The sequence below is a fragment of the Somniosus microcephalus genome, chromosome 6, assembly GCF_052327205.1.
Source record: "Somniosus microcephalus isolate GS21.2 chromosome 6, FLI_Smic_1.0, whole genome shotgun sequence".
Taxonomy (NCBI): domain Eukaryota; kingdom Metazoa; phylum Chordata; class Chondrichthyes; order Squaliformes; family Somniosidae; genus Somniosus; species Somniosus microcephalus.
This window is the reverse complement of record NC_140992.1, coordinates 9111832-9256010: the sequence shown is the minus strand read 5'-3', so window position 1 is coordinate 9256010 and position 144179 is coordinate 9111832. Positions and strand designations below refer to the sequence as shown.

General features: G+C 48.8%; 1 protein-coding gene across 1 annotated transcript; it reads left to right on the top strand.

Moving 5' to 3' along the window:
• The first annotated feature begins 30334 nt into the window (after positions 1–30334).
• Positions 30335–131823, top strand: il1rap (interleukin 1 receptor accessory protein). The gene is made up of 13 exons (XM_085989692.1): positions 30335–31374; positions 40720–40871; positions 50488–50676; positions 52583–52665; positions 91046–91331; positions 93009–93213; positions 96233–96404; positions 96515–96586; positions 97128–97254; positions 101547–101695; positions 113715–113858; positions 116550–116693; positions 130188–131823. The coding sequence occupies exons 3-13, from the start codon at positions 50627–50629 to the stop codon at positions 130868–130870; spliced, it is 2115 nt and encodes a 704-aa protein (XP_085845818.1). The 5' UTR covers positions 30335–31374; positions 40720–40871; positions 50488–50626; the 3' UTR covers positions 130871–131823.
• The last annotated feature ends 12356 nt before the right edge of the window (positions 131824–144179 follow it).

The following is a 144179-nucleotide window of genomic DNA, read 5'->3' as shown; positions in this document are numbered from 1 at the left end:
GAGGTGGACTTGACCCATGAGAGGGAAGTTGGTGGCAGACCACAAGGAAGTGGGGGCTCCTCTCCAAGCGCTCACACTTCCATGCCACTGCTAACCCTCTGTCAGAGCCCCACCAGAGTCTGCACACAACTAAGATGGGCATCTCGGCCCCTGCACTGCCGCAGGAGGAGCAGATGTTTGGCGAGCCCTCACAGGCTCGTAAACCCAGAGGACGCCCGCCACAATGGCTGGACCTTGGTGAGAGCAGCAAAGAGTGCAGCGGCTGTTAAAACCAGCGGCAGCGAACGAGGCATACCAATTCAGCAGCGGGGGAGAGAGGTAAAAAGTAATCAGTGTGACGTCACCAGGAAGCAGGTAAGTGATTGGTTGGTGAGTATTTCTCTCTTTTTAAACTGTAACTCTGTGGTTTATAGTTTCTAAAGTCTCTGTGGTGTAGCGGGGACTGTTTATAAACCAGGGCCCTTAAATATATCATTTAGCTGTAAGGTAACTTCAATTCTGCAGTTTATATTTTCTAGGGTCTCTGTGGTGTAGTGGGGACTTCTGCCATACAAGCGCCCTAGAGTATATCTTTAATTGGTGGTATTGAATTAATTAAAATTAATTAAAGGGTAAGTCATGTCAGGACAGCCCAGCCCTGTGTTATGCTCCACCTGCGCTATGTGGGAATTCAGGGACACTGCCGGTGTCCCTGACGACCATGTGTGCCGGAAATGTATCCAGCTGCAGCTTCTAGCAGACCGCATTGAGGCGCGGGAGCTGCGGATGGATGAGTTTTGGAGCATTCGCGATGCTGAGAGGGTCGTGGATAACACGTTTAGTGAGTTGGTCACACTGCAGGTAAGGGCTGCACAGGCAGAAGGGAAATGGGTGACCATCAGGCGGAGCAGTAGAAGCAGGCAGGTAGTGCAGGGGACCCCTGTGGCTATCCCCCTCTCAAACAGGTATACCGATTTGGATACTGTTGAGGAGGATGGTTTGTTGCCTCCCTGGTGCCAGGGTCAAGGATGTCACTGAACGGCTGCAGGGCATTCTGAAGGGGGAGGGTGAACAGTCAGAAGTCGTGGTTCACATTGGGACCAACGACATGGGTAGGAAGAGGGATGAGGTCCTGCAGCAAGAATTTAGGGAGCTAGGTAGCAGATTAAAGAGCAGGACCTCAAAGGTTGTAATCTCTGGATTATTCCTGGTGCCACATGCTAGTGAGTATAGGAATAGGAGGATAGAGCAGATGAATGCGTGGCTAATGAGTTGGTGCAGGAGGGAGGGCATTAGTTTCCTGGATCACTGGGTCTACTTCTGGGGAAGGTGGGACTTGTACAAGTCGGACGGGTTGCACCTGAACCAGAACGGGACAAATATCCTTGCGGGGAGGTTTGCTAGCACTGTTGGGGGGGGTTTAAACTAACTTGGCAGGGGGATGGGATAAAGAGTGGAGCTATAATAGGGGGTGATGTACAGCCAAATATAGAGGAAAAAACAAGTCAGCTTGGAAGGCAGAGCAAATATGTAATGGCACAAGGGAGTAGGGCAAGGCTGGATGGCATTTATTTTAATGCAAGGAGTCTTGCGAATAAGGTGGATGAACTGAAGGTGTTGATGAACACATGGGAGTATGATATTGTTGCTATCACAGAGACATGGTTGAGGGAGGGGCAAGACTGGCAGCTCAATATTCCGGGGTATAGAATCTTCAGGCGAGACAGGGGAGGGGATGTAAAAGAGGAGGGGGTGTCGCAATATTAATTAAGGAGTCAATTACTGCTGTAAGGAGGGATGATATATTAACAGGTTCCTCTAATGAGGCCATATGGGTAGAACTTAAAAACAAAAAGGGGGCAAGCACTTTGCTGGGAGTGTACTATAGGCCCCCAAACAGTCAGGGGGAGATAGAGGAACAGATATGTAGGCAAATCTCAGAGAAATGTGCAAATAATAGGGTAATAATAGCGGGGGATTTCAACTTCCCCAATATTAACTGGGATAGTCAGAGTGTGAAAGGCTTAGAGGGTGCAGAATTCTTAAAGTGCATCCAGGAGAGCTTTTTGAGCCAGCATGTAGAAAGTCCTACAAGAGAGGGGGCGGTACTGGACATAATTCTAGGGAATGTGGCCGGGCAAGTGGTAGAAGTGTTAATAGGTGAGCACTTTGGTGACAGTGACCATAATTCGGTGAGATTTAAGGTAGTCATGGAAAAGGACAGAGATGGACCGGAAATAAAGCTTCTAAATTGGGGGAAGGCCGATTTTAATATGATAAGGCAGGATCTGGCCAAAGTGGACTGGGATCAGCTACTTGTAGGAAAATCCACAACGGAGCAATGGGAGTCTTTCAGAAAGGAAATTGAGAGAGTACAATGGCAACATGTTCCCATAAAGGTCAAGGGTGGGACCAACAAGCCCAGAGAACCTTGGATGTCAAGGGATATACGAGAATGGATTAGGGAAAAAAGGAGGGCTGTTGGCAGATACAAAGGACTAAAGACAGAGGAAGCCCTAGAGGAGTATAAAAAGTGCAGGGGGATACTTAAAAAAGAAATTAGGAGAGCGAGGAGGGGCCATGAAATAACACTGGCGAGCAAAATAAAGGAAAATCCTAAGGTGTTTTATTATAAGTATATTAAGGGCAAGAGGATAACTAGGGAAAGAGTAGGGCCCATTAGGGACCAAAGTGGCAATCTGTGTGTGGAGCCAGAAGATGTAGGTGGGGTTTTAAATGAATTTTTTGCATCTGTGTTCACTATGGAGAAGGACGATGTAGACATAGAAATCGGGCAGGGGGACTGTGATATACTTGAACATATTAGCATCGAGAGGGAGGAGGTACTAGCGGTTTTAGCAGGCTTAAAAGTGGATAAATCCCCAGGCCCGGACGAGATGTATCCCAGGCTGCTGTGTGAGGCAAAGGAAGAGATTACAGGGGCTCTGACACAAATTTTCAGAACCTCTCTGGCCACAGGGGATGTGCCAGAGGACTGGAGAACAGCTAACGTAGTACCATTATTCAAGAAGGGTAGTAGGGATAAACCAGGGAATTACAGGCCAGTGAGCCTAACATCAGTGGTAGGGAAATTATTGGAAAACATTCTGAGGGACCGAATTAGTCTCCACTTGGAGAGGCAAGGATTAATCAGGGATAGTCAGCATGGCTTTGTCAAGGGAAGATCATGTCTGACCAATTTGATTGAATTTTTCGAGGGGGTGACTAGGTGTGTGGATGAGGGTAGTGCAGTGGATGTGGTATACATGGATTTCAGTAAGGCTTTCGATAAAGTCCCGCATAGGAGATTGGTCAAGAAGGTAAGAGCCCATGGGATCCAGGGTGCCTTGGCACATTGGATCCAAAACTGGCTTCGTGGCAGAAGGCAGAGGGTGATGGTTGAAGGTTGTTTTTGTGACTGGAAGCCTGTGTCCAGTGGGGTACCGCAGGGATCGGTGCTGGGTCCCTTGCTGTTTGTGGTCTACATTAATGATTTGGATGTGAATGTAAAAGGTATGATCAGTAAGTTCGCAGATGACACGAAAATTGGTGGGGTGGTAAATAGCGAGGAGGGTAGCCTCAGTCTGCAAGACGATATAGATGGGTTGGTCAGATGGGCGGAACAGTGGCAAATGGAATTTAACCCTGAAAAGTGTGAGGTGATGCATTTTGGAGGGACTAACAAGGCAAGGGAATACACAATGAATGGTAAGACCCTAGGAAAGACAGAGGATCAGAGGGACCTTGGTGTGCATGTACATAGATCCCTGAAGGCAGCAGAACAGGTGGATAAGGTGGTTAAAAAGGCATATGGGATACTTGCCTTCATTAGCCGAGGCATAGAATATAAGAGCAGGGAGGTTATGATGGAGCTGTACAAAACGCTGGTTAGGCCACAGCTGGAATACTGTGTGCAGTTCTGGTCGCCACACTATAGGAAGGATGTGATTGCTTTGGAGAGGGTGCAGAGGAGATTCACCAGGATGTTACCTGGGCTGGAGCACTTCAGCTATGAAGAGAGACTGGACAGGCTGGGGTTGTTTTCCTTGGAGCAGAGAAGGCTGAGGGGGGACCTGATTGAGGTGTACAAAATTATGAGGGGCATAGATAGGGTAGATAGAAAGGAACTTTTCCCCTTAGTAGAGGGGTCAATAACAAGGGGGCATAGATTCAAGGTAAGGGGCAGGAGGTTTAGAGGGGATTTGAGGAAGAACTTTTTCACCCAGAGGGTGGTTGGGATCTGGAACTCACTGCCTGAAAGGGTGGTAGAGGCAGGAACCCTCACAACATTCAAGAAGCATTTAGATGAGCACTTGAAATGCCATAGCATACAAGGCTACGGACCAAGTGCTGGAAAATGGGATTAGATTAGACAGGGCTTGATGGCCGGCGCAGACGCGATGGGCCGAAGGGCCTCTTTCTGTGCTGTATAACTCTATGACTCTATGACAAAGGTGTCGAAGCAGGAGCAGCATGAAAGTGAGCAAAGGGCCTCCACTTCTGCTGAAGCCACAGGGGGAACACCACATAGGAGCACACGTAAGAGAAAAATAAAGCGCCACTTGGGTGATTGTTTATGTTTATTGATGAAATGCCATCCCTGTTTGAAAGTATAAAAATGATTTGATGGTAAACTATTGGCGTGATAGCATCTGTTATTTTGCCTTAGGGAGCTCCACATTGCGGGCTCCACGACACTAGTGTGGTCAGGTTGGTGGGCAGAGTGAAAGGAGGCCAGAGAGTCATGTCCATTGTCTATCATGTGTTAAGATGGTGCCAAGGACATGTGCCAAAATGGGCAACCTATGCAAATCTGGCCAGGATGAGTGCATCCCTCGCATCACGGGCAGCCATGTGCTCACATGCTGCCGCTGCTGCTGGTCAATAGGCCGGTGCTCGGTCTTCCTTCTGCTCCTCCTCCTCATCCTCATCTGAGGTGGCTATGAACTGAGCCATTTGCTCATCAGGAAGCTGCAAGCCACAACGCTGTGCCATGTTGTGCAGTGCACATTCTGGAGACCCTGGCTGCTGAGTACTGCAGGGCTCCACTTGATCTGTCAAGGCATCGGAATCGCATCTTCAACAAGCCAATGGTTTGCTCGATGATGGGCCTGGTCGAAATGTGACTGGTGTTGTAGCGCTCTTCAGCCTCGTTAGCTGGCCTCCTGATCGGTGTCGTTAGCCACTTCTTCAGGGGGTAGCCCTTGTTGAAGGGATAATTACTAGTCCTAGCCCCTTTAGGGCTACCCCGGATCAGGTGTCTTTCTCAAGACGTTCACTTTCAACTAAAGTTTGAGGTAGCCGAATCCTAAAGATGCTTAATTGGGTCTAAAGGTCCGGACTATCTCTCCCTAAAGGAAAGGAACAACCCAAGAAAGTTACTGTCCTCCAGATAGCACTTTTAATAAGTTTAGCTAGACTGTAACGTTATGGATATTATGAGGGTCTGGAAAACTCCCTCAGAATTCTACAACTCCTCACCAAAGAGTGTACAGAGATTGAGTTTGCGAGTTTTTGATACAGAAGTCTTATGTGAGATAATTCTAAAAATATATAGATTTATTAAAGAACCGACATTTAATTTACAGTTGGTGAGTCAATCGCAACATTAACAGTTCCAAAAAGAGAAAACTTACAATCTTATTATCAGAGAATCTTACTTTTAAATCTTAACTTCACTACAGTATTACAGTTCTTCGTGTTCTACAGGATATCCACCAAAATCAAATACCTTTGATCCCCGAGGTACAAAGAGTTGGAGACTTACAGAGCCGCCACTGAAGCCGAGAATCGCTTTGCCCGATTAAAGCGAGTCTGTTATCTCATTTGAGAGTTCAATATTTATACCCTTTTCCAGTGGTATTTCCTTTAAGGTTTTCTGCTGATGCAAGTTAATTATCTCTAGTCATTTTTCTGCCAACCTCTGCAACTCTTACTGCTACCTCAGCCAGACTCAAGTCTCATCTCTAGATGTTCTAAGTTTACCATATAAAAAACAGTGTGACGGCAGGTGTTCCTTACTTTATGTCATCTTTACGAGGGCAGATGTTCCATACTTTATGTGCTTCTTTATGAAGTGTAAATTAGAACACCTTATCCAGGGTGAACCATTGTTTTTGTTCCCAAAGGTCAGGCTGTCGGAGTCCTTCACCTTCTGTTTCAATAAGGTTATTTATTCAGGGTCAACAACTGTCTTATCTCAATAGCCAGAATGCTTTCACAGCTATTTCATAGTTCGGTTTCTGAATTTCCAAACCCAGTTTGTCATGTTTTAATAAGCCCAGAATACTTTCATAAGATGGTGTCTTTTTCTGAATAGGTTATAGGGCTTATTCCTTCACATTGTCACCAAGGAGCCATCTGTTAAGTTGGTTTGGCGGATTGACGAGCGGAGGAACACTAGAGTTCTGCAGGATGAAAGAGTCATGGCAACTACCACAGAACTTGGTGCAAACATGCAAAATCGCTTTCTTGTGGTTACACACCAGCAGTACATTGAGGGAGTGAGAGCTCTTTCGGCTGACAAAGATAGCTGGGTTGTGATGGGGTGCCCTAAGGGCCACATGTATGTAGTCTATGACGCCCTGCACCACTGGCAAGCCTGCCATATTTGGGAAGCCAACTGAACGCGTGGTGACACTCGCTTGATCCCTTGAGAACTGGATGTAATTGTGGGCCTTTGCAAAAAGGGCATCGGTAACCTGCGCGATGCAACTGTGGGCGGCCGACTGGGAGATGCCGCTGATGTCTGCTGATGATCCCTGGAAGGAACTTGAGGCAAAGAAGTTGAGTGCAGTGGTGACTTTGACAGCAACTGGTAAGGGGTGTCCACCGGCTCCTCTGGGCTCCCGGTGTTGGTGCAGCAATGCGCAGATGTCTCCGACAACCTCTCGTGAAAGTCTCAGCCTCCTTTGGCACTGCTGCTCACTCATGTTGAGGTAGCTCATCCTCTGTAAACCCTGTTTTGGGGGTATTTCCTGCGGCAATGTCCTTCCATGCACTGGCGCCTTCTGCCCTGTGCAGCATCAGGTGGGTGAGCAGGAGGTTGGGGCTCCTGCTGCTGTTGCTGCTGAGCTGCCTGGTTCTGCTGCTGCCGTGGCTGCTCCTCATCCGAATCTGAGGTCCATGGTGAAAGGAAATAAATGGTTCCCATGCTGCTGGCAGATACCTCCGTTGGGGAAGCGCTCAGCCCAAGCGGGGAGAGGGTCTTCCAAGGAGCTCTCACAATTGACAGATAGGGTTCAATTTTGTCAGGCCCGAGGAGGCAGAATTGGAGGCGTGTGGGGTGTTAAAATTGCAAAAATTGGCGGGTGGGTCTGATCCCGCCTCCATCCCGCCTCCGAGCAATTTTCCCAGAATCGGGGTTTCAGAACCTGTTTCCATCCCGCCTCCAAGAAGCGGGATAGGCCCTTAAGACCCTTAACAACCAGATAATTGCCTCTATAATCCCATTTTGAGAGGCCTTTCTAATTTTAACACTTTTCCCCTGTGCTGCACGTCTCCTCTGGAACACACCAGTGAATCCTGGTGGCCTCACAAGTGGACTGCTTACTAACAGTTGCAGCTCCACCAGTAAAAAGGAGTTTTCACCAATGATCACTTGCAGGTGGCAGAACTTTGTTGCCTCAGGTCTGGGGGAGCTTTTAGCAAGCATACCCATTGTTGTGGAAGTTTGGAGCCTGACACCCATCTCCAGTGTGACCTCCCGGGAAACCCCTCTCCCCACCTTGGCCGAGCGCTTCCCCAACTGAGGCATATACCAGAAGCATGGGAAGCATTTATTTCCTTTCCTCCTGGACATCAGATTCAGATGAAAACTAGCCGTGGCAGCAGCAGAACCCTGAACAACAGCAGCACCAACAGCAGCAGCAACAACAGGAGCGCCAAGCTGCTGCTCACCCACCTGAAGCTGCACAGGCCAGAAGGCGCCAGCGCGTGACCACACTGCTGCCCGGGATGCAAGGGATGCACTCATGTTGGCCAGATTTGCTTAGCCTGCAGAATCAAACACTTTTGCCTCGCACCTTCTTATCAAAGCATCGACAATGGACAAGAACCTGTGGATTCCTATCACTCTGACCACCATACTGACAATTGCAAGTCGCCCTAAGCCCTCAATGTGGAAGTCCCATTTGCAAAATGACACATGCCACAATTTCAACAGTTTGCCATCAGAATTTTTTATCACAGCAAGCAACTGATGGCATTTTAAAAATAAACACAACATTACACCCAAGTGACTACCCTTGTGACTGCTTGTGCATTACCTTCCTCTTACGCATGCTCCTACGTGGTGCTTCCCCTGTGCCTTCAGCAGATATAGAGGCCCCTTGCTCACTTTCTTGCTGCTCCTGTCTCGACACCTTTGGCGGGTGTCCTCTGGGGTTGCGAACCTGTGAGGGCTCGGCAACAGTCTGCTGCTCCTGCGGCTGTGCAGGGGATGAGACACCCATCTCAGTTGGGTGAGGCCTCTGTTGGGGCTCTGACCGAGGGCTTTGCAGTGGCATGGTTGTGTGAGCGCTTGAAGAGGAGCCCCCACTTCCTTGTTGTCTGCCACCAACATCCCTCTCATGGGTCAGCCCCATTTCAGAGCTAGCAAGTGGCTTGACAGCACCTTGCTGCACTTCAGGGGGGCCATGAGGACCTGTTTCTGCACTGGAAGTTCTACTCCAGAGGACTTCCATGAAGGTCTGGTTTCTATGCTCAATAGCTGACCATCGCTCCTCAAGAGATGCCAGTCTATTCTGAACAATTACCATGTTTTCAACACTCTGCTGACTTAGCTCCTCCATGGCCATAGCCATCCTCTCCTCTACCGTAACCATCCTTTCCATGGAGGTTGCCATTCTTTCCATGGTGATGCGTTCATGCGCCAATGCCTCCACAAAGGCTCTGCTCATGTTCGCGATGGAGACAAAACCTGCCAGAGACTCCTGCACCTGTTCCTGGAGTTCCAGCACCGCTCTCCTTCTGGATGGACCCAGAGGCACAGGGTCCACATGCAGCTGAGCCGAGCTGGCAGAGTCCTGCGCCCTCCGACGAGGACGCTCCACTGCTGTCCCTGTCTCCACCATCTGCTGATGCTCACTTGTGAGCTGTGATACACCAGGTGTCAACACTACTCTATCTCGCGAAGGTCCCACCGAGGTGTGAGTGTCTGCACTGGTGCTAGGTGCGCTTAATTCTGCTGACGCTGTGCCCTCAGAGGTTGCAGCTTCCTCTGAGGAGTCTTGAAGCTCAGGCTGTTCCTCCTGGACAGTGGGGACGGGGCTGTCGATGGTCTTGTGGGGGTGTAAAGGAAAGAGTTAGAGGTGTGAGGTAAAGGTTGCATGCACATTGAATATTGCAGATGATCATAAGTCAATCTGTTAGAGCATCAGAATCATTGTCAGTCACTCATGCAATGTCAATGAGAGAGATGCCAAACTATTCTGTCACCAGCTTGCTGTGATGCGCCCGTCTCTCCGTCCCCCGCTTACAAATCTTCCTCGACACCGGCGATTTCCAGGGCCGCCTCCTCCCAGGTGGTGAGGTGATCTACTGAGGGTGGCCCTCCTCCTGTCCTCGCTCTTTCCCTCTTATTGTGAGCTCTCTTTTCCTGCAATGAGGGAGACAAGTGGGGTTTGAGTGAGAATGAAGGAGTGAGTGTAGAGAATCCATAGCATAGATGCTTAGAAGGAGACAAAGGGTGTTGTAAGTTGTTGTCATTGCATCACAGTGATAGAGAGTGTGAGGGCTACATGGTCGAATAGTTAAGTGAATGTGACCATAGAGAGAGAGAGGGAATGGGTAAGGGTGCAGGGATGTCAGTGTCAAGTGGGATGTGGAGGAAGAGGTTGGCAAAGCAGAGTGCTGGTGAGGAGAGGCGATGGGGATCAGATTGAGGGTGATGGGAAAGATATACTCACTTTTCCTGTGCGGAGAAGGTCATGAAACCTCTTCCTGCACTGCAGCCAGGTTCTGCGGCTCATAGAGATTGAGTTGACCTCCTGGGACACTTGGATCCACACAGTTTTAGTCTGCTGGGGAGGCTTTTTCCTCCCTGAGGAAGGGAAGAGCACCTCCTTATTTGATCTTGCTCCCTCCACCAGAGCTTGGAGGGAGGCCTCATCGAACCTTGGAGCACACTTTGGCCTACTGCTGGACATAGTTGCTGAATGAAGCGATCACAACAATGGGCATAAAGTTTAAAGTCTCCAGAAGAAGCAAGGCTGCTTGCAGGCCTTAAATCCAGCAGCATTGATGACATCATCGGAGGCGACTTTCTGTATGAAAAGACTCATTGGGCCAGGGGTTCCCACACGCTGGAAATCAATTACCCAATTAGGGCAAAATTACACTTTATCCCCAATTCACATCGGAGTCGGGGTCCTGACACGAAAACCACCTGACACGCCCCAGCCCGCACCCCCAATGGCATAATCAAGCCCATAGAAGCTGCAGCACCTCCGACTTTGGTAGGCCTGCTAAAAGTGCTGAAAGACCTTTGGGACAAAAGTTCTGCCACCTGCAACTGCTCGCTGATGGAAGCTCCGTTTCAATGGTGGAGCTGCAGCTGTGAGGAGGCCACCCGCTCGTCAACCCGCCAGGACTAGCTGGCGTGGTTTAGGAGGGTCGTGCAACATGCTGAAAATGTGGTAAAATAACGAGGGTCTGTTAAAATAGGATTATAGAGGCCCTCAACTATTATTTAAAGGTCTTAACTACCTCTCTCGACTGATGGAGGTGGGACCGAATCGCACCCATGAAACCCGCCTCCGGCAAAATTGCACGGAGGCGGGTTCTAAACCCGCCCTCAGGTTTTGCCATTTTGCCAATTGACCCGCCTCCTCGGGGCTGGGAAAATCGCCCCCTTGGTCAAAGAGGTGGGTTCTGAGAGATTCCTGCCGTAGATCTTTATGGGGTGAAGGTAGAGCATGTGAACACAAGAGGGAGCCGTGCTTTCAGTGATTGGGTGGGCTGTGTGAGTTGAGTCAAACAGCGGAAAGGTAACCAGCGCACCGGCTAACTAACAGTACCCTCTTGCCAACCTGTGTCTCGACTCCCTGGACTTTGGTAAGTGGGATGTGGACCGATGGGGAGAGATTATACTCTCCTTATCCGGCAAATGGGAATTCCACCAAGGAGATTTTCCCAGCAGCTTGGTACAGAAGCACAGAGATGGGGAACCATGTGTGCCAGACCACAGGGGGACACTAGATCAGCACATGAGGGAGAAAGGAATGGAAGAATATGCTGATCGTGTGAGATGAGCAGGGAGGTTATGCTCGAACTGTATGAATCTCTAGTTAGGCCTCAGCTAGAATACTGGTTCTGGTCACCACATTACAGGAAAGATGTGATTGCACTAGAGAGGGTACAGAGGAGATTTACGAGGCTGTTGCCAGGACTGGAGGGTTTTAGCTGAGGAAAGATTGGATAGGCTGAGGTTTTCTTTGGAACAGAGGAGGCTGAGGGGAGATTTAATTGAGGTGTATAAAATTATGAGGGGCCGGGATAGAGTGGATAGGAAGGACCTATTTCCCTGAGCAGAGAGGTCAATAACCAGGGGCATAGATTTAAAGTAATTGGTAGAAGGATTAGAGGGGAGTTGAGAGCTTTTTTCACCCAGAGGGTGGTGAGGGTCTGGAACTCACTGCCTGAAAGGGTGGTAGAGGCAGAGACCCTCATCACATTTAAAAAGTACTTGGATATGCACTTGAAGTGCCGTAGCCTACAGGGCTACGGACCAAGAGCTGGAAAGTGGGATTGGGCTGGAGAGCTCGTTGTCGGCCGGCACAGACACGATGGGCCGAATGGCCTCCTTCTGTGCTGTAAATTTCTACGATTCTATGAAGTAAGTGGGAGGAGGCTCGTGTGGAGCATAAACACCGGCATGGACCAGTTGGGCCAAATGGCCTGGTTCTGTGCTGTAAAATTGTGTGTAAATCTATTTCCAGTTTAAAGGCAATTTTCCTGGTGCCTTGCACTTCTCAGTGGAGCCACCAGATGGAACAAGCGAGTCCCATGTGGAGAATTGCGTTAAGCCTGAGGTCAGCAATGGTGCGGATTCGCTTTTGCAGGCTCGATTCTAACCCTGTCTGCCCGGCGGAAAGCAGGCGGGCGGGGAGGGGGGGGGGTTAAAATGGCAGCTGCGCGCTGTCCTCTCCGTTCCCGCCGGACGGCAATTTAACTGCCAGGTATTGCGGTTGCCTCGGGCAGACTGGGGGAGTTCGGGGGTGATGGGGGGGGGGCGGGGGGGAGCGGAGGGGCTACATCAGTATTTGAATGTCGGGGGGGGGGGTTGCCGGGGATCCTATGGTGCAGGAGCCGAAGCGATTTTTACTTCGCACCATGCAAGCAGCGCGCAGTACCGGCCCCGCCAGGGAAAACCAGGCGGCAAACCGGAGCTTGACCGGGAGCGCCGGTATTTAACCGATTTCCACGAGGGGCTGGGGAGGTCCTGTCGTCAGGGACCACAACACACACCCACACCCACACACACACCCTCTCACACGCTCTCACACACACTCACTCCAACACACACACACACACTCACTCACACACACTCACCCCAACTCACACTCACCCCACACACACACACACACTCACCCCAACACCCACATACACTCACACTCACACTCACACACACAACCACACTCACACTGTAACCTCGGGCCACCCCTGCCTGGCGCCGACCTCCTGCCGCCCCCTATCCCACTCCCCCAGCCCCAGTCCGTGGGCGGGTAGCCATTCCCTGCCGTGTTTGGGCAGGGAGTCCGACTCTCCCGCTGTAGAAGCAAGGAAACGGGAGTGGAAATCTCGGCCTGCCGCTCTTGCTGACATCGCGCCCCACTCGCGCACCCTGATGTCAAATCGAGCATCAGGTTTCCTTTAAGTAACTCCGTGGCTGCCCCTCTCTGTGGGTGAGCCTAGACTGTGAGTGTCCGAGGACTATTTGACCTGCAGGGGCATCACAACCAAGCCCAACCCTGTCCTCACCAGACTTCTGCACATCAAGAGCAGACAGTCAGGTGCAGGAACCCTGGCTGGTTTTGTCTCCTCCTAGGACCAGCCGTGGCTCTCGCCTCAGAAGGTTGTGGGCTCAAGTCCCGCTCCAGAGACTTGAGCACAAAAATCCAGGCTGACTCTCCCATGCAGTGCTGAGGGAGTGCTGCACTGTGGGAGGGGCCGTCTTTCGGATGAGATGTTAAACCGAGGCCCCGTCTGCCCTCTTGGGTGGACGTAAAAGATCGCATGGTGCTATTCTGAAGAAGAGTGGGGGCGTTCTCCCCGGTGTCCTGGGGCCAATATTTATCCCTCAACCAACATCACCAAAAAACTGATTATCTGCTCATTATCGCATTGCTGTTTGTGGGAGCTTGCTGTGTGCAAATTGGCTGCCGCGTTTCCTGCATTACAACAGTAACTACACCTTAAAAGTGTGTAAATTAAACAATGGGAAGACTGATGCGATTGTCTTCGGTCCCCGTCACAAACTCTGCCCCAGCCACCGTCTCCATCCCTCTCCCTGGCCACCGACTCCATCCCTCTCCCTGGCCACCGACTCCATCCCTCTCCCTGGCCACCGTCTCCATCCCTCTCCCTGGCCACTGTCTCCATCCCTCTCCCTGGCCACCGTCTCCATCCCTCTCCCTGGCCACCGTCTCCATCCCTCTCCCTGGCCACCGTCTCCATCCCTCTCCCTGGCCACTGTCTCCATCCCTCTCCCTGGCCACCGTCTCCATCCCTCTCCCTGGCCACTGTCTCCATCCCTCTCCCTGGCCACTGTCTCCATCCCTCTCCCTGGCCACCGTCTCCATCCCTCTCCCTGGCCGCTGTCTCCATCCCTCTCCCTGGCCACCGTCTCCATCCCTCTCCCCGGCCACCGACTCCATCCCTCTCCCTGGCCACCGTCTCCATCCCTCTCCCTGGCCACTGTCTGAAGCTCAACCAGACTGTTTGACCCTGAGATGCGTTTCCCACCACATATCCGCTCCCATCACCAAGACCGCCTACTCCCACCTCCGTAACATCGCCCGTCTCCGCCCTTGCCTCAGCTCATCCGCTGCTGAAACCCTCATCCATGCCTTTGTTGCCTCGAGGCGTGACTATTCCAACGCACTCCTGGCTGGCCTCCCACATTCTACCCTACGTAAACTTCAGGTCATCCAAAACTCGGCTGCCCGTGTCCTAACTCGCACCAAGTCCCGTTCACCCATCACCCCCTGTGCTCGCTGACCTACATTGAATCCCGGTTAAGCAGCGCTTCGATTTCAAAATTCTCATCCTTGTTTTCAAATCTCTCCATGGCCTCGCCGCCCCCCCCCTATCTCTGTAATCTCCTCCAGCCCCTCCAAGATCTCTGCGCTCCTCCAATTCTGGCCTCTTGTTCATCCCCGATTTTAATCGCTCCACCATTGGCGGCCGTGCCTTCAGCTGCCTGGGCCCCAAGCTCTGGAATTCCCTCCCGAAACCTCTCCACCTCTCTCTCCTCCTTTAAGATGCTCCTTAAAACCTACCTTGTCACCTGTCCTAATAGCTCCTTATGTGGGTCAGGGTAAAATTTTGTTTGATGATCACTCCTGTGACGCGCCTTGGGATGTTTTACTACATTAAAGGTGGTGGATAAACGCAAGTGGTTGTTGTAATTCATTGACTAAGGGAGCTTTGGTCGTTCTGAGGGTGTGAAAGGTGCTGTATATATAATCAAGCTCCTTCTTAGTTTCTAATCCACAGTCCTATTGTGATGTCTAGTATGCTGTCCTGCTTCATTAATAACGAACTCAGCACTAACTGGGAGGTAAAGGTGAGTCGCTATTGGGAAGTGTGACACACTGGGGCAGCGCTATCGACTTCTTCTCAATGGTGCAGCGACGTGCAGTCTTTGTGTCAATGCAATGGGGGTCGCCGCATCGAACCCCATGTGCCACACTGAGCGCATGCACCCGTGACACCACCTAAAGGGGCGTAGGACCACCTGGATCATCATCTGACTCCATCCACCCATCTCGTGACCCCACCCATTCTCTGACCCCAGCTCTACCAAGGTTAGATATACAAAGCGTAGCTCCTTCTACACTGTCCCATCACACACTCCCAGGGCAGCCACAACACGGGTTAGATACAGAGTAAATCTCCCTCTACACTGTCCCATCAAACACTCCCAGGGCAGGTACAGCACGGGTTAGATACAGAGTAAAGCTCCCTCTACACTGTCCCATCAAACACTCCCAGGGCAGGTACAGCACGGGGTAGATACAGAGTAAAGCACCCTCTGCACTGCCCCATCAAACACTCCCAGGGCAGGTACAGCATGGGTTAGATACAGAGTAAAGCTCCCTCTACACTGTCCCATCACACACTCCCAGGTCAGGTACAGCACAGGTTAGATACAGAGTAAAGCTCCCTCCACACTGCCCCATCAAACACTCCCGGGGCAGGTACAGCACGGTTTAGATACAGAGTAAAGCTCCGTCTACACTGCCGCATCAAACACTCCCAGGGCAGGTTCAGCATGGGTTAGATAGAGTAAAGCTCCCTCTACACTGTCCCCATCAAACACTCCCAGGGCAGGTACAGCACGGGTTAGATACAGAGTAAAGCTCCCTCTACACTGTCCCATCAAACACTCCCAGGGCAGGTACAGCACGGGTTAGATACAGTGTAAAGCTCCTTCTACGCTGTCCCTTCAAACACTCGCAGAACAGGTACAGCACGGGGTTAGATACAGAGTAAAGCTCCCTCTACACTGTCCCATCAAACACTCCCAGGGCAGGGACAGCACGAGTTAGTTAAAGTAAAGCTCCCTCTACATTGTCCCATCAAACACTCCCAGGGCAGGTACAGCATGGGTTAGATACAAAGTAAAATGCTCTCTACACTGTCCCATCAAACTCTCGCAGGTAGGTACAGCACGGGTTAGATAAAGAGTAAATCTCCCTCTACACTTATTATGTCCGTGTATAATTGAGACACGGACTGCAGGAGTTGATTATAACAAGTCTTTACTGAATGGAGACAACCTGGAAACTGAAACTACAGAAGCCTGCTAGGGCCTTTTATACAGGGGTGGTCACTGCCGGTACTGCAGTCTGAGACCAGTTATTCCCTTAAAGGTACATACACAACAATTCCTCCCCTTTTAGATAAACAGTACATAACATTCATTTAACAACTAAATAATAACTAATTACAATTACAATTACGGTTGCTAGATACATTGGTTGAAGTTAAGCAATTATAAGTTCAGTCTTTGAGGAGGCTTCCTGATTCTGTCTGGATAATGCCTCTTTGGGATATCAGGTTCTTCTGGCAAGGTTGAGTCGGGATCAATGTCGTTGTTTGGTTCGTCTGCTTCCAATATCACCGATTCTGCGGTAGATGCAATTGGTACTTCGGTTTCATCGCCAGGTGTATCAGATCGTGGTGTGGAGTTGACGTTTTCCAGTGACTCTAGAATCTGGTCAGCATGGCGTCTTACAATGCTCTCTCCAACGTCCACGATATACATTAGAGGTCCTTGCCGTGTACAGATCGTTCCTGGCTGCCATTTCTCTGTGCGGTAGTCCCGGGCCAAAACTGGTTGACCTATCTTAAAACTCCTGGTCGGCTTTTCATTCATATTCTGAAACTGCCTGTTCTCCACATCTCTTCGGACGTTTGGCTTAACCAAATCCAAGCGGCATCATAGTCTTCGATTGAAGAACATCATGGCTGGAGTTTGGTTGATAACCGCATGTGTCGCATTCCAGTAGGCAAACAAGAAGTTATCCACCTTGTGTTGTAGGGGTATATCTTCATTACACATTGCCTTGATAGCCTTCTTGAATGTTTGAACAAACCTCTCGGCCAATCCATTAGTGGCTGGATGATATGGGGCGGATGTGTAATGCTTAACACCATTGTTCTTTAAGAACCTCCGGAACTCTTCAGACACAAACTGTGGTCCATTGTCAGAGCAAATCTGTTCAGGCAGCCCATTCCTGGCGAATATGGTTCGTAAGACTGTGATAGTTTTTTCTGTGGTGGTTGAGGACATTTTTATTACCTCTGGCCACTTTGAATGTGCATCCACCGCAATTAAAAACATCGAGTCCATAAAGGGACCAGCAAAATCAATGTGCACCCTTTGCCATGGAGATGAGGGCCACTCCCATGATGTAGAGGGGCTTGTGGTGGGGCGTTTTGGACCTTCTGGCATCCTGTACAGCTCTTGGTCATCTCTTCGATTTCTCTATCGATTCCCGGCCACCAAACAAACGCTCTGGCTAAGTTCTTCATTTTTACCCCTCCCAGATGACCCTCATGAAGCTCATTGAGCAATCTATCCTTCAATTTGGGTGGAATTACTACTCTGGATCCACACATCAAGGTTCCTCTGCACACTGACAGCTGTTCTCTTCTCGGCGAGAATGCTGGCAGCAGTGGTTCGCCACGTGCTGGCCATCCCTTTACCGTTAAATCATAGACCCAGGAGAGTGTCGGGTCATTTCGTGTTTCCTTTTCTATGTTTGCATTCGTCACAGGGAGACATTCGACTATAGTCGAGTGGAATAACTCCACTGGATCCACTGCCAGTTTTTCTTCCACCGTCGGCAACGGTAGGCGCAACAATCCATCAGCATTCCCATGCTGTTTAGTTCCTTTGTACTCGATGTCATATTGGTGTGCCCCTAGGAAAAGGGACCACCTCTGTAGCCGTTGTGCCGTCATTATCGGTACGCCCTTCTGAGGGTTGAAATTGGAGACGAGAAGTCGATGATCAGTTAGTAGAGTAAATTTCTGACCGTGCAGGTAGTGATTGAACTTCTTCACCCCGCACACCAGGCTGAGGGCCTCTCTGTCAATCTGGGAGTAGTTACGCTCGGCTGAAGTTAACGAGCGTGACGCAAAAGCTATCAGCCTCTCTGAACCATCAAGGAATTTATGTGACAGTACCGCCCCAAAGCCGTAGGGAGACGCATCACACGCCAGTCTTATCGGTAGTGATGGGTTGTAGTGAGCCAATACTTCTCTTGAAGTGATTAGGTCATTACTCTTCTGAAAGGCCCGCTTACATTCATCGCTCCATTTCCATGCTACTCCCGTTCGTAGTAGGGCATTCAGTGGATGCAGAATTGTGGACAAATTCGGCAAAAACTTATGGTAGTAATTCACCAATCCGAGGAATGACCTCAGTTGCGACACATTTTCAGGCGCTGGAGCCTTAACTACCGCTTCAATTTTGTCAGGGGACTTATGCAACCCCTCTTCATCAATCACGTGGCCACAATACGATATCTGTTTCTTAAAAAACTCGCACTTGGGGCGATTGGCTCGTAGCCCATGTTCACGTAGTCTAGTGAGCACCTGCTCTAGGTTGGCAAGGTGTTCACTGTCATCTTCACCTGTCACTAGGATGTCGTCCAAGTAACACTGAGTCCCCGGAGTCCCTTGCAGGACTTGTTTCATTGCTCTTTGCTATATCGCCGGAGCTGATGCTACTCCGAATACCAGTCGATTATACTGGTAAAGACCTTTGTGAGTGTTTATCGTGAGATACTTCCTAGAGGATTCTTCAACCTCCATCTGCAAATATGCTTGTGCTAGGTCAATTTTTGTAAAATGCTTCCCTCCAGATAGTGAGGCGAAGATATCTTCTATCCTTGGAAGAGGATATTGTACTGTGTGAAGGACTGGGTTCACCATCACCTTGAAGTCCCCACAGATGCGAACCTTCCTTGGCTCCTCAGACTTATTGTTTAACGTTTTCTTCATGGCAGGAATGATGGGTGTCGCCCACTCGCTCCAGTCTACCTTAGATAACACGCCTGTATTCTCCAGATTCTCCAGCTCTGCCTCGACGGCTGGGCGAATTGCATATGGTACCGGTCTTGCTTTGAAAAACTTGGGAATTGCATTCTCCTCTATTTTTATCGAGGCGGTTACGCCTTTAAGAGTGCCCAGTTCTTGTTGAAATACCTCTTTGGCGTCAGCTAAGATTGTTGACAATCATCCAGGAGTGACGTCGTCATCCTTTTTACCAGCCACCGTCAGTGCCTGAATGGAGTGCCAGTCTAAACTTATCTTTCTGATCCATTCACGTCCCAATAACAGTGGTCCACCATCTTGCAGAATGTAGCGATACAATTTCCGTATTTTCTTGCCGTTGTATTCGACAGGCACCCTTATTTTTCCGCTGGGGTATACTTTTTGCCCCGTATACGTCCTCAAGACAATGGATGTCTCTCTCAAGGGTATGTGTGAGAATAGCCGCTCGTAGTCTCGTCGATTCATGACGGTTAGAGCTGATCCTGTATCCAATTCCATTTTGACTTGGGACCCTGCTATCGTGAGGGTGACCCAAATGGTTCGGTGATCCTCTTTTGCGATTACGTTGTGAAGTTTGAGACAGCTTAGTCTCTTTTTCCCGGATTCACTATCGCTCATCTGGTCTTTGGAACTACTGTCCGTCATCTTTTGTACTTTCCTGTACGGTTCCTTAGTAGCCTTTTTGTTGTCGTTGGTCTTCTTCCCAGACCTGCAAACTCATGCAATGTGTCCCATCTTTCCGCATTGCCTGCATATTTTGTCCTTGGACCAGCAGTCCTTCTGGTCATGGTTTGTTCTGCCGCAGCGATAACATTTTGCAAATCCCCATGTCATTTCGTGGGTGCCGTATTCCTGTGGCTTTTGTTGTATTTCCGCAGCTCCCCTTGCTGCTGCTTCGTACGATACTGCCACGCTGAAAGCCTTATCTAGCGTCAGCTCTTTCTCTGAGAGTAACCTCTTCTGGGTTCCTTCACTCAGGAGTCCACAGACAAATTTGTCCTGCTCCGAACTGGCAGTGCTTTGATAGCTTGCGTAGTTCCGTAAGGTAATCAGCATTGCTCTCATTTTTATGCTGATTTCTCCTGTGGAATTTAAATCTTTCTGCTATCAGCAGCGGTGTAGGATTTAGGTGTTCCTGTAGGATAGCAACAATTTCGTTAAAACTCTTCGCCTTCGGTTTGGCTGGAGTAATCAGGTCCCGCAATAGGCCGTACGTTCTTGCGCCCATTAAGTTTAGCAATACCGATGCCTTTTTCTCATCGGCTATTTCGTTTGCCTCGCAATATACCTCGACTCTTTCCACATACGTGGTCCAGTCTTCTATTGCATTATCGAAGGCAGTGATATCGCCAGTCTTTGGCATCTTGAAAACCTAAGATGGCGCCTCCCGCGCTTTTCCTTCGTCCCCGCCGAGTTAAGATGGCACCTCCCGCGCTTTCCCGCCGCTGCTGTCAACGCTGTTGCTGGCGATTATATTTATTTTACTATCTTGTAATGGCGACGCCCTATGGTCTTCGCGCCTCCCCGATCGCTGCTGCCAACGCCGCTCTCCGCGGTATTTTAATTTTTCTATCGCGCTTCAATATTTGCTCCGTTAATTGAAGAACCGTTCCCGTCGTGGAGCGGACCCTCTGGGACACTTCCCTCCCTCTTATTATGTTCGAACGCTGCCCGGCTTCGAAGCACCGGCCACGCCCTGTGTGCTCCACCCTCTCTCTCTCTCTTTGCTTCCCGACTCGCTGCCCGGCCCCATTACAGAGCCACCCGATCGAGCTCTAGCCCGCCGCAGCCCAGGAAGGATCAGTGCACTACCTGCCACCAGCCCGATTAGCTGGGAAACCACAGACTGGAGGACCAAGCCTGGCTCTCGACAGTCTCTCCTGCACTTTTCAATTCGATGATTTGGAGGGCGGTTGCCCACGGTCGACGCCCGTTTCTCGAGTTTCAATAACGTCGTCTGAGGTGCTGCCGAGTTGCAGGTAAGTTTGTTTCTTACTCATCGCCAGTATTATGTCCGTGTATAATTGAGACACGGACTGCAGGAGTTGATTATAACAAGTCTTTACTGAATGGAGACAACCTGGAAACTGAAACTACAGAAGCCTGCTAGGGCCTTTTATACAGGGGTGGTCACTGCCGGTACTGCTGTCTGAGACCAGTTATTCCCTTAAAGGTACATACACAACAACACTGTCCCATCAAACACTCCCAGGGCAGGTACAGCATGGGTTAGATACAGAATAAAATGCTCTCTACACTGTCCCATCAAATTCTCACAGGTAGGTACAGCACGGGTTAGATACAGAGTAAATCTCCCCCTGCACTGTCCCATCAAACACTCCCAGGGCATGTACAGCACGGGGTTAGATACACAGTAAAGCTCCCTCTACACTGTCCCATCAAACACTCCCAGGGCAGGTGCAGCACGGGTTAGATACAGAGTAAAGCTTCCTCTACACTGTCCCATCAAACACTCCCAGGGCAGGTACAGCATGGGTTAGGTACAGAGTAAAGCTCCCTCTACACTGTCCCATCAAACACTCCCAGGGCAGGTACAGCATGGGTTAGATACGGAGTAAAGCTCCCTCTACACTGTCCCATCAAACACTCCCAGGGCAGGTACAGCACGGGTTAGATACAGAGTAAAGCTCCCTCTACACTGTCCCATCAAACACTCCCAGGGCAGGTACAGCATGGGCTAGGTACAGAGTAAAGCTCCCTCTACACTGTCCCATCAAACACTCCCAGGGCAGGTACAGCACGGGTTAGATACAGAGTAAAGCTCACACCCAATTTCCACACACACGCGCATTTTCCAGTAGCGACCACTGAATAGTTATCCGGAGTAGGAACCCTGCCAGATTATCCTGGCCTGTGGGCAGATTCTCGCACCATCCCTGCCCTCACTGAGATAAGCTAACCCAACACAAACCGGGGAACAAACGCCACATTTATATAGCGCCTTTCATGATCTCAGGACGTTCCAAAGTGCTTTACAGCCAATGAAGTGAAGTGCAGTCACTGATTTAATGTAGGAGACGCAGCAGCCAATTTGCACACAGCAAGCTCCCACAAAAGCAATGAGGTAAATGACCAGATAACTTATTTTAGTAATGTTGGTCGAGGGATTAAAGATTGGCCCAGGACACCGAGGAGAACTCCCCCTGCTCTTCTTTGAAATAGTGCCATGGGATCTTTTATGTCCACCTGAGAGGATGGACAGGTTAATGACTCATTTGAAAGATGGTACCTCCGACAGTGTAACAATGCAGCTCTCCCTCAGTACTGACCCTCCGACAGTGCAGCTCTCCCTCAGTACTGCCCCTCCGACAGTGCAGCTCTCCCTCAGTACTGACCCTCCACAGTGCAACGCTGCCTCAGTACTGCCCCTCTGACAGTGCAGCGCTCCCTCAGTACTGCCCCTCCGACAGTGCGGCGCTCCCTCAGTACTGCTCCCCCACAATGCAGCTCTCCCTCAGTACCACCTCTCCGACAGTGCAGCTCTCCCTCAGTACTGACCCTCCACAGTGCAACGCTGCCTCAGTACTGCCCCTCTGACAGTGCAGCGCTCCCTCAGTACTGCCCCTCGGACAGTGCGGCGCTCCCTCAGTACTGCTCCCCCACAGTGCAGCTCTCCCTCAGTACTGCCCCTCCGACAGTGCAGCGCTCCCTCTGTACTGCCCCTCCGACAGTGCGGCGCTCCCTCAGTACTGCTCCCCCACAATGCAGCTCTCCCTCAGTACCACCTCTCCGACAGTGCAGCTCCCCCTCAGTATTGCCCCTCCGACAGTGCGGCGCTCCCTCAGTACCACTTCTCCGACAGTGCAGCGCTCCCTCAGTACAGGCCCTCCGACAGTGCAGCGCTCCCTCAGTACAGCCCCTCCGACAGTGCAGCGCTCCCTCAGTACCACCTCTCCGACAGTGCAGCGCTCCCTCAGTACTGACCCTCCGACAGTGCAGCGCTCCCTCAGTACTGCCCCTCTGACAGTGCGCCGCTCCCTCAGTACTGACCCTCCGACAGTGCAGCTCTCCCTCAGTACTGCCCCTCCGACAGTGCAGCTCTCCCTCAGTACTGCCCCTCCAACAGTGCAGTGCTCCCTCAGTACTGCCCCTCCGACAGTGCAGCTCTCCCTCAGTACTGCCCCTCCAACAGTGCAGTGCTCCCTCAGTACTGCCCCTCCAACAGTGCAGTGCTCCCTCAGTACTGCCCCTCCGACAGTGCGGCGCTCCCTCAGTACCACTTCTCCAACAGTGCAGCGCTCCCTCAGTACAGCCCCTCCGACAGTGCAGCGCTCCCTCAGTACAGCCCCTCCGACAGTGCAGCGCTCCCTCAGTACCACCTCTCCGACAGTGCAGCGCTCCCTCAGTACTGACCCTCCGACAGTGCAGCGCTCCCTCAGTACTGCCCCTCCGACAGTGCAGCTCTCCCTCAGTACTGCCCCTCCAACAGTGCAGCGCTCCCTCAGTACTGCCCCTCCGACAGTGCTGCTCTCCCTCAGTACTGCCCCTCCGACAGTGCAGCGCTCCCTCAGTACTGCCCCTCCGACAGTGCGGCACTCCCTCAGTACTGCCCCTCCGACAGTGCAGCGCTCCTTCAGTACTGCCTCTCCGACAGTGCAGCGCTCCCTCAGTACTGCCCCTCCGACAGTGCAGCGCTCCCTCAGTACTGCTCCCCCACAGTGCAGCTCTCCCTCAGTACTGCCTCTCCGACAGTGCAGCTCTCCCTCAGTACTGCCCCTCCGACAGTGCGCTGCTCCCTCAGTACTGACCCTCCGACAGTGTAACAATGCAGCTCTCCCTCAGTACTGCCTCTCCGACAGTGCAGCTCTCCCTCAGTACTGCCCCTCCGACAGTGCAGCTCTCCCTCAGTACTGACCCTCCGACAGTGCAGCTCTCCCTCAGTACTGACCCTCCGACAGTGCAGCTCTCCCTCAGTACTGCCCCTCCGACAATGCAGCACTCCCTCAGTACTGCCCCTCCGACAGTGCAGCTCTCCCTCAGTACTGCCCCTCCGACAGTGCAGCGCTCCCTCAGTACTGACCCTCCGACAGTGCAGCGCTCCCTCAGTACTGCCCCTCCGACAGTGCAGCTCTCCCTCAGTACTGACCCTCTGACAGTGCAGCTCTCCCTCAGTACCACCTCTCCGACAGTGCAGCGCTCCCTCAGTACTGTTCCTCCCACAATGCAGCTCTCCCTCAGTACTGCCCCTCCGACAGTGCAGCGCTCCCTCAATACTGCCCCTCCGACAGTGCAGCTCTCCCTCATTACTGCCCCTCCGACAGTGCGGCGCTCCCTCAGTACTGCCCCTCCGACAGTGCAGCTCTCCCTCAGTACTGACCCTCCGACAGTGCAGCTCTCCCTCAGTACTGACCCTCCGACAGTGCCGCGCTCCCTCAGTATTGTCCCTCCGACAGTGCAGCGCTCCCTCATTACTGCCCGTCCGACAGTGCAGCTCTCCCTCAGTACTGCCCCTCCGACAGTGCGGCGCTCCCTCAGTACTGCCCCTCTGACAGTGCGGCGCTCCCTCAATACCGCCCCTCCGACAGTGCAGGGCTCCCTCATTACTGCCCCTCCGACAGTGCAGCTCTCCTTCAGTACTGCCCCTCCGACAGTGCAGGGCTCCCTCAGTACTGCCCCTCCGACAGTGCGGCGCTCCCTCAATACGGCCCCTCCGACAGTGCAGCGCTCCCTCAGTACTGCCCCTCCGACAGTGCAGGGCTCCCTCAGTACTGCCCCTCCGACAGTGCGGCGCTCCCTCGGTACTGCCCCTACGACAGTGCAGCACTCCCTCATTACTGCCCCTCCGACAGTGCGGCGCTCCCTCAATACTGCCCCTCCGACAGTGCGGCGCTCCCTCAGTACTGCCCCTCCGACAGTGCAGCGCTCCCTCAGTACTGCCCCTCCGACAGTGCAGCGCTCCCTCAGTACTGCCCCTCCGACAGTGCAGCGCTCCCTCAGTACTGCCCCTCCGACAGTGCAGCACTCCCTCAGTACTGCCCCTCCGACAGTGCGGTGCTCCCTCAGTACTGCCCCTCCGACAGTGCGGCGCTCCCTCAGTACTGCCCCTCCGACAGTACGGCGCTCCCTCAGTACTGCCCCTCCGACAGTACGGCGCTCCCTCAGTACTGCCCCTCCAACAGTACGGCGCCCCCTCAGTACTGCCCCTCCGACAGTGCAGCTCTCCTTCAGTACTGCCCCTCCGACAGTGCAGGGCTCCCTCAGTACTGCCCCTCCGACAGTGCGGCGCTCCCTCAATACCGCCCCTCCGACAGTGCGGCGCTCCCTCAGTACTGCCCCTCCGACAGTGCGGCGCTCCCTCAGTACTGCCCCTCCGACAGTGCAGCACTCCCTCATTACTGCCCCTCCGACAGTGCGGCGCTCCCTCAATACCGCCCCTCCGACAGTGCAGCGCTCCCTCAGTACTGCCCCTCCGACAGTGCAGGGCTCCCTCAGTACTGCCCCTCCGACAGTGCAGCGCTCCCTCAGTACTGCCCCTCCGACAGTGCAGCTCTCCCTCAGTACTGCCCCTCCGACAGTACGCGCTCCCTCAGTACTGCCCCTCCGACAGTGCGGCATTCCTCAGTACTGCCCCTCCGACAGTGCGGCGCTCCCTCAGTACTGCCCCTCCGACAGTACGCGCTCCCTCAGTACTCCACTGGGAGTGTCAGCCTTGGTTTTGTGCTCAAGTTATGGAGTGAACCTTGAACCCACGATCTTCTGACTCACAGGCGAGAGTGCTACCCATGGAGCCATGGCTGATACTCCAACATTGCTTTTACCCACAAAGACAGAGGGAGGGGAGCTGGGGTGAAAGAGACCGCTCGTTACCTCCAGGGTTAATGGGGGCTGTCGGACAGCCTTGCCGATCTCTACTGCACGAAGGGAACAGAAAGGCTGTTAGTGCTGCAGCTCTGAGGAATTACCTTCTCCCCGAGCCTTTAATTGTTATTTTGCTTACAGTGCAGGACCCTTCGGAACCCACACTAGAAAAAAAAATTCCATTGATCCATTTCGTGGTTGTATTCAACCGTGTCCAAATCCCGTGGTCTATTTCTGTGTAAAGGGATCAATTAATTGTGAAGTGTGTTTTGACACTTCAGATCACACAGCAGATTACATGAGGACGTGTTTAGCTTAGGAGAACGCAAAGGCGCAGCAGTATTTACGACTAGCCCGTGATGAGTGAGTCATGTAAAGTCTGTGGGTTGTGCAGTTAATTACGACACAGACTTCAGGAGTAACATACAACAGGACTTTACTATTCGAAGGTCAGGGCGAATCTGCCCTATAAATCATGCCACAGCACTTATATACCGGTGTGGTCACCGTCGGTATTACCGTATACAGAAGCCAAACAAGTAGTGCCACACCTAAAATAGTTCTCTTAAAGGTGAATGGTTACATACAATAGTCTCTTAAAGGTAGACGGTTACATACACTACAAGTCAGCCTTCCTATTGACAGAGCCACAGATTCTGCAGAAAGAGGCCTATATTTTGTTCGGAAAGAAACCATTAATACTCTTCCCATGAGGTTTCCCGAGGGGCAGTCGATTCAGGATCATAAGACCATGCGGAATACAGCAATGCCAACCAACGTTCCCTTTAAGCTGCGCAGCCTCGCAGCGCTCTGCAGCTCCCGCGCAGCCAGCTCACCGGCTTTAAAATAGGCAAAACCGCGCATGCGCTGTATTTTGAAGGGTCCGTGCACCCAAAAAAAAATGAAAGGGAGCATTGATGCCAGCCCCACCATCTCATGAATCGCGAGACAAACTCGTAAAAATCATAAGATTTGCTAAGAAATCATGAGTTGGTATTTTTTGGTTTATTAACCTCATTAGTGGCTTTATTTAATCTCTAACAGGTCGCAGCTCTTTACAAAAACTATATTGTTGTACCTGGCATATGAAAATACTTTACAAAAAACTTTTTAAAAATCCTACCCGTTATCACCACCCTTCATGTGTTGGGGTAAATTTTCATTAAAAATCGCGTGTCTCGCGATGAATCCGCAAGAGTGGTCATTACCGATGAAGAGTGGGGAGCGGCACCATGTCCAGGGTGCACTGGGGTACTGCCGTGTCACTGAATTGTTTTAGCACAAGTCCATGGCCAATGAACCCCAGGCAACGGGTTTCCAATCTCACCCATAGGGCAAGTACTGGACGGAGAGAGGGAAAGACAGGGGAAGAGACAGATAGAGAGAGAGAGATAGACAGAGAGAGATAGACAGAGAATGACTTAGAGAGAGACAGAGACAGTTTTGGTCGCCTTATCTGAGGAAGGATGTTCTTGCCATGGAGGGAGTGCAGCGAAGATTCACCAGACTGATACCTGGGATGGCAGGAATTACGTATGAGGAGAGATTGGGTCGATTGGGCTTATACTCGCTGGAGTTTAGAAGAATGAGAGGGGATCTCATTGAAACTTATAAAATTCTAACAGGACTAGACAGACTAGATGCAGGAAGGATGTTCCCGCTGGCGGGGGAGTCCAGAACCAGGGGACACAGTCTAAGGATAAGGGGTAAGCCGTTTAGGACTGAGATGAGGAGGAATTTCTTCACCCAGAGAGTGGTGAACCTCTGGAATTCTCTACCACAGAAGGCAGTGGAGGCTAATTCATTAAATATATTCAAGAAGGAGTTAGATATATTTCTTAAGGCTAAAGGGATCAAGGGATATCGGGAGAAAGCAGGGACAGGGCACTGAATTTGGATGATCTGCCATGATCTCATTAAATGGCGGAACTAGCTCGAGGGGCCGAATGGCCTACTCCTGCTCCTATCTTCTATGTTTTGACTTCGCTTAAAGAGAGCGGTCACCGCTCTTTCGCCAGCTGGTGGCATGTCCCACGGCATCCTCCATTTTCCGAGACCTGGCAGCGCGGCCGGTAAGATCCAGCGCCCTGAAAATTAAAAATGAGGGAGAGGTGACGTCAGTTGGACTGCCACGCCGCCTTAACATCACCACGGCTAACTTTGCCCTTCGTGCTGAGTTCAGTAAGTCAGTGCTGGGCTACTAACCCTCAGCCCCCAGCACCAGTTTTTCTCATGCGGCACTTCGCCCACTTTCGGCGGCGTTAACCCGGGGCTGCGGTGACACCGGCAACTCTTGGGGCGGCCACGAGCTTTCAGCCCGCTGGGATGTTTTCACCTGATGAAGTCACATGTAAATGCAAGGGTAACTTGCAAGGTCTACAACAACAACAACACCTTGCATTTATATAGCACCTTTGGCTCGAAAAAACATCCCAAAGCGCTTGGACACCGAGTCAACAAAGGGGTATATCAGGGCAGGTGGCCAAAAGCTTGGTCGAAGAGGTAGGTTCGAAGGAGCGTCTCAAAGGAGGAGAGGAAGATGAAGAAGTGTAGGGATTTAGGGAGAGAATTTCGGGGTCCGGGCAGCTGAAGGCACGGCCGCCAATGGTGGGGCGAAGGACGGGGAGAAGGCACGAGGCCAGAGTTGGAGGAATGGAAGGCTCCTGGCGAGGGAAGGGGGCTCGAGGGTTGTCGGGGTGGAGCAGGCTACAGAGATGGGAAGGGATTTAAACAGCAGGATGGGAATTTACATTTGAGGCTATTGGGGAACCGGGAGCCAATGTAGGTCAACAAGGAGAGGGGGTGAGTGGGACTTGGTGCAGAAGAGGATGCAGGCAGTAGAGTTTTGGAGGAGCTGATGTTTGTGTAGAGCGGAGATCGGGAAGCTGGCCAGGAGAAACATTGGAACAGTCGGGTCTTGTGGGTGACAGAGGCACAGATGGAGGAACGGCATTTTTATACACCAGGCCAGCAGGGGAGCTCCAGGGCTTTCAAATAAAACACAAGGCCTTGAAAAAGAAATGCACCTGGCAGCAAGTAATCTAGTGGGAAGATTCAGTGACTAACAGAATACAGACCTGATCTCTGGAGATATACTAAGATGAATCGACAGCCATAGTGCTACTGGTTACTATCTTTCAGATGAGACATTAAACCGAGGCCCCGTCTAGCGAATACAAGCACAATTGACCCAATCTCTCCTCATACGTCATCCCTGCCATCCCAGGTATCAGTCTGGTGAATCTTCGCTGAACTCCTTCCATGGCAAGAACATCCTTCCTCAGATAAGGCGACCAAAACTGCACACAATACTCAAGGTGTGGTCTCACCAAGGCCCTGTACAACTGCAGCAAGACATCCTTGCTCCTGTACTCGAATCCTCTCGCTATGAAGGCCAACATACCATTTGCCGTCTTAACCGCTTGCTGCACCTGCATGCTTACCTTCAGCGACTGGTGCACAAGGACACCCAGGTCGTTGCACTTCCCCTTCTCCCAATCTATTGCCATTCAGATAATAATCTGCCTTCCTGTTTTTGCCACCAAAGTGGATAACCTCGCATTTATCCACATTATACTGCATCTGCCATGTTTCTGCCCAATCACCCAACCTGTCCAAATCATCCTGGAGTTTCTCTGCATCCTCCTCACAGCACACACGCCCACCCAGCTTTGTGTCGTCTGCAAACTTGGAGATATTACATCTAGTTCCCTTGTCTAGATCATTAATATATATTGTGAATAACTGGGGTCCAAGGACCGATCCCTGCGGTACCCCACTAGTCACTGCCTGCCACTCAGAAAAAGAGCCATTTATTCCAACTCTTTGCTTTCTATCTGCCAACCAGTTCTCTATCCAAGTCAGTACCTTACCCCCAATCTCATGTGCTTTAACTTTGCATGCTAATCTCTTATGCGGGACCTTATCAAAAGCCTTCTGAAAGGCCAAATACACACATCCACTGGTTCTCCCTTATCTATTCTACCAGTTACATCCTCAAAAAATTCCAGTAGATTAGTCAAGCATGATTTACCTTTTGTAAATCCATGTTGACTTTGTCCGATCCTGTCACTGTTTTCCAAGTGCTCTGCTATTACATCTTTTATAATGGACTCTAGCATTTTCCCCACTACCGATGTCAGGCTTACCGGTCTATAATTCCCCGTTTTTTCTCTACCACCTTTTTTAAATAGTGGGGTTACATTAGCTACCCTCCAATCCATGGGAACTGTTCCAGAGTCTATAGTCTATAGAGACTGAGGGAGACAGACACTGAGAGACTGAGGGAGAGGCAGACAGACACTGAGACTGAGGTAGACAGACACAGACAGAGAGAGACAGACAGACACTGAGACTGAGGCAGAGAGACAGAGACTGAGAGAGAGAGAGAGAGAGGCAGATAGAGAGGGGGAGACAGGGACCGACAGAGACTGAGGGAGAGAGAGGCAGACAGGGACCGACAGAGACTGAGGGAGAGGGAGAGGGAGACAGACAGACACAGAGACTGAGTGAGGGAGAGAGAGAGGCAGACAGGGACCGACAGACACTGAGGGAGAGAGCATGCTGTGTGACTATAATTTTTTTGTCTGCTTTTAGCAACCAGACAAAAAATAATGGTCCCACTATTCCTCCCCGGAATGGCCCTTTAACGAGGCGAGAGCGGCAGCAAATCGCTCCCCCAGGCTCCGCCTGCAGGGTTTGTAGACCCGGGGCTGCTGCAAACTGTGGGCGGTATGAGCACATCCGCCCGCGGGGCTCGGGCTGTGTGTTGACAGAGGAACAGAATGACGCCACTCTGCTGGTTCCGGCCCCGGGCATCCCTCCAATTACTGCAAAGTTTGTCAATTTCCACACTCCGGGTTAGTTACAGCAAAGTGGGAGAGAAGCTGGTCAGTTTCCGCTCGGGGCAGCCTGGAGCGTGGGACTGAGAGACAGACAGAGAGCAACTGAGGGGAGGAGAGAGAGAGAGAGACACAGAGGGGAAGAGAGAGAGACTGAGGGAGACAGACACACTGAGGGAGAGAGAGAGACAGACACACTGAGGGAGGGAGAGAGAGACAGACAGACACACTGAGGGAGACAGACACACTGAGGGAGAGAGGGAGACAGACACACTGAGGGAGAGAGAGACAGAGACAGAAAGACACAGAGACAGACACTGAGGGAGAGAGAGAGAGAGACTGAGGGACAGAGAGAGAGAGAGACTGAGGGACAGAGAGAGAGAGAGAGACAGACACTGAGGGAGAGAGAGAGAGACAGACAGACACACTGAGGGAGAGAGAGACAGACAGACAGACACACTGAGGGAGAGAGAGACAGAGACAGAAAGACACTGAGGGACAGAGACAGACAGACACACTGAGAGACAGACACTGAGGGAGAGAGAGAGAGAGACTGAGGGACAGCGAGAGAGAGAGAGACAGACACTGAGGGAGAGAGAGAGAGAGAGACAGACACTGAGGGAGAGAGAGACAGACAGACACACTGAGGGAGAGAGAGAGAGAGACAGACAGACACACTGAGGGAGAGAGAACGAAATAAGAGACAGACCCAACGAGACAGGCAGCAGGAGCTGACCGAGGGAGGGGAGAGGGACACAGACTGTGGGCTATAGAGACAGGCTGAGCGACGGGAGAGAGAGAGGAGGAGGAATGCGGTGAGAGACCGGGACCGGGGCTGTGGGAGAGTGCAGCCCGAGCGGGGGAAAGCCATGGACTGAGCGAGGATCGGGAGACTCGGTGTAACCAGCCCAGCAACAGACATCCAGCTTGTTACCGAGACCAGGTAGGTCCCGAACAGTAACACGGCCCGCTACTGTCACCAGGAGGGAGGGAGGGGGGTCGGTAGGCTGTCTGTCTGTGTGTGTATATAAACAGTTCTTGCCATGTCTTTCCAGTGCTCCGGCTCTTGCCTGTGTGTGGTGGGGGTGGGGGTGCGTGCATGATGTGCTGCCTAGGGTTTGGAATATGTCCCATCCGTCCAGCTTCATGTGAAGAGAACTCGAATTACAAGCTGCTGCCCGTGTCCTAACTCACACCAAGTCCCGTTCACCCATCACCCCTGTGCTCTGACCTACACTGGCTCCCGGTTAAGGATTTAAAAATTCTCATCCTGGTTTTCAGATCCCTCCATGGCCTCATCCCCTCCCTATCTCTGTGACCTCCTCCAGCCCTACAACCCTCAGATCTCTGCGCTCCTCCAATTCTGGCCTCTTGAACATCCCCGATTTCAATCGCTCCACTAGTGATGCCCATGTCTTCAACTGCCTGGACCCTGAGCTCTGGAATACTCTCCCTAAACCTCTCCGCCTCGCTACCTTTCTCTTTTCTCCTTTAAGATGCTCCTTAAAACCGACCTCTTTGACCAAGCTTTTGGTCGCCTGTCCTATTATCTCCTTATGTGGCTCGGTGTCAAATGTTGCCTGATAATCGCTCCTGTGCAGCGCCTTGGGATGTTTTACTATGTTAAAGGCGCTATATAAATACAAGTTGTTGTTTCAAAATGGTCCACACTAAGTTTTCAAATGATCCAGTCTGATCTCGAGTCGCCAACCCTCCGGGATTGCCCTGGAGTCTCTAGGAATGAAAGACTAATCTCCGGGACACTGTGGCCAACAATACCCGGGAGAATAATCATTGGGGCTTTACAATAAATTGTGTTTCTCTTCAAATTTTCTTTGAACATTTTTTGTTTATTAGTTATAAAAATATCTGCGATTGGGGGGGGGAAAGGAGGCTGTTCGATTGACTGCCGAAAAGGTGATTGGCAGAAGAACCAAAGGCGACGTGAGGGAAAACTCTTTTACGCAATGAGTGGTTAGGATTTGGACTGCGCTGCCTGATAGGGTGGTGGAGGCAGACTCAATCGTGGCTTTCAAAGGGAATTGGATAAATACTTGAAGGAAAAAAATTTACAGGGCCAAGTGGAAAGGGTGGGGGAGTGGGATGATTTTTAAAATTCTCATCCTCATGTTCACATTCCTCCATGGCCTCGCCCCCCCCCCCCCCCTCCTCCCTGTCTCTGGAACTTCCTCCAGCCCTGCAACCCTCCGAGATCTCTGCGCTCCTCCAATTCTGGCCTCTTGCGCATCACTGATTTTCATCGCTCCGCCATTGGCGGCCGTGCCTTCGGCTGCCTGGGCCCCGAGCTCTGGAATTCTCTCCCTCGCTCTCTTCCTTTAAGACGCTCTTGCAAACCTACCTCTTTGACCAAGCTTTTAGTCGCCTGTCCTGATATCTCCTTATGTGGCTCGGTGTCAAATTTTGTCTGATAATCGCTTCCGTGAAGCGCCTTGGGACGTTTTGCTATGTTAAAGGTGCTATATAAATGCAAGTTGTTGTTGTTGGAGTATCCCAGCACTGCCAACTCCCGGTGGAGCGTCCAATCTGTCTTGGACCGAGTGAGCAGCGGAGAGAAGCCACAAAACCTGGTGATATATTGTTATTGTGCTGTTGGAGGTGAACACAGATCAGTTTTATGTGATCCCATATTGCTGTTGCACAAACATAGCAATCATCTTTATTACATTTGACTCACTTCCAATCTCTTCCACTCTGCTCTGGAAACCAGCTGAATCATGAGAAAGTATGCAGAGTTCCTTGGCGGGTAGACTTTACAAGGCCGGTGAGTCAGGGGAGTGTAATTCAATCATCTTGTTCCTCTGTTCATAAAATGTTTGGTCTCCTTTCTCATAGTTTACGATGTCCACCCGAACCATTCAGTTGGATTAATATCGTGTAACTCTCTCTGCTGAAGGTCTGCAAATTGTAAATTACTTTTATTTCTGTCTTTTTTTTCAATTTTCTTCTCCCGTCCTGAAGGCGTTACGTGTTGCCGGCCGTGCCCTAACTCGCACCAAGTCCCGTTCACCCATCACCCCCTGTGCTCGCTGACCCGTGCCCTAACTCGCACCAACTCCCGTTCACCCATCACCCCCTGTGCTCACTGCCCCGTGCCCTAACTCGCACCGAGTCCCGTTCACCCCTCACCCCCTGTGCTCACTGCCCCGTGTCCTAACTCACACCAAGTCCCGTTCACCCATCACCCCCTGTGCTCACTGCCCCGTGCCCTAACTCGCACCAAGTCCCGTTCACCCATCACCCCCTGTACTCGCTGACCTGTGCCCTAACTCGCACCAACTCCCGTTCACCCATCACCCCCTGTGCTCACTGCCCCGTGCCCTAACTCGCACCGAGTCCCGTTCACCCCTCACCCCCTGTGCTCACTGCCCCGTGTCCTAACTCGCACCCAGTCCCGTTCACCCATCACCCCCTGTGCTCACTGCCCCGTGTCCTAACTCACACCAAGTCCCGTTCACCCATCACCCCCTGTGCTCACTGCCCCGTGTCCTAACTCGCACCAAGTCCCGTTCACCCATCACCCCCTGTGCTCGCTGACATACATTGGCTCCCGGTCCGGCAACGCCTCGATTTTAAAATTCTCATCTTTGTTTTCAAATCCCTCCGTGGCCTCGCCTCTCCCTATCTCTGAAATCTCTAACAGCCATTTCACCCCCCGGACTTTCGCACTCCGCCTATTCTGGCCTTTTGAACATCCCCGATTTTAATCACTCCACCATTGGTGGCCGTGCCTTCAGCTGCCTGGACCCTAAGCTCTGGAATTCCCTCCCTAAACCTCTCTGCCCCTCTACCTTTCCTCCTTTAAGATGCTCCTTAAAACCTACCTCTTTGACCAAGCTTTTGTTCATCTGCCCTAATATCTCCTTATATGGCTCAGTGTCATTTTCTTTTGATAACATTCCTGTGAACTGCCTTGGGATGTTTTATTACATTGTTAAATATTTGTTGCTGCTGCTTGGAGGCTGGGGGTGGGAGTGCTTGCCCAGTTGGGGGCGGTGGTGGGGAGGGGGGGTGCAGAGGGCTGGAACTGGAGGGAGAGCTCACTGGGGGCGGGGAGAGTTTGATGGGTGGGGTGGAATTGGGGGCAGGGCTAGGCCTGGGGGCGGGGGGTGGAAGCGATTGCCGGTGGGGGCGGTGGTCTGTGACTGGGAGGGAGGGCTCGCCAGGGGGTGCTGGGACCGGGGGGGGTGGGGTGGAGAGAGGGGGTGCTGGGATCGGGGGGGGGGGTGGAGAAGGGGGGCTGGGACTGGGTGGAAGGGCTCGCCAGGGGGTGCTGGGACCGGGGGGGGGGGGGGGGTGGAGAGAGGGGGTGCTGGGATCGGGGGGGGGGGTGGTGGAGAGAGGGGGTGCTGGGATCGGGGGGGGTGGAGAAGGGGGGCTGGGACTGGGTGGAAGGGCTCGCCAGGGGGTGCTGGAACCGGGGGTGGGGGGAGGGGAGAGGGGCGGGGGGGGGTGCTGGGATCATGAATCTGTGTCCTCTGGTTACTGACCCTCCTGCCAGTGGAAACCATTTCTCCTGATTTACTCTAGGTAAACCCCTCATGATTTTGAACACCTCTATTCAATCTTTCCCTTGACCTTCTCTGCTCTAAGGAAAAAAGAAAGACTTGCATTTCTATAGCGCCTTTCATGACCTCAGAACATCCTAAAGTGCTTTACAGCCAATGAAGTACTTTTTGAAGTGTAGTCACTGTTGTAATGTAGGAAACGTGGCAGCCAATTTGTGCACAGCAAGCTCCCACAAACAGCAATGTGATAATGACCAGATAATCTGTTTTTAGTGATGTTGATTGAGGGATAAATATTGGCCCCAGGACACCGGGGAGAACTCCCCCTGCTCTTCTTCGGAATAGTGTCATGGGATCTTTTACATCCACCCAAGAAGCAGCCGGGGCCTCAGCAATGCTCCCTTTAATGGGCTGCGTGGCCCATTCAAAATTTCACACACGGTTTTTCAATTTAAAAGCCAGCTCACCGGCTGTGCGGGACTCCTAGAGCGCTGCGCGGCCACGCAGCATAAAGTGAACATTGGGCCTCGGTTTAACATCTCATCTGAATGACAGCTCCTCCGACAGTGCAGCCCTCCCTCAGCACTGCACTGGGAGTGTCAGCCCAGGTTTTTGTGTTCAAGTCTCTGGAGTGGGGCTTCAACCCACAACCTCCTGGTTCAGAGGAGAGAGAGAGTGCTACCCACTGAGCCAGGGCTGACACAGGAGAACAACCCCGGCTTCTCTCGTCCCTCGAGGTCGCTGATAATTTTGTTTTGTTTCAACTCCAGTCTGTCTTGAGTAAAATATCAAAGTATTGAATTAACAGCAAGGTTTCCTTGCAGTAACTGTCTGGAAGAAGCTGATGCACTATTGGAGTGATTGAGGACTTGTCACAGGTTCTGATGGATAAGCTGCCTCGTGTCGGGAGTTCTGGGGTAATTCATTACCTGGACAACTAAGTGCTAATTGAAGATTTTATGGGACCCTCTGACATCTCATCAGTCAATAATCCTGTTGTGGAAATAAGATTGATTTTTCTTTTGAAACGGAGATGAAAATGTCCATATTGTTGCCTGGGACAGGTCCAGACCAGTCTGATTGATATCTGACCCAAGTGAAGAAATGTAGCTATGACATTGCTCGCATTCAAATTCTTCATTCAGTCTCCCAACCACAGCCATGATCTCTGTCTAGTCAGGAGCTTGACCCTTAGTTGTCACCCGTGGCTCAGTGGGCAGCACTCGCACCTCTGGGTCAGAAGGTTGTGGGTTCAAGCCCCGCTCCGGAGACTTGAGCACACAAATCTAGGCTGACACTCCCAGTGCAGTGCCGAGGGAGTGCTGCACTGTCGGAGGTTCTGTCTTTCGGGTGAGACGTTAAACCGAGGCCCCGCCTGCTCTCTCGGGTGGACGTAAAAGATCCCACGGCCACTGTTGCATGAAGAGCAGGGGAATTCTGGCCAATATGTATCCCTCACCCAATATCAGTAGAACAGGTTATCTGATCATTTATCTCATTGCTGTCTGTGGGAGCTTGCTGTGCACAAATTGGCTGTAAAGCTCTTTGGGGTGTTTTGAGGTAGTGAAAGGAGCTGCAGAAAGGCAAATTCTTTCTGTCCTGGCTCTCAACAGTTTGACTCCTTGTTTTGAAGGAGCGATTGGCTCCAACATGCCTTTTCTGTGACTTTGACATCAGGCAATTACTCAACAGGTTTTATTGGCTCGCACCTTTAATGAGTGCATGTTGGTGCTTGTTATATTTTTCTCTAGTGTCAACTATTTTTTTTAATTAACTATTGATGGATAGGGGTTAGATACAGAGTAAAGCTCCCTCTACACTGTCCCATCAAACACTCCCAGGGCAGGTACAGCACGGGTTAGATACAGAGTAAAGCTCCCTCTACACTGTCCCATCAAACACTCCCAGGGCAGGTACAGCACGGGTTAGATACAGAGTAAAGCTCCCTCTACACTGTCCCATCAAACACTCCCAGGGCAGGTACAGCACGGGTTAGATACAGAGTAAAGCTCCCTCTACACTGTCCCCATCAAACACTCCCAGAGCAGGTACAGCATGGGTTAGATACAGAGTAAAGCTCCCTCTACACTGTCCCATCAAACACTCCCAGGGCAGGTACAGCACGGGTTAGATACAGAGTAAAGCTCCCTCTACACCATCCCATCAAACACTCCCAGGGCAGGTACAGCACGGGTTAGGTACAGAGTAAAGCTCCCTCTACACTGTCCCATCAAACACTCCCAGGGCAGGTACAGCACGGGTTAGATACAGAGTAAAGCTCCCTCTACACTGTCCCATCAAACACTCCCAGGGCAGGTACAGCACGGGTTAGATACAGAGTAAAGCTCCCTCTACACCATCCCATCAAACACTCCCAGGGCAGGCACAGCACGGGTTATAGATACAGAATGCTGGGCAGGATCTAACTGTGTAGCTGAAGGACTATTCATTTAGTCAGTCGTCCACACGGAGCCTCTGCAACTGTTATTTCTGTTGCCCGAGAATTTTGCCGTCCTCCAGATAGCGCTTTTAATAAGTTTAGCTAGACTGTAACGTCCCGGATATTATGAGGGTCCGGAGAGCTCCTTCAGAATTGTACCTGTGCATCATGTGAACTTAGATGGCTCCTAGTGATGAGAGCTTCTGCTTCTGATGTATTGGGCATCTTCTGGGTCACAGAAGAAGGAGATTGATGAAGGATCTTTTGAAGTGTAGCTCGAGATCTTTCTTCCTCAGATTGTTCTGAAAGAATATTTAACACTCCTAGCCCCTTTGGGGCTACCCTGGATCAAGCGTATTTCTCAGACGTTCACCTTTAACTAAAGTTTGAGGTAGCCGAATCCTAAAGATGCTTAATTGGGTCTAAAGGTCCGGGCTATCTCTCCCGAAAGGAAAGGAACAACCCGAGAATGTTGCCGTCCTCCAGATAGCGCTTTTAATAAGTTTAGCTAGACTGCAACGTCCCGGATATTATGAGGGTCCGGAGAACTCCTTCAGAATTGTACCTCCACCAAAGAGTGTACAGAGATTGAGTTCGCGAGTTCTTGATACAGAAGACTTATGTGAGACAATTCTAAAAATATATAGAGATTTATTAAAGAACCGGCATGCAATTTACAGTTGATGAATCAGTCAATCATAATGTTAACAGTTCTAAAAAGGGAAAAAATATGATATTATTAACAGAGAATCTTACTTTTAAATCTTAACTTCTCCACAGTATTACAGTTCTTAAAGTTTTCTGTACAGGATATCCATCAATATCAAATACCTTAGATCCCCGAGGTACAAAGAGTTGGAGACCACAGAGCCACCTCTGTGGTCGAGAATCGCCTTGCCCGATTAAAGCGACTCTGCTATCTCATTTGAAACTTCAATATTTATACCCTTTTCCAGTTGTATTTCCTTGAAGGTTTTCTGCTGATGCAAGTTAATTATCCCTATTCATCTTTCTGCCGACCTCCGCAATTCTTACTGCCATATCAGCTCGTAATATTCCAGAATCTTGTCCAATCTCTAGGTGTTCTGGGTTGACCATATAAAATGGTGTGAAGGGCAGGTGTCCCTTATTTTATGTCATCTTTACGAAGTTTAAATTAAAACACCTTATCCGGGTGAACCATTGTTTTTGTTCCCAAAAGTCATCCTGTTGGAGCCATGCACCTTCTGTTTCAATAAGGTTATTTATTCAGGGTCAACAACTGTCTTATCTCAATAGCTAGAGTTCTTTCATAGGATAGTGTATTTTTCTAAATAGGTTATATGGCTTCTTCTTTCACAGTTCCATCTGGCTCCTTGAATTCGCTGTTCTTGGCTCTCTGCATGCTGGTAAAATTATTGCTTTCTTTCTGTTCCCTGATTTACATTGCCTCGATTAAAAATTGTCGTCCTCATGTTATAATCCCTCCATGGCCTCGCCCCTCCCTATCTCTAACCGCCTCCAGCCCGACAACCCTCTTGAGCTTCCCCAATTTCCATTGCTCCACCATTAGCGGCCGTGCCTTCAGCTGCCTAGGCTCTAAACTCTGGAATTTCCTCCCTAAACCGCTCCGACTCTCGCTCTCCTCCTTTAAGGCATTCCTCAAAACCTACCTCTTTGACCAAGGTTTTGGTCTCCTGCCCTAATAGCTCCCTCTGTGGCTCGGCGCCAAATTTTGTTTGATAATCGCTCCTGTGAAGCGCCTTGGGACATTTTACTATGTTGAAGGTGCTATATAAATGCAAATTATTGTTGCTCTAGCCCTAGTGTAGGCAATCTCCAGGGATGGTAGGGTGCAATGTTCCATTTAAGGCTGCACAGCTCATGGGACCTCCTGCGCAGCTGGCTCGCCGGCTTTTCAATGTGAAAAACTGCGCATGCACGGTATTTTGAATGGGCCGTGCACCGAAAACAAAATGAAGGAGAACATTGGTGGGGTGCCTTGGTTACAATGCCAGCAGTGTCTCTAGTTTGCTCAGGCTGTTTGGAATGCAGAAACTTGCTGTTTATCCCTGGATGGTGACATTCAGGGCAATGGTCATATAGTGGTAGATACTGGAGCAGGATTCCGGAGACCTGGTCTGAATTTGGACATCTCGAGTTCAAATCTCACTGGTGTCGGTAAAAGTAACCGTGAAGCTGTTGGTTTGTTGTAAACACCCACCTAGTTCACTGATGTCCTTTTGCGAAGGAAACTTGCCATCCTTACCTGGTCTGGCCTTTATGTGACTCCAGTCCCACTCCAACATGGTTGATTTTTACCTGCCCTCTGATGTGGCCTAGCGAGACATTTGGTTGTTGAGGCCTTGCCAGTGACGCCCTCATCCCGAGAGTGATTTTTTTTTTTTAAATGACCATGCAATATAATCCTTAATGGAATTGTGTGTTACTTCTGGATTCCAGTCTGAATTCATTTAGTTATTGAAGTAAGTTCCTAATTTAATATCACTGTTACTGATCCACTGGCTCATTCAGGCTGAATGCCATCTAAGTCTTGTCAAGCTTCCTATGCAGAGAATTTATTCAACGCTAATGGGTTTGAAAGTAAAGCATGAGTTTCATGTTTACAATTGACCCTTTCTTCGAACCGATAACCTCATGGACAGCGTGTTGGGAAAACAGCGCTCCGGCTTTCGAAGTGCTGGCATCAGCTGTGGCTCAGTGGGCAGCACTGTTGCCTCAGAGTCGGAAGGTCATGGGTTCAAGCCCCACTCCAGAGACCTGAGCACACAACCTCAGTATTGCACGACCGAGCGCTGCGTTGTCGGAGGTGCCATCTTTCGGATGAGATGTTAAACCGAAGCCGCGTCTGCTCTCTCGGGTGGACGTAAAAAGACCCCACAGCTACTACTCAAAGAAGAGTAGGGGGAGTTCTCCCTGGTATCCTGGGGCCAATATTTATCCCTCAATCATCATCACTAAAAGCAGACGATCTGGTCATTATCACATTGCTGTTTATGGGAGCTTGCTGTGCGTGAATTGGCTGCTGCATTTCCTACATTATAACATTGGCTGTAAGGCGCTTTGGGATGTTGTCTTCGACCAAGTGAGCAGTAGAGGGAAGCCTGGTGCTGTTGGAGCTGAACACACAACGGTTTTATTAGATGCCGTAACCACGGAATATCATTACGCATGTTAATCTCCCAGGGTGCTCACTATGTTCAGGAGATTAATCTTGAATCCCTGGAGTCTCCAGGACCACCAGGGCGTGGTGGAAACCTTGTGTTTATTCCCATTTACAGGAAGCTCTTTAAATGTAAGTTGTTTTTCTTTCTTTTTGGAGGACTGGAGAATATTTTTTACACAGTGAGTTGTTGTGATCTGGAAGGCGCTGCCTGAAAGAGCGGTGGAAGCAGAAATCAATAGTAACATTCAGAAGGGAATTGGATCTCTACTTAAAAAGGAAACCTTTGTAGGGCTACGGGGAAAAAGCAGGTGAGTGGGACTAATTGGCAAGCTCTTTCAAAGCACAGACTCAATGGGCCAAATTGGGCCCCTTTTGTGTTGTATGTTTCTAACTACTGTACCTGCCCTGGGAGTGTTTGATGGGACAGTGTAGAGGGAGCTTTACTCTGTATCTAACCCAGGCTGTACCTGCCCTGGGAGTGTTTGATGGGACAGTGTAGAGGGAGCTTTACTCTGTATCTAACCCAGGCTGTACCTGCCCTGGGAGTATTTGATGGGACAGTGTAGAGGGAGTGTAATGAAATCTGTTTGTCTTGATCCTGTATTTCCTGTACTCATGTATATTACCCTCCCCCACACTGTGTATAGTTTCACTTCCTCTTTCCTGACTAACCTGGAAGGTTCCAGGTTTTGGCTCTTGGCTCCGCCCCTGACTTCTCTTACATAAAGATCCCCGGATCTGTATGACTCATTCCTGTGAGCCAGTCGGTGTGTTGAGATGTAGCTCTGATCTTAGTGATTAAAAGCCAACTTGTTTAAGCCTATAACTTCTAGTTTTGTGGTTATTGAAGGCACATCAGGGAGCTTTACTCTGTATCTAACCCAGGCTGTACCTGTCCTGTGAGTGTTTGATGGGACAGTGTAGAGGGAGCTTTACTCTGTATCTAACCCGTGCTGTACCTGCCCTGGGAGTGTTTGATGGGACAGTGTAGAGGGAGCTTTACTCTTTACCTACCCTGGGAGTGTTTGATGGGACAGTGTAGAGGGAGCTTTACTCTGTATCTAACCCGTGCTGTACCTGCCCTGGGAGTGTTTGATGGGACAGTGTAGAGGGAGCTTCACTCTGTATCTAACTCGTGCTGTACCTGCCCTGGGAGTGTTTGATGGGACAGTGTAGAGGGAGCTTTACTCTGTATCTAACCCGTGCTGTACCTGCCCTGGGAGTGTTTGATGGGACAGTGTAGAGGGAGCGTTACTCTGTATCTAACCCGTGCTGTACCTGCCCTGGGAGTGTTTGATGGAGCAGTGTAGAGGGAGCTTTACTCTGTATCTAACCTGGGAGTGTTTGATGGTGCAGTGTAGAGGGAGCTTTACTCTGTATCTAACCTGGGAGTGTTTGATGCTCGCATCAAGCTTTGTGCCTGAAATGTAAAGTCTTCCATTCCTCAGCACTGACCTTCATCACATTGAGGAGCAGAAAATTCGCCAAAAAAAAATTGGAAATTAAAGAACTGATTAGAGTGAGTGGGGAGAAAAGCTTGTTTGTTTTCGGAATCATTTTAATTGTTGACCCATACCCTTATGATTTAAAAAAAAAAATTGTTCCTGGGATGTGGGCGTCGCTGGCAAGGCCCAGCATTTATTGCACATCCCTAATTGCCCTTGAGAAGGTGGTGGTGAGCCGCCGCCTTGAACTGCTGCAGTCCGTGTGGTGAGGGTACTCCCACAGTGCTGTTTGGGAGGGTGTCCCAGTATTTTGACGTGGCGATATATTTCCAAGTCAGGATGGTGTGTGACTTGGAGGGGAATGTGGAGGTGGCAGTGTTCCCATATGCCTGCTGCCCTTGTCCTTCTAGGTGGTCGAGTTCGAGGGTTTGGGAGTGTGGTAAACCACTGTTTGTATTCCACTGTGTACATGTCTGTACATACCTCGGCTGACTCCCCCCACGAGTCCAGGTATAAAGGTGACTGCTCCACAGTCCGTCTGCATTCTGGATCGGTTGACCACTCGAGGCACACCTTCATTCTCTTGTTAGTGAAAGCCTGTTAGTTACTCGCTTAACCTCAGTCTTTTGAGTAATTGATAGCACATCAATTTTATTAACAAGATTTTTATAATGGAGAAGATCCTCACACCAGCATGCCTGGACTTAGACCATCGGGAGGCGGACGCATCCACCAAGTTTACTCACTGGCTTAGGTGCTTTGAAAAATTCCTGATCGCCTCGGCTGCAATGGTCAAATCGGACGAGGACAAACTGGATGTCCTGACCTCCAAAGTGAACCACCGAGCGTACTCAGTCATCCAGGATGCGACCTCATACGCGGATGCTATCAAGCTCCTCAAGGACCAGTACACGCGCCCAGTGAACGAGGTGTACGCCAGGCACCTCCTGGGGAGTCGTAAACAACAACCTGGGGAATCGACCGGGGAATACCTTCAGGCACTGTCTGTGCTTGGCCGGGCCTGTGGCTGTAAGGATGTAAAGGCCGCCGTGTACACAGAGGAACTTATCCGGGACGCTTTTGTAGCGGGCCACAGGTCCAATTACACCCGACAGCGACTGTTGGAGCAGAGTGACCTCGACCTCAACAAGGCCTCTGAACTCGCACTATCATTGGACGCAGCCTACCGGGGCATGGATGCCTAATCCTCTGCACCGTGGACGCCGCGGGGAACGACAGCCTGGGACATGGTAGGACCGTCTCATAGCGCCGTGCCACCCCAGCCACATCCCAGCAACGGCCCAACTACCGCAGCAGTGCCCCAAGGCCAGACAGCAGTGTCCCAAGGCCAGAAATGCTACTTCTGTGGCCAGGCCAAACACCCCAGAGTGTGCTGCCCGGCGAAAAATGCGATCTGCTCGGGCTGCGGGAAGAAGGGACACTACGCCAGTGTCTGCAGAGCCAAAGCCACCCCGAACCCCAGCAGCGCCGCGTGTGGGCCGTGCGGGCTGCCATCTTGGGCCTCCCCAGCCATGTGCGAACCACCGGAACAGCAGCCATTTTGGACGCCTCCAGCCACATGGGGATCATGGACGCCGCCATCTTGGACGACAGCCGGGACGCAGCAGGCCCCCAACACCGCCTCATCTGATACCCGCAGCGACACACCGACCCCTACGCTGGCCTCCGTTACGCTGGACCAAGCGAGACCGCACCAACTGGCCCCGGTCCACAATGGACATTAAGGTAAATGGTCACGAAACAATTTGACTCTGGGAGCACGGAGAGCTTCATCCACCCCGACACGGTGCGGCGTTGCTCTCTCCCAGTCCTGCCTGCGCACCAGCGGATTTGGCCTCTGAGTCCCAGTCGGCGGACATTGGCGGCTACTGCGTGGTGACACTCTTAGTAGACGGGACTGTGTACGATAATTTTAAACTTCTGGTCCTGCCCCACCTCTGCGCTGCCGTTCTACTGGGGTTAGATTTTCAGTGCCACCTTAAAAGTGTTACGAAGGCGTACGGTGGACCCCTCCCCCCACTCACAGTCCACAGCCAGCAGCTTCAAAATTGCCCGCCGCGCACCAGGTGCAACCTCTCCACACTCAAAGTCACCCCCCCCCCCCCCCCAACTGTTTGCTAACCTCACCCCCGACTGTAAGCCCATCGCCACAAAGAGCAGGTGATACAGTGCCGGGGACAGGGTGTTCATTAAAACCGAAGTGGAGCGGCTCCTGAAGGAGGGGATTATTGAGGGCAGCACCAGCCCCTGGTGAGCCCAGGTTGTTGTCGTTAAGACCGGCGAGAAGCAGCGCCTGGTCATCGACTACAGCCAGACAATAAATCGCTACACCCTGCTGGACGCTTACCCACTCCCCCGCATAGCTGATATGGTCAACCAGATCGCGCAGTACCGCGTCTTCTCGACCATTGACCTGAAATCAGCGTACCACCAGCTCCCTATCCGCCCTGAGGACCGCCAGTATACTGCCTTTGAGGCAAACGGCCGCCTCTATCACTTCCTTAGGGTTCCCTTTGGCGTCACCAACGGGGTCTCCGTCTTCCAAAGGGAGATGGACCGGATGGTCGATCAAAATGCATTGCAGGCCACTTTCCCATATCTGGACAATGTGACCATCTGCGGCCATGACTTGCAGGACCATGACGCAAACCTCGAAAAATTCCTCTGCACCGCCCAACTCCTGAACCTGACGTATAACAAGGAGAAGTGCATATTCCGCACAACCCGCCTCGCCATCCTTGGCTGTGTTGTGGAACACGGAGTCATCGGTCCCGACCCCGACCGGATGCGTTCCCTTATGGAACTCCCACTGCCCCACTGCCTCAAGGCCCTGAAGAGGTTCCTAGGGTTTTTCTCCTATTGCGCCCAGTGGGTCCCCTACTATGCGGACAAGGCCCGTCCGCTGATCAAGTCCACCTCTTTTTCCCGTGACGGCAGAGGCCCGCTTAGCCTTCCACCGTATCAAGGAAGACATTGCCAAAGCCACCATGCACGTAGTGGACGAATCCATCCCCTTCCAGGTGGAAAGCGACGCGTCCGACTTTGCCCTGGCCGCTACCCTTAATCAGGCGGGGAGACCCATGGCCTTCTTTTCACGAACCCTCCAGGGCCCGGAGACCAGACACTCCGCTGTTGAGAAGGAGGCCCAGGCTATTGTGGAGGCTGTGCGTCATTGGAGGCACTACCTGGCCGGAAAACGATTTACCCTGCTCACTGACCAGCGTTCAGTTGCTTTTATGTTTAACAACAAGCAGAGGGGCAAAATCAAAAACGACAAGATCTTGAGGTGGAGAATCGAACTTTCCACCTACAATTACGAGATCTTGTACCGGCCCGGGAAGCTCAATGAACCCCCGGATGCTCTATCGCGTGGCACCTGCGCCAGCGCGCAGATTGATAGACTGCGGGCCCTCCACAATGACCTCTGCCACCCGGGGGTCACCAGGTTCTTCCACTTCATCAAGGCCCGCAACCTGCCTTACTCCATTGAGGAGGTCAGGACCATGACCAGGAACTGCCAAGTCTGCGCTGAGTGCAAACCGCACTTCTATAGACCAGACAGGGCTCACCTGATAAAAGCCACTCGCCCCTTCAAGCGCCTGAGCGTTGATTTTAAAGGGCCTCTCCCCTCCTCCGACCGCAATGTGTACTTCCTCAACATTATTGATGAGTACTCCCATTTCCCGTTCGCCATCCCCTGCCCGGACATGACCAGTGCCACGGTCATTAAATGTCTGAACGACCTCTTCACCCTGTTTGGTTTCCCCAGCTATATCCATAGCGACCGAGGCTCATCGTTTATGAGCGACGAACTCCGCCAGTACCTGCTCGCTAGAGGTATTGCCACAAGCAGGACCACCAGTTACAGCCCCCGGGGGAACGGACAGGTGGAAAGAGAGAATGCGACAGTTTGGAAGGCCGCCCTGCTAGCCTTAAAGCCTAGGGGCCTTCCGACCTCCCGCTGGCAGGAGGTGCTCCCCGATGCGCTCCACTCTATTCGGTCACTGCTCTGCACTGCCACTAACGCCACCCCTCATGAGAAAATGTTTGTCTTCCCAAGGAAGTCCACATCGGGGACATCGCTACCCGCCATGGCTGACGTCCCCAGGGCCAGTCCCACTGAGAAGACATGTGAGGACCCATAAAATGGACCCCCTGGTTGAGAGGGTCGACCTCCTCCACGCCAACCCCCAGTATGCTAACATTGCGTACCCGGACGGGCGGGAGGACACAGTCTCCATATGAGACCTCGCACCCTTGGGAGCTGCAGTAACCCACTACCCACTACCACCCCCCCCCCCCCCCACGACCCGATATCCAGCCCCAACAGATGGCACGCCTGGGCCCCGCGACCCGCTCGACACCCACGAGGACTACACACCAGTGCCCCAGTCTACGCGGGACTCGACACCAGAAGCTTCACTACCCCTGCCGTCGCCACGTCGATCACAGCGGCAGACAAGACCTCTGGAGAGACTCTAATACACTAACTTTTAATACACTTCACCCCGCCGGACTCATTTTTAAACAAGGGGTGAATGTGGTAAACCACTGTTTGTATTCCACTGTGTACATGTCTGTACATGCCTCGGCTGACTCCTCCCACGAGTCCAGGTATAAAGGTGACTGCTCCACAGTCCCTCTGTATTCTGGACTGGTCGACCACTTGAGGCACACCTTCATTCTCTTTTTAATAAAAGCCTGTTAGTTACTCGCTTAACCTCAGTCTTTTGAGTAATTGATAGCGCATCAGGGAGGTGCTGCCGAAGAAGGCTTGGTGAATTATGTCTGTGTGGAGCGAGAGACGTTAATCTAACATGAGCAATTATGTCTTATTTAAAGTTCTTGCTCTTGTAAAGAAAAGTGGCTCAGTTGATTAATTAGACATCTTCTCTGTTAATGTACAAGTAACTCTGATCAATGGCATCAGAATTGAGGACATGGCATATTCTCAAGTCTGACTGGGAATATCAATCATGGCTTGACTCTAGGGAATGGGAATCTGTGCATGGTTGTGTACTTACTTGGAATTTACAGCACAGGAACAGGCCATTCAGCCCAACTGGTCCGTGCCGGTGTTTATGCTCCACACCAGCCTCCTCCCACACTTCTTCATCTCATCCTATCAGCATATCCTTCTATTCCTTTCTCCCTCATGTGTTTATCTAGCTTCCCCTTAAATGCATCTCTGCTCTTCGCCTGAACCGCTCCCTGTGGTAGTGAGTTCCACATTCTCGCCACTCTCTGGGTGAAGAAGTTTCTCCTGAATTCCCTGCTGGGTTTATTAATGACTGTCTTATATTTATGGCCCCGAGTTTTGGATTCTCCCACAAGTGGTAACATCTCTATGTCTACCCTATCAAACCCCTTCATAATTTAAGACATCTATTAGGTCACCCCTCAGCCTTCTCTTTTCTAGAGAAAAGAGCCCCAGCCTGTTCAGTCTTTCCTGATAGTTATAACCTCTCAGTTCTGGTATCGTCCTTGTGAATCTATTTTGCACCTTCTCCAGTGCCTCGATATCCTTTTGTTATGAGGAGGCACTGTGAAACCCAAAGTTCTATCTTAATGGAGAGAAGCTAGCGTAAGATGGGGAGAAGTTGATCATCTTTCCTGTCTCTGTGATTTGGACCTAGCTGGTTTGGGGGATTAATCACACTGTCAATGTTCTGTTGATACTTTCAGGGTTTCTAAGGATGAGCAAGTGGTTGCAATCCAACCTCCGTGTTTCAGGGGCTGCGACCGTCCTTGTGAGCTGTGTCCTGTTGGTGTTTCTCTTGCAGAATAAGGCACAATGGAAGGACATCGGATGCAGTATAAATGGATTCAAGGGGCATTTAGACATTCTTCTGGAGAGAGAAGGGCTTGAGAGAGATTGTGAGGAGGTGGGGGTGATTTATCAAAGAAGGGATGGGCTTGTATAGATATTACAGTCGCAGCCTTGGAACTCTGCTGCAACTTAAAGGTTGCATTTTGTTTTTTCAACAACCCCAACTGCATTCTGTTCATGTTTTGGGGAGGTCTTGACATCTATAATTTATTTTAAAATCTTTTATTTGTGTGCGCTTCCAGCCTGCACCACCTGACTTCCTGTTGCATTTTGTCTCTGTTTTTTGTTAACATTTCCTCATTTATAAATTCCCACGTCCACATTTGTAAAAAGAAAGGTTGACTTGCATTTATATAGCGCCTCTCGCCACCTCAGGACGTCCCAAAGCGCATCACAGTCGATGAAGTACTTTTGAAGTGTAGTCACAGTTGTAATAATGGGATTAAACTGTTCAACCTCCGTCGCCTCCAGTCCAGATCCAAGGTCATCCCATCCTCTGTTGTCGAATTACAGTATGCAGACGACACTTGCGTCAGCGCTCACTCGGACGTCGAACTCCAAACCATCGCCGGCACCTTCACCGAAGCGTACGAGAGCATGGGCCTTACACTAAACATCCGTAAGACAAAGGTCCTCTACCAACCTGCCCCCGCCACACAGTACTGCCCCCCAATTATCAAAATCCACGACAAGGCCTTGGACAACGTGGACCACTTTCCATACCTCGGGAGCCTACTGTCAACAAGGGCAGATGTTGACGACGAAGTCCAACGTCGCCTTCAGTGTGCCAGTGCAGCCTTCAGTCGCCTGAGGAAGAGAGTGTTTGAAGAACAGGATCTCAAACCCGGCACTAAGCTCATGGTCTACAGAGCAGCAGTGATACCCACCCTGCTGTATGCCTCAGAGACATGGACCATGTACAGCAGGCACCTCAAAGCACTGGAGAGGTACCACCAACGCTGCCTCTAAGATCCTGCAAATCCATTGGCAGGATAGGCACACTAACGTCAGTGATCTTGCGCAGGCCAACATCCCCAGCATCGAAGCTTTGACCATGCTCGATCAGCTCCGATGGACGGGTCACATTGTCCGCATGCCCAATATGAGACTCCCAAAACAAGCGCTCTACTCGGAGCTCCGGCACAGCAAGAGAGCTCCAGATGGGCAGAGGAAACGCTTCAAGGACACCTTCAAAGCCTCCTTGAAAAAGTGTAACATCCCCACCGACACCTGGGAATCCCTGGCCCAAGGCCGCTCAAAGTGGAGGAGAAGCATCCGGGAAGGTGCCGAACACCTCGAGTCTCTTCGCCGGGAGCAAGCGGAAGCCAAATGTAAACAGCGGAAGGAGCGCACGTCAACCCAAGCACCCCACTCACCCGCCCCTTCAACCACCGTCTGCCCCACCTGTGACAGAGACTGTAGGGTCCCGCATTGGACTCATCAGTCACCTGAGAACTCATTTTTAGTGTGGAAGCAAGTCATCCTCGGCTCCGAGGGCCTGCCTAAGAGAAGAATGGGATATACTGAGAGAAACTCGAGGACCTGCCTCTCCAGTGTTCTTGGAGCTGTGTAAGCCCACCTCATCCCAATGCTCCCAGACCCTGGGTACTCTCCTCATAGTCCCTAGACATCAGTGTCCCTGACTATCCTACTTTGCATAACACTGTTTGCACACACACGCGCACACACACACCCATCTTCCGGCTCACTATGAGCAATGCCACAGAAGATCTACTAATGTATTAAAAACTTAATACTTGTGCATATTTCCTATCGGCTTTTTCCGTTATAAGTACCATTGATGATTAAAACTGCCCATGGAAAAAAAAAAGTGGTGGTCTGTGGGGAAAGAACAGGGGGAGAGTGGGACAAATTGGATAGCTCTTTCGGCCCATCGTGCCTGTGCCGGCTCTTTGAATGACGACCTCCTGTGCAGTATGGTTCTACATAAACACATTTACAACCTCTACCCATTAGAGATGGTGCTGTTACCAAAGTCGAGGGTATAATTAGTGTGACAAGCAACATTCCCTCTAAGCTGCGCAATCGCGAAACTTTGGGCCACGCAGTCCATTCAAGGGACCACACACACAAAACACATTAGTGGGAGCATTGGTGACAAGGTTAAATAGGGCAGTTTTCATTATAAATGTGGACATAGGATATCCTCGCTCTCTGTCTCTCTCGCTCTCGCTCGCTGTCTCTCTCGCTCTCGCTCGCTGTCTCTCTCGCTCTCGCTCGCTGTCTCTCTCGCTCTCGCTCGCTGTCTCTCTCGCTCTCGCTCGCTGTCTCTCTCGCTCTCGCTCGCTGTCTCTTTCTCTCTCGCTCTCGCTCGCTGTCTCTCTCGCTCGCTGTCTCTCTCGCTCTCGCTCGCTGTCTCTCTCGCTCGCTGTCTCATTCTTCCTCACTTTTTTTTTATATGTGTGTGTCCATTATAAATAGCCACAGATTGCTATTGACTGTAATATATGTATGTGTGTATCTATTACATTCTTTAGCAATTTCTGTGGCTGCAGATATTTATAATGGAAACACACACACCTTATTGCTTGTCAATATTTTGCATATTTTTCATACTTCCCATGATCACACAATGCAATGATTCTCCCCATAACACTTTTCATTCAGATCAACCTTTCAGCAGATTGGTCACTGGCCTTTGACCCCTGTGCCCTGGGTTCCGATCCAGGCAACACCGGTGAAGCTCTATCAGCTGCAAGGACCCTGAAGTGCATTGAACTTGGAGGGGCATCTGTCTGGGTTCCTAATGCGGCATGGACCCACAACCCAAAGTGGCGGTCTTACTGAGAGACCTGTGTGAGTAAATTAGAATGGCAGAATAAGCAGTGCTCAGTGACACAAAAACAAAATGCTGGAAATTCTCAGCAGGTCAGGCAGCATCTATGGAGCGAGAAACAGAGTTAACGTTTCAGGTCGATGATCTTCCATCAGAATTGGAAGCTGGTAGAGATTTAACAGTTTATAAGCAAGTGCAGAGCCAGGGAAAAGGGGAGAGGGTGGGAATGGAGGAAAGAGCAAAGGGAAGGTCTGTGATAGGGTGGAGGGCAGGAGTGATTAAATGACAAAAGGGATGATGGTGCAAGACAAAAGGGGGACAACACAGAAACACAAGATGGGTCTAGAGGAGCTGTAAATGGCAACAGCAGAACCAGAACCAGCCCCTGCTGTCTGATAAATTGGGAGCGGTGGTTATGGTTTGAAGTTGTTGAACTCGATGTTGAGCCCGGAAGGCTGTAAAGTGCCTAATCGAAAGATGAGGTGCTGTTGCTCGAGCTTACGTTGAGCTTCATTGGAACAGTGTAGGAGGCCGAGGTCAGGGTGGGAGTGGGACGGCGAATTAAAGTGACAGGTGACCGGAAGCTCGGGGTCACGCTTGTGGACTGAATGGAGGTATTCAGCAAAGTGGTCACCCAATCTGCGTTTGGTCTCCCCAGTGTAGAGGAGACCGCATCGTGAGCAGCGAATACACTATACTAAGTTTGGACAAAGTACAAATGCCCTTCTGAGATTGGACAGAGTATTGGGAGCTTTACCCTCAACCTGACCACACTGTGCTGAATTCAAGTTTTTGGAGGGAGAATGGCGAAAGGTTACATGGTTGATTCTTGAAATTAAGGGAATGACGTACGAGGAAAGATTGACGATCCTGGGTCTTTTCTCTCTCGGAAAGAGAAGACTGACAGGGGATATGGTAGAGTTTAAAATTATGAAAGGTTCGGATGAATTAGATCCAAGTTAAGCTTATCTGCTTCTGTGTACAGAATTTAAGCACAAGGGGTCATATTTACAAATTGAGGACTACAAAAGTAAATAGGAAATGCAAGAGATTTTTTTTTTACTAAAAGTGTGTTCAATATGTTACATAATAAATCGGAGGAGGAGTAGGCCATTTGAGCCTGCTCCCCCATTCAGTAAGATCATGGCTGATCTTCTACCTCAACTCCACTTTCCCACCCTATGCCCATACCCCTTGATTCAATTAATATCCAAAAATCTATCGACCTGTCTTGAATGTACTCAACAACTGAGCACCCACAGCCCTCGGAGGTAGAAAATTCCAAAGATTCACAACCCTTTGAGTGAAGAAATTTCTCCTCCCCTCAGTCCTAAATGGCTGACCCCTTATTCTGAGACTGTGACCCCTGGTTCTAGACTCCCCAGCTAGGGGAAACATCTTCTCAGCATCTACCCTGTCAATCCCCCTCTGAATCTTAAGTTTCAATGAGATCACCTCTCGTTAATCTAAACTCTAGGCAATATAGGCTTGGTTTCCTCAATCTCTCCTCATAGGACAATCCCTCCCTCCCAGGAATCTGTCTGGTGAACCTTCGTTGCATTCCTTTTAAGGCAAGTATATCCTTCCTTGGATAAGGAAGATTGAACAGATTACCAGCACAGGTGGTGGAACAAGAAAGCTTAATGGGTTTCAAGAAGTTAACTAGACAGGTTCTTTTAAGCAAATGGGATTCGGGGTTATCAGAAATTCACCAAGGGAACACTGGGGGTAGGTGGGCTAAATGGGCCGAAGGTCTTCTCCTGCCTAAAACTGTTACTGTGAAGTACTTTGTGTTGGCGCTGAGTGCTCAATAAAGGAAAGTGTTCTATTCCTCTGTACTAAACTCCCTCACCTTGAAAAGCAACAAATCTCTCTCGCGTGTCAATAAAGAAATAATGAAGCTTATTATCTTTTGCTTTATTCTAGGATGCCTTGGGCACTTTCAGTCTTTGTCCTGTGGATATTGGCCTGTATTGATGGAATGGAAACCCATGGGCTCAGTGAATCTGGTGAGTGGATCGCAGCCTATTGTTAACTCTGAGTACTGGAGAGTGTATTGACAGTGTTTGCCCTTCCTTTTTGAATCATTTTATTATAGAATAATACAGCACAGAAGGAGGCCATTCAGGCCATCGTGCCTGTGCCGGCTCTTTGAAAGAGCTCTCCAATTAGTCCCACTCGCTCTGCTCTTTCCCCATAGCCCTGCACTTTTGTTGTTTTCAAGTATTTATCCAATTCCTGTTTGAGAGTTACTGTTGAATCTGCATTCAGACAGCGCATTCCAGATCATCATAACTGGCTGTGTAAAAAAAATAAGTCGTCTGATCTTCTCCCTGGCTTTTTTGCCAATTATCTTAAATCTGTATCCTCTGGTTACCGACCCTGCAGCCAGTGGAAACAGTTTCTCCTTATTTACTCTATCAAAACACCTCATAATTTTGAACACCTCTGTTAAATCTCCCTCTTTAACCTCCTCTGCTCTAAGGGGAACAATCCCAGCTTCTCCAGTCTCTCCACAAGACTGAAGTCCCTCATCCCCGGCACCATTCTGGTAAATCTCCTCCGCACCCTCTCCAAGGCCTTGACATCCTTCCTAAAGTGCGGTGCCCAGAACCGGACACAATACTCCAGCGGGGGCCCAGCCAGTGATTTATAAAGGTTTAGCATAACTTCCTTTCCTTTGAACTCTGGCCAAGGATCCCGTATGCTTTTTAACAGCTTTTATCAACTTGTCTTGCCACCTTCAATGTTTTGTTAACTATGGAATTAGTGGGAGATTACTCTGACTCAATATTGCTAAATCTGCATTTCTCCATGTTTTAAATGGTTTTAAAGTAAATATCAATGGCTCATTGAGTAAAGGCACTGCCTAGCAGGGTACTGAGTCATAAAGCCCAGAAGGTTCGGGATTCCATCCTTTGTCTATGACCTTCACCATAAGAACATAAGAAATAGGAGCAGGAGTCGGCCACACGGCCCCTCGAGCCTGCTCCGCCATTCAATAAGATCACGGCTGATCATCGACCTCAACTCCACTTTCCCGCTCGATCCCCATATCCCTTGATTCCCCTAGAGTCCAAAAATCTATCGATCTCAGCCTTGAATATACGCAACAATGAGCATCCACAGCCCTTTGTGGTAGAGAATTCCAAAGATTCACAACCTTTTGAGTGAAGAAATTCTTCCTCATCTCAGTCTTAAATGGCCGACCCCTTATCCTGAGACTCTGACCCCTAGTTCTAGACTCCCCAGCCAGAGGAAACAACCTCTCAGCTTCTATCCTGTCAATCCCCCTCAGAATCTTATGTTTCAATGAGATCACCTCTCATTCTTCCAAACTCGAGAGAGTATAGGCTCAATCTCTCCTCATAGGGCAACCCTCTCATCCCAGGAATCAATCTAGTGAACCTTCGTTGCACCCAGCTCTAAGGCAAGTATATACTTCCTTAGATAAGGAGACCAAAACTGTGCCCAGTGCTCCAGGTGTGGTCTCACCAAGGCCCTGTACAATTGTAGCAAGACTTCCTTACTCTTATACTCCAACCCCCTTGCAATAAAGGCCAACATGTCATTTGCCTTCGTAATCTTTTACAATTCACAATTTCTTCCAATTCATGATTTCTTACAATTCCCCACCTTGAAAAGGAAATATCCTTATTGAGTTCTTGCAATCAGCTCTTGACTAATCTAGCTAGTTCTTCTTGTTCTCTCAATTTGGGCGTTAGTTAGTAGGGAGACTCGGAAATAAAATTTCCCCCTTTCTTACAGTCCACTCCTTTAAAGAGGAGGAGCAATCTCCGCCCCCTTACTCAAATTCAATTCACTGTTCCGGTGTTCCAATTCTGCCCCGCCTGGGATATCCTCTGTTTCTTCTATCTTTCCTGATCTTACCCCGCCTGGGGTCTCCTCTACATTGCTTCGGATCTTCTCTTTCGGTATGCTGAATTAATTTGTTAGTGCTGGTTAGTCATAGACATGAGTACACAATTGGCTTATGCATCAAAGTCTTACTACATGGGTTACATATATCAAATACATTATCATTACAAGTTTGAGAACTACCAGAGCGTGTGAAATAATATGAACCTAAGGGTGTGCTGATATATGAAACTCAATATCCCACCAGTGCGAATCGTCCCCTATGCTGTCAATTTCAATATCTATTCTTGAGTTGTCTTGCTCCAAAATATAAAAATGCTTTAGGGAGGAGTTCAGTCACTGATGTGCCTCAATAATTCCGAGACTCGATGTTAGCGAAACAAAACAAGGCTTTTATTAACTTAGAAAGTAACACGTAAGAGAGAGAGGTATCTTCCTTCTGGAGACTGAGGCCAGACTGAGCTAGCTTACAAAAGGGGCCAGGTATGGGCGGAGCCCTACACACACAGCACATTCCAATAAACAATACAATGAGGACTGGGGGAAGGGAAATGACACTGAAACCGACCACAGTCACAGGCAGTGATGAATGGAATATTTCATCACATTCACCCCTTCTATAGATTTAGTCTGTTCGGGGGTTTGATAGTCCTCTGCGACCGACGTGGCTGTTGTGGTGCCACGGGTGTCGGCTGGGTGTCCCCGGTAGTCTCCTGGGTCTCTGCCGGGGGTGCCACCAGGGTTGTTGAAGGGGTAGTTGGTGGGGGTGCCGTTGGTCGATGTTCTTCCGGGGGTGATGAAAGAGTAGTGGGTGGGTAAGAGTTGCTGTGATCGTTGTTGCTGCTATTGCCGTGGTTGTTGTCGATGCCGGCTGGGGCGACGTCTTTTATGGACACGGTGTCCTCCCTTCCGTCGGCGTGCCGGACATATGCGTATTGGGGGTTGGCGTGGAGTAGGTGTACTGGCTCCACGAGAGGGTCCATCTTGTGGCCCCTCACATGCCTTCGCACGAGTACCGGACCTGGGGTGGAGAGCCATGACGGCATGGATACGCCTGAGGTGGATTTCCGGGGAAAGACAAACATTCGTTCATGAGGCGTGGCATTAGTGGCCGTACACAATAGCGACCGTATCGAATGGAGCACATCCGAGAGGACTTCCTGCCAGCGGGAGATAGGGAGGCCCTTGGTCCTTAGAGCTAGAGTGACTGCTTTCCATACTGTCCCGTTCTCTCGCTCCACTTGGCCGTTACCCCGGGGGTTGTAGCTGGTGGTACGGCTCGTGGCGATCCCCTTGGACAGCATGTACTGGCGTAGCTCTTCACTCATGAAGGACGCCCCCCTATCCGTATGGATGTAGCTCGGCATACCGAACAGGCTGTTGAGGCATTTAATGACCGTGGCGCTGGTCATGTCTGGGCAGGGGAAGGCGAATGGGAACCGGGAGTATTCGTCCACAATGTTCAGGAAGTAAACATTGCGGTCGACGGACGGGAGGGGGCCCTTGAAATCTAAGCTGAGCCGCTCAAAGGGCCGTGTAGCTTTGATTAAGTGGGCTCTATCTGGGCGGTAGAACCGAGGCTTGCACTCAGCGCAAGTGCGGCAGTTCCTGGTCAGAGACCGAACTTCCTCAATCGAGTAGGGTAAGTTACGGGACTTTATGAAGTGGAACAGCCGCGTGACCCTTGGGTGGCAGAGGTCGTTGTGGAGGGTCTGTAGCCGATCCCCGGTGGCGCTGGCACACATCCCTCGTGAGAGGGCGTCAGGGGATTCGTTAAGGGCCCCTGGCCGGTAAATGATGTCGTACTCGAAGGTGGAGAGCTCGATCCGCCACCTAAGAATCTTATCATTTTTAATCTTCCCCCTCTGTTTATTATTGAACATAAACGCTACCGACCGCTGGTCGGTAAGTAGGGTGAAGCGTTTGCCGGCTAGGTAGTGGCGCCAGTGGCGCACTGCCTCCACGATGGCTTGGGCCTCCTTTTCCACGGAGGAGTGTCTGATCTCGGGCCCTTGGAGGGTCCTCGAGAAGAAAGCTACGGGCCGCCCCGCCTGGTTGAGGGTGGCCGCCAAGGCGACGTCAGACGCATCACTTTCCACTTGAAATGGAGTGTTCTCGTCCACTGCCTGTAGCGTGGCCCGCTCAATATCCTGCTTAATGCTTTTGAAGGCGGCGTGGGCCTCAGCAGAGAGCGGAAAAGAGGATGCTTTCAAGAGGGGGCGGGCTTTGTCGGAGCAGTTGGGGACCCATTGGGAATAATAAGAAAATAACCCCAGGCACCTTTTCAGGGCTTTGGGAGTGTTGGGCAGGGGCAGCTCCCGTAGGGGGCGCAATCGGTCGGGGTCTGGTCCGATTTCCCCATTCTCCACCACGCTGCCACGAGGGTGTTGAAAACGCACTTGTCCTCGTTGTAGGTGAGGTTGAGTTTTTGTGCGGTTTCCAGGAACCTCTCGAGGTTCGAGTCGTGATCCTGCTGATTGTGGCCGCAGATGGTGACGTTGTCGAGGTAGGGGAAGGTTGCCTGCAAGTGGTGGTCATCGACCATGCGGTCCATCTCCCTCTGAAAAACCGAGACCCCATTCGTCACCCCAAAGGGGACTCTGAGGAATTGGTAGAGGCGTCCGTTCGCCTCGAAGGCGGTGTACGGGCGGTCCTCTGGTCTGATAGGGAGCTGGTGGTACGCTGACTTGAGGTCGATGGTGGAGAACACCCGGTATTGGGCGATTTGGTTCACCATTTCTGATATGCGGGGTAGCGGGTAGGCGTCTAGTTGGGTGTACCTGTTGATCGTTTGACTATAGTCGATCACCATCCGTTTCTTCTCGCTACCCCTTACCACTACCACTTGGGCGCGCCACGGGCTGTTGCTGCGTTCAATAATGCGCTCTTTCAGGAGCCTGTCTACCTCGGTCGCGATAAACCGCCTGTCCTCCCAGCTGTACCTCTTGCTTTTGGTCGCTATTGGCCGGCAGTTAGGGGTAAGGTTCGCGAATAGCGAAGGCGGCTTTACCTTCAGGGTAGCCAGACCACACACTGTGAGGGGCGGCTGGGACCCACCGTACTTGAGCGTGATGCTTTGGTGGTTGCACTGGAAATCCAGGCCCAAGATCACGCTCGCACATAGGTTCTTCATGATTAATACTTTAAAATCGTATACAGTTCCGTTAACGCCCAATTGTACCGTGCAGTAACCCAGAATGGTCGATGTCTGGGTTTTATCAGCCATAGAGATGGTACCCTGAGCAGGGACCACCTTTAGGGAGAGTTGCTGTGCCAGTTCAGGGTGGATAAAACTCTCCGTGCTTCCACTGTCAATTAAACATTTAACCCGGCACCCGTTTACCTCGATGTCCACCATTGATTTGGATAGCGGGTGCAGCCTGGTCTGGTCCACTGTGACCGATGCCACTGTAGGGCCCTGATCGATACAAGATGGTGTCCACGCTGTCTGCTCATAAGATGGCGGACCCCACGAGGTCGGGCAAGATGGCGTCCAAGATGGCCGCTCCCACGGCGCACACGCGGCGGTGGCGGGTTTTCCGGCGGTTGGTTTTCTGGCGGGGTTCCCTCTGCACACCTTCCCGAAGTGCCCCTTCTTACCGCACTTAAAGCAGGTGGTGCCTTTCGCCGGGCACAGGTTTCTGGTGTGTTTTGGCTGCCCGCAGAAGTAGCAGTTGGGTCCCTGACGCGTCGCGGCTGTCGTAGGGCTTCTGGGGGGAGAGCAGGGCCCCGCCGGTGTCGGGCTGCCGGGCGGGGAAGATGCCTTCCAAGATGGTGGCGCCCTCGGTGCACACGTGGCGGTGTGGACGGCGCGGGCTGAAGAGTAGGCGTCCGAGTTTCTCTGGGCCACATCCAGGGATCGCGCGGTGTCCGCAGCCTGTTTCAGGTCCAACCCCGTTTTTTCCAGCAGTCTTTGCCGGATGTAAGTGGAGCTGAGGCCTGTGATAAAGGCATCGCGAACAAGCTCGTCAGTGTACACTGCGGCTTTTACATCTCGGCACTTGCAGTCTTTGCCAAGCATTTTCAGGGTGCTTAGGAACTCCTCCACCGATTCCCCAGGTCGCTGTGCGCGAGTAGCGAGCAGATGCCTAGCATACACCTCATTCGTAGGCTGCTGGTAATGCGCCTTTAAGATGTCGCAGGCGGCCAGGTACGTATCGGCGTCTTGGATGAGGGGGTAAACCCGGTGGCTTACCCAATTCCACAGAATTCCGAGTCTCATCCTCGCAGCGTCCGTAGCGTCTTTGACGGCTGCGGAATTGTCCAGGAAGAATTCCATACACTCAAACCAGTGTCCGAAGCGTGCTGATGCGTCCGGAGCATGTTGATCCAAATCCAAACGTTCGGGTTTCAGGAGTTGATCCATAGTGTTGAAAAATAAGTTAATAAAATTGATGTGCCTCAATAATTCCGAGACTCGATGTTAGCGAAACAAAACAAGGCTTTTATTAACTTAGAAAGTAACACGTAAGAGAGAGAGGTATCTTCCTTCTGGAGACTGAGGCCAGACTGAGCTAGCCTACAAAAGGGGCCAGGTATGGGCGGAGCCCTACACACACAGCACATTCCAGCACATTCCAATAAACAATACAATGAGGACTGGGGGAAGGGAAATGACACTGAAACCGACCACAGTCACAGGCAGTGATGAATGGAATATTTCATCACAGTCACATCACGAGCTCACTGAAACCCTCAAACAACAGGGGAATGTCGTACCCAAATTGTGCCACATAATTGTGCAGCTCATACTTAAGTATCTCATTTACTGTCAGTTTCACTTGAGCATAGGTTTTGATATTGAGTTAAACGTGTTGGTTGTGGGTAGATGTGGTGTGAAGCAGAAACTGGGGCTATTAATTGGACAGGTCCTGTTAGACCCGTAAAGCATGGTCATTGCGGTAATAGTGACACAGGAGGCACCACCAAAACCACCACATACTGGATTCGTATTGGTTTTTCCCACGCGCTCTTACCTACAAAACACAATTATTACAGTCACAAATTATAATTCAGTCTTACAGGGGCACATCGACGAAGTACCAAGTGAAGGGAGTAAATTAAGGGTAGAACATGGCAGGGCAGCTCGGCTGTGTGGAATGCTCCTCCTGTGCTATAAGGGAAGTTAGGGACACTAGGTGTCCAGGGCGAACACGTGCAGGAAGTGTCTCCAGCTGCAGCTACTTGAAATCCGCATTTCGGAGCTGGAGCTGTGGCTGGAGTCACTGTGGAGCATCTGCGAAGCTGAGATCTTCGTGGATAGCACGTTTAACGAGGTGGTCACAACGCAGGTAAAGAGTGCACAGGCAGACAGGAAATGGGTGACCGCCAGACAGTGTAAAAGAAATAGGAAGGTAGTGCAGGAGTCCCCTGGGTCCATCTCCCTCTCCGACACATTTTCCATTTTGGATACTGCTGGGGGAGATGGTTTCTCGGGAATGCAGCAAGAGCCCAGTCCGTGGTACTACAAGTGGCTCAGCTGCACAGGAGGGGAGGAAAAAGTGGGAGAGCAATAGTGATAGGGGATTCTATCGTAAGGGGAACAGATAGACGTTTCTGTGGCCGCAGACGTGACTCCAGGATGGTATGTTGCCTCCCTGGTGTTAGGGTCAAGGCTGCCACTGAACGGCTGCAGGGCATTCTGAAGGGGGAGGGCGAACAGTCAGAGGTCATGGTTCACATTGGTACCAACGACATGGGTAGAAAGAGGGATGAGGTCCTGCAAAAAGAATTTAGTGAGCTAGGTAGCAGATTAAAAAGCAGGACCTCAAAGGTTGTAATCTCTGGATTACACCTGGTGCCACGTGCTAGTGAGTATAGGAATAGAAGGATAGAGCAGATGAATGCATGGCTAAAGAGTTGGTGCAGGAGGGAGGGCTTTAGTTTCCTGGATCACTGGGTCTGCTTCTGGTGAAGGTGGGACCTGTACAAGTCGGACGGGTTGCACCTGAACTGGAACGGGACCAACATCCTTGCGGGGAGGTTTGCTCGTACTGTTGGGGGGGGTTTAAACTAACTTGGCGGGGGGATGGGATACAGAGGGGAGCTATAGTAGGGAGTGATGCACAGCCAAATATAGAGGGAAAAACAAGTCAGCCTGGAAGACAGAATAAATATGTAACGGCACAAGGGAGTATGGAAAGGCTGGATGGCATTTATTTTAATGCAAGGAGTCTTGTGAGTAAGGCAGATGAATTGAAGGTGTTGATGAACACATGGGACTATGATATTGTCGCTATCACGGAGACATGGTTGAAGGAGGGGCAGGACTGGCAGCTCAATATTCTGGGGTATAGAATCTTCAGGCGAGACAGAGGGGGGTGTAAAAGAGGAGGGGGTTTCGCAATATTAATCAGGGAATCAATTACTGCTGTAAGGAGGGATGATATCTTAGCAGGTTCCTCTAATGAGGCCATATGGGTAGAACTTAAAAACAAAAAGGGGGCAAGCACTTTGCTGGGAGTGTACTATAGACCCCCAAACAGTCAGGGGGAGATAGAGGAACAGATATGTGGGCAAGTCTCAGAAGTGTAGAAATAATAGGGTAATAATAGTGGGGGATTTCAACTTCCCCAATATTAACTGGGATAGTCAGAGTGTGAAAGGCTTAGAGGGTGCAGAATTCTTAAAGTGCATCCAGGAGAGCTTTTTGAGCCAGCATGTAGAAAGTCTTACAAGAGAGGGGGTGGTATGGACCTAATTCTAGGGAATATAGCCAGGCAAGTGGTAGATGTGTCAGTAGGAGAGCATTTTGGTGACAGTGACCATAATTCGGTGAGATTTAAGGTAGTCATGGAAAAGGACAAAGATGGACCAGAAATAAAGGTTCTAAATTGGGGGAAGGCCGATTTTAATATGATAAGGCAAGATCTGGCCAAAATGGACTGGGATCAGCTACTTGTAGGAAAATCCACATCAGAGCAATGGGAGCCTTTCAGAAAGGAAATAGAGAGAGTACAACGCCAACATGTTCCGGTAAAGGTCAAGGGTGGGACCAACAAGCCCAGGGAGCCCTGGATGTCAAGGGATATACAAGAATGGATTAGGAAAAAGAGGGAGGCTTTTGGCAGATACAAAGGACTAAAAACAGTGGAAGCCCTAGAGGAGGATAGAAAGTACAGGGGGGTACTTAAAAAATAAATTAGGAGAGCGAAGTGGGGGCAGGAAAAAACACTGGTGGGCAAAATAAAGGAAAATCCCAAGGCGTTTTATAAGTATATTAAGGGCAAGAGGATAACCAGGGAAAGAGTAGGGCCCGTTAGGGACCAAGTGGCAATCTATGTGTAGAGCCGGAAGATGTAGGTGAAGTTTTAAATGAATATTTTGCAACTGTGTTCACTATGGAGAAGGGTGATGTAGGCATAGAAATCAGGTAGGGGGATCAAATCAAATCAAATCAACTTTTATTGTCATTGTTAGTGCACAAGTGCAGTACAACGAAATGTAGGCTTGCGGCTCCCGAGAGTGTACAATTTGGATTAGGACACTTAAACATTCAACATACATTTGGCTTGCAGTATATTAGCATAAATATGACCATAATAAAGTGCATTGGCAGATGTGCAGGCTTCAGTGTTTATTTGTGGAGTTCAGTAGGATGACAGCCCTGGGAAAGAAGCTGTTCCTAAATCTGGTCGTACGGGTGCGAATGCATCTGTAGCGTCTTCCAGATGGTAGGAGGGCGAACAGACTGTGGCTGGGGTGGGTAGGGTCTTTGATGATGGACCGTGCCCTCCGTAGGCAGCGTTTCTGATATATATGCTCTATGGTCGGTAGCCGGGTGCCGGTAATGCGTTGGGCAGTTTTGACTACCCGCTGCAGGGCTTTCCGGTCATGGGGGCTACAGCTGCCATACCATACCATGATACAGTTTGTCAGGATGCTCTCCATAGTGCAGCGGTAGAAGTTAGAGAGGATCAGGGGTGACAGATTACATCCCTTCAGCCTCCTCAAGAAATATAGGCGCTGCTGGGCCTTCTTCACCAGAGAGGAGGTGTTGAGGGACCAGGAGAGGTCTTCCGTGATGTGGACTCCGAGGAACCTAAAGCTGGCCACCCTTTCCACCTCCGCCCCATTGATGTGGATGGGGGTGTGACTTCCGCCTTTGGACTTCCTGAAGTCCACGATTATTTCCTTTGTTTTCTTGGTGTTAAGGGCCAGGTTGTTGTCGGCGCACCACTTCACGAGATGCTGGACCTCCTCCCTGTAGGCTGACTCATTGTTGGTGATCTGGCCTACTACCGTGGTGTCATCTGCAAACTTGATGGTGGTGTTGGAACCATTAACAGCCACACAGTCGTGGGTGAAGAGGGAGTAGAGGAGGGGGCTCAGCACACATCCTTGTGGGGCCCCCGTGTTGAGGGTCAGGGGGGGGGAGGTGTGGTTACCTAATTTGACAGACTGGGGTCTGTTTGTTAGGAAGTCCAGGGTCCAGTTGCAGAGGGAAGTGTTCAGGACAAGAGTTTGGAGTTTGGTGGCCAGCTTGTTGGGGACGATAGTGTTGAATGCTGAGCTGTAGTCTATAAACAACATTCTGATGTAGGTCTCCTTACCATCTAGGTGATTCAGTGCCGAGTGTAGAGCAGTTGTGATTGCATCCTCCGTTGATCTGTTTGCACGATAGGCAAACTGGTGTTGGTCAAGGGAGGCAGGAACACTGGCTTTGATGTGGGCTAAGACCAGTCTCTCGAAATACTTCATTACGATGGTGATGCGCTATCAATTACTCATAAAAGACTGAGAGTTAAGAGAGTAACTAAAGGCTTTTATTAACAAAAGAATGAAGGTCTGCCTCGAGTGGTCGACCGGTCCAGAAATACAAAGGGCTGGGGAGCAGTCACCTTTATACTAGGACTTGTGGGAGGAGTCAGCCGAGGCATGTCCAGGCATGTACACAGTGGAATACAAACAGTGGTTTACCACAGATGGGTGTGAGTGCGACAGGTCGATAGTCGTTCAGACACGTCACAGCTGCTTGTTTAGGCACAGGAATGATGGTGGCGGTCTTGAAGCATGTAGGGACTACTGCCTGGGCCAATGACAGATTGAAGATGGCGGTGAAGACATCAGCCAGCTGATCAGCACATTCCTTGAGTACCCGTCCAGGGATGCTATCCGGTCCAGCAGCCTTTCGTGTGTTCACTCTGCGTAGAGCGCCCCTTACGTCGGAGGTCGACAGAGTGAGCACCTGGTCTTCCGGGGGTGGCAAGGCTTTGGTAGCCGGCTCCTTGTTGTCCCTGTCGAAGCGAGCGTAGAATTTGTTAAGCTCCTCCGGAAGGGAGGCGTCGTTGACCGGGGGACTGGTGTTTTTGCCCTTGTAGTCAGTGATGGACTGGATGCCTTGCCACATGCGCCGGGGGTCCGAGTTGTTGCGGAAGTGATCCTCTATCCGCAGTGTCTGTTTCCTTTTGGCAGTCCTGATACCCTTTTTTAGGTTGGTCCTAGCTGCACTGTAAGCCGCCGCGTCGCCAGATTTAAATGCTGCGTCGCGTGCTTTCAACAGTGAGCGGACCTCTCCGTTCATCCAGGGTTTCTGGTTGGGGTATGTCCTGATATTTTTGTGGGCCGTGACGACCTCGACGCAGCTGTTGATGTAGAATAGCACTGTGGATGCGTATTCCTCGATGTCATTATGGGCAAACATGCCCCAATCAGTGCGTTCGAAGCAATCCTGAAGCTCCGATACTGCCCCCTCTGGCCATACTTTCACTGCTCTCATTGATGTTCTCTCTCTTTTGATGAGCGGTTTGTATGCCGGGGCTAGAAACAGGGAGAGGTGGTCAGACTTCCCAAGGTGGGGGCAGGGAATGGCCTTGTAAGCGTCTACAATGCTCGTGTAGACTTGATCCAGTGTGTTCTCCCCTCTTGTGGGGCAGGAGACATTCTGGTGGAATTTCGGTAGTACAGTTTTTAGGTTTGTGTGATTGAAGTCCCCCGCGACGATAAAAGCTCCGTCTGGGTGTGCAGTTTGTTGTTCGCTGATGGCCCTGTAGAGGTCCTTCAGTGCTAGTTTGGCATTAGCGTGTGGTGGGATGTAGACCGCAGTGATGATAACATTCGTGAATTCCCGAGGCAGGTAGAAGGGTCTGCATCTTGCCATGAGGAATTCCAAATCAGCCGAGCAGGATCTATCAATTATATCAGTGTTGGTGCACCAGGCATTGTTGGTGTAAATGCACAAACCGCCTCCCTTGCTCTTACCGGAGTCTGCAGTTCTGTCGGCGCGGAAGACCGTGCGTCCTTCTAGTTGTATGGTGGTGTCAGGGATGCCATTGTTCAGCCAGGTTTCTGTGAAGATCATGGCGCAGCATTCCTTTGTCCTTTTCTGTGTGGTGAGATCCAGTTTGATCTCATCCATTTTGTTCTCCAGTGACCTGACGTTGGCCAGGAAAATACTTGGGAGGGAGGGTTTGTGTGGGGCCCTCTTCAGCCTGTTTTGGATCCCTGCTCTCTTACCCCACTTCTGCTTGCGTTCCCTGCGCGGTCTGCGCTGACTTCCAGCTGGGGAAGGACGCCACGCTGGTCCCGGGGGTCGGGCGATGTCGGGAGGCAGATCGGTGTCGCCGAATTTAAGCTTCACACAGTCGGCCCCGATGTCTAGGAGCGTCTGCCGGCTGTACAGTAGGTCAGCCTTTAATTCCCGGATCAGCAGAGTCCAGAAGAGACTCAGGAGGAGGGTGAAAACGTTCAGTCTCGGGAGAGACAAAGCCGCTGCGTCCGTGCGCGCCGCCATTTTTTCATTGTGATATACTTGAACAAATTAGTATCGAGAGGGAGGAGGTACTAGCGGTTTTAGCGGGCTTAAAATGGATAAATCCCCAGGTCCTGACGGGATGTATCCCAGGCTGCTGTGTGAGGGAAGGGAGGAGATTGCAGGGGCTCTGACACAAATTTTCAGAACCTCTCTGGCCAGAGGGGAGGTGCCAGAGGACTGGAGAACAGCTAACGTAGTACCATTGTTCAAGAAGGGTAGTAGGGATAAACCAGGGAATTACAGGCCAGTGAGCCTAACATCCGTGGTAGGGAAATTATTGGAAAAAATTCTGAGGGACAGAATTAGTCTCCACTTGGAGAGGCAGGGATAGTCAGCATGGCTTTGTCAGGGGAGATCATGTCTGACCAATTTGATTGAATTTTTCGAGGGGGTGACTAGGTGTGTGGATGAGGGTAGTGCAGTTGATGTAGTCCACATGGACTTCAGTAAGGCATTTCACAAAGTCCCACATGGGAGACTGGTCAAAAAGATAAGAGCCCATGGGATCCAGGGCACATTGGATCCAAAATTGGCTTAGTGGCAGGAGGCAGAGGGTGATGGTCGAAGGTTGTTTTTGTGACTGGAAGCCTGTGTCCAGTGGTGTACCGCAGGGATCGGTGCTGGGTCCTTTGCTGTTTGTAGTGTACATTAATGATTTAGATATGAATGTAGGAGGTATGATCAGTTAATTTGCAGATGACACGAAAATTGGTGGTGTGGTAAATAGCGAGGAGGGAAGCCTCAGGCTACAGGACTGTAGGTGGGATGGTTCGATGGGCAGAACAGTGGCAAATGGAATTTAACCCTGAAAAGTATGAGGTGATGCATTTTGGGAGGACTAACAAGGCAAGGGAATACACAATGAATGGTAGGATCCTAGGAAGGACAGAGGATCAGAGGGACCTTGGTGTGCATGTACATAGATCCCTGAAGGCAGCAGGACAGGTAGATAAGGTGGTTAAAAAGGCATATCGGATACTTGCCTTCATTAGCCGAGGCATAGAATATAAAAGCAGGGAGGTTATGATGGAGCTGTACAAAATGCTAGTTAGACCACAGCTGGAATACTGTGTGCAGTTCTGGTCATCACACTATAGGAAGGATGTGATTGCATTGGAGAGGGTGCAGAGGAGATTCACTAGGATGTTACCTGGGCTGGAGCGCTTCAGCTATGAAGAGAGACTGGACAGGCTGGGGTTGTTTTCCTTAGATCAGAGAAGGCTGAGGGGGGACCTGATTGAGGTGTACAAAATTATGAGGGGGGTAGATAGAAAGGAACTTTTCCCCTTAGTAGAGGGGTCAATAACCAGGGGGCATACTTTCAAGGTAAGGTGCAGGAGGTTTAGAGGGGATTTGAGAAAAACTTTTTCACCCAGAGGGTGGTTGGAAACTGGAACTCACTGCCTGAAAGGGTGGTAGAGGCAGGAACCCTCACAACATTCAAGAAGCATTTAGATGAGCACTTGAAACGCCATAGCATACAAGGCTATGGAGCAAGTGCTGGAAAATGGGATTAGAATAGACAGGGCTTGATGGCCGGCGCTGACACGATGGGCCGAAGGGCCTCTTTCTGTGCTGTATAACTCTGTGACTCTGACATTTCAAGCGACAATGATGCAGACAAAGAAAACAGACATTGTAAAGAAAGCTACAGTTTAACATCTGATCAACAAATCATGGACTTAAAAGATTCTCCAGATCTCTCTTTACTTGTATGCATCTTGTGGATAATTCTTACTAAATTTATTGCTCCCTAGCCTCAATTGTCCCAATCCAAATTCCATGTAATTCTCCACTTCAACTTCAATTTCAATCCCTCTAACAGGCACCAGTGCGTTTAACTCCATTCTAAATGTTTCATTAATTAGATAGTTTCTCGATGGAGTATGTGTCAATGCTTTAAAAGTTGTCTCACTCTCCTGAGCCACATTAACCGTTTCATGTCGTGCTGTTGTCAAGTAACTGAGCATGTCTGAGACCATTTCTTCAGTGCAGATTCACCACGCATTTCCGGATGGTAATTGCTTCGTGTGTAACATCACATTTGCACACTCATACATCTCAAGATCATGCCACACGTGACATCCGGTACAAGCCTTTCTCGGGTTTTAAGGTGATCTTATCAAAAGTTTGTCTGCAGATCTTTGCTTATCTTCTATCACATGGTCCTGATGTCTCGGGTAGTGGCCAGGCTATCAAATTCATTTTTCTTAAAAAGTTCATTCTAGGCAGGGACACAAATGTCTCCAAGAGAAAGCTATCAATTTACTATTCTAACTACACTTCTGACTTTCTCTAGAAAGTTAGGAAAATTCCCAATTGGTGGTGTAATTTTCCTGTTTCTATCTCACACCCTCAATCACTTCCTTTCTCCATTTTACACATCCCATTAATTACCATTCATATCTCATTCATGAGCCCTGGAGGAACTTTACTGTCCAGTACAATATTAAAGATAGAAAACATAGATCAAACATTCCTACTTGATCTCAGTTATTAAATTACATCATATTTCTCTTCAGATGCCTTTTCAAATGACTGTAAAAATACTGAATACAACTGGAGAAAAATTAATTTTTACATTTAAACAAATCAAATCAAACTGCTTTGGAAATTTCACCCTTTCAACTGCAACTCCAAGGTTAAATCTTAGACTGAAACTTAATCTTTTGTTAAACAAACTTTTTGTTTTTCTCAGCTTTCCCACACCAGCTTAACTTAAATTGTAGTTCAAAAGTTTTTTTTCCCCAATTCTGGGTGCACAATCTTAAATTAAAATTAACATACTCAATTTTCACACATTATTGAAACTTCCAAAATTCAAGACAAGACTACAAAGGGTTAAATGGCTTTTAGCTCTATGCACAGAGAAGTAGGTGGAGTTAAAATAAATGTAACAGACACTTTCTTTTAAAGACAGACTTTCAGATAAAAGGAATACTGTAACTTCTTAAACATTAACAGTCAGAGAAACTACCACACTTTCTCACAAACTGAAATTCCAGCAGTTTTTTAAGGTTCCTTTCACTCAACAAATCTTGTGTTTTATTTTTCTCAGCACAGAAAGCTTCCGTGTCGGTTTCAACTTCAAGTTTCTTTTTTTTCCTGCATATTTTAAACTGTGAGCCACACAAGTGTGTTCCATAGGCTAACTTATATCAGCCTTTTTTTTTAAGCTTAAGTTTGCACTTCTGGACATCCTCAGAGAGTCTGTCAAGAATGCAATCATTGTTCCCGTCACACTCTTCGAGGATTTTTAGAATGTCCGTCGCCCCAGGCGTGCAGGTTTTCTCTGTCAAGCTGTCTATTAACTGTTCCCGGTGATATGCCAACACCATTATATTTCTGATTTTACTTATTTGTCTCTCTGTTCCCTACCCAGTCTTAGCGACGCTCACGTGTGGTCAACCAAGTCATCCCGGTTCTCGCAAACCGAGGTCCGTATGACTCGTGCTCTGTGATCCCACTTCTAACGCCACTAAGATTTGGGTCACCGGTGTCACACACAGATTACCCAAAGGGCCTTAGGAGTCATAGGTCGCTTTATTAAGGCGCGGCAGTTTAAGTTAAGTACAACATGCAATCATGATAGACATGGTAGACCTACAACCCGCAACAGAGGAGAACAGTTTACTGGCCCCGGAACGGTTGGTTGGAGGTTGAGGCAGAGCGGTGGTCTCGGATCCCTGCAGTCTGCGGCAATGGTCTCTTCCTCATTGGTCGTCTCCTGAGCTGGTGGAGGTGTTAGGCCGAAGCCAGCATGAGATCCACCTCAGAGGAAGCTCTCCTCCTCTCTGCCTATTTTTCCCTTTCAGTTGGCCGTTTATATATCTTATTTCGGCGGGGGCAGTGGATACCTCACGTCAATCATTTGTTACCCATTCAATTGTTCTATTACAGGGGAATAGGTAATTAGAGCAAACCCCGCCTGTCCCCATCAGATCATCCTTCTGCTTATCTCCTGGTTAGACATCTTGCACTTTCTCCTAGACAGTTTGTTTATCATAAGGCTCCTTACTCAACCTCTCATCAGGCCTAGCTACGCCTACATGAAGGCCTGTTTCTGTGTTATGCCCTTGTAAATGCTCTTTGTGCAACTCCTTACCTGACATGATTGGAATTCTGTGTCATCAGCTTATCCTGATTGCTGAGCTCAGCAAACCCATTTCTTTTATAAAACCATTATTTCTTTTACAATTCACAATTTCTTCCAATTCATGATTTCTAATTCTTTGTGTTCCTTGTACAAGGACACCTAAATCTCTCTGAACACCAACATTTAATAGTTTCTCACCATTTAAAAATTATTCTGTTTTCATATTCTTCCTACCAAAGTGAGCAACCTCACCTTTCCCCACGTTTCACTCCAGCTGCCACCTTACTGCCCACTCACTTAACCGGTCTATATCCCTTTGCAGACTTTGTGTCCTCCCCTCAGATTACTTTCCCACCTAGCTTTGCATCATCAGCAAACTTGGATACATTGCACTCGGTCCCTTCATTCTAGGTCCTTGGACCCCAGCTATTCACAATATATATTAATGATCTAGACAAGGGAACTAGATGTAATATCTCCAAATTTGCAGACGACACAAAGCTGGGTGGGCGTGTGTGCTGTGAGGAGGATGCCGAGAAACTCCAGGATGATTTGGACAGGTTGGGTGATTGGGCAGAAGCATGGCAGATGCAATATAACGTGGATAAATGTGAGGTTATCCACTTTGGTAGCAAAAACAGGAAGGCAGATTATTATCTGAATGGCAATAGATTGGGAGAAGGGGAAGTGCAACGAGACCTTGTGTCCTTGTGCATCAGTCGCTGAAGGTAAGCATGCAGGTGCAGCAGGCGGTTAAGAAGGCAAATGGTATGTTGGCCTTTGTAGCGAGAGGGTTTGAGTACAGGAACAAGGATGTCTTGCTGCAGTTGTACAGGGCCTTGGTGAGACCACATCCTGAGTATTGTGTGCAGTTTTGGTCGCCTTATCTGAGGAAGGATGTTCTTGCCATGGAAGGAGTTCAGCGAAAATTCACCAGGCTGACACCTGGGATGGCAGGAATGACGTATGAGGAGAGATTGGATCGATTGGGCTTGAACTCGCTGGAGTTTAGAAGAATGAGAGGGGATCTGATCGAAATTTATAAAATTCTAACAGGACTAGACAGACTAGATGCAGGAAGGATGTTCCCGATGGTCGGGGAGTCCAGAACCAGGGGTCACTGTTGTATCCGTGTGTTAATGGAGACACGGAATGCAGGAGTTGGTTTAACAGGTGTTTACTGAACAAAGTCTGGAGGTGAACTAAAAGATACAAGATGCTATACAGGCTTATATACCCGAGTGGTCACTACCGGTATTACAGTACACAGGGGCTCTTAAAGGTACATACACTACAATTCCTCCCCTTTTAGATAATCAGTACATAACATTTTAAGTAATCATTAATTAACATGTTTACAAGAACAATAATCTACACATTTGCTGCAGTTAATCAATTATAAGTCAGTCTCTCTGGAGGCTTCCTGACTCGGTCCAGATAGCGCCTCGGTGGTGTAGTAGGTTCTTTTGGCAAGGTCGATTCGGCTTGAATGCCAGTGTCGGGTTCATCTGGTTCCAGTATCACCGGATCGGAGGTAGATACTATGGTATCTCTGCTTCATCATTAGGCGTATAGAGTTGTGGTGTAGGTTGTCCCTTTTCGGATGACTCTATGATCTGGTCAGCATGGCGCCTTATTATGCTTTCACCAATGTCCACGGTATACATCAGCGGTCCTAGTCGTGTGGAAATAGTTCCAGGCTGCCATTTCTCGGTACGGTAGTCCCGGGCCAAAACTTGTTGACCTATCTGGAAGGTTCTAGTTGGCCTTTCATTCATGCCTTGAAATTGCCGGTTCTCTACGTCCCTTCTGACGTTTGGCTTGATCAAATCCAGCCGGCATTTTAGTCTTCTATTGAAAAACATCATGGCGGGAGTTTGGTTTGTAACTACATGTGTTGCATTCCTGTACGCAAACAAGAAGTTAGCTACCTTGTGTTGTAGATTTATGTCTTCATTACCCATGGCCTTTATGGCCTTCTTGAAGGTCTGGACAAACCTTTCAGCTAATCCATTGGTGGCGGGATGGTATGGGGCGGACGTGTAGTGCTTAACCCCATTGTTTTTTAAGAACTTCCTGAATTCTTCGGACACAAATTGTGGTCCATTATCAGAACAGATTTGTTCAGGCAGCCCATTCCTGGCAAATATGGTCCTTAATACTGTGATGGTTTTTTCCGTGGTGGTGGAGGACATCTTTATTACCTCCGGCCACTTGGAGTGTGCATCAACCGCGATTAAGAACATTGAGTCCATAAATGGACCAGCAAAGTCGATATGTACCCTTTGCCATGGAGATGAGAGCCACTCCCATGGATGTAGATGGGCTTGTGGTGGGGCGTTTTGGACCTTCTGGCATCCTAGACAGCTCTTGGTCATTTCTTCAATGTCTCCATCGATACCTGGCCACCACACAAACGCTCTGGCTAGGTTCTTCATTTTCACTCCACCCAGATGCCCCTCATGAAGCTCCTTTAGCACTTTATCCTGGAGTTTGGGTGGAATCACCACTCTGGATCCACACATCAAGGTTCCTCGGCACACTGACAGCTGTTCTCTTCTTTGCGAGAATGCTGGCAACGGTGGTTCGCCATGTGCTGGCCATCCCTTCACCGTTAAATCGTAGACTCGTGAGAGAGTCGGGTCATTTCTCGTTTCCTTTTCAGTGGTAGAATTTGTTACTGGTAGACGTTCCACTATGGTTGAGTGGAACATCTCCACTGGGTCCACTGTAGGTGCCTCTTCTACCGTTGGCAACGGTAGGCGCGATAAACCGTCAGCATTCCCATGCTGTTTTGATCCTTTGTATTCTATGTCATATTGGTGTGCCCCGAGGAAAAGGGACCACCTCTGTAGCCTTTGCGCTGTCATAATGGAAACGCCCTTTTTAGGGTTGAATATGGAGACGAGGGGTTGATGGTCAGTCAACAAGGTAAATTTTTGTCCGTGTAGGTAATGGTTGAATTTCTTCACTCCCCATACCAGGCTGAGTGCTTCCCTGTCGATCTGGGCATAGTTACGCTCAGCTGAGTTCAATGAGCGTGACGCAAAAGCTATCGGCCGCTCCGAGCCATCAGGGAATCTATGCGATAATACCGCTCCTACGCCGTAAGGGGATGCATCGCACGCCAGTCTGATTGGCAGTGATGGGTTGTAATGAGCCAACACTTCCTTGGACGTGATCAAGCCTTTGCATTTATGGAAGGCACGTTTACAGTCTTCGCTCCATTTCCAAATTACTCCCGTTTGTAGCAGTGCGTTAAGAGGGTGCAGAACAGTTGACAAGTTCGGTAAAAATTTATGATAGTAATTTATCAATCCCAGGAACGACCTTAATTGTGAGACATTTTCAGGTGCTGGGGCTTTTATGACCGCTTCAATTTTTTCAGGTGACTTATGCAACCCTTCTTCGTTAATTATATGGCCACAATATGATATTTGTTTCTGGAAAAATTCGCACTTGGGGCGATTTGCTCGTAGGCCCCGTTCTCAGCCTAGTGAGCACCTGCTCCAAATTGGCAAGGTGCTCGTTGTCGTTTTCTCCTGTTACAAGGATGTCGTCGAGGTAGCATTGAGTCCCCGGAATCCCTTGCAGGACTTGCTCCATAGCTCTTTGCTAGATAGCTGGAGCTGATGCTACTCCGAAAACCAGTCGATTGTACTGGTACAGGCCTTTGTGTGTGTTTATCGTGAGATACTTTTTAGAGACCTCCTCAACATCCATCTGTAGATATGCCTGTGCCAAGTCAATTTTGGTGAAACGTTTCCCTCCGGATAGTGAGGCGAAAATATCTTCTATCCTCGGAAGAGGATACTGTACAGTGTGAAGGACCGGGTTTACAGTCACCTTGAAGTCCCCACAGATGTGAATTTTTCTCTGTTCTTCAGATTTATCATTATTCAACGTTTTCTTCATGACCGGGACGATGGGTGTTGCCCACTTGCTCCAATCTACCTTGGATAACACGCCTGCCTTTTCCAAATTCTCCAGCTCTGCCTCGACTGCTGGACGAATTGTGTATGGCACCGGCCTTGCCTTAAAAAACTTGGGAATTGCCGCATCTTCCACTTTTATTGAGGCGGTGACGCCTTTCAAGGTTCCTAGTTCCTGTTGAAACACTTCTTTGGCGTTGGCCAAGATGTCTTTTAATCGTTCAGGTATGACGTCATCATCATTTTTTTTCTTACTGGTCACCGTCAGTGCCTGAATGGAGTGCCAGTCTAAACGTATCTTCCTGATCCATTCACGTCCCAACAGCGGTGGACCACCATCTTGCAGAACGTATAAATACAACTTCTGTATTTCCTTGCCGTTGTATACAACAGGCACCCTTATTTTCCCTCTGGGGTATACTTTCTGCCCCGTATATGTCTTCAAGATAATGGATGTGTCTTTCAAAGGTATATGCGGAAATAGCCGCTCGTAATCCCGTCGACTTATGACGGTCAGAGCTGATCCTGTATCTAGCTCCATTTTAACTGGGGACCCCGCTATCGTGAGGGTAACCCAAATGGTCTGGTAATCTTCTTTGGCAATTACATTATGTAATTTGAGACAGCTTAGTCTCTTGTTTCCGGAGTCGCTATCGCTCTTCTGGTCTTCGGAGCTACTGTCCGTCATCATTTGTACCTTTCTGTACTTTTCCTTATTGATTTTTTTTTTCTGTCAGTGTATTTTTTGTTTCCAGATCGGCATACACGTGCAATGTGTCCCATCTTTCCGCATTGCCTGCATGCTTTGTCCTTGAACCAGCAGTCCCTCTGGTCATGGGTGGATCTGCCGCAGCGATAACATCTCTCGAAACCCCGTGTCATTTCATGGGTGCCGAAGCCCTGTGGCTTTTGCTGTATCTCTGCAGCTCCTCTTGCTGCTGCTTCGTATGATACAGCCACACTGAAAGCCTTGTCCAGTGTCAAATCTTTCTCAGAAAGTAGCCTTTTCTGTGTTCCTTCACTTAGGAGACCGCAGACGAATTTGTCTCGTAGAGAATCTGCCAGTCCTGCCCCGAATTGGCAGTGCTTTGACAGCTTTCTTAATTCAGTGAGGTAATCAGCGTTACTTTCATTCTTGTGCTGATTCCTCCTGAAGAATTTGAATCGTTCCGCTATCAGCAGCGATGTTGGGTTTAAGTGCTCCTGTAGGGTATCAACAATCTCCTTAAAATTCTTGTCCATCGGTTTGGCTGGAGTGATTAAGTTTCATAACAGCCCGTATGTCCTTGCGCCCATCAGATTTAGAAGTACCGATGCCTTTTTATCATCCTCTACTTCATTCGCTGTGCAATATACCTCCACTCTTTCCACATATGTGGTCCAATCCTCTATATCACTATCGAAAGCAGTAATATTGCCAGTCTTAGGCATCCTGAAAATCAAAAATGGCCCCTCCCGCACTTTCCATTCTTCCCTGCCGAGAAAAAATGGCGCCTCCTGCGCTTTCCCGCCGCTGCTGACAATGCTGTTCTCTGCGGTTTTTATTTACAGAGATATTTTTAATAGTTGGAGACTCGTTCCCGCCGGACTCTCTGGGACTTTTCCCTCCCTCTGCTTGGTCCGAACGCCGACCTGCTTTGCAGCGCCGGCCGTCTCCCGAGTGCTCCACCCTCCATCTCTGTTTGCCTCCGCCTTCCGACTCGCTGCTCGGCCCCGCTGCAGAGCCACCCGATCGAGCCCCAGCCCGCCGCCCAGGAAGGATTAGTGCAGTACCTGCCACCAGCCCAGCTAGCTGGTGAAACCACAGTTTTTTTTTTCTCTTCGACCTTCGTCTGAGGAATCGATCTCCTTGAGGTGCTGCCGAATTGCAGGTAAGTCCGTTTCCAATTCGTCGCCACTGTTGTATCCGTGTGTTAATGGAGACATGGAATGCAGGAGTTGGTTTAACAGGCGTTTACTGAACAAAGTCTGGAGGTGAACTAAAAGATACAAGACGCTATACAGGCTTATATACCCGAGTGGTCACTACCGGTATTACAGTACACAGGGGCTCTTAAAGGTACATACACTACAGTCACAGTCTAAGGATAAGGGGTAGGCCATTTAGGACAGAAATGAGGAGGAATTTCTTCACCCAGAGAGTGGTGAACCTGTGGAATTCTCTACCACGTAAGGCAGTAGAGGCCAAGTCATTAAATATATTCAAGAAGGAGTTGGATATATTTCTTAAGGCTAAAGGGATCAAGGGATATGGGGAGAAAGCAGGGACCGGGTACTGAATTTGAATGATCAGCCATGATCGCATTGAATGGCGGAGCAGGCTTGAGGAGCCGAATGGCCTACTCCTGCTCCTATCTTCTATGTTTCTAGGCCATTAACATAGATTGTAAATAGCTGAAGCCCCAACACTGATCCTTGCGGCTCCCCACTAGTTACAGCCTGCCAACCTGAAAATGACCCAGGGATCGAAACCCCTTTCTCCCACACCACTCTTTGAGCCATGCATTTAACTCTCTGACCTGCTTGACCCTCCGCCAATTTGCCCGTGGCTCGGTAGTAATCCAGAGATTATTACCTTTTGAGGTTCTGCTTATTAATTTAGACCCTAGCTCCCTCAGCAGAACCCCATTTTTGGTTCTACCTATGTCGTTGGTTCCTACGTGGGCCACGACAACTGGATCATTCCCCTCCCACTCCAAGTTCTTCCACAGCCGTAAGGAGATATCCTTAACCATGGCACCGGGCAGGCAACACGGCCTTCGGGACTTCTGGCCACGGCTGAAGAGAACAGTATCTATTCCCCCTGACTCTACCGTCCCCTACCACAACTACATTCCTTATTACTCCCCCCCCCCCCCCACCCCCCCTTGAATGGCCGCCTGTGCCACGGTGCCGTGGTCAGTTTGCCCATCCTCCTGCAGTCCTTGTTCTCATCCATACAGGCAGCAAGTACCTCATCCCTGTTGGACAAGGTCCAGGGTTGAGGCTCTTCCATCACTACATCCTGGTTCCTCATACCTTCCTGACTCAGTCACACCCTCCTGTGCTACCGCACGGCTCCTTTTTAAACTGCTACCATGGTGGCAGATAGCTGGGTCTCCAGACTCCTGTGCTCTGGGAAGGGAAACAAATCAACCTGGATTTCTGCTTCTGTTCACTATCCAGTGACTTGTGCCAGAAAGGGCCTGGCAATTTCACTGAGCGGCTGGTGTGAGAGAAGGGAGCGGTCACACTTGTGCAGTAGAGAGTGCGCTTCTGAGGTGCATCGTTGGGGCAGAGTAGAGGGAGCTTTACCCTCCATCCATACTGCACCAAAGTGACTGATTTTGTGACTGGGTGCCTGAAATGGCAAAGTGTTCCATTCCACAGCACTAACCTTGGTCTTAATGAGCAGCAAATTCACTTGGGTGGGATACAGGTCAGCTCCTAGCCCTGGTGGCACCGTACCCCAGTCTGAGTCAGTGTCTTCAGGAGGGAAAAGTGGGCTGGGGCAGTGGAAAGGGAGAAGAAACTTAATTTTTTTAATTAGTTCCTGGGATGTGGGCATTGCTGACAAGGCCAGCATTTATTGCCCATCCTTAATTGCCCTTGAGAAGGTGGAGGTGAGCCGCCTTGAATCGCTGCAGTCCGTGTGTTGAAGCTACTCCCACAGTGCTGTTAGGGAGGGAGTTCCAGGATTTTCACCCAGCGACTATGAAGGGAGGGCGATATACTTCTAAGTCAGGATGGTGTGTGACTTGGAGGGGAACTTGGAGGTGGTGGTGTTCCTAGGCACCTGCTGCCCTTGTCCTTCTAGGTGGAAGAGGTCGCGGGTTTGGGAGGTGCTGTCGAAGAAGCCTTGGCGAGTTGCTGCAGTGCATCTTGTAGATGGTACACACTGCAGCCACGGTGCGCTGGTGGTGGAGGGAGTGAATGTTTAAGGTGGTGGGTGGGGTGCCAATCAAGCGGGCTGCTTTGTCCTGGATGGTGTTGAGGTTCTTTAGTGTTGTTGGACCTGCACTCATCCAGGCAAGTGGAGAGTATTCCATCAAATAACTCTCTCCGTGGTCCCCAACCATTCTTCTGAACCCGCCAAACCCTCTTCTGGGAGATTTGATCCACCAGAAGAGAAATGATTTGAAACTTTGGCAATTGCACTTGAAGGTGTTTGAAAACGAGTGTTTAAAGTAATGTTAATTTGTTCATGGAGTTTGACGAGCATGTGTTCTTTGTGAATTGTGTTGCTGGGGCTCTCATTGCACTGACGCTCTTGCTGCACTCTGTTGAATGTAGCTGTTCGATTAACTGTGAAATGTTCATGTATAAAGCGTTATTTGGAAGCAGTGGCTCGACAGAAATGGCTCTGGCGGCAGGTGTTTGTGGCCAGATGTGCAGCCAATGGGAACACTGGGGTGCGAGGAACCAACATTTTGTACCCTGATATTCCCAATACAGAAATTATCCCTGGATGTCTCTGGAAGTTTACATGGTGCCGAGTGTCCAAACTGGCGTTTGTTGGTCTGATGTGATTGAAATTAAAGTTTGGGGATATTGGCTATCCTGCTGACACAGCGCTGAATGCACTTTGCCTCCTGTGATGAACAGTGTAGGAGACCAGGATCAGCCGCTGCAGTTGATTAATCCAATCCCAAAGGCAGCAGAATTTGTTCATCTGCACAATCTCTCATACTCCTTAATTGCTTCCCTTGCCAAATGCCCGTCTAACTCCCTTTTCAAGATTGCCAACCCACTCCATCACAAACTCCTCACATACACACATCTTTGACAGTGGCAGGACAAGTTGATGAAGCTGTTTTTTTATTTACAAAGCATACGGTATCCTTGGGGGGAAATTTGCAGAATCGTGGGGCACGAACCCTTCCCGCCCCCAACCCGTCTCCAAGCCCGTTTCCCAGGAGGCGGGTACTCGACCTGTGCTGGGAGTCGCGTCCCCGAGGCGGGAAGGGGATTAGTGCCAATTAACTGCCAGTTAACAGGCAGTTTTTTGCCTAATCCCTATTTTTAGCCCTGAAGTGTGGGCTGCCTGATGGCTCCAAACCACGCCAAGTTAGCGAGGCGGACCGTCGGGCTGAAGGGCTTGGAGGGGTCGAGATGTCCGGTGTTCAGGTGAGTGATGGGTGCATAAATGCAGAGGTAAGTGTTTTTGGTGTGTGTAAAGTGTTTAAATAACTTTTACTTACCTTTACTTACTAATGCAGCCTTCCTTCCTTCAGGTCTCTGGAGTCCCTCATCTCACCGGCACAGAAAGCAGAATGTCCGCGAGCTGTCAAAAGTTGCAGCATTCTGCTTTCTGTTCTGGAGAGATCTCTAACTGAGTCTGAGTAGAAGGACTCAAGTTAGAAGTCAGATCATCAGTGTTTGACAGCTTCACAGAGCTGTCAAACGCTGATATTTAATCTGTCAAAAACTCTTGACAGATGAAATGTCAATCCCTGATGTCACCTGTAACCGAGTGTCCCTTAATTGGCCTGCTGAGCCCGCTGGGCGGGCTCAACAAGGTCAATCAAGGGAAAATCACGTGGGTTGGCCACAAATCGATGGAGGCGGGACTACAACCCAAAACGTGGGAGTCCCGCCTCCATCACGTCCCCATTGACAAAATCCAGCCCACAGAGTACAAAAGCAAGAAAGTCATGGTCAATCTTTCTAAACTACTGGTTAGGGTTAGCCCTCAACTAGAGTATTGTGTCTATTGGAAACCACACTAAAGAAATCATGTCAAGGCCTTGGAGAGGGTGCGGAGGAGATTTACCAGAATGGTACCAGGGATGAGGGACTTCAGTTCTGTGGAGAGACTGGAGAAGCTGGGAGTAAAAACAGAAAATGTTGGAAATACTCAGCAGGTCAGGCAGCATCTCTGGAGAGAGAAACAAGAGTTAGCGTTTCAGGTCGACGACCCTTCGTCCGAACTAGAGAAGCTGGGAGTGTTCCCCTCGGAGCAAAGAAGGTTAAGGGGAGATTTAATAGAGGTGTTCAACATCATGATCGAGTAGATAGGGAGAAACTGTTTCAACTGGCGGGAGAGTCAATAACCAGAGGACACAGATTTAAGATCATTGGCAAAAAAGCCAGAGAGGGAGATGAGACATTTATTTTACGCAGCAAGTTGTTGTGATCTGGAATGCGCTGCCTGAAAGGGCGGTGGAAGCAGATTCACCAGTAACTTTCAATCTACTTAAAAAGGAAAAGTTTGCAGGGCTATGGGGAAAGAGCAGGGGGAGTGGGACTCATTGGAGAGTTCTTTCAAAGAGCCGGCACAGGCACAATGGGCCGAATGGCCTCCTTCTGTGCTGTGTGGTTCTATGACCTCCACTGCCTCCGCTGCTAGTCCATTCACCAGTTTCTGTCAGCATCATTAAATCGAAGCAGTTCGTTTTCTTTCTGCTGAGCTCCAGTTTGAGCCTTAAGTTTGAGACGATCTATCAACCAATGTTAACTAGGAAAAGTTACCTGATCTTGTGCTCTGCTTGAGCTGGAGTGCCATGTTCATTTGTCCCAATCTGTGTGTCCTCCGTTTTCTTGCGTCAAGTTGACACTGCAGTACTGAGGGAGTGCTGCACTGCCGGAGGTGCCGTCTTTCGGATGAGACATTAAACGGCGGCCCCACGGCACTATTTTGAAGAAGAGCAGGTGTCCTGGTCAATCTTTATCCCTCAACCAACATCACTAAAACAGATGATCTGCCCATTATCACATTGCTGTTTGTGGGAGCTTGCTGTGCGTAAGTTGGCTGCCGTGTTTCCTACATTACAACAGTGACTACACTTCAGAAAAGTACTTAATTGGCTGTAAAGCGCTTTGGGGTGTATATTCTCACCATATGGTCATGAATTGCTGGAGTTGGGTCAGAGGAAAGGATCAATGAGGGTTCAACTGTCTCTGGAAGATGTTGGGGAATGGTTAACCATGTTGGGTTGGATGTAGCAGTTCCTGCATGCATTGGACTGTAATCAAGGATATTGATGAATAGAAAGGCTTGGATTTATATAAAGCATTTCACAACCTCACAACGTCCCAAATTTAATTTAACTGCGACATTTTGAGTCAGTAGGAAATTAAACAGCCGATTAATATCTCTGTTCGCTTACATAGATGCTAATCTATTGACTGATGCTGCAGATGGTGCCATGAGCACCTCATTATCACTGGAGTCTGGGGAACTTTCACATTTTGATTTTTCATACTGCCTCTACAATACTTTTGCACCAGGTCTCCAGAACAGAGGAGGCTGAGGGGTGACCTGATAGAGGTCTTTAAGATTATGAAGGGTTTGAAGACGGTAGACTTGGAGAAGCTGTTTCCACTTGTGGGGAGAGTCCAAAACTAGGGGTCCTAAATAAAAGATATTAATTAATAAATCCAATAGGGAATTCAGGAGAAACTTCTTTACTCAGAGTGGTGAGAATGTGGAACTCGCTACCACAGGGAGCGGTTGAGGTGAATAGTATAGATACATTTAAGGGGAAGTTAGATTAATACATGAGGGAGAAAGGATTTGAAGGTTATGCTGATGGAGTGAGATGGAGTAGGGTGAGTGGAGGCTCGTGTGGAGCATAAATACTGTTATAGACCAAATAACAACAGAAAACCCTGGAAAAACTCAGCAGGTCAGGGCAGCATCCGTGGAGAGAGAAACAGAGTTAAAGTTTCAGGTCGATGACCTTTCGTCAGGACTAGAAAAAAGCAGGAAGTGGAACAGGTTTAGGGGCTGGGAAAAGGGGGAGGGGATGAAAGAACAAAAGGGAAGGTCAGTGATAGGCTGGGGTGGCTGAGGTGGAGTGGGTGGAGATCGCCTTTACAGAAGGTAAGTACTGTAGAAAATATAGGGACAGAGTGATCTCCTGTAGAAGTTTCGATCGCCTAGATGGGTCAGAGAGAAATTTCCCAGATTTTTTCTCCCAAATTGGCCATTGGGTTTTTTATCTGGTTTTTCGCCTCTCCCGGGAGATCACATGGGTTCGGTGGGGTGGAGAGTGATAGAAGATTTGAGGTTAGGATCAGATCAGTCATGATCTTATTGAATGGTGGAGCAGGCTCAAGGGGCCGATTGGCCTACTCCTGCTCCTATTTCTTATGTTCTTATGTTCTTAAAGCAGGAGAGATTAAGAGACATTAAGAGATATTCAAGGTGAGAGGAGGTGGTAATGGGGCAGGTTAAGGAATAAAGGATGGCTCTAGATGGGGTGTGAATTGCGCTGGCAGAATGAAGGACAGTTGCCATGTGGGAGGGAAGAACTGGTGTAGACCAGTTGGGCCGAATGGCCTGTTTCTGTGTTGTGATCTCTATGTAATTCTATGTAGTTACCAGTCTAGTGAATGCTTCCAGAGAATAATCATTTGTATATTTACGGTCTAGTTTTGTACTCAGTTTACACACTGTTTACACCCTTAAGGAGCCTTAATTCTTTTATACCCTTCTGACATGGTCCAATACTAAAAGCATTTCTCTCTTCTGTTCTTGGTTCCTATAGTCATTAATCTCGAACTCACTATGTGGCGGGTTAATTGATTTTTCAGTTGGTTGTGGAGCTCTGCATGATGGCAGCTACAAAACGTTGCACCGCCTCCAATAATGGGTTCTGGCGCTGGTTTGATGGGAAGTAAATGTTGGCAGCTCTACATGTTGGGATTGGACTGGCCTCCCAGGAGGACCACGGCTTGTGTCTTTGCTGTCAGCCCTGGCTCAGTGGATAGCACGCTTGCCTCCGAGCCGCATGGTCGTGGGTTCAAGGGATCTGAGCACAAAATCTAAGCTGACACTACCCAGGGCAGTGCTGAGGGAGTGCTGCACTGTCAGAGGTGCTGTCTTTTTAGCTGAGACATTAAAATGGGGCCCCATCTGCCCTCTCCGGTGCTGGTAAAAGAATCACATGGCACTATTGAGAGTTCTCCCCAGTGTCCTGGGGCCAATATTTATCCCTCAACCAACATCACTAAAAACAGATGATCTGGTCATTATCACATTGCTGTTTGTGGGAGCTTGCTGTGCGCAAATTGGCTGTCACGTTTCCTACATTACAACAGTGACTACACTTCAAAAGTACTTCATTGGCTGTAAAGCACTTTGGGACGTCCTGAGGTTGAGAAAGGCACTATTATGTCCGTGTATAATTGAGACACGGACTGCAGGAGTTGATTATAACAAGTCTTTACTGAATGGAGACAACCTGGAAACTGAAACTACAGAAGCCTGCTAGGGCCTTTTATACAGGGGTGGTCACCGCCAGTACTGCAGTCTGAGACCAGTTATTCCCTTAAAGGTACATACACAACAATTCCTCCCCTTTTAGATAAACAGTACATAACATTCATTTAACAACTAAATAATAACTCATTACAATTACGGTTGCTAGATACATTGGTTGAAGTTAAGCAATTATAAGTTCAGTCTTTGAGGAGGCTTCCTCATTCTGTCTGGATAACGCCTCTTTGGGATATCAGGTTCTTCTGGCAAGGTTGCGTCGGGATTTGGTTCGTCTGCTTCCAATATCACCGATTCTGTGGTAGATGCAATTGGTACTTCGGTTTCATCGCCAGGTGTATCAGATCGTGGTGTGGAGTTGACGTTTTCCAGTGACTCTAGAATCTGGTCAGCATGGCGTCTTACAATGCTCTCTCCAACGTCCACGGTATACATTAGAGGTCCTTGCCGTGTACAGAACGTTCCTGGCTGCCTTTCTCTCTGCGGTAGTCCCGGGCCAAAACTGGTTGACCTATCTTAAAACTCCTGGTCGGCCTTTCATTCATATTCTGAAACTGCCTGTTCTCCACATCTCTTCTGACGTTTGGCTTAACCAAATCCAAGCGGCATCGTAGTCTTCGATTGAAGAACATCATGGCTGGAGTTTGGTTGGTAACCGCATGTGTCGCATTCCGGTAAGCAAACAAGAAGTTATCCACCTTGTGTTGTAGGGGTATATCTTCATTACACATTGCCTTGATAGCCTTCTTGAATGTTTGAACAAACCTCTCGGCCAATCCGTTAGTGGCTGGATGATATGGGGCGGATGTGTAATGCTTAACACCATTGTTCTTTAAGAACCTCTGGAACTCTTCAGACACAAACTGTGGTTCATTGTCAGAGCAAATCTGTTCAGGCAGCCCATTCCTGGCGAATATGGTTCGTAAGACTGTGATAGTTTTTTCCGTGGTGGTTGAGGACATTTTTATTACCTCTGGCCACTTTGAATGTGCATCCACCGCAATTAAAAACATCAAGTCCATAAAGGGGCCAGCAAAATCAATGTGCACCCTTTGCCATGGAGATGAGGGCCACTCCCATGGATGTAGAGAGGCTTGTGGTGGGGCGTTTTGGACCTTCTGACATCCTGTACAGCTCTTGGTCATCTCTTCGATTTCTCTATCGATTCCCGGCCACCACACACACGCTCTGGCTAGGTTCTTCATTTTTACCCCTCCCAGATGACCCTCATGAAGCTCATTGAGCACTCTATCCTTCAATTTGGGTGGAATTACTACTCTGGATCCACACGTCAAGGTTCCTCTGCACACTGACAGCTGTTCTCTTCTCGGCGAGAATGCTGGCAGCAGTGGTTCGCCATGTGCTGGCCATCCCTTTACCGTTAAATCATAGACCCAGGAGAGTGTCGGGTCATTTCGTGTTTCCTTTTCTATGTTTGCATTCGTCACAGGGAGACATTCGACTATAGTCGAGTGGAATAACTCCACTGGATCCACTGCCAGTTCTTCTTCCACCGTCGGCAACGGTAGGCGCGACAATCCATCAGCATTCCCATGCTGTTTAGTTCCTTTGTACTCGATGTCATATTGGTGTGCCCCTAGGAAAAGGGACCACCTCTGTAGCCGTTGTGCCGTCATTATCGGTACGCCCTTCTGAGGGTTGAAAATGGAGACGAGAGGTTGATGATCAGTTAGTAGAGTAAATTTCTGATCGTGCAGGTAGTGATTGAACTTCTTCACCCCCCACACCAGGCTGAGGGCCTCTCTGTCAATCTGGGCGTAGTTACGCTCGGCTGAAGTGAACGAGCGTGACACAAAAGCTATCGGCCTCTCTGAACCATCAAGGAATTTATGTGACAGTACCACCCCAATGCCGTAGGGAGACGCATCACACGCCAGTCTTATCGGTAGTGATGGGTTGTAGTGAGCCAATACTTCTCTTGAAGTGATTAGGTCCTTACTCTTCTGAAAGGCCCGCTTACATTCATCGCTCCATTTCCATGCTACTCCCGTTCGTAGTAGGGCGTTCAGTGGATGCAGAATTGTGGACAAATTCGGCAAAAACTTATGGTAGTAATTCACCAATCCGAGGAATGACCTCAGTTGTGACACATTTTCAGGCGCTGGAGCCTTAACCACCGCTTCAATTTTGTCAGGGGTCTTATGCAACCCCTCTTCATCAATCACGTGGCCACAATACGATATCTGTTTCTTAAAAAACTCGCACTTGTGGCGATTGGCTCGTAGCCCATGTTCACGTAGTCTAGTGAGCACCTGCTCTAGGTTGGCAAGGTGTTCACTGTCATCTTCACCTGTCACTAGGATGTCGTCTAATTAACACTGAGTCCCCGGAATCCCTTGCAGGACTTGTTCCATCGCTCTTTGCCATATCGCCAGAGCTGATGCTACTCCGAATACCAGTCGATTATACTGGTAAAGACCTTTGTGAGTGTTTGTCGTGAGATACTTCCTAGAGGATTCTTCAACCTCCATCTGCAAATATGCTTGTGCTAGGTCAATTTTTGTAAAACGCTTCCCTCCAGATAGTGAGGCGAAGATATCTTCTATCCTTGGAAGAGGATATTGTACTGTGTGAAGGACTGGGTTCACCGTCACCTTGAAGTCCCCACAGATGCGAACCTTCCTTGGCTCCTCAGACTTATTGTTTAAGGTTTTCTTCATGACAGGAACGATGGGTGTCGCCCACTCGCTCCAGTCTACCTTAGATAACACGCCTGCATTCTCCAGATTCTCCAGCTCTGCCTCGACGGCTGGGCGAATTGCATATGGTACCGGTCTTGCTTTGAAAAACTTGGGAATTGCATTCTCTTTTTTTATCGAGGCGGTTATGCCTGTAAGAGTTCCCAGTTCTTGTTGAAATACCTCTTTGGCGTCAGCTAAGATTGTTGACAATCGCCCAGGAGTGACGTCGTCATCCTTTTTACCAGCCACCGTCGGTGCCTGAATGGAGTGCCAGTCTAAACTTATCTTTCTGATCCATTCACGTCCCAATAACGGTGGTCCACCATCTTGCAGAATGTAGAGATACAATTTCCGTATTTTCTTGCCGTTGTATTCGACAGGCACCCTTATTTTTCCTCTGGGATATACTTTTTGCCCCGTATACGTCCTCAAGACAATGGATGTCTCTCTCAAGGGTATGTGTGAGAATAGCCGCTCGTAGTCTCGTCGATTCATGACGGTTAGCGCTGATCTTGTATCCAATTCCATTTTGACTTGGGACCCTGCTATCGTGAGGGTGACCCAAATGGTTCGGAGATCCTCTTGCGATTACGTTGTGAAGTTTGAGACAGCTTAGTCTCTTGTTCCTGGATTCACTATCGCTCATCTGGTCTTCGGAACTACTGTCCATCATCTTTTGTACTTTCCTGTACGGTTCCTTAGTAGCCTTTTTGTTGTCGTTGGTCTTCTTCCCAGACCTGCAAACTCGTGCAATGTGTCCCATCTTTCCACATTGCCTGCATATTTTGTCCTTGGACCAGCAGTCCTTCTGGTCATGATTTGTTCTGCCGCAGCGATAACATTTTGCAAATCCCCGTGTCATTTCGTGGGTGCCGTATTCCTGTGGCTTTTGTTGTATTTCCGCAGCTCCCCTTGCTGCTGCTTCGTACGATACTGCCACGCTGAAAGCCTTATCTAGCGTCAGCTCTTTCTCTGAGAGTAACCTCTTCTGGGTTCCTTCACTCAGGAGTCCACAGACAAATTTGTCCCGTAATGTATCTGCCAGTCCTGCTCCGAACTGACAGTGCTTTGATAGCTTGCGCAGTTCCGTAAGGTAATCAACATTGCTCTCATTTTTATGCTGATTTCTCCTGTGGAATTTAAATCTTTCTGCTATCAGCAGCGGTGTAGGATTTAGGTGTTCCTGTAGGATAGCAACAATTTTGTTAAAACTCTTCGCCTTCGGTTTGGCTGGAGTAATCAGGTCTCGCAATAGGCCGTACGTTCTTGCGCCCATTAAATTTAGCAATACCGATGCCTTTTTCTCATCGGCTATTTCATTTGCCTCGCAATATACCTTGACTCTTTCCACATACGTGGTCCAGTCTTCTATTGCATTATCGAAGGCAGTGATATCGCCAGTTTTTGGCCTCTTGAAAATCTAAGATGGCGCCTCCCGCGCTTTGCCTTCGTCCCCAATGGATCAAAATGGCGCCTCCCGCGCTTTTCCTTCTTCCCCGCCGAGTTAAGATGGCGCCTCCCGCGCTTTCCCGCCGCTGCCGCTGCTGCCAACGCTGTTGCTGGCGATTATATTTATTTTACTATCCTGTAATGGCGACGCCCTATGGTCTTCGCGCCTCCCCGAATGCTGCTGCCAATGCCGCGCTCCGCGGTATTTTAATTTTTCTATCGCGCTTCAATATTTGCTCCGTTAATTGAAGAACCGTTCCCGTCGTGGAGCAGACCCTCTGGGACACTTCCCTCCCTCTTCTTGGGTCCGAACGCTGCCCGGCTTCGAAGCACCGGCCGCGCCCTGTGTGCTCTACCCTCTCTCTCTCTCTTTCTTTGCTTCCCGACTCGCTGCCCGGCCCCGTTGCAGAGCCACCCGATCGAGCTCTAGTCCGCCGCAGCCCAGGAAGGATCAGTGCACTACCTGCCACCAGCCCGATTAGCGAGGAAACCAGAGACTGGAGAACCATGCCTGGCTCTCGACAGTCTCTCCTGCACTTTTCAATTCGATGATTTGGAGGGCGGTTGCCCACGGTCGACGCCCATTTCTCGAGTTTCTTTGGATTATTTTTTTTTTTTTCCTTCTGGCTTCGACCTTCAATAACATCGTCTGAGGTGCTGCCGAGTTGCAGGTAAGTTCGTTTCTTACTCGTCGCCAGTATTATGTCCGTGTATAATTGAGACACGGACTGCAGGAGTTGATTATAACAAGTCTTTACTGAATGGAGACAACCTGGAAACTGAAACTACAGAAGCCTGCTAGGGCCTTTTATACAGGGGTGGTCACTGCCGGTACTGCAGTCTGAGACCAGTTATTCCCTTAAAGGTACATACACAACAGGCGCTATAGAAATGCAAGTTTTTTCTTTGTACTGCCAATTAGCAACACTCCATTGGCCCATAAATCATTCCCCTGTCTCGGATGCACGAGATGAGGGAGAACTATGGGATGGGCAAGCGTTGCTCTGAAGTGTATAGTACTAAAGTTTCTACAATCTGTCTTATTGATTGAGTCGGGGCTGTACTCCAAGCTGCTCCAGTGCAAAAAAGAAAATTGCTTTTCCTTCACTTTGTGTATAAAATGTGTCCCAGGTGCCCTTCTTAATAGGTTGTCATTATGCCCATCCATCTTGCTGTTCCATTCATTCCCTCGTTTGCATCGTGCTTGTGCTGGCTCTCTGAAAGAGCTATCCTATTATTTCCACACCCCTCTGCTCATTCCGCATAGTCCTGTTAATTTTTCCTCTTTCAGTATTTAAACTAATTCCCTTTTGAATCTGCTTCCACCACCCTTTCAGGCAGCGCATTCCAGATATAAATAATCATAAATTGCTGCGTAGACACATTTCTCCCCCCTCTTTCCCCCTCCCCCCCAAGGCTTTGTTTTTGACAATTATTTTAAATCTGTGTCCTCTGGTCACTGACCCTTCTGCCAGTGGAAACAATTTCTCCTTATTTACTCTATCAAAACCCTTCATAATTGTGAACACCTCAATTAAATCTCCCCTTAACCTTCTTTGCTCTAAGGAGAACAATCCCAGCTTCTCTAGCCTCTCCCGGTAACTGAAACCCCTTAACCCCGGGGCCATTCTGCTAAATCTCCTCTGCACCCTCTCCAAGGCAATCTGACAACTTCATGGCCACTATTTACTGATCCAGTGTTTTTTATTTCCAGGTTTGTTCATTTTAAGCTAAATTCAAGTTGTCAAACTGCTGTGGTGGGATTTGAACTCGCTTTCTTTGGAGACCCTACCCACCCCAGCCTGTTCGCCCTCCTGCCATCTGGGAGACGCTACAGATGCATTCGCACCCGTACGACCAGATTTAGGAACAGCTTCTTTCCCAGGGCTGTCATCCTACTGAACTCCACAAATAAACTCTAAAGCCTGCAAATCTGCCAATGCACTTTATTATGGTTATGTTTATGTTAATGTATTACAAGCCAAATGTATGTTGAATGTTTAAATGTCTTAATCCAAATGTACACTCTCGGGAGCCGCAAGCCTACATTTCGTTGTACTGCACTTGTGCACTAACAATGACAATAAAAGTTGATTTGATTTGATTTGATTTGGTTACCAACCCAGTAACATGACCCCTGCATTACCATACCCCGTTCCTTTCAACAAAAAAAAGTTTTGGCAGTGGGTGCCATTGAGTGCTACATCGACGTTTACAGTGGATATTTGGGCAATAAATGATCTCCTGAGCCAGGTGTCCGTCTGGTTGCACCTTCTCCTTGAGTCTGAGGGTCGTAGGTTCAAGCCCCACTCCAGAGACTAGACTGACACTCCCGGTGCAGTACTGAGGGAGTGCTGCACTGTCAGAGGTGTCATTTTTCGGATTAGATGTTAAAACCTCTCGGGTGGATGTAAAAGATTCCACGGCCACTATTCCGAAGAAGAGCAGGGTAATTCTCCCTGGTGTGCTGGGGCCAATATTTATCCCTCAATCAATATCACTAAACCAGATTATCTGGTCATTATCACATTGCTGTTTGTGGGAGCTTGCTGTGCACAAATTGGCTGCCATGTTTCCTACATTACAACAGTGACTACACTTCAAAAAAGACTTCATTGGCTGTAAAGCGCTTTGGGACATCCGGAGCTCGTGAAAGGCGCTGGAGAAATGATGCTGCTTCTCCATTCTTTAACTTCAAGTTCACAGAAATGTGAAACTGAATAGCACCTTGTTAATTAACACAATAAGCTGTTTATATCTAATCTACATTTATTTACCCTGTAAGTGGTCAAACCACTTTCCAGCTCTTAAAATATCAAACACCGCTTTAAACGTTAATGCTGTATTCTGCTTTACAGCTTCTTCAATGTTCTTGATTAAAGATGTAAGATATACCATTTGGAACAAGTTGCTATTTATGCTGCAATATCCCTTGGACAATAAAATTCACATAAATTTTGCAATCATTTATTTAAAGAGTTAGGATGAGGCTCTGTGGTTGGACGAGCCATTTTTTCTGCATGTTTGTAATAGGTGCTGTCGCTGTACGTGTGGCCGTGACATCTCGTGCCCTGAGTATCATTTTGTCTGTGGTTGTGTCACTGGGCTGGGCTGGGCCGGGTGATCAAGTACAGAAGGAACCACAGCAGGAAATGACCTGCTTTCTTTCTTTCTTTCAATATGCTAATTGTTCACTGAGATCCTTGCACGTTACGCTTCGTTCCTTTTCCACATTACAACAGTGCCTATATTTGAAAAAGTACTTCATTGGCTGTAAAGCGCTTTGGGACGTCCGGTGGTCATGAAAGGCGCTGTATGTGTCAGCTGTGGCTCAGTGGGTAGCACATTCGCCTCTGAGTCAGAAGGTTGTGGGTTCAAGTCCCACTCCAGAGACTCGAGCACATAAAGCTAGGCTGACACTCCCAGTGCAGTGCTGAGGGAGAGCTGCACTGTCGGAGGTACCGTCTTTCGGATGAGACGTTAAAACCGAGGCCCCGTCTGCTCTCTCAGGTGGACGTAAAAGATCCCATGGCACTATTTCGAAGAAGAGTAGGGGAGTTCTCCCCGGTGTCCTGGCCAATATTTATCCCTCAACCAACATAACCAAAAACCCCAGATGACCTGGTCATTATCACATTGCTGTTTGTGGGAGCTTGCTGTGCGCAAATTGGCTGCTGCGTTTCCCACATTATAGCAGTGACTACACTTCAAAAATACTTCATTGGCTGTAAAGCGCTGTGAGATGTCCGGTGGTCGTGAAAGGCGCTATAGAAATGCAAGTCTTTCTATTTAAATGCAAATCTTTCTTTTCTTTCTGTCTGTCTTTTTTCCCCTTTTTCCTTTTTTCCCCTTTTTCCCCCCCCCCCCCCTTCCCAGCCATGGTTCAGACTGAACCAGACTGTTGGCAATTGCAGTGTCCTTTTCAACCCTGAGCTGAGCTTCCGAACCCATATCCTGTCCATCACCAAGACCACCCACATTCACCTCCGTAACATCATCCGTCTCCAACCCACGCGCTCCCAGAGCCCCAATTCTTCCAGTTTAAAATTCTCATCCGTGGGTTTAAGTCCATCAATGGCCTCGCCCCCCTCCCTATATCTGTAATCTCTTCCAGCCCTTCAATTTCCACACCTCAATTTTCATTTCTTTTACTATAGAATCATGTACCTCCCCTCCTTTAAAGCCAGCCTCTTTGACCAAGCTTTTGGTCAACCCTCCTCCTATCTCCTCCTTTTGTCTTGTATGTCCATGAAGCACCTTGGGACTTTTATTTTAATGTGAAAGGTGCCATATAAATGCCAGTTGTTGCAATCCTCCTCCACCTGTTGTGTCTCTTATCTCCTCGCATCTCAGACTTTGCCCTTTTTTTGTTTCAGGGCAATGCATGGACTGGGGGGTGGACAACATCAGTAAAATGAGAGCCTATGATGGGGAGCCGGCCAGGATAAGCTGCCCTCTCTTCCTGGCGTACATCAAGTCCAACTACAGCACGGCCCATGGCTCGGGACTAACGTTGGTCTGGTACAAAACCAGGCAAAATGAAGACCTGGAAGAGCCGATAGACTTTCACGAGGCAGAGAACCGGATCACGAAGGAGAAGGATGTGCTGTGGTTTTGGCCAGCGTTTGCTAACGATTCTGGGAACTACACCTGCATGTTGAGGTACTTGTCTGAAACTCTGCTTGACTTGAAGGTTTGGTCATTTTAGCAAGGCTTCTTGGAATGGTTTGCCATGGAGGCTGATGGCTGTGATATCATAGAATCAATACAGCACAGAAGGAGGCCATTCGGCCCATTGTGCCTGTGCCTGTGCCGGCTGTCTGGAAATTAGTCCCACTCCCCTGCTCTTTCCCCATAGCCGTGCAATTGTTTTCCCTTTCAAGTATTTATCGAATTCCCTTTTGAAAGTTACTATTTAATCTGCTTCCACCGCCCTTTGAGGTAGTGTATTCCAGATCATCATAACTCGCTGTATTTATATAAAAAAAATCTCTTCATCTCGCCTCTGGTTCTTTTGGCAATTCCCTTCACTCTGTGTCCTCTGGTTACCGACCCTCCTGCCAGTGGAAACAGTTTCTCTTTATTTACTCCGTGTCAAAACCTCTCGTGTGTGCAGGACAGGAAGTTCTTTATGCTGTAAGTAGGCCAGAACTTCAGAGAACTGTATAAGAGGAACTGGCACCAGTTTCATTCTGCTTCATTCAGTTCTGAGGTTTGTCACCACAAAGTGGCGAGTTTGGTTCGAGCTGGTTGCCAGGTCCACGTCTGAAATAGGACAGGGGGTGGGGCCGGAGCTGGGCTTGGGGCTGGCAACTTTCTGAAGATGGTAAATGCCATATTATTTCAGCTGTAAACTGGTATCGGGGGACTGCGGTTGGTGTGGATGTTTATTTGATTCATTATTGGCAGGCTTTCTTCTGTCCTTGTCCTCCTCTTACTCATCCTCTCTTTTCCTCAGCCTCTCTCTCTCTCGTGCTCTCACTTTCTCTCTTTTCTTCACCCCTTCTCTCTCACCAGGAATTGAACAATTAACTCCATACCTAATGCTCTTTCCCCCACTCTTTCCCCCCCTCTCTCCCCCCCCCCTTTCTCTCCCCCCCTTTCTCTCCCCCCTTTCCCCCCTCTTTCCCCCCTCTTTCCCCCCTCTTTCCCCCCTCTTCCCCCCCCCTCTTCCCCCCCCCTCTTCCCCCCCCCTCTTCCCCCCCCCTCTTCCCCCCCTCTTCCCCCCCTCTTCCCCCCCTCTTCCCCCCCTCTTCCCCCCCTCTTCCCCCCCCTCTTCCCCCCCCTCTTTTCCCCCCCTCTTTTCCCCCCCTCTTTTCCCCCCCTCTTTTCCCCCCCTCTTTTCCCCCCCTCTTTTCCCCCCCTCTTCCCCCCCTCTTCCCCCCCTCTTCCCCCCCCTCTTCCCCCCCCTCTTCCCCCCCCTCTTCCCCCCCTCTTCCCCCCCTCTTTCCCCCCCCTCTTTCCCCCCCTCTTTCCCCCCCTCTTTCCCCCCCTCTTTTCCCCCCTCTTTTCCCCCCTCTTTCCCCCCCTCTTTCCCCCCTCCTTCCCCCCTCCTCCACCCCCCCTTTCCCCCTCCTCTTTCCCACCCCCTCTTTCCCCCCCCCCCCGCCCTCCCTCTGGAACCCACAACCTCTGACTCCGAGTGTAGGAGTGCTACTGACTGAACCAATGTGGGTGAATGCTCTGCGTAGTGAACCTTTATCAGTATTGGAGAAAGGGACGGTGTATGAACCTCCTTTTACGAACGGGTGCAAGAGTCGGGGGGGAAAGGGAGTAAATTTTCCCCTGTAAACATGGCTGCATTTAATAGAATGTTCTACCATGTTTATTCCATCCCAGAAACACCACATATTGTCTGAAGGTGGCAGTGCCTCTGCTAGTCCTTCAGAAGGGACCTGATGACTGTACCAGCAATGAGATGAGCTTCCCCGAGGAGATGAGCTTCCCCGAGGAGCTCACTATCGGTGAAACCAGACACCTGAGCTGTCCGGACACTGCCAATTTCTCCAAGACTTCAGTCAACTCAACTATTGCCTGGTACGAGGTATGGAGCATTAGAGGTTTCAATTGCAACGGCTGTCCTATCTATGACTTGGGAGGTGATGGTGTTCCCATGTGCCTGCTGCCCTTGTCCTTCCAGGTGGTAGAGGTCCCATTAGAATCATAGACTGGTTACAGCACAGAAGGAGGCCATTCGGCTCATCGAGCCCGTTTTTTCTTACGTCGCCTTTGGTTCTTCTGCCAATCACCTTAAATCTGTGTCCTCTGGTTCTCGACCCGTCTGCCAATGGGAACATTTTCTCTCTATCTACTCTGTCCAGACCCCTCATGATTTTGAACACCTCTATCAAATCTCCTCTCAATCTTCTCTGCTCCAAGGAGAACAACACCAGCTTCTCCAGTCTATCCACGTAACTGAAGTCCCTCATTCCTGGAATCATTCTCGTAAATCTTTTCTGCACCCTCTCTAAGACCTTCACATCCTTCCTAAAGTGCGGTGCCCAGAATTGGACACAATACTCCAGTTGTGGCTGAAACCAGTGTTTTACACAGGTTCAATGTAATTTCCACAGTTTTGTACTCTCTGCCTCTATTCATGAAGCCCAGGATCCCATAAGCCTTTTTAACTGCTTTTTCAACCTGCCCTGCCACCTTCAACAATTTGTGCACACATACCCCCCAGGTCTCACTGTTCATGCACCCCTTCATGATTGTACCATTTAGTTTATATGTCATCCTCCTCATTCTTTCTACCAAAATGTATTACTTCACAATTTTCTGTGTTAAATTTCATCTGCCCATTTCAGCAGCCTGTCTATATCTTCCTGAAGTCTATCACTCTCCTCCTCACTGTTCACTATACTTCCAAGTTTTGTGTCATCTGCAAATTTTGAAATTGTGCCCTGTACACCCAAGTCCAAGTCATTAATATACATCAAGAAAAGCAGTGGTCCTAGAACCGACCCCTGGGGAACACCACTGTGTACCTTCCTCCAGTCCAAAAAACAACCGTTCACCACTACTCTCTGTTTCCTGTCACTTAGCCAATTCCGTATCCATGCTGCCACTGTCCCTTTTATTCCATGGGCTTCAACTTTGCTGGCAAGCCTATTATGTGGCACTTTGTCGAACACCTTTTGGAAATCCATGCACACAACGTCAACCGCATTACCCTCATCAACCCACTCTGTTACCTCATCAAAGAACTCAATCAAGTTAGTTAAACACGATTTGCCTTTAACAAATCCATGCTGACTTTCTTTAATTAATCCACACTTGTCCAAGTGACTGTTAATTTTGTCCCTGATTACTGTTTCTAAAAGATTCCCCACTACCGAGGTCAAACTGACTGGCCTGTAGTTGCTGGGTTTATCTTTACACCTTTTTTGAACAATGGTGTAACATTTGCAACTCTCCAGTCCTCTGGCACCACCCCCGTATCTAAGGAGGATTGGAATATTATGGCCAGTACCTCCGTGATCTCCTCCCTCAATTCCCTCAGCATCCTGGGATGCATCCTATTCGCTCCTGGTGATTTATCTACTTTAAGTACAGCCAGACTTTCTAATACCTCCTCTTTATCAATTTTTATCCTATCAAGTGTCTCCACTACCTCCTCCTTTACTATGTCTATGGCAGCATCCTCTTCCTTGGTGAAGACAGATACAAAGTACTCGTTTAGTACCTCAGCCATGCCCTCTGCCTTCATGCATAGGTCTCCTTTTTGGTCCATAAATCAGCCCCACCCCTCCTCTTACTACCCTTTTACTATTTATATGCCTATAGAAGACTTTTGGATTACCTTTTATGTTGGCTGCCATTCTAATCTCATACCCTCTCTTTGCCCCTCTTATTTTTTTTCACTTCTCCTCTGACCTTTCTATATTTAGCCTGATTCTCAGATGTATTTGCAACCTGACATCTGTCATACTCACTCTTTTTCTGCTTCTTCATATTCTCTATCTCTTTCACCATCCAGGGAGCTCTGACTTTAGTTGCCCTGCCTTTCCCCCTAGTGGGAATGTACCTCAACTGTACCCGAACTATTTCCTCTTTAAAGGCAGCCCATTGTTCCACTACAGTTTTACCTGCCAATCTTTGATTCCAGTTTACCTGGGCCAGACCCGTTCTCGTCCCACTGAAATTGGCCTCCCCCCCTCCCCACCCCACCAGTTAAAATTTTTTTACTCTAGATTTCTCCCTGTCCTTTTCCATAGCTAATCTAAACGTTATGATACTATGATCAATGTTCCCTGAATGTTCACCTACTGACACTTGCTCCACTTGACCTACCTCATTCCCAGAACCAGATCCAGCAATGTCTTCTCCCTCGTCGAGCCGGAAACATACTGATCAAGAAAGTTCTTCTGAACACACTTCAGAAATTCTTCCCCTTCTCCGCCCTTTACACTATTACGATCCCAACCCATTCAAGAAGGATAAGATTAGGTGGACCAAAGATGGCCGCCTTTATGACTATCATGTGATTTGATGATATAAGTTTTTGTATTTTATAAACGTTATTGGAAGAAAGGAATATACACGGACCTGGTGCTAATTGTGCTGATCTCTTCCTTTCTTTCTCCTCCACTCTCTTCACAGTGTCAGCTGTGGCTCAGTTGGTAGTACACTCGCCTCTGAGTCCCACTCCAGAGACTCGAGCACAGAAATCCAGACTGACACTCCCAGTGCAGTGCTGAGGGAGTGCTGCACTGTTGGAGGTGCCGTCTTTCGGATGAGACGTTAAACCGAGGCCCCGTCTGCCCTCTCAGGTGGACGTAAAAGATCCCACGGCATTATTTTGAAGAAGAGCAGGGGGAGTTATCCCCAGTGTTCTGGGGCCAATATTCATCCCTCAACCAACGTCACTAAAAAACATTATATGATCATGATCATATTGCCGTTTGTGGGAGCTTGCTGTGCACAAATTGGCAGCCCTGTTTCCTACATTACAACAGTGACTATACTTCAAAAAGTACTTCATTGGCTGTAAACCGCTTTGGGATGTCCGGTGGCGGTGAAAGGCGCTATATAAATGCAAAGTTTTTCTTTTCTTTACCTAGGGGTGTCATAGAGTTGGGAAAGTCAAGGACCTGGTGAGCGAGATTGAGGGGGGTGAGCTGGCGTTCCACATAGTAAGAGAATACCACAAAGCAAAGTACACCTGTATCCTAACAGTGACACGGAGAGGCCGCCCGTACCATCTGACCAGAACGGTCGTTGCCTCAATTTCTGGTAAAACTTTCACTTGACCGAAAGCGCAATTGTTTTTTGGGGGCCCAAGTCCTGGACTAGTTGCCAGGCTGGTGATTCCTATGCTAAAATGAGATTTTGTTTGACCACAGCGAGCCAGAATGAGTTGAAGCCCCCGATTTTAATCCAGCCAACTGCTGACCAACAGATGGAAGTGGAATACGGTGAGCATGGTCCTTTGTCAGTTGACGTTTGCTTTGGCCAAATGCGGTGGAATAAGATGATTTCAATAATGTGCCAGTAAATTGCCTGTGAGATTGTCAATGGTCAAGTTGATGACTATAATTTCTTGTATACAAGATGGGGAATGAGTTAAGAGAAAGATTTCAGAAACTTGCTCCACAGCACCACCTAGTGGCCAGAGGCTGCAACTACATCGTGACTGTTGACGTAGCAATTTACAATGGGGAAATGTTGACAGGAAAACATGACCAAAACAGAAAGCAATGGTTGTGAATGGGAAGTATGTGGCCCATGCAGAATTTTTAATAATACCTGTACCTTTTTTAATAAACAGCCCTACAAATAATTTGTTTGAAAGTGTGACATGCTGTAAATGTTGTGTTATGGCCACACATTCCTTTCTTTATCAGAGATCACCAAATTAAAGCACGAGAGAGCAAAGTTTCCTTTTTTCGCTTGGTATATTTCCTCAGATTGTGACATTGCTAGCACTTATCTTTTTTATTTTCAATCTTTCTCCAGATCAGGAAGTGAATTTAACCTGCAAGATTTTTTTCCATTACATCAGAAATTCACCCACTAATGTCTGGTGGACCATTGATGGGAAACACGCGCAGGAATTGGCTCCGACAATAAAAACATTCTGGAGGTATTTATCCGCCAGTCGCCCTGCAGCTGGGTTCCTAAGTTTAAAAAATAAATAAAATAAAGTTTCCGCAAATTACATCAACAGAGTCAGCCACACCGGGTTAAAAGATCGGGGAATTTTAAAACGCAAGTGGGTTATGGCCTAAACCACTTGCGCTCCTGTTTCCCACCATCTTTTACTCTGTTTCAGAAATCACTCTGCCCGTATGCAGGCCCCACCCACAAAACTGGCTGCGTCCCCGGGTCGAAATTGTGGGGGGTTTTATTTATTCGCTTATGGGATGTGGGCGTCGCTGGCAAGGCCGGCATTTATTGCCCGTCCCTAGTTGCCCTTGAGAAGGTGGTGGTGAGCCACCTTCTTGAACCGCTGCAGTCCGTGTGGTGAAGGTGCTCCCACAGTGCTGTTAGGGAGGGAGTTCCAGGATTTTGACCCAGCGACGATGAAGGATCGGCTGATATATTTCCAAGTCAGGACGGTGTGTGACTTGGAGGGGGACTTGGAGGTGGTGGTGTTACAATGCGTCTGCTGCCCTTGTCCTTCCAGGTGGAAGAGGTCGTGGGTTTGGGAGGTGCTGCCGAAGGAGCCTTGGCGAGTTGCTGCAGTGCATCTTGTAGATGGTCCACACTGCAGCCACGGTACGCTGGTGGTGGAGGGAGTGAATGATTAAGGTGGTGGATGGGGTGACAATCAAGCGGGCTGCTTTGTCCTGTATGGTGTCGAGCTTCTTGAGTGTTGTTGGAACTGCACTCATCCAGGCAAGTGGAGAGTATTCCATCACACTCCTGACTTGTGCCTTGTAGATGGTGGAAAGGCTTTGGGGAGTCATGAGGTGAGACACTCACCACAGAATACCTAACCTCTGACCTGCTGTTGTTGCCACAGTATTTATGTGGTTGGTCCAGTTAAGTTTCTGGTCAACGGTGACCCCCAGGATGTTGATGGTGGGGATTCGGTGATGGTAATGCCGTTGAATGTCAAGGGGAGGTGGCTAGACTCTCGATTGTTGGAAATAGTCATTGCCTGGCACTTGTGTGGTGCGAATGTTACCTGCCACTTATCAGCCCAAGCCTGAACGTCGTCCAGGTCTTGTTGCATGTGGGCATGGACTGCTTCATTATCTGAGGAGTGGTGAATGGCACTGAACACTGTGCAGTCATCAGCGAACATCCCCATTTCTGATCTTATGTTGCAGGGAAGGTCATTGATGGAGCAGCTGAAGATGGTTGGGCCTAGGACACTGCCCTGAGGAACTCCTGCAGCAATGTCCTGGGGCTGTGATGATTGACCCGGACTGGCGAGTTTCCGCCCATTGCGTCCCTTCGGGATGGGCCCTGGAATTGCCCTCGTTTTATTTATTTTGCCGCACAGATTGAAATCACTCGCTGCTCTTATTGACGTGACTTATATTATTTTTGTAAGAAGTCACACAACACCAGGTTATAGTCCGACAGCTTTATTTGAAATTGAAAAGTGATTTCAAATAAAGCTGTTGGACTATAACCTGGTGTTGTGTGACTTCTTACATTTGTCCACCCCAGTCCAACTCCGGCATCTCCACACCATGTATATTATTTTTAACTTCTTAACCAGATCCATGCTATTTAAAACTATAAAGGCAGGGCACACGGTAATGGAGAGAAAGTGTCCTTGCCTTTTGATGTTCAGCCTCACTCCTGAAGGAAACCGTTTTCTCAGTGGTTTTTCTAGGACCCCTCCCCAGATACTCTGTTCCCCAGTGACTAGTTGCTTACGCCTGTTGGCACCGCTCCATTACACTGACTCGTGGGGAAATTATAAATTCGGATTATGCAAATGAGTTTGGGCGGAAACTTAACTTCAAATCGGAGAAGCAGCGCCAGTTCAAGCACATTTTGGGCGCAATTTCTCAAATGCGCCCAAAGTGGAAGCTTGCCCTCGCTGCCCCCAAAAAAATATTTAAAAATTGTGCCAAAGTTGATTACTGCTGTGTCATGTGATGCTGTCTAGTTAATTGTGAGAAAGTTACCAAACATTTTTGGGTAGCTATGTACCAGAGAATTAAAACCTTAAGGAAGAGTTAGGCCCAAGAATGGGCACCTTCTCCACCAAGCCCAAAGTCACCCATTTATGAAGCATTGACAGAACAGGCTGTCTTAGAACCAACATGTTCACAAGCCTTGCAAAGAAAGCAAGTACAGTACTTGGGGAGTCCAAAGAAATAGCGTGTGTCCTGTGAACAGGGTGCTATTGTGTGGCTTATTTGGCAGCACCTCCCAAACCCACGACCTTTACCACCTAGAAGGACAAGGGCAGCAGGCGCCTGGGAACACCACCACCTCCACGTTCCCCTCCAAGTCACACACCATCCTGATTTATAAGTATATCGGCCGTTCCTTCATGGTCGCTGGGTCAAAATCCTGGAACTCCCTCCCTAACAGCACTGAGAGTACCTTCACCACATGGACTGCAGTGGTTCAAGAAGGCGACTCACCACCACCTTCTCAAGGAGCAACTAGGGATGGGCAATAAATGCCAGCCTTGCCCGCGACGCCCACATCCCATAAGCTAATTTTTTTTTAAAGCGTCCTTTGAATCAGAAGGTCATAGGTTATGTTCCATTCCGGGCCTTGAGCATTTAATAAAGGCCGACACTTCAGTGCAATGCTGAGGGAGTGCTGCACTGAGGGGAACTTGTTTGGACGAGATGTTAAACCCATGCTCCATGTTCGGGTGGATGTAAAGGATCTTGGAGCACTATTCGGGAGAAGAGCAGGTGATTGCCTTGCAGTCTGAGCTCACTCATCCCTCAACCAGCACCACCTCAAAGAAGTCATTTATCAGATTGACGTTTGTAGGATCTTGTGCACAAATTAGCTGCTAGCCCTGCCTACATAACAGTGACTAAAGGGTGTTCATTGGACATGAAGCACTTGGCATGTATTTAGGGTGTGATGAGGTGCTTTACAAACACAAGTTATTTCTTTCTTTACTCTGATAACTTTATCTTGCCCATAATTATCCCTTAACCAACACCACCGAAAAACGCATTAACTTGTCATTTATCTCGTCGTTTGTGGGGTCTTGCTGTGTACAAATTCACTACATCACGGCAGTAACTAAACTTCAAAAGTACTTCATTGCCTGTGAGACGCTTTGGGACGTCCTGAGGTTGTGAAAAGCGCTGTTTAAATGCAAATCCTTTTCATCCTCGTACTCCTCCTCCTCTTCTCTGTCCTATTGTTGCCACCCTCACCCTCCGCCTTCTCACTGGCACAAATGTGACGGGGCAAATAGCAGCCTGCTGGGCTGTAATTTCTATGCCCCTGAAGGTGCTGACCCTTGCTAAGGTAACATTCTGTGGGCTCTGGTTGCCCACCAATACCGTACCCCAGTGACCATTCTTGGTGACTGTTGGCAGTCGATTTCACTATGGAGAGTGACTCATGAGTAATAGGGGCAGGCGGAGGTCATACGGTCCCTCGAGCCTGCTCTGCCATTCAATAAGGTCATGGCTGATCTTTCCCTTGATTCCCTTAGTACCCAAAAAGTTAGTTATTCTTCAAAATAATTAATTGTACAGGAAACTCTTGTTTAAACGGCACCTAAATATCTGGAATTCTCTGTTAACCAGCAAAATTCATACTCCGAAAACAACACCTCAATAACCGGAAATGTTGCCGAGTCCGAGTCTCCCGCGGTGGCCGAGTTAGTCAGTGGGGGGTAGTTCTCCAAACTGCCACTACTCGGCTTCTTAGCGCTGTCGGAAGTCCGAACACCTCAATAACAGGAGTCTGACTCTCCCGCGCTGCCGGGAGTCTGTTCCGATCCGCCATTTTTCTGTGTGTCTCTCCATCTTTATCGTGAATTATCTCCCCCATCTTGCATTATGGAATTCCCAAAAGTTGGTCCAAGTACTGTACTTAATCAAACATCTTCCAACAGCCATTTAACACAACACTCTGTAGGTGAGTACCCAATTACTGTATACTGCACATTTCTTGATTTTTGTTTGTTAAAAATAGCTTCGGTAGATAACCCTCTCCATCATCCCGAATTTTTAATCAACCGGCACCATCCCGGTCCCGTCAGTGCCGGATACCAGAGAGTTTCCTGTACGTGAAGCACTCTTAAGATCTATCTGAGATATGATGAGGTGCTCGATAAACACACTGCCTCTTGAGTGGTAAACGTTTTACTTCATGCAAGGCAACAGTGAGCAGGGCTGAGGCGCGAAGATTTCCCCCCCTCCCCCCCCCGGGCAGGAAGATTTGGTGAGTTCCAGAAAGCTAACGGTCCGCCTTTCCTTCTTCCAGCGAAGAGTTGTTGCAACTCAAGGACAAGACAATTACAAATACAATAAGCATCAAAACTGTGACCCTGAGTGACCTCCAGAGGAACTACACATGCTTTGGGAAAAACAGCAAAGGATTGAGGAGTGTGCAGGTGACCTTAGTCCGGAAAGGTATCTTTTACTTGAACATGCAAGGGACCCCCTCCTTCCGCTAGCTTTAATCTGATTCACTCTCTCCAACACCCCATAAATATATATATTGGAGCCCTTTTGAACACATAAGAACAGAACGGGTTGCACCTGAACCAGAGCGGGACAAATATCCTTGCGGGGAGGTTTGCTAGCACTGTTGGGGGGGGTTTAAACTAACTTGGCAGGGGGATTGGATACAGAGGGTAGCTGAAATAGGGGGTGATGTGCTGCCAATTATAGAGAAAAAAACAAGTCAGCTTGGTAGACAGGGAAAATATATAAGGGCAAGGCTGGATGGCATCTATTTTAATGCAAGGAGTCTTGCAAATAAGGTGGATGAACTGAAGGTGTTGATAAACACATGGGAGTATGATATTGTTGCTATCACGGAGACATGGTTGAGGGAGGGGCAAGACTGGCAGCTCAATATTCCGGGGTACAGAATCTTCAGGCGAGACAGAGGGGGAGGTATAAGAGGAGGGGGTGTCGCAATATTAATTAAGGAGTCAATTACTGCTGTAAGGAGGGATGATATATTAGCAGGTTCCTCTAATGAGGCCATATGGGTGGAGCTTAAAAACAAAAAGGGGGCAAGCACTTTGCTGGGAGTGTACTATAGGCCTCCAAACAGTCAGGGGGAGATAGAGGAACAGATGTGTAGGCAAATCTCAGAGAAATGTGCAAATAATAGGGTAATAATAATGGGGGATTTCAACTTCCCCAATATTAACTGGGATAGTCAGAGTGTGAAAGGCTCAGAGGGTGTAGAATTCTTAAAGTGCATCCAGGAGAGCTTTTTGAGCCAGCATGTAGAAAGTCCTACAAGAGAGGGGGCGGTACTGGACCTAATTCTAGGGAATGTGGCCGGCCAAGAGGAAAAAGTGTTAGTAGGTGAGTGTTGTGTATGTAACCTGTTCCACCTTAAGAGAGCTTAAGCCTGTTCCACCTTAAGAGATGTACTACTTTCTCAGGCTGCTGTAGACGTAATACCGGGGGTGAACACACCGGTATATAAGCACTGTGCAGTAATCTTGTATTCAGTATAGTCCCTACCTCCAACCAGTAAAGACCTGTTTTTATTGTTACTCATTAGTCTGTTTTAATTAACTAAATAATTCACAGACTTAACACTGGCGACGAGTCAGGTTCTTACCCTGCGGCAGTTATTCCACGGCGGTTGAAGAGAGGTTTCAAACCTCACCACTCACCACCCCACTGGAAGTGACAGGCATTAGGACCCTGAAGCCTCCATCAGCTTGTGAACCGGAGTAGAAGACAGGACTGGGGAAGAGAGAGGTATAGGGCGATAGCGATCGGCAGATAAGGGCCGGGCCGCTTTCAAGTGCGAGGCGCAGCCGGGCCATCGATCGCATCCGCTGATAAGGGCCGCACTCGGGGGCTGAAGGGAGACGGCGTCGGGGGACGGGTGAAGACCGCCAAGTGCGGGAAAACCGCCATTTTGTGGGCGGAGGACGACGGCAAGAGCGGGAAGCCGCCATCTTTGATAACAAGTAAAGAAAAGAAAATCTGAGAAATTGCAAATCTACAATGCCTAAACACGGGAATATTACCACCTTTGATAGTGACCTCGAAGATTGGGCCATATATGTTGAAAGAGTAAAAAATTATTGTAAGGCCAATAAAATTCGTGACCAAGATAAAGCTCTAACATTATTAAATTTAATGGGTGCGAAGACATACGGGCAATTGAAACACCTGTTATCACCAGATGAACCGGCGGATAAGACGTTCGATGAGATTGTTACTGTCCTGAAAGATCATCTAAACCCCACGCCGCTGATGCTAGCGGAACGATTTAAATTTTACGACAGAAGGCAGCTACAGCATGAAAGCAATGCTGAATATTTGCTGGAATTGCGTAAATTAGCGAAATATTGCCAGTTTGGAACGGGACTGACAGAGGCACTTCGAGACAAATTTGTGTGTGGTTTATTTAAACAGGATACACAAAAGCGACTGCTCGAGGAGAATGAGCTGACGCTTGAGAAGGCGGTCACTATGGCAGCAGCACACGAAGCCGCAGCGAGAGGCACGGCAGTAATGCAGCTACGGTCACCGGAGCTCAGTGCACACAAATTGGGTGTGAGTTCTGGCAAATGTTATCGTTGTGGAAAGACAACGCATGATCAGAACCAGTGTTGGTTTAAAAACCAAGAATGTAGAACTTGTGGTAGGCTTGGACATATAGCTAGAGTATGCAGGTCAGCGAAGAAGACCAGCAACAAGAAGTCACCGCAAGGGAAATACGCAAAGGTACACAAGGTGGCCGAACAGGAGTCTGATTCAGACGCAAGCAGTATTGAACTGGCTAGCTTAAGGGTACTCAACGTTGGTAAGGGTGCAGACCTCCAGACAATTTGGGTTACTCTTCAGATAGAAGGAGTCCAAGTAAAAATGGAATTGGACACTGGATCGGCATTGTCGGTCATGAATAAGAAAGATTACAGAAGGTTATTCCAACATATTCCCCTACAGGATACGGAGATTATATTGACAACCTACACGGGGCAGAGAGTGTACCCCATCGGGACAATAAAGGTTGCAGTGGCCAACAAGGGCGAAGGAAGTCAAATAATGGACTTATATGTGCTACCGGAGGGAGGTCCACCACTACTAGGCCATGAGTGGTTTAGAAACATAAATATGGACTGGCATTCGCTAAAAGCCATAAAGAGTGAGAACTCGGTGCAGATAATCAGCCCAGACTCTATAACTGATGATGGTAAGACCAACCCATGTGCAAAAGACAAAGTTTCAGCACAGAATTCCACTGAGCAACAACAACATAGTTTAACAGAGAATTCTGAGTCTGTCAAGTCTACTGATATGCACATTTTTGAGGGACACTGGGCTCGAACTCAACTCCATTTCAAACTACAACAGCAATTAGAACAAATGATTCGCCGTTTTGAGCAAGAGATGAATGAAATAAAAAAGTTCTTTGTTACAGAGTGGGAGAATCTGGAAAGTCAACAGAAGCAACTGATGGAGAAAATGGAGCAGGAGCACACCAACCATCTGCGCGAGGAGGCCGAACGAATCAAAGCTGATTCAGGTTCTGAAGGTGCGTGCCATAATCTGGTGTCAGAAGAGTTAACGGTCAGCCAACTCCTTCATATGCTGAGGGACAAGACTCTGAAATGGGAAAAACTTGAACACGAGCTGCGATCTTCAAAGGAAAAGGGTTCGGAGCTCTCAAAAGTCATTGAGATGGCTGATGTGACGACACAGACTGAAACGACTGCAACAGAGCAGCCATTGGATGCCAAAAGTACGCTGACTCACGTCAATGTAGAACAACAGACCACTGAAACAGCTGCTCCGGTAGAGGGATTGCATAGTCCGATCAATCAATCTCCAAAGGAAGTTGAAGTATTAAAATCACAAATGAGGTCACTAGTAAACGACTTGCTGAAAGCCCAGAAAAAGCTGGATGCAGAGGTACACATGAAGAAGTCTCTTCAGGAAAGATGTCTGGATTTGGAACAAGAGCTGGCTAACGTCCAGCTGGGTATGGAGGAAATAGACGACCCTCTCACTGGTCTAGCTCAGGACGACACCGAATATTACCATTACCTGGTGGACGACACCGAATATTACGATGTCCTGTCCTGCCCAGCTTGTAACTTCGACTCCCAAAGTGCAGAAATCATGGAGGAGCACCAAAAGTCTACAGAACATCGGGAGAAGCTGGCTCTACGACGGAAACAGGAGGAAGAGAAGGAGGAACTGCGCATGCAGCTGGCAGCTGTGGCAGCTGACAATGGAGCCCAGAGAGTCTCCAAGAAGCAGAAAAGGAGAAGTAAAAACGGAAGATGACCCATCTGAACCATTATCACCTCTACCAGATCACACACGTGGTCCCTCCGAACGGAGCCAAATCAGTTCGGAAGTTCAAGCTGTTAAATCCATGAAAGGACTATTGAATGAGTAACGTGAACCGACTACACCACAGAGATTGAATCTGTGAACTGTTTTCCGCAGAGACTGAATCTGTGATATGTTACGTTAAACATGAAGTTATATATGTATATATGTTATTACGTTATGTTAAATGGGGGGGATGACTATAAAGCTAAGAAGGGAGGAGTGTTGTGTATGTAACCTGTTCCACCTTAAGAGAGCTTAAGCCTGTTCCACCTTAAGAGATGTACTACTTTCTCAGGCTGCTGTAGACGTAATACCGGGGGTGAACACACCGGTATATAAGCACTGTGCAGTAATCTTGTATTCAGTATAGTCCCTACCTCCAACCAGTAAAGACCTGTTTTTATTGTTACTCATTAGTCTGTTTTAATTAACTAAATAATTCACAGACTTAACAGTGAGCACTTTGGTGACAGTGACCATAATACGGTAAGATTTAAGGTGGTCATGGAAAGGGACAGGGATGGGCCGGAAATAAAGGTTCTAAATTGGGGGAAGGCCGATTTTAATAGGATAAGGCAGGATCTGGCCAAAATGGACTGGGATCAGCTACTTGTAGGAAAATCCGCATCGGAGCAATGGGAGGCTTTCAGAAGGGAGATTGAGATCATACAATGGCAACATGTTCCCGTAAAGGTCAAGGGTGGTTCCAAAAACCACAGGGAACCTTGGATGTCAGGGGATATACGAGAATGGATTAGGAAAAAAAGGAGGGCTTTTGGCAGATACAAAAGGCTAAAGACGGAGGAAGCCCTAGAGGAGTACAAAAAGTGCAGGGGGATACTTAAAAAAGAAATTAGGAGATCAAGGAGGGGCCATGAAATAACACTGGCGAGCAAAATAAAGGAAAATCCTAAGATGTTTTATAAGTATATTAAGGGTAAGAGGATAACTAGGGAAAAAATAGGGCCCATTAGGGACAAAAGTGGCAATGTGTGTGTGGAGCCGGAAGATGTAGGAGGGGTTCTAAATGAATTTTTTGCATCTGTTTTCACTATGGAGAAGGACGATGTAGACATAGAAATAGGGCGGGGGGACTGTGATATGCTCGAACATATTAACATCGAGAGGGAGGAGGTATTGGCGGTTTTAGCTGGCCTAAAAATGGATAAATCCCCAGGCCCGGATGAAATGTATCCCAGGCTGCTGTGTGAGGCAAAGGAAGAGATTGCGGGGGCTCTAACACATATATTCAGGACCTCTCTGGCCACAGGGGATGTGCCAGAGGACTGGAGAACCGCTAATGTAGTACCATTATTCAAGAAGGGTAGTAGGGAAAAACTGGGGAACTACAGGCCAGTGAGCCTAACATCAGTGGTAGGAAAATTATTGGAAAAAATTCTGAGGGACAAAATTTGTCTCCACTTGGAGAGGCAAGGATTAATCAGGGATAGTCAACATGGCTTTGTTAAGGGAAGATCATGTCTGACTAATTTGATTGAATTTTTTGAGGGGGTGACTAGGTGTGTGGATGAGGGTAACGCAGTGGATGTGGTATACATGGATTTCAGTAAGGCCTTCGATAAAGTCCCGCACAGGAGACTGGTCAAGAAGGTAAGAGCCCATGGAATCCAGGGTGCCTTGGCACATTGGATACAAAACTGGCTTAGTGGCAGAAGGCAGAGGGTGACGGTCGAAGGTTGTTTTTGTGACTGGAAGCCTGTGGCCAGTGGGGTACCACAGGGATCGGTGCTGGGTCCCTTGCTGTTTGTGGTCTACATTAATGACTTGGATATGAATGTAAAAGGTATGATCAGTAAGTTCGCGGATGATACAAAAATTGGTAGGGTGGTAAATAGCGAGGAGGGTAGCCTCAGTCTGCAGGACGATATAGATGGGTTGGTCAGATGGGCGGAACAGTGGCAAATGGAATTCAACCCGGAAAAGTGCGAGGTGATGCACTTTGGGGGGACTAACAAGGCAAGGGAATACACAATGAATGGAAAGACCCTAGGCAAGACGGAGGGTCAGAGGGATCTGGGTGTGCAAGTACACAGATCCCTGAAGGCGGCGGAACAGGTGGATAAGGTGGTAAAAAAGGCATATGGGATACTTGCCTTCATTAGCCGAGGCATTGAATATAAGAGCAAGGAGGTTATGATGGAGCTGTATAAAACACTGGTTAGGCCACAGCTGGAATACTGTGTGCAGTTCTGGTCGCCACACTACAGGAAGGATGTGATCGCGTTAGAGAGGGTGCAGAGGAGGTTCACCAGGATGTTACCAGGGCTGGAGCGCTTCAGCTATGAAGAGAGACTGGGCAGATTGGGTTTGTTTTCCTTGGAGCAGAGGAGGCTGAGGGGGGACATGATTGAGGTGTACAAAATTATGAGGGGCATAGATAGGATGGATGCTGAGGAGCTTTTTCCCTTAGTAGAGGGGTCAATAACTAGGGGGCATAGATTCAAGGTAAAGGGCGGGAGGTTTAGAGGGGATTTGAGGAAGAACTTTTTCACCCAGAGGGTGGTTGGAGTCTGGAACTCACTGCCTGAAAGGGTTGTGGAGGCAGGAACCCTCACAACATTTAAGAAGCATTTGGATGAGCACTTGAAATGCCATAGCATACAAGGCTACGGGCCAAATGCTGGAATATGGGATTAGATTAGACAGGGCTTGATGGCCGGTGTGGACACGATGGGCCGAAGGGCCTCTATCCGTGCTGTATAACTCTATGACTCTATAAGAGATAGGAGCTGGAGCAGGCCATTTGGCCCTTCGAGCCTGCTCCACCAGTTAAACATTCCAAAGATTCTCAGAGGGTTGTGAATCTTTGGAATTCTCTTCCCCAGAGAGCTGTGGAGGCGGAGTCAGTGAATATATTCAAGGTGGAGATAGACAGATTTTTGAAAGGTGAGGGAGTCAAGGGTTATGGGGAGCGGACAGGGAAGTGGAGTTGAGACCAAGATCAGATCAGCCATGATCTTATTGAATGGCGGAGCAGGCTCGAGGGGCCAAATGACCTACTCCTGCTCCTACGTCTTATGTTCCTAACAAGATCATGGCTGATCTTCTACCTCCACTCCTCCACACTATCCCCATACCCCTTGGTTCCCAAAAAATTATCGACCTCTGTCTTGAATATATTAGGTAGGTTTTAAAGGAGTGTCTTAAATGAGGAGAGAGAGGCAGAGAGGTTTAGGGAGGGAATTCCAGAGCCTAGGGTCCAGGCAGCTGAAGGCACGGCCACCAATGGTGGAGCAATTAATATCGGGGATGTGCTAGAGGCCAGAATTGGATCTCGGAGGGTTGTAGGGCTGGAGGAGGTTACAGAGATAGGGAGGGGCGAGGTTGTGGAGGGATTTGAAAACAAGGATGAGAATTTTTAAATCGAGGCATTGCTGAACCAGGAGCCAATGTAGGTCAGCGAGCATAGGGTTGATGGGCCTATGAGTCAGAAGGTCGTATGTTCAAGTCCCACTCCAGAGACTTGAGCACATCTTCCAGGTTGAAACACCCAGTGCAGTATTGAGGGAGTGCTGCACTGTCGGAGGTGCCGTTTTTCAGATAAGATGTTAAACCGAGGCCCCGTCTACCCTCTTGGGTGGATGTAAAAGATCCCAGGACACTATTTCGAAGAGCAGGGGAGTTCTCCCCGGTGTCCTGGGGCCAATATTAATCCTTCAACCAACATCACTAAAAACAGATCATTGGTCATTATCACATTGCTGTTTGTGGGAGCTTGCTGTGCACAAATTGGCCAGAGTGTTTCCTACATTACAACAGTGACTGCACTTCAAAAAGTACTTCATTGGCTGTAAAGCGCTTTGGGACATCCTGAGGTTGTGAAAGGCGCTGGAGAAATTGCAAGTTCGTCCTTTCTTTCATTGTGAAGCTGATGTTTGCTGGCCTCAACATTATGAACCTACGAAAAGAAAGACCGCCCGTCCCATCCATGTTCACTCAGGCCATTGGAAGGTGCAACCTCGTGTACATCCCCATCCCCATCGCTCCTCGCCAACTCCCGGTGATAACTTTTGAGGTAGACAAACCGGGGTGCCGTGGTGGTGGTATGGTGGGGTGGGGGGATTGGGGGAAACCCTATAGCTCAGTTTTGGGAATTTTCACCTCCACCTCCTAAGCCAGTCGAGTGCCAGGAGTCCACGGTTGCATGTGACGCATCACTCGGTACGCTTAAACAATGTTCCCTTTAAGCTGCGCGACCATGCAGCGCTCTCGAGGTCCCATGCAGCCGGTGAGCCGGCTGTTAAATGCAAAAATCCCGCGTGCGCGGATTATTGAATGGGCCGCGCAGCCCAAAAAAAATTGGAGGGAATATTGCACTTCAACCAACCGCCCTACCCAACACTGAGTCAATGCGGGACCAGTAACGTCCATCTCCTCCCATCGTGCTGGTCTCAAATGGCAGACCTCTAACTTTATTTCTGATGGTCATGTGTCTATAATTTTTTGTTTAAATTATAACATTTGTGGAAGGTAGGTCATGTTTGACTGACCAATTTAGACTCATTTTTTGAGGAGGTCACTGGCATGGCGGATAGGGGAGTGTTGATGGGTATTGTCTATATGGACTTTGAGAAGATTCCGCACAAGAGATTATTAGCAAAAATGAAGCACGTGGAATTGGAGGTAACTTTGTGACATGGGTTGGGAGGTGGGAGACAGAGTGTAGGGATAAAGGGTTCATTCTCTGGCTGGAGGGATGTAAGAAGTCACACAACACCAGGTTATAGTCCAACAGCTTTATTTGAAATCACAAGCTTTCGGAGCGCTGCTCCTTCCCCAGGGATCTTTACTGGGGCCTCAACATTTCACCATGTATCTTAATGGCCTAGATGAAGGCGGGTAAGTGGAATTGAGGTACAAATCAGCCATGATCTAACTAAATGGTGGAGCAGGCTCGAGTGGCTGAATGGCCTGCACCTATCCTTATGTTTGTATATAACATGCTCCACTTCCGCTGCCACCCTTTGTGTGAAGAATATGCAGTAAACTCTCGTTTAAACAGCACCTAATCAACCGGAATTCTTTAATAACCGACAAAATCGATAGCCGGTAATCTTGCCAAATCCATCCATTTTTAGTTTTTCCAAGTCTGAGTTTCCTGCGGTGGCCGAGTTAGTCACCGTTTTTTTTGTTAAAAATTGCCTACCTCTCTGTTATCTGGAATTTTTAATCAAATGGCACCATCCCGGTCCCGTCGGTGCCGGATACAAATGAGTTTACTGTATATCTTTGGGGAAGCAGACTCACACTCCCAATCTCTCTCTCTCTCACACTCCCAATCTCTCTCTCTCTCTCTCTCTCTCTCTCTCACTCCCAATCTCTCTCTCTCTCTCTCTCTCTCACACTCCCAATCTCTCTCTCTCTCACACTCCCAATCTCTCTCTCTCTCTCTCTCTCTCACTCCCAATCTCTCTCTCTCTCACACTCCCAATCTCTCTCTCTCTCACACTCCCAATCTCTCTCTCTCTCTCTCTCTCTCTCACTCCCAGTCTCTCTCTCACACTCCCTCTCTCTCGCTCTCTCACACTCCCTCTCTCGCTCACACTCCCTCTCTCTCTCTCTCTCTCTCTCTCTCACACACTCCCACTCTCTCTCTCTCTCTCACTTCCAGTCTCTCTCTCACACTCCCAGTCTCTCTCTCTTCCCCCAGTCTCTCTCTCTTTCTCTTCTCCCCCCAATCTCTCTCTCTCTCTCTCTCTCTCTCACACACCCCCACTCTCTCTCTCTCTCACACTTCCAGTCTCTCTCTCTCTCTCTCACACTCCCAGTCTCTCTCTCTCTCTCACACTCCCAGTCTCTCTCTCTTCCCCCCAGTCTCTCTCTTTCTCTTCTCCCCCCAATCTCTCTCTCTCTCTCTCTCTCTCTCTCTCTCTTCTCCCCCAGTCTCTCTCTCTCTCTCCCTCTCTCCCTCCCCCAGTCTCTCTCTCTCTCACCCTCTCTCTCTCCTTCCCCCCCTCTCTCTCTCCTGCCCCCTCTCTCTCTCTCTCCTTCCCCCTCTCTCTCCTTCACTCTCTCTCTTCCAACAACAACATGCCCTCAAAAAAGCCTCGGCACCGCCGGGCACCCCCAGCTAGTGTTTGTATATAACATGCTCCACTTCCGCTGCCACCCTTTGTGTGAAGAATATACAGTAAACTCTCATTTAAACAGCACCTAATCAACCAGAATTCTTTAATAACCGACAAAATCGATAGCCAGTAATCTTGCCGAATCCATCCATTTTTAGTTTTTCCAAGTCTGAGTTTCCCGCGGTGGCCGAGTTGGTCACCGTTTTTTTTTGTTAAAAATTGCCTACCTCTCTGTTATCTGGAATTTTTAATCAACTGGCACCATCCCGGTCCCGTCGGTGCCGGATACGAATGAGTTTACAGTATATCTTTGGGGAAGCAGAGGTAAAACATTGGGAAATTTCAAAGGATTCTATAAATGGGAAGAGTTTCGGTACTGGAGGAATAAGCCAGAGAGGGTAGAGAGTTAGGGTATTGGAGGGATTGGCTAGAGAGTTAGGGGTACCGATGGGTAGAGAGTCGGGGGTGCCGGTGGGTAGAGAGTCGGGGATACTAGACGGTGAACACTGATGTCTGCAATGCCATTTCCTCATCTTTCATCTAACGCCATTCTGCACCCAGCATCCACCACACAAACCTTCCTGGCACGGTTCCCAGGGAGATTTTACCTGTTTTCTTAAAGTGACTGCTGTCAGTACACCGACTTTCCCTAAAGACCCAATCAACTGCTAACTGCCCTAATATCTTTGTAATTGTCTGTTAGCCCTTTTCTACCTAAAGTGTCAGCTTGGCTCAGTTGGTAGCACTCTCGTTCTGCGGTGGAGGTTGTGGGTTTGAGCCGCTCTCCAGGACACGTGCACAGTATCTAGGCTGACACTCCAATGCAGCGCTGAAGGCCAGCATCCCATTGTTGATGGTATTTTTTTTTCCCAGTAAACTGAGGCCCCGACTACCTGCTCAGATGGACCATAGAGATTCCGTGGCACTGATTGAAGATCGAGCCAATCTCCTGGTGTCTTGGCCAATATCTCTTCCTCAACCAAAAAGGCCAAGAAAAAGATTAATCGGCCACTTGGTGTTTGAGAGATTTTTCTGTGCGCAAATTGGCTGCGGCTTTTGCCGAGAGAGTTAGGGTCAATTACAAAGATATTAGGGCAGTTAGCAGTTGATTGGGTCTTTAGGGAAAGTCGGTGTACTGACAGCAGTCACTTTAAGAAAACAGGTAAAATCTCCCTGGGAACTGTGCCAGGAAGGTTTGTGTGGTGGATGCTGGGTGCAGAATGGCGTTAGATGAACATGAGAGATTGATGAGGAAATGGCATTGCACACATCAGTGTTCACCGTCTAGTATCCCCGACTCTCTACCCACCGGCACCCCAACATTCTCTACCCACCGGCACCCCAACACACTCTACCCACCAGTACCCCAACACACTCTACCCACCAGTACCCCAACACTTTCTACCCACTGGCACCCCCGACTCTCTACCCACCGGCACCCCAACACTTTCTACCCACTGGCACCCCCGACTCTCTACCCACCGGCACCCCAACACACTCTACCCACCAGTACCCCAACATTCTCTACCCACCGGCACCCCTGACTCTCTACCCACCGGTACCCCAACACTCTCTACCCACCGGTACCCCAACACTCTCTACCCACCGGCACCCCCGACTCTCTACCCACCGGTACCCCAACACTCTCTACCCACCGGCACCCCCGACTCTCTACCCACCGGTACGCCAACACTCTCTACCCACCGGCACCCCCGACTCTACCCACCGGCACCCCCGACTCTCTACCCACCGGCACCCCAACATTCTCTACCCACCGGCACCCCAACATTCTCTACCCACTGGCACCCCAACATTCTCTACCCACCGGCACCCCAAGACTCTCTACCCACCGGTACCCCAACACTCTCTACATAGCTGACTACATTTGTTGGTTGCCAAGACCTTTTGGATGGCCTGATGATGTAACAGGTGCTCTACAAAGGAAAGATATTTTTGTGCTTTACATTATTTTATTTTCCTTCTAACAATGTTGTTGTTTTTCCTCCGCCCTCCCCCAGCTCCCAGTTATGTGATTGAACTTGGCTGTGCGTTAGGGGTTACGCTGCTGATTCTGGTCGCTTCAATCATCATCTACCACTTCTGGTGGATCGAGATCATATTACTTTACCGACTGTACTTCGGGACCGATGAAACACTAGGAGGTGAGGGAATCCTGACGTTTAACGGTGGACGAGCTGTACTGTTTGACTTTATTTCCCCTTTATTGAAAAGTTCAGAATTCCCATAAAGGTGGATCCAGGAAACGAGTGTCCAATTCCACATGAAACGACCGTCGCCAATGCGGTGTCCAAGCTGAAGTTGCTTGCATTGAGCCCCCTGGACTTGACTCACGTACTTTTCAATTAATTTATATTAAAAACATTCTCTCCCCACCACCCCCTTTCCCCCCCGCCCCCCTCCTCCAACCCCCTTCCCTCGCTGGCGCTCAGCACCTTCCAGTAACTCACCCAGGTGATGGTTGTTCTTGTAGTTGTTCGCAGACTGTTGACCACAGCAACCCAGAGCCTGTCCTCCCCTTGTGTCCACGTACGTGTGCACTTATCGCACGTTGTGTCGGCCGTGGCTCAGTGGGTAGCACTCTTGCCTGAGTCAGAAGGTCATGGGTTCAAGCCCACCCCGGGGACTTGAGCACAAAAATCTAGGCTGACACTCCCACTGCAGGACTGCGGGAGTGCTGCACTGTCTGAGGAGCCGTCTTTTGGATTAATCGTTAAACCGAGGACCCGTCTGCTCTCTCAGATGGACTTAAAAGATCCTGTGGAAATATTTCGAAGAGCAGGGGAGTTCTCCCCGGTGTCCTGGTCAATATTTATCCCTCAATCAACATCACTAAAAACAGATTATCTGGTCATTATCACATTGCTGTTTGTGGGAGCTTGCTCTGCACAAATTGTCTGCCACGTTTCCTACATTACAACAGTGACTACGCTTTAAAGCACTTTGGGACAGCCGCTGGTCATGAAAGACGCTGTAGAAATGCAAGTCTTTCTGTCTGTCTTTTATCAGCATGATCGCCCTTGTTCAATAAAGGATGTAAGGATAAACCCAACAACTACAGGCCTGTCAGCTTAACCTCGGTGGTGGGGGAGCTTTTAGAAAACGATAATCAGGGATAAAATTAACAGTCACTTGGACAAGTGTGTATAGTTAAGGGAAGTCAGCATGGATTTGTTAAAGACAAATCGTGTTTAACTAACTTGATTGAATTTTTTGATGAGGTAACAGAGAGGGTTGATGAGGGCAATGCGCTTGATGTGGTGAACATGGATTTCCAAAAGGTGTTTTATAAAGTGCCACATAATAGGCTTGCCAGCAAAGTTGAAGCCCATGGAATAAAAGGGACAGTGGCAGCATGGATACGAAACTGGCTAAGTGACAGGAAACAGAGAGTAGTGGTGAACGGTTGTTTTTCAGACTGGAGGAAGGTGGTGGTGTTCCCCAGGGGTCGGTTCTAGGACCACTGCTTTTCTTGATATATATTAATGACTTGGACTTGGGTGTACAGGGCACAATTTCAAAATTTACGGCTGACACAAAACTTGGAAGTGTAGTTAACAGTGAGGAGGATAGTGATAGACTTCAGGAAGACATAGACAGGCTGGTGAAATGGGCGGATACGCGGCAGATGAAGTTTAACTTAGGAAAGTGGGAAGTGATACATTATTGTAGGAAGAACGAGGAGACACAATATAAATTAAAGGGTACAATTCTAAAGAGGGTGCAGGAACGGAGAGACCCGGGGGTATATGTGCACAAATCATTGAAGGTGGCAGGACAGGTTGCGAAAGTGGTTAAAAAAGCATACGGGAGCCTGGGCTTTATAAATAGAGGTATAGAGTACAAAAGCAAGGAAGTTATGATGAACCTTTATAAAACACTGGTTCGGCCTCAACTGGAGTATTGTGTCCAATTTTGGGCACTGCACTTTAGGAAGGATGTGAAGGCCTTAGAGGGGGTGCAGAAAAGATTTACAAGAATGATTCCAGGAATGAGGGACTTCAGTTACGTGGATAGACTGGAGAAGCTGGGGTTGTTCTCCTTGGAGCAGAGAAGATTGAGAGGAGATTTGATAGAGGTGTTCAAAATCATGAGGGGTCTGGACAGAGTAGATAGAGCGAAACTGTTCCCATTGGCAGAAGGGTCGAGAACCAGAGGACATAGATTTAAGGTGATTGGCAGAAGAACCAAAGGCGAAAGGTCGGGGGATTGGGATTAGCTGAATTGCTCTTGCAGAGGGCCGACACGGGCTCGACGGGCCAAATGGCCGCCTCCTGTGCTGTAACCATTCTATGATTCTACGTTGAGCTCCCGGTCTTGACTCTCGTGCTTTTCAATTAATTTATATTAAAAACATTCTCCATTCCTTTTCCCTTCTCGAAGGTGTTGACTCCTCGCTGAGACTCCGCACCTTCCCATAACTCACCCAAGAGATGGTTCTTCACGTAGTGGTTGGAAAGACTGTTGACCACAGCAACCCAGAACCTGTCCACCCCTAGTGTCCGCACGCATGTGTACACTTATCAGCATGACCCGATGATGATGGGCTTAGCTGGTTCTTTCCTCTCCCTAACCCAGGGGCGTTAAAGTCAGTCATGGCCCCCTTCCTGACCACTGTCTGGGCTGATTGAACCCGAGTCCCTTTGCTGTGTTGAACCCTCAGGGAGCTCTCTCATTCTTCAATCCCCTCTGGATTACTAGTCCAGTAACCTAACCAGTACGTTGCCATACCCCGTGTACACAACTGGTACAGGCACAGGCAGGGAAGGCAACACAAGGCATTCGCACCAAAGCATTAAAATCTTTCTCTCTGCCTCTTTTTTTGTGATTTCCAGATGGGAAGGAATACGATGTCTACGTGTCGTACGCGAGGAATGCCGAGGAGGAGGAGTTCGTCCTGATGACGCTGCGATCCGTTCTGGAAAACGAATATGGATACAAAGTCTGCATCTACGACCGGGACAGCTTGCCTGGTGGAAGTATGTACGAGCGTGAGCAGAGTGGGGGCTGCTCACTGTCCTCTTTAAGGTCACCTTTGTCATTTCCTCCCTACTTTCCCTCACTTTTCTATCGCCTGAAGGTGTTGACTCCCACTCGGGGAGCTTCCCGAAGGCAGTGACTGACTGAATTGCGATCAGGAATAAAAGCCCTCTTTGAATTCCACCTCCCCCCCCACTTCCCGAACCCAAGGTGTTGCGGCACTCACAGTGCTGACCACACTGAGGCAAACTAGATCGAGGCAGGTAGAGAACTGAACATTGCATCTTCTTGGATTGCGATGCTCAGCTTTCACTCATTGAATGCTTCATCCTCTCCGCCTCCCTCTTGGACCTGCTGGTTAAAAGCATTCCCCTTGCAAGAAGGCGCCAAGTTTGCTCCCTTGCCTGTGCTGAGTTAGTCACCTGGGCTGTAACGATGCCAATGCAATTGGCCTCAGCACCCGGGGAGGCGATAAATCGTACAGGGCACCTGGAACACAGGAAAATAGAAACAGGAGTAGGCCTTTCAGCCCCTCGAGCCTGTTCCGCCATTTAATGAGATCATGGCTGATCATCCAAACTCAGTGCCCTGTCCCTGCTTTCGCCCCATATCCCTTGATCCCTTTAGCCTTAAGAAATATATCCAACTCCTTCTTGAATATATTTAATGAATTGGCCTCAACTGCCTTCTGTGGTAGAGAATTCCACAGGTTCACCACTCTCTGGATGAAGAAATTCCTCCTCATCTCCGTCCTAAATGGCTTACCCATTATCCTTAGACTGTGACCCCTGGTTCTGGACTCCCCCGCCATCGGGAACATCCTTCCTGCATCTAGTCTGTCTAGTCCTGTTAGAATGTTATAAGTTTCAGTGGGATCCCCTCTCATTCTTCTAAACTCTAGCGAATACAAGCCCAATCGATCCAATCTCTCTTCATACGTCATTCCTGCCATCCCAGGAATCAGTCTGGTGAATGTTCGCTGCACTCCCTCCATGGCAAGAACATCCTTCCTCAGATAAGGCGACCAAAGCTGCACACAATACTCAAGGTGTGGTCTCACCAAGGCCCTGTACAACTGATCATGGCTGATCATACTCACAACTGCTAGTCAATGACCCTGCTCGACAATTTGTATGTAAGGATATTGTATTATGGGGAAAGGTTGGACAGGCTAGGCTTGTATCCGCTGGAGTTTAGAAGATTAAGAGGTGACTTGATTGATACATATAAGATCCTGAGGGTGGATGTGGAGAGGATGTTTCCTCTTGTGGGAGAATCTAGAACGAGGGGTCACTGTTTAACAATAAGGGGTCACCCATTTAAGACAGAGATGAGGAGAAATGTTTTCTCTGAGGTTCGTGAGTCTTTGGAACTCTCTTCCTCAGAGGGCGGTGGAAGCAGAGTCTTTGAATATTTTTAAGGCAGAGGTAGATAGATTCTTGATAAGCAAGGGGTGAAAGTTTATTGGGGGTAGGCAGGAATGTGGAGTAATCAGATCAGCCATGATATTGAATGGCGGAGCAGGCTCAAGGTGCCGAGTATGTTGGGTAATTACTGGATCAGGCTAGGTTCTTCAAGAGCGTGTTCATCTGACTGTCTCTCTCTCTAGTCTAGGCTAATAGCTTGGGCAAGGTGCTGGTGGGATGCTGGTCCCTTAGCACTCGAGGGGGAAATCAGGAAGACAAATTACTTGTTGAACGTTGGTTCTTTTCATTTGATGTAAAGGTATCTCATTAACCTATTGATTGTGGCACCGACTTTGCTACATGCTGGCTGAGAGTTTCAATCCCAGCCACTTGCCCGAGCTGGGATGAGTCCAGTTGTTTCTCTTGGACTGGCTCTTTGGGAGGGAGTATCACGCAGTGGTGAAGTTACAACACAGGACTTAGATGCATGCTAAACATCGTAAACAGCATGCTATAGACAGAGCTAAGTGATTCCACAACCAACGGATCAGAGCAAAGCTCTGCAGTCCTGTCATGAATGGTGGTGAACCATTAAACAATTAACGGGAGGAGGAGGCTCCATGAACATCCGCATCCTCAATGATGGTGGAGCCCAGCACAGCACGTGAGTGCAAAAGACAAGGCTGAAGCGTTTGCAACCATCTTCAGCCAGAAGTGCCGAGTGGATGATCCATATCGGCCTACTCCTGAGGTCCCCACCATCACAGAGGCCAGTCTTCAGCCAATTCGATTCACTCCACGTGATAGCAAGAAACGGCTGAGCACACTGGATACAGCAAAGGCTGTGGGCCCCGACAACATCCCGGCTGTCGTGCTGAAGACTTGTGCTCCAGAACTAGCCACGCCGCTAGCCAAAGCTGTTCCAGCACAGCTACAACACTGGCATCTACCGGGAGAAATCCACAAAAAGCCAACCCGGCCAATTACCACCGCATCAGTCTACTCTCGATTGTCAGCAAAGTGATGGAAGGTGTCATCGACAGTGCTATCAAGCAGCACTTACTCACCAATAACCTGCTTCACTGATGCTCAGTTTGGGTTCTGGCAAGACCACTTGGCTCCAGACCTCATTACAGCCTTGGTCCAAACATGGACAAAAGAGCTGAATTCTAGAGGCGAGGTGAGAGTGACTGCCCTAGACATCAAGCCCAACTGGGCCATGCCGATGTTTATGCTCCACACGCGCCTCCTCCCACCCCCCTCTTCATCTCCCCCTTCATCTGATCCTATCGAACCATTGACGCCTTTCTCCCTTGTGTGTTTATCGAGCTTTCCCTTAAATGCATCTGTGGTATTCGCCTCAACCACTCCCTGTGGGAGCGAGTTCCACGTTCTCACCACTCTCTGGGTAAAGAAGTTTCTCCTGAATTCCCCATTGGATTTATTGGCCTGGATTTTGTGGTCAGTGATGAAGGAACGGCGCTCACCGTTCACTGCGCTCGCCGTTCACTGCGCTCGCCGTTCATGGCGCCGACAGTTGCCCACAGAATTTTCATGGGCTTCGAAGCGGAGACTTGCTGTCATCGGGCATCTGATTGGTCATCTGGTCGGGGATCTGATCAGGGATCTCCTGGTGTGAGTCTAAACCAGGACGTATAAAGTAGATTTAAATCATGTACAGAAAGTAAACTAAAGATTGGGAAAGAAAGATGGGATTAAGACAGAAAGATAAAAGAGACAGACAAAAAGTAAGGAATGAGACTCCACACTTGGAAAATTTAATTTTCAGGGCCAGAGAGTATGTTTGACAATAATTATGACTTAACATGATAAAAATTCACTTGCACCAGTCCTAACTATTTCTGCCGTGTTTAGTGGGTAAGTACCCCAACTTCACGCCATTGCATTGATTTCAATGCTGCGTTTATCAGCGAGGTTCTGTTATAGCGCAGCCTGTGAAGGAGCCAGGTAACTCGGAACACAACTTCTGGATTTCAGCATTTAACTGCGCATGTGCGGACACTGGAAGTTGCTGTCCGATTTACTCCATAATAACAGTGAGCGCTGATGGCCTCACCTAATCTCAATGCAAAATATGAGCCATTAGTGATGATCTTGTATTTATGACCTCTAGTTTTGGACTCCCCCAAGTGGAAACATTTTCTCCCTCCACGTCTACCCTATCAAACCCTTTCGTTATCTTAAAGATCTCCATCAGATCACCCCTCAGCATTCTCTCTTTTTTCTAGAGAAAAGTGCCCCAGCCTATTCAGCTTTTCCTGATGAGTGTATCCTCTCAGTTTCTGGTATTGTCCTTGTAAATCTTGTTTGCACCTTCTCCACTGCCGCTATATCCTTTTTTATAATACAGAGACCAGATCTGTGCACATTACTCCAAGTGTGGTCCAACCAAGGCTCGATGCAAGTTTAACATAACACTACAACGCGGGAGGGTAGCGTAGGTTTGACCGTGTCCATTGTGAATGTTGACCATTGATCATCATCTTCCTCCCCTAACATCTCCATCTTTCATTTCTTAGTTATCACAGATGAGACGTTGGCCTGTATCTGGAAAAGCAGGAGGCTGGTAGTGGTGCTGAGTCCGAATTACCTGGTAAATGGTACGCAGGCACTGTTAGAGCTGAAGGCTGGCACCGAGCGCATGACCAGCACTGGCCAGATCAGAGTTATACTGGTGGAGTTCATCCCAGTGAGGAAGGTCAGCCACATGGCCGAGCTGAAAAGGCTGAAGACGGTGATGACGACCATCAAGTGGAAAGGGGAAAGGTCGCAGGATCTGAGCAGCCGGTTTTGGAAGCAGCTTCGTGTCACCCTTCCCGCAAGAAGAAAAGCACAGACATCCGAAAGAATGCGAGGCTAGTCTACAAAAAAATTGATTTGGTCGTGCAGGACGGGGACTTGCCTAGTCTATCTGTTTCAGAGAGCTGTTCGGTTGCCAGCAAGTGTCTTAATACCCACGAACAAAGATCAAGCGGCGTGTATACAGATTCTGAGGACTCTACAAGAGAAGCCAAATCCGCAATACTTTATTGAACATTAACTCTTTTTTAAACATTTCTTCCTGTAGACAATGCTCCTTTGAGGTTCTCGAATGGAACAAATCAGGTGCCAAGTAAAAGGAGCAAAGTTGCAGGTCATCTCTTCATGATAGACAGCTTGGTGGGATGGGATGGGTGGGTGGACCTAGTAAATGTGATGGGCACATCCCATCCCATCCCAATGAAGGTCTTGCGCCTGTGTGAATGCTATGTGATAGAGTCCCACCAATCATCACAAAGTCTACTGTCCCTTTGCAGTATCGTTGGTTTGACAAAGAAAGAAAGACAGACTTGCATTTATACAATGCCTTTCATGACCACCGGATGTCCCAAAGCGCTTTACAGCCAATGAAGAACTTTTTTTTTTCGAATTGTAGTCACTGTTGTAGGAAATGCAGCAGCCAATTTGCGCTCAGCAAGCTCCCACAAACAGCAATGTGATAATGACCAGATCATCTGTTTTTGTTACGTTGATTGAGGGATAAGTATTGACCAGGACATTTGGCCTCATCCTCCCAGAATTCCCAGTACAACATCCAGCTGTTTCGTAGATGAATCCAGTGTCCCGACCTCAAACCTCAATCCAGCTGTTGAGAACCCTCTGTACAAACAAATAACTCTCTGTCATCTGGTCTACATTTGCTTTTCATCCAGTCACAGCCTAGAAATCCAACCAGCCAATCAGATCCCCTTCAGCTTGATGATTGAACTGATCAGATCCCAGAACCATCTCTGACTGAAATGCCCATTCATGTTTCACCAAAATGCAGCCATCATGATCGATCCTCCCGGCACCCAATTCTAAATTGTAACGCATTAACACAATAGCTCACACCAGTAATAGTTCAGAGTGAAGTTGCAAAGTTGCTCATAAACTTCCCCACCTTGCCTTCCGATTGCTCCCATGTCCTTACCCACAGCATGCAAAGCCAACAGCCTCGACCCTGGGTCTACCCCGTCAATGTGTAGGGACACATCAAAACTATCCCACGATACTGCGCAGGGACAGTAGACATTGTGATGATTGGTGGGACTCTTATCACACAGCATTCACACATACCTTCATTGGGATGGGATGGGATGGGATATGCCCATCACATTTACTAGCTCCACCCAACCCCCCCCACTAGGGTAGTAACGGGGACAGTAAAGAAAATAAAGACTTGCATTTCTACAGTGCTTTTCACGACCACCAGACATTCCAAATCACTTTACAGCCAATGAAACACTTTTGAGGTGTAGTCACTGTTATAATACAGGAAACACGGCAGCCAATTTGCACACAGCAAGCTCCCACAAACAGCAATGTGATAATGACCAGATAATCTGTTTTTTAGTGATGTTGATTGAGGGAGAAATATTGGCCGTGGGCTCTCTTGCATCCACCTGAGGGGGCAGACGGGGCCACGGTTTAATGTCTCATCCGAAAGACGGCAGTGTGGCGTGTTTGTTATTTTATTTGGTACGAGGCGGTGATACTGAATTTGAGGCTTACTATAAATGTTACTCTGCTCGTTCACTTAACAATTGTAAAATAAACCAGTTGGTCGATTTTTACATTTGACCTCATTTCACTAAATTGTTCATTGGTTCAACTAATTGGAGGAGTGCGTGTATGAGATTACAATATTAGTTTATATAACAGGCAGTTTTCATTGTTATGGCGCAGAGTCACACCATCATAGGATTAGATATTGTTCAGTCGAGGTAAACTCTCGATCCGCCTATGGGAGAGACTAGTGATACTGAACCCAAATGAATATCTCGTGAAATCTAAAGGCAAGTTGTGTTTTACAAATTAAATTTTTTTTTTGGAGCGTGGATGGATGAAGGGAATGCAGTAGATGTAAGCGCATGTAGATTTTCAGAAGGAGTTAAATAAGGTATCTCTTGAGGAACTTTTTAGAAAAATTCAGGCGTATGGAACCAGATGCAATGTCTAGCACCATTCAATAACTTTCATTTATATAGCGCCTTTAACATCATTCCAAAGTGCTTCACAGGAGCGACTATCAAACAAAAATTGATACGAAGGTCCTGCCGCGGTCACCATATTGTAGAGATTAGGCCAATTAGTAGCTTATCTCTAGTCTTTCAAATAATCAGGATCGACTGCAAACCAATATGGTGGGTATATCGCGTTTAATCAGAGATTTAAGATGGAATATAACATGCTAGTTATACAGCAAAAACATACGACCGTGACAAGCAGCTAGTACCGGTCCCGATCAGACAGATGGCTGGCGTGCGTGAACAGTTCTCTGGCTTCTGGCCTCTCCCTCCCTCTCTCTCTCTCTCTCTCTCTCTCTCTCTCTCTCTCTAGAACTTCTGATGGTGAGTGTGGGATCACTCTCAAAAGAGCGTTCGACCAGCCCAACTTCTCTTTGGCTCTCCCCTCCACCGTATGTGTGGGCAAGCACTCAGGGTTACTTTTATTCTCTTTTTAGGAGTTATTGACGAGACCATTTAACCTATAGAGGTTCCTCTAAAACCTCCTCACCCAATGGGGCATCAAGTTCTTTGTCTTGGTTCTTGGGTGAAAGCCCTCCCCAAAAGGGGGGGGTTCTCACTTCTTCATCCAGTTTGTCTTATTGTTTAATCTTTCTGAAGGTTCTTCCTTTGGAATTCGTGTCTTATCTCTCTTTGTCTCTATCCTCCCTAGTTTGGAGTCAGACATGCCATTCTTGGCCATCAGATGTTCGTAACTGCTTGTTATCAGTTATTTATGTCCATACTGTTCTTGCAGCTTTAGCTATGCAAAACGAACTATTTCGTTATCAGACTATTATACCATGGAATGAATCATTAAATTCCCAAAGTATCTTCTATTCTATTCTAATACACTGGTTAACTTATGCATTTTAAAGCAGTTTTGTTAAACAAAGTCAGAATCCTAAATTAGCATTATAAGATGGATATTAGCAGTAATGGAAGAAATATAACGTTGGACCTTGGTTGGTCAAATTAGAGAAACATAAATAAGGTTGAAATCTTAACTTGAAAACAAGATTATTTATGACTGTCACACTGTAGAATGTTATAACATCCGCAGGGAACCAAAACACAGGCAGATTCTACGCATCTATCTAATTATTCTAATACTAGTCCGAGAGACTTTCTGTTTCTAGTTCTAATACAATCATGTAAATACAGCATTACTCGCGTCAGTTTTATCTGCAAAACCATATACATTTTGAACACCAGAAAATGCTGGAAATACTCAGCAGGCCAGGCAGCAGCCTGCTGAGTATTTCCAGCATTTTCTGTTATTTCAGATTTCCAGCATCCGCAGTATTTTGCAATTACATTTTGAACACCCCTGATTTCTAACAACGAGCCACATAAGATATTAGGACAGGTGACCAAAAGTTTGGTCAGAGAGGTTGGGTTTAAAGGAGCATTTTAAAGGAGGAGAGAGAGGTGGAGAGGTTTAGGGAGGGAATTCCAGAGCTTAGGGTCTGGGCAGCTGAAGGCACGGCCGCCAATGGTGGAGTGATTAAAATCTGGGATGCTCAATAGGCCAAAATTGGAGGAGTGTAGAGATCTCGGAGGGTTGTGGGGCTGGGAGAGGTTACAGAGATAGGGAGGAGTGAGGCCATGGAGGGATTTGAAAACAAGGATGAGAATTTTAAAATCAAGATGTTGCTTAACCGGGAGCCAATGTAGGTCAGCGAGCAGAGGGGGGATGGATGAACGGGACTTGGTGCGAGTTAGGACACAGGCAGCAGAGTTCTGGATGACCTCAAGTTTATGTCGGGTAGAACGTGAGAGGCCGGCCAGGAATGCGTTGGGATAGCCAAAGGCATGGATGAGGGTTTCGGCAGCGGATGAACTGAGGCAGGGGCAGGGTCGGGCCATGGTTACGGAGGTGGAAATAGGCGGTCTTAGTAATGGCGCAGATATGTGGTTGGAAGCTCATCTCAGGGATAAATATGACACCAAGGTTGCAAACAGTGTGGTTCAGTAAAGCGCTCAACGATTTTTTAAAAATGCTCACGTTCAACATTTTATCAACAAACGCACAAAAAGTTTAAAGTTCATAAGCATACGCCGTGTGAATATGAATATTGTGATCACAGGTCCAAAAACTGTGTCGATTACTCATTTTTTATTTACTAATCAGAAATGCAGTTAGTCACATCTGGGTTCCCAATTAGCCACATGTGGCTAACTTATTGGACAACACCGCACAATGTAAGTTGATTGGCATAAGAGCCAGAGGCAACATGAGGAAAACCTTTTTTACGCAGCGAGTGGTTAGGATTTGGAATGCGCTGCCTGATAGGGCGGTGGACACAGATTCAATAGTAGCCTTCAAAAGGGGATTTGGATAAATACTTGAACGAGAAAAATTGCAGGGCTATGGGGAAAGAGCGGGGGAGTGGGACTAACTGGATTGCTCTTCAAAAGAGCCGGCACGGACTTAATGGGCCGAATGGCCTCCTCCTGTGCTGTACTAATCTGTGATATAAGTTACTGCTGGGCTGGCTATACAACGGTCACTGCATTTTAATTCATTTTATTTGAAGCTCTTTGCAATGTTTCTGAGATACAATAAGGCACTTTCTGAATTGCAATATTCTTTATCTAATCTAATTCACTCTGTGAAGCACTTTGAGCAGTTTCAATGCGATAAGCTGCTCTGTAGTTTGCTTTCAGCTGGTGATCAGTTACAAGGACTTCCTGTTGTGGTTGCCAAAGTTGCAGTTTTGCTACTTCCTGTTGTACAGGAAATGAAGTGCGCTCCGTTTCTTCCCGAAGATTTTTGAACGGTAAGGGAGTCGAGGGTTACGGGGAGCGGGCAGGGAAGTGGAGTTCAGATCAAGATCAGATCAGTCATCAGATCAGCACGGTGGCATAGTGGTTAGCACTGTTGCCTCACAGCGCCAGAGACCCGGGTTCGAATCCGGCCTCGGGCGACTGTCTGTGTGGAGTTTGCACATTCTCCCCGTGTTTGCGTGGGTTTTCTCCGGGCGCTCCGGTTTCCTCCCACAGTCCAAAGATGTGCGGGTTAGGTTGATTGGCTATGATAAAATTGACCCTTAGTGTTAGGGGGATTAAATATGTGGGGTTACAGGGATAGGGTGGGATATGTGTTGGTGTAGGGGTTACGGGGATCGGGTGGGATATGTGTCGGTGCAGGCTCGATGGGTCGAAATGGCCTCTATCTGCACTGTGGGGTTTCTGTGATTCTGTGAATGGCGGAGTAGGCTCGAGGGGCCGAATGACCAACTCCTGCTCCTACGTCTTATGTTCTTATGTACCCCCACCCCCTCCACCTTCTAACTGGTAAAATAGATAAGGGAGAGCCAGTGGATGTGGTGTATTTGGACTTTCAGAAGGCTTTCGATAAGGTCCCGCATAAGAGATTAGCGTGCAAAATTAAGGCACATGGGATTGGGGGCAAGGTATTGACTTGGATAGAGAACTGGTTGGCGGACAGAAAGCAAAGAGTTGGAATAAACGGGTCATTTTCCGAGTGGCAGGCAGTGACTAGTGGGGTACCGCAAGGATCGGTCCTAGTGGGGTACCGCAAGGATCGGTCCTAGGACCCCAGATTTTCACAATATATATTAATGATCGGGGCGAGGGAATTGGATGTAATATCTCCAAATTTGCAGACGACACAAAGCTGGGTGGGAGGGTATGCTGCAAGGAGGATGTCATGAAACTTCAGTACGATTTGGACAGGTTAGGTGATTGGGCAGAAACATGGCAAATGCACTATAATGGGGATAAATGTGAGGTTCTCCACTTTGGTGGCAAAAACAGGAAGGCACATTATTATTTGAATGGCAATAGATTGGGAGAAGGGGAAGTGCAAAGAAACCTGGGTGTTCTTGTGCACCAGTCGCTGAAGGTAAGCATGCAGGTACAGCAGGCGGTTAAGAAGGCAAATGGTATGTTGGCCTTCGTAGCAAGAGGGTTCGAGTACAAGAACAAGGATGTCTTGCTACAGTTGTACAGGGCCTTGGTGAGACCGCACCTTGAGTATTGTGTGCAGTTTTGGTCGCCTTATCTGAGGAAGGACGTTCTTGCCATGGAAGGAGTGCAGCAAAGATTCACCAGGCTGATACCTGGGATGGCAGGAATGACGTATGAGGAGAGATTGGGTCGATTGGGCTTATACTCACTGGAGTTTAGAAGATTGAGAGGGGATCTCATCGAAACCTATAAAATTCTGTCAGGCCTGGACAGACTAGATGCTGGAAGGATGTTCCCGATGGTTGGGGAGTCCAGAACCAGGGGTCATAGTCTAAGGATAAGGGGTAGGACATTTAGGACTGCAATGAGGAGGAATTTCTTCACCCAGCGAGCGGTGAACCTGTGGAATTCTCTGCCACAGAGGGCGGTGGAGGCCAGTTCATTAAATATATTCAAGAAAGAGTTAGATATATTTCTTAAGGCTAAAGGGATCAAGGGATATGGGGAGAAGGCAGGGACAGGGTACTGAATTTGGATGATCAGCCATGATCTCATTGAATGGCGGAGCAGGCTCGAAGGGCCGAATGGCCTACTCCTGCTCCTATCTTCTATGTTTCTATGTTGCCCAGTCTATGCAGCCTGCAGATCACGGATATCTGATCCAGGCTCACATCTCTCCCCAAAGTTGGCAACCCAACAGATTTTCCCTCCGGCCCTCCGGCCTCCAACCGCCCCGCCCCCGCACTCCCCCTATTGGACGCTCGGTGCGTCCATCCTCACGGCGCCACGCCTTCCCACAGCCAATTGCAAAGCGAACAGACTCTTCATTGGATGATTCTTAACTGTCAGTCGAGCAATCAAGTAGACTTTCCCACCCCCCCCCCCTCCAATATAAGAACATAAGAAATAGGAGCAGGAGTCGGCCATTCGGCCCCTCAAGCCTGCTCCGCCATTCAATGAGATCATGGCTGATCATTGACCCCCACTCCACTTTCCTGCCCACTCCCCATAACCCTCGACTCCCCTGTTTTTCAAATATCTGTCGATCTCCGCCTTGAATATATTCAATGACTCGGCCTCCACAGCTCTCTGGGATAGAGAATTCCAAAGATTCCCGACCCCCTGAGAGAAGAAATTCCTCCTCATTTCTGTTTTAAATGGGCGCCCCCTTATTCTGAAATTATGCCCCCTAGTTCTAGATTCCCCCACAAGGGGAAACATCCTCTCAGCATTTACCCTGTCAATCCCCCTTCAGAATCTTATATGTTTCAATAAGATCACCTCTCATTCTTCTAAACTCCAATGAGTATAGGCCCAACCTGCTCAACCTTTCCTGATAAAACAACCCCTTCGACTCAGTACCTTTATAACTAATAATTGAAAATTCACATTGACAAAGATATAATATTTGTAACGCCCCTATAATCTTTCTCTCCGAGTTGCTCACAGCGGTGTCTGGGGGATTAATCTTCAGTTCCTGGAGACTCCAGGATATTCCTGGAGGGTTGGAACCCCTACCCCAAAGAGCAGCGGGAGATGGCAGATTGCGTCACGGTGGGCACAGGTGTATGGGTGCTGTCCCTTCCTCACGGAGACACTATTCCGGCTGGTGTACAATGTTCTACAAAATCTATTTAGGCTAACCTTGCTGCTCTCCGTTAGGGGATAACTGATGTGGTAACTGGATGGTGGACTGTCCTTGGGAAAATAAGAGTCTAAAGGTGGTAGAGGAGCAAAGGGATCTAGGGGTACAGATTCATAAATAACTAAAAGTAGCGATGCAGGTCAACAACCATAAAAAGTGCAAACCAAGCACTCTGGTTCATTCCTAGACAGATAGAATTCAAAAGTTATGTTCAACTTGTATCTAACCTCTTGGTTAGACCACACTTGGAGTACTGTGCACAGTTCTGATCTCCATATTACAAAAAGCATATAGAAACATTTGAGAACGTGCAAAAAAAAGATTTACAAGGATGAAATCCGAACTGAGAGGGCACAGCTATCAGACGGAACAGGCTGGGGCTCTATTCTCTAGAAAAGGGAACATTGAGAGTTGACCTGATAAAGGTTTTTAAAATTAAAATTATGAAAGCGTTTGATAGGGTAGATGTAGAGAAGATGTTTTCACTTGTGGGGAAGACCAGAACTAAGGGCCATAAATATAAGATAGTCACTAATAAATCCAATAGGGAATTCAGGAGAAACTTTTTACCCAGAGTGGTGAACCTGTGGAATTCTCTACCACAGAAGGCTGTGGAGGCCAAGTCACTGAATATATTTAAGAAGGAGATAGATAGATTTCTAGACACAAAAGGCATCAAGGGGTATGGGGAGAGAGCAGGAATATGGTATTGAGATGGAGGATCAGCCATGATCACATTGAATGGCGGAGCAGGCTCGAAGGGCCGAATGGCCGACTCCTGCTCCTATTTCTCTACGTTTCTATGTAGAATGTGGAACTCGTTACCACAAAGAGTGGTTGAGGTGAATAGCATAGATGCATTTAAGGAGAAGTATATGAGGGAGAAAGGAATAGAAGGATACGCTGATAGAGTGAGAGGAGGTTTGTGTGGGGAGCATCAACATCAGCATAGGCCAGTTGGGCCGCATGACCTCTTTCTGTGTAGTAATATTGGGGAAGCAAATTAATGTTCCTTTAATGTAGGAGACCAGAAGGTGGTGTGGGTGGAATGTCCGTGAGAGAATCGGTGTCACTGGATGGACTGGGATCAATGGGCTGAATGGCCTTTCCTCACTCTGGACTTCACGGAGTAACTGTAATGCTGCGCCACTCCTGGAACAGGCTGGGAGCACATGCCCCGAAATTGCACAGTCCCAGCCCGCGATTTTCCGGGACAGAGAGCAGGATTTTGCTTTCATGCAAATTTCATTCAGTCCTACAGGCATTAATTGTAAAGTCGTGTCAATGTGAAGTGTTAATATTTCTTGCTTTGTGATTGTTCTCCCTCTTCCCTCCTCCCCATCCCTGGACCGATTCTGCCTCTTTCCCCTCCCTCCCATTCCCGGACTGGTTGTCTTTTCCCCCTGCTTCCCCCCCCCCCCCCCCGGCCCTCCGCCCTGGATGGTTTCTTCCTCCCAGATGTGGTCGAAGGAGTCTTCAGCTTCGTTGAGCGGAGCCGGCGGATGATCATCGTGCTGAGCCCCGATTACCTGATGGAGAGGAGCGTCTCCCTGCTGGAGCTGAAGGCCGGCTCCACCTGCCAGCGTCACGGCCTCACCGAGATCATCATCGTCGAATACAAACCCACCCGGCGCCTGAACCGCGAGCTACTCCGCCTCCGGCAAGCCGCCTCCTACGTCAAGTGGAAAGGGGACCGATCCAGGGAGACCAACTCCAGGTTCTGGAAGGTGCTGCGGCTAGCCTTGCCGCCCAGGACCCTGACCGCCGGCCGGACAGACAGCTGCTCCACCCTGTCTGATGATGCTGCCGCCACGGCGAGACCGCCGGCCAGAGCTGAACCCATCGCCCAGGCCAAGACTAGGCCTCAGCCTAGGCCCACGCAACGAGTGAGCCCCGACATGCAGTGCCGGCTGTGCGTGAGGTACTGCAATAACGACAAAGTAGCGGAGTGCTTCAGACCGGGCAGCAGGCCGCCCTGCTGGAAGACGCAAGTCTGCAAACCCGCCTTGAAAAGCGGCAGAGTTAACAGGACTACAATACAAGCCAGGCCTGCTCCCAACGTTCCTCCCAACAGCCTGCCACTAAATTACAGATATTATAGCGCAGACCTGTCCAATAACAATGACCTTTACGTTCTTTAAAGTGAACTGGAAGAGCTCAGGCCTCTCTGCCTTTTTTCTTTAATTACATCGTTGCCCCCTTGCACGTTGTCAAGCAACCGGCCAACCCTCCATCCCGTGCTCGTTCCCCAACATGGCTCCTCAGGTCAGCAGGATGCTCCTCACTGGTACCAGGCGGTCGGAGATCACCATAGCAACAGCAGTAGGCCGTTCAGCCCCTCGAGCCTCCTCGTATAGGAACAGGAGTGGGCCATTGGAGAGGGCATGGAGGAGGTTTGCTAGGCTGACACGAGGGATGATTGACTTCCGTTACTTGGAGAGACTGGAGAAGCTAGGATTGTCCTCCTTTATAGCAGAGAAAGTTAAGGGGAAACTTAATAGAGGTGCTCAAAATCATGAGGGGTTTTGATAGAGCAATTAGGAAGAAATTGTTTCTTCTGGCAACATAAGAACATAAGAAATAGGAGCAGGAGTAGACCAATCGGGCCCTCGAGCCTGCTCCGCCATTCAATAAGATCATGGCTGATCTGATCCTAACTGCCAATCCACTATCACAGAACCATCTCCTGAATCTAACAGAATTAGACACACGAAATAGGAGCAGGATCAGGCTACACGGCCCCTGGGCCCGCTCCGCTACCCACAGGGCCATGACCGATCCGAACCTAGACTCATGTCCAAATTCCTGCCCGCTCCCCGTAACCCTTAATTCCCTTTTACTTCTAGGAAACTGTCTATTTCTGTTTTAAATTTATGTAATGATGTAGCTTCGACAGCTTTTTGGGGCAGCATATTCCATGGACCTACCACCCTCTGAGTGAAGTAGTTCCTCCTCATCTCAGTTTTGAAAGAGCAGCCCCTTATTCTAAGACTATGCCCCCTAGTTCTAGTTTCACCCATCATCGGGAACATCCTCCCCGCATCCACCCGATCCAACCCCTTCACAATCTTATATGTTTCAATAAGATCGCCTCTCATTCTTCTGAACTCCAATGAGTAGAGTCCCAATCTACTCAACCTCTCCTCATATGTCCATCCCCTCATCCCCGGGATTAACCGAGTGAACCTTCTTTGTACTGACTCGAGAGCAAGTATGTCCTTTCTTAAGTATGGACACCAAAACTGTATGCAGTATTCCAGGTGCGGTAACCAGAGACCATAGATTTAAAATATTTGGCAAAAGAACTAGAAGGGAAATGAGGAGAAATTTCTTCACACAGAGGGTTGTTAGGACCTAGAACGTGTTACCTGAAAGTGTGGTGGGATCAGATTCCGCAGGAACCTTCAAAAGGCAATTGGACGTGTACTTGAAGAGGATTAATTTGCAGGGTTATGTGGAGAAAGCTGGGGAGTGGGATTAAATTGGAGAGCTCTTTCAAAGAGCCGGCACAGGCATGATGGGCCGAATGGCCTCCTTCTCCACTGTAAGTTTCTATAATTTTATTCTATTCTGCCCCTCGAGCCTGTTGGAGTCCTGTTCAATTAGACCCTGACTGATCTGTACTTCAACTCCATTTACCTGCCTTTACTCCATACCCCTTACACAAAATCTATCGATCTCAGTCTTGATATTTTCAATTGACCCTCAGCCTCTACAGCTTTTTGGGGGGGGGGGGGGGGTGGGGAGAGAGTTCCAGATTTCCACCACCCTTTGTGTGAAGACGTGCTTCCTGACATCACCCCTGAACGGCCTGGCTCTAATTTTAAGGTTCTGCCCCCTTGTTCTGGACTTCCCCCCACCAGAGGAAATAGTTTCTCTCTATCGACTCAATCAAATCCTTTACACCTCAATTAAATCACCCGTTAATCTTCTATAGTCGAGGGAATACAAGCCCAGTCTCTGCAACCTGTCCTCATAATTTAACCCTTTTTGCCCCCGGTTAATACTCATTAAAATTATACTTTACAATTAAAATTATACTTTACAAAACATTCAAAGTTAAAACTGCTTCGAAGTATTGGTTATTTCAACATCAAATATTTCTATGTAAACCCCCCAGGTTGCCTCTGTTTCCTGCTACCTCTTTAAATTGTTCCATTTAGATAATATTGCTTAACCTGATGGAGGTCTTTAAGATTATGAGAGGGTTTGATAGGGTAGACGTGGAGAAGATGTTTCCACTTGTGGGCGAGACCAGGACTAGGGGCCATAAATATAAGAGTCACTAATAAATCCAATCGGGAATTCAGGAGAAACTTCTTTACCCAGAGAGTAGTGAGAATGTGGAACTCGCTACCACAGGGAGTGGTTGAAGCGAATAGTATCGATACATTTAAGGGGAAGCTGGATAAACACGTGAGGGAGAAGGGAATACAAGGTTATGCTGATGGGGTGAGATGAAGAGGGGGTGGGAGGAGGCTCATGTGGAGCAGAAACACCGGCACGGACCAGTTGGGCCGAATGGCCTGTTTCTGTGCTGTACATTCTATAACAAAATGCCTTGTGTTACAAGCAGTTATTGTGGAGTTTAAAACTGGGATTGTCTTTTGTTTTGAAGAACATCGCTCTGGCAGTTGGGGTTAGTGAGTCGGAGAGGACCGTGTGAGGAGTGATGATGACGTAGTGAGCACATTCAATGTTAATTTGACTGCTCGCTGTATTGGTTCCGTGTTTTCTACATTTTTTTTGCTTATGGGATGTGGGTGTCACTGGCAAGGCCAGCATTTATTGCCCATCCCTAGTCGCCCTTGAGAAGGTGGTGGTGAGCCGCCTTCTTGAACCGCTGCAGTCCGTGTGGTGAAGGTACTCCCACAGTGCTGTTAGGGAGGGAGTTCCAGGATTTTGACCCAGCGACGATGAAGGAACGGCCGATATACTTCCAAGTCAGGATGGTGTGTGACTTGGAGGGAAAAACCCATCCTCGGCAAGGAGCGATGGTTCGGAATAACAGATAATTGGAACGTTTTTCTTAGACTATTGTGGCATCATCGCATATTCTGAAACTGCATGTGACACTGGTTGGGCATCAGTTGGAGATTCTTCAATCTTTTATCCGCTAATCCTACCTGTGAAATCTTAACTTTTTCCTGTAACCCCCTTGCCTGATCCCTATACCCCCTCTATCTCACCCTTACCTGGTCCCTGTACCCCTCCTATCCCACCTGTACCTCCTTCCTGTACCCCCTCTATCCCATCCTACTCTTCCCTTTTCCCTATACCATCCGCAATGTATTATTCTGCTGCTGAGGTGCAACAGTCTGTAACCCAGCCTCTCCCAACGCGGCCACAAAGTCAAACTGCTGCCATTAATTACTGTGTGCCAGCGAAATGTGCGGGTTGGCGGGTGCTTTTAAATTCTCCAGCTCCGAATAAACCAGCATGGCTTGACGTTCCCTGGACTTTCTCGTTTTAAAAATGCTTTGAAATGTGATAGATGTGACTTGTTTCTAACGTGCATTTTTGCGCATTGCTCTTTTTCAGGGCGTCACACGCAGCTATATGCAAATTTATGGGTCACATTTCCACGTGATTGGCTAAGATTTTGTATGCATAAAATAGCAACAAATCACAGCTGAAGCAGTATGGAATGCACCAAGTAAAAGTGAGGATATATAAACTGCTAATGGCAAAACTATTAGGAAGTATAGACAGCTCATTCAAAGTCCGTATTTTCAAACGATAAAGTACCACAGGGTAGGCTCATGTGGAGTTCTTGACGAAGGGTCATCGACCTGAAATGCTACAATAGCAAAATACTGCGGATGCTGGAAATCAGAAATAACAACAGATTGGGGGACCACTTTGTGGAACGCTTCCGTTAAGCGTGACCCCGAGGTTCCGGTCGCCTGTCACTTTAATTCTCCGCTCCACTCCCACTCTGACCACTGCCGGTCGCCTGTCACTTTAATTCTCCGCTCCACTCCCACTCTGACCACTGCCGGTCGCCTGTCACTTTAATTCTCCACTCCACTCCCACTCTGACCACTGCCGGTCGCCTGTCACTTTAATTCTCCGCTCCACTCCCACTCTGACCACTGCCGGTCGCCTGTCACTTTAATTCTCCACTCCACTCCCACTCTGACCACTGCCGGTCGCCTGTCACTTTAATTCTCCGCTCCACTCCCACTCTGACCACTGCCGGTCGCCTGTCACTTTAATTCTCCGCTCCACTCCCACTCTGACCACTGCCGGTCGCCTGTCACTTTAATTCTCCGCTCCACTCCCACTCTGACCACTGCCGGTCGCCTGTCACTTTAATTCTCCGCTCCACTCCCACTCTGACCACTGCCGGTCGCCTGTCACTTTAATTCTCCGCTCCACTCCCACTCTGACCACTGCCGGTCGCCTGTCACTTTAATTCTCCGCTCCACTCCCACTCTGACCACTGCCGGTCGCCTGTCACTTTAATTCTCCGCTCCACTCCCACTCTGACCACTGCCGGTCGCCTGTCACTTTAATTCTCCGCTCCACTCCCACTCTGACCACTGCCGGTCGCCTGTCACTTTAATTCTCCGCTCCACTCCCACTCTGATCTCTCGATCCTCGGCCTCTTACACTGTTCCAACGAAGCTCAATGTAAACTCGAGGAACAGCACCTCAACTTTCGATTCGGCACTTTACAGCCTTCCGGACTCAACATCGAGTTCAACAATTTCAGACCATGATTTCGGCCACAATCCATTTTTTTCTCTTTTTTTTGTCACATGGCAGCTGTTGATTCGGCCATCGCCATTTACACCTCCTCTCGACCCATCTTTTGTTTCTTAACTTGTCACATTACCATCTCCTTTTGCCTTGCACCATCATCCCTTTTGTCTTTTAATCTCTCCTATCACAGTCCCTCCCTTTGTTCTTTCCTCCCCTCCTCCCTGTATTGGTAAAGGGCAGTTAGACTGGAGCAAGGTAGAAAGCGGTGTTCCACAAGGATCAGTGCTGGGGCCACTTAAATTAAATATAATTTACATTACTGATTTGAATATTGGAGCAAGTAACTCTCTCAAAATTTGCAGATGATACCAAACTGAGGGTTACAGCTAACACTGAGGCAGAATTGCAGCATAATGCAAGAAGACATTAGCAAACTTGCAGACTGGGCAGTTAAGCGACAAATGAATTTTAACATGGTTCTTTCCTCCCCTCCGCCCGGCCCCTGCTTAAAAATCTCTCCTCCCGAACCCTTTCCCAGTTCTGACGAAGGGGTCGACCTGAGACGTTGACTCTGTTTCTCCTCTCCTCGATGCTGCCCGACCTGCTGAGTGTTTCCAGCACTTTCTGTTGTTATTTAACATTGAGGTGATGCACTTTGATAGGAAAAACAGAAACTGCACCGACACCTTAGCAAATAAGAAACTGAGTGGGGTAGAAGAGCAAAGGGAGCTCGGGATACAGGTGAACAAATCATTAAAAGCAGCGTCGCAGGTCAGCAAAGCAATGAAGAACGTTAACAAAGCACTGGGGTTTATTTCTAGGGGTATAGAATTCTAAAGCAGTGTAGTTAAACTTGTCTAGGGCCCTGGTCAGGCCGCACTTGGAGTACTGTGCACAGTTCTGTAAAAAGGACTTTAGAAGCACTAGAAAAGTGCAAAGAAGATTTAGAAGGATAGTACCAGAACTGAGCGATTACATCTATCAGGAAAAATTGAACAGGTTGGGGTCAATGGTTCCTTTATGTTATTTTGGGTGCGCGGTCCCTTTAACAGGCTGCGAGGCAAATTCAAATTCCCGCGCATGGGCGTTTTTTTCCTATTTAAAATCCGGTGTGCCGGCTGCGCGGGAGCTACAGACCGCCACGCAGCTTAAAGGGAACATTGGTTGGGGCCGTTTTCTTTAGAAAAGAGAAGACATGGAGGTGACCTGATCGAGGTCTTCAAAATGATGAATGTGTTGGACAGGGTAGGTGTGAAGAGAATGTTTCCACTAGGGGCCATAAATACAAGATAGTCGCTAATAAATCTGCTGTGGCTCAGTGGGCAGCACTCTCGCCTCTGAGTCAGAAGGGTGTGGGTTCGAGTCCCGCTCCAGAGACTTGAGCACATAAAGCTAGGCCGACACTCCCAGTGCAGTGCTGAGGGAGTGCTGCACTGTCGGAGATGCCGTTTTTCGGATGAGATGTTAAACCGTGGCCCCGTCTGCTCTCTCAGGTGGACGTAAAAGATCCCGCGGCCACTATTGTGAAGAAGAGCAGGGGAGTTCTCCCCGGTGTCCTGGGCCAATATTTATCCCTCAACCAACATAACAAAAAAACAGATTATCTGGTCCTTTATCACTTTGCTGTTTGTGGGAGCTTGCTGTGTGCAAATTGGCTGCCGCGTTTCCCACATTACAACAGTGACTACACTTCAAAATGTGTTTCATTGGCTGTAAAGCGCTTTGAGATGTGAAAGGCGCTATAGAAATGCAAGACTTTCTTTCTTTACAGGGAAATAAGGAGAATCTCTTTAGAATGTGGATCTCGCTACCACAGGAAGACGAATCACTTAAATGCTTTCAAAAGGAAACTAGACGAGTACATGAGAGAACAGGGGGTAGAAAGATATGCTGAAAGGCTGAGGTGAGGGAGATGGAATGGGAGGAGACTCGGGTGGAGCAGAAACACCAGCCCAGACTGGTGGGGCCGAATGGCCTGTTTCTGTGCTGGATATTCTGTGTAATTCACATGCAACAAATAATGGGCCATGGGTTAGAAACGCCTGTAATAACACGGAGAGGAGGAACCAAGGAATCGCTCCAAGTATTTTTTGAAAATCCTTTTGCCTGGCATCTTGGATTCTCACGAAACTGAGAAACCTAGTGCTGGAAATAAGGTTTGTAATGTAATACAGAAATAGTGAATAAAAATTACAAAACTTACCACTATTATTGGCCGAGCTCACAGTTACATTTTATCAGTTTAAATTGTGTTTAGCAACATTATCTGGGAAAAGTGTGAACTCTGCTGAAAAGCTCTAACTTCCATACCTCCCTAACATACCCCAATACCGCCCCATCATCCATCATACCCCACCCCCCCAGTACTGCCCCATCATACCCCACCACCCCAGTACTGCCCCATCATACCCCACCACCCCAGTACCGCCCCTCACCCCCAGTACCGCCCCTCACCCCCCGTACCGCCCCTCACCCCCCCGTACCGCCCCTCACCCCCCCCCCGTACCGCCCCTCACCCCCCCGTACCGCCCCTCACCCCCCCGGACCGCCCCTCACCCCCCCCCCGTACCGCCCCTCTCCCCCCCCCCCCCCGGTACCGCCCCTCACCCCCCCCCGGTACCGCCCCTATCCCCCCCGGTACCAGTGACCCTGCCCAAGGTCAACGTCCTGGAGGCTCCAGAAGCTGTGGAAGGGGGTGGGGGGACACCGCACGCTGCCCCGCCTTCCTGCCGCCAATCAGAAAGATAACAGGCTCTTTGTTCCCCGATTGGCTGATTCTGGGCTGTCAGTCAAACAAGCTTTATTCCCCCCATCTCCAATATTTATATAATAACTGACATACAAAAATGTTCAAAGAAAATGAGAAAAAACACACTTTCTCCCAGGTGTTGCTGGCCACAGTGCCCTGGAGATTTATCTTTACTTCCTGGAGACTCCGGGGAAATCCCGGAGCTTCGGTAACGGTAGGTGTGACACCAACCTGTGACCAGCTCAGTCGTTGTTGGGGGACGTCGCCTTGGAGATGGCACAACTGGTGATGGGAGATTGGACCCGGGTCAATTGGAGAGGAGATTTACTGGCATTGTCCCAGGGATGAAGGACTGCAGTGATTCGGAGAGACTGGAGAAGCTGGGGTTGTTCTCCTTGGAGCTGAAACGGCAAAGGGAAGATTTGAGGGAGGTGTTCAAAATTATGAAGAGTTTTGATGGAGCAGAGGAGGAGAAACTGTTTCCACTGGCAGGTGGGTCGGTAACCAGAGGGCACAGAGTTAAGATAATTGACAAAAGAACCAGAGGCAGCGACTTGTTGTGATCTGGAATGCGCTGCCTGAAAGAGCGGTGGAAGCAGATTCAATAGTAACTTTCAAAAGGGAATTGGATTATTAATTCCAAAGGAAAAATTTGCCAGTTTGTGGGGAAAGAGCGGGGGGGAGTGAATCAGAGAATGGTTACAGCACGGAAGGAGGCCATTCGGCCCATCGAGCCCGTGCCGGCTCTCTGCAAGAGCAATTCAGCTAGTCCCACCCCCCGCCCTTTCCCCGTAATCTTGCAAATTTCTTTCCTGCAGCTACTTATCCAACTCCCTTTTGAAAGCCATGATTGAATCTGCCTCCGCCACCCTTTCAGGCAGTGAATTCCAGATCCTAACCACTCGCTGCGTAAAAAAGTTTTTCCTCATGTCACCTTTGGTTCTTCTGCCAATCACCTTAAATCTGTGTCATCTGGTTCTCGACCCTTCCACCAATGGGAACAGTTTCTCTCTATCTACTCTGTCCAGACCCCTCATGGTATTGAACACCTCTATCAAATCTCCTCTCAACCTTCTCTGCTCCAAGGAGAACAACCCCAGCTTCTCCAGTCTATCCACGTAACTGAAGTCCCTCATTCCTGGAACCAATCTTGTAAATCTTTTCTGCACCCTCTCTAAGGCCTTCACATCCTTCCTAAAATGTGGTGCCCAGAATTGGACACAATACTCCAGTTGAGGCCGGACCAGTGTTTTATAAAGGTTCATCATAACTTCCTTGCTTTTGTACTCTATACCTCTATTTATGAAGCCCAGGATCCCGTAAGCCCTTTAAACTGCTTTCTCAACCTGCCCTGCCACCTTCAATGATTTGTGCACATATACCCCCAGGTCTCTCTGTTCGTGCACCCACTTCAGGATTGTACCCTTTCGTTTATATTTCCTCTCATTCTTTCTACCAAAATGTATCACTTCGCACTTTTCTGCATTAAATTTCATCTGCCACGTGTCCGCCCATTCCACCAGCCTGTCTGTGTCTTCCTGAAGTCTGTCACAATCCTCCTCACTGTTCACTATACTTCCAGGTTTTGTATCATCTGCAAATTTTGAAATTGTGCCCTGTACATCCACATCCAAGTCATTAATAAATATCAAGAAAAGCAGTGGTCCTAGAACCGACCCCTGGGGAACACCACTGTGTACCTTCCTGAAGTCCAAAAAACAAGTGGGATTAATTGGATAGCTGTTTCAAAGAGCCGGCACAAACACGATGGGCCGAAAGGCCTCCTTCTGTGTTGTAAGGTTGACTGAACTTGGAAGGGGTGCAGACCCATCACTGGAGGCTGGAACCTCCCCTCTTGGCTCGAGGCAGCATTGCAGTCAATACCTGGACAAACTGGGGACCTGATTGGTGCCCTGTCCTGATAATCTGCTTGGATCTAGCTAGTTAAACTCCAGGAGAACCCCCTATTGCACAGCTGGGGTGTCCCGAAGCCTTAGCTATTGCCAACCTGGCTTAGATAAGTGAGGTGTGTTCCTCCGGGGAGAGAGTGTGCACTCCACATCTGGAGAACACAGATCCTACTCCTCCGCGTTTCTTAGTCGTTTGGTTTCAAGACTCTTTCTACAGTGTTGGCCGTGACTCAGTGGGTATCGCTCTCGCCTCTGACTCAGAAGGTTCACGTCCTGCTCGAGAGACTCGGGCACGTAATCCAGGCTGACCCTCCCAGTGCCAGTGCTGAGGGAGTGCTGCACTGTCGGAGGTGCCGTCTTTCGGATGAGACGTTAAACCGAGGCCCCGCCTCCCCTTTCAGGCTGACATAAAAGATCCTCTAGCAGTATTCGAAGAGCAGGGGGGAGTTCTCCCCGGTGTCCTGGGCCAATATTTATCCCTGAACCAACATCACAAAAAAAACAGATTATCTGGTCTTTATCCCATTGCTGTTTGTGGGATCTTGGTGTGCGCAATTTGGCTGCCGCGTTTCCCACATTGCAACAGTGACTACACTTCAAATGTGTTTCATTTGCTGTAAAGTGTTTGGGGCGTTCTGAACAGGGGTAACTTTTGTCGGCAAAATAATACTGAGAGATGAATCACGCATGACATCTAGTGGTCACTGCAGTAATTACAGCAGCGACATTCCCACTTTAACACATCAGGTGGCAGCTCTTGAACCCTGGACAGAAAGCTCTTTCCTCATTATCTTTTCCTGATGCAACTAACCCTCCTCGTTTGTCATTAGTGTTGAAATGTTCAGAGACGCTTATTGCCCCAAGCAATGGTTACGATTCAATCATGGAGGTCACAGAATGGCTGGTGTGGGAAATGGGATAAATGCCACACTGCCGCAGTAGGGGGCGCTCTTCTGAGGTTGGGGATGGGCTACATTGGGGGAGTTCCACTCTGTATCTAACCCGTGCTGTACCTGCCCTGGGAGTGTTTGATGGGACAGTGTAGAGGGAGCTTTACTCTGTATCTAACCCGTGCTGTACCTGCCCTGGGAGTGTTTGATGGGACAGTGTAGAGGGAGCTTTACTCTGTATCTAACCTGGGCTGTACCTGCCCTGGGAGTGTTTGATGGGACAGTGTAGAGGGAGCTTTACTCTGTATCTAACCCGTGCTGTACCTGCCCTGGGAGTGTTTGATGGGACAGTGTAGAGGGAGCTTTATTCTGTATCTAACCCGTGCTGTACCTGCCCTGGGAGTGTTTGATGGGACAGTGTAGAGGGAGTTTTACTCTGTATCTAACCTGGGCTGTACCTGCCCTGGGAGTGTTTGATGGCACAGTGTAGAGGGAGCTTTACTCTGTATCTAACCCGTGCTGTACCTGCCCTGGGAGTGTTTGATGGGACAGTGTAGAGGGAGTTTTACTCTGTATCTAACCCGCAGTGTTCTATTCCTTAGCATTAACATTCCTCTCCCAGTGAGGACCAGATTCACTAAGGCGAACAAGTGCTAAACCCATTCTCGAGGCAAGAGCTAAAGGACAGAGCACCATTTCCAACTTGAACATGATCCATCTGTTTCCAGGGTTAGGGCTCTGAACCTCTGTATTTTGGAATGACAATATATACGGATCCATTCCATAGACTGTCATTGAGTGATTGAACATGGGATGTGGTGGTTCGTCCTCTCCAATGAGCCATTCCAACGTGTGTTAAAAAGTGTTGGATGGTGTAATTATCACCAACTTGTTGTCTTGGTAAAGGGCATAAAGTGTGACTCAGGGACTGGCCGTTTATACATACATTGATCAGGTGGATTCTATCTCTGCTTCAAGACAAAGAACATTTAGGAGAAGTTTCTGCAGGTCCGTTGCTCTCAAACATAGAAACATAGAAGATAGGAGCAGGAGTAGGCCATTCGGCCCCTCGAGCCTACTCCGCCATTCAATGAGATCATGGCTGATCATCCAAACTCAGTACCCTGTCCCTGCCTTCTCCCCATATCCCTTGATCCCTTTAGCTCTAAGAAATATATCTAACTCCTTCTTGAATATATTTAAAGACTTGGCCTCAACCGCCTTCTGTGGAAGAGAATTCCACGGGTTCACCACTCTCTGGGTGAAGAAATTCTTCCTCTTCTCTGTCCTACATAGCTTACCCCTTATCCTTAAACTATGACCCCTGGTTTTGGACTCTCCGACCATCGGGAACACTCTACCTGCATCTAGTTTGTCCAGACCTGTTAGAATTTTATAAGTTTCAATGAGATCCCCTCTCATTTTTCTAAACTCCAGCGAGTACAAGCCCAATCGACCCAATCTCTCCTCATACGTCATTCCTGCCATCCCAGGGATCAGCCTTGTGAATCTTCGCTGAACTCCTTCCATGGCACTCCTTCTCAAGTGACCGTACTCTGATTATGTCATGAATTGAATCAACCAAAGTGAAGTTTTTTTGGGGGGGAGGGGGCGGGCGATGTCCTTGCCAATCTTCCCTATTTTAATAAGAACATAAATAGCTAGAAATACACAGCAGGATCCCACAAATGGCCACGGGATGAATGACCAATGACGAAAGACGTATGGTTGAGGGAGGAATGTCCGAGACAGGCCTGCTTCTCTTTAAATAGTGACATTGGATTGCTTTCTAATGTTTGCCTGAACCACCGCCACAGGCAGATAGGGGTTCGTTTTAACGTGCTACACCTCTGAAAGAAAGACATGCATTTATATAGTGCCTTTCACGACTACCGGACATCCCAAAGCATTTTACAGCCAATGAAGTATGTTTGAGGTGTGGTCACTGCTGTAATGTAGGTAGCATAGTGAAGGCTCTCCCCTCCCTGCTTGTAATAAAGTTTCTCTCATATCGCAGCCTACCCGAGACTCCGAGTGGTTTCTTTCCACAACAAAACATAGCAGCCAATTTGCGCACAGCAAGCCCCCACAAAGAGCGATGTGATAATGACCAGATATTGGCCCAGAAATTCGGGTCGGGGGCTTCCCGCGGGTGCAAGCCCCCGACCTGTACTTACCTTGCACGCCGGCAGTTGAGCAGTAGGGCCCCGTGGAATTCCGCTCCGGGGCTTGGCCCAGCTGCCGGCGCGCTGTGCTTGCGTGTCCCGGGGGCGTAGTTAGTGCGATGTGTCCCCTGGGATCACGTGAGCCATGGGCAGCCAATCGGAGGAGGGAAAAGCCCATTCATAAGATTGACAGGAAGACCTGTCAAAACTTATGAATACTACGGGCCCCAAAATAGCAGTAAACCATCAAATAATTTTTTTTTTTAAATCACACTTTTTAAATAAACTATAAATTACATTAAATAACTATTTTAAACAATAATTTAAATTTTTGAAAAAAATAATGGCCCAGAAATTCGGCTCTCCACGGGTGAGTACGCACGGGGTACTCCCCCGTAGGCTGAATGGAAGTGCGGGTTTTCTGCATGCACTGCGCATGGGCGGGAAACCGGCACTTACGATCCTCTGAACGAAGGGGTTCAGAGGTCAAATGCGCGCGCAGGGGAGGCTGCGCGTGCGCTTTGAACTTCGGTTTTTTTTGCAGGTTTTCACGCGAGGTCAAGCCTGCAGGATTTACACATTTAAGAAGCAGGCGTAAGGCCTGCTTTTTACAAGGTAAGTGGTCAACTAATTAAAATGAAAACATTTTTTCCACAGGTTTATTATTTTTAAATACTTTAAAGCAAGGTAAGTTTATTTTTAGCCCCGTTTTTTATAAAATTCGGGGAGAACTCCCTTGCTCTTCTTCGAAATAGTGCTGTGGGATCTTTTATGTCCACCTGAAAGTGCTTTAACGTCTCATCCGAAAGACGGCACCCCCGACAGTGCGGCGCTCCCTCAGTACTGGTACTGGGAGTGTTGGCCTAGATTTTTGTGCTCATGTCTCTGGAGTGGGACTTGAACCCACAACCTTCTGACTCGGAAGCGAGGGTAGTGTCCACTGAGCCACGGCTCTGGAATTCCCTCCCTAAACCTCTCCGCCTCTCGCTCCCTCTTTAAGACACTCCTTAAAACCTTCCTTTTTGACC

Excerpts from the sequence above, each read along its gene's own strand:
- il1rap (XM_085989692.1), top strand. The coding sequence starts at position 50,627 with ATGCGGCATGGACCCACAACCCAAAGTGGCGGTCTTACTGAGAGACCT. Across the intron at positions 97,255-101,546 it reads ACAATAAAAACATTCTGGAG|CGAAGAGTTGTTGCAACTCA; the intron begins GTATTTATCCGC and ends TCCTTCTTCCAG. Across the intron at positions 101,696-113,714 it reads GGTGACCTTAGTCCGGAAAG|CTCCCAGTTATGTGATTGAA; the intron begins GTATCTTTTACT and ends GCCCTCCCCCAG.